General features: G+C 33.7%; 14 protein-coding genes, 1 long non-coding RNA gene and 1 pseudogene across 24 annotated transcripts; 9 read left to right on the top strand and 7 right to left on the bottom strand.

Annotated features, from left to right (window-relative positions):
* The first annotated feature begins 3,131 nt into the window (after window positions 1–3,131).
* Window positions 3,132–14,933, top strand: LOC118046442 (cleavage and polyadenylation specificity factor subunit 3-II). Of its 2 annotated transcripts, none has more exons than XM_035055343.2 (13): window positions 3,132–3,290; window positions 3,374–3,551; window positions 3,624–3,696; window positions 3,787–3,904; window positions 4,065–4,138; window positions 5,430–5,566; window positions 6,612–6,675; window positions 7,629–7,694; window positions 8,924–8,993; window positions 9,761–9,865; window positions 11,110–11,251; window positions 11,820–11,916; window positions 13,281–14,933. In XM_035055343.2, exons 1-13 carry the CDS (start codon window positions 3,266–3,268, stop codon window positions 14,103–14,105), a joined length of 1,974 nt encoding a protein of 657 aa, XP_034911234.1. In that variant the 5' UTR covers window positions 3,132–3,265; the 3' UTR covers window positions 14,106–14,933. The 2 variants fall into 2 exon arrangements, with proteins under 2 accessions (XP_034911234.1, XP_034911236.1); XM_035055345.2 differs by having other exon boundaries at window positions 3,155–3,290; window positions 3,370–3,551.
* Window positions 14,934–17,851: 2,918 nt separating this feature from the next.
* On the top strand, window positions 17,852–22,980 carry LOC118046441 (E3 ubiquitin protein ligase RIE1). Its single transcript, XM_035055342.2, has 5 exons — window positions 17,852–18,585; window positions 19,577–19,696; window positions 20,087–20,219; window positions 20,343–20,504; window positions 22,410–22,980. The coding sequence occupies exons 1-5, from the start codon at window positions 18,098–18,100 to the stop codon at window positions 22,569–22,571; spliced, it is 1,065 nt and encodes a 354-aa protein (XP_034911233.1). The 5' UTR covers window positions 17,852–18,097; the 3' UTR covers window positions 22,572–22,980.
* A 1,277-nt stretch (window positions 22,981–24,257) lies between these two features.
* LOC118046440 (probable UDP-3-O-acyl-N-acetylglucosamine deacetylase 1, mitochondrial) lies at window positions 24,258–28,712 on the bottom strand. 2 transcript variants are annotated; one of them, XM_073412057.1, is made up of 7 exons: window positions 28,567–28,712; window positions 28,169–28,483; window positions 27,881–28,087; window positions 27,395–27,493; window positions 26,397–26,461; window positions 25,592–25,695; window positions 24,258–24,589 (listed from the first exon to the last, which is right to left on the bottom strand). In XM_073412057.1, exons 1-7 carry the CDS (start codon window positions 28,624–28,626, stop codon window positions 24,537–24,539), a joined length of 903 nt encoding a protein of 300 aa, XP_073268158.1. In that variant the 5' UTR covers window positions 28,627–28,712; the 3' UTR covers window positions 24,258–24,536. The 2 variants fall into 2 exon arrangements, with proteins under 2 accessions (XP_073268158.1, XP_034911232.1); XM_035055341.2 differs by having other exon boundaries at window positions 25,551–25,695.
* Window positions 28,713–36,595: 7,883 nt separating this feature from the next.
* Window positions 36,596–47,396, top strand: LOC118046439 (protein VAC14 homolog). 2 transcript variants are annotated; one of them, XM_035055340.2, is made up of 20 exons: window positions 36,596–37,096; window positions 37,182–37,295; window positions 37,444–37,509; window positions 38,890–38,979; window positions 39,074–39,193; window positions 39,307–39,335; window positions 39,448–39,590; window positions 39,683–39,777; window positions 39,999–40,085; window positions 40,269–40,376; window positions 40,454–40,545; window positions 40,728–40,809; window positions 41,461–41,526; window positions 42,498–42,613; window positions 42,756–42,876; window positions 43,132–43,293; window positions 43,511–43,639; window positions 43,962–44,030; window positions 44,928–45,230; window positions 45,328–45,633. In XM_035055340.2, exons 1-20 carry the CDS (start codon window positions 37,013–37,015, stop codon window positions 45,334–45,336), a joined length of 2,085 nt encoding a protein of 694 aa, XP_034911231.1. In that variant the 5' UTR covers window positions 36,596–37,012; the 3' UTR covers window positions 45,337–45,633. The 2 variants fall into 2 exon arrangements, with proteins under 2 accessions (XP_034911231.1, XP_034911230.1); XM_035055339.2 differs by lacking the exon at window positions 45,328–45,633 and adding an exon at window positions 46,919–47,396 and having other exon boundaries at window positions 36,597–37,096.
* Window positions 47,397–48,841: 1,445 nt separating this feature from the next.
* On the bottom strand, window positions 48,842–51,928 carry LOC118046438 (ankyrin repeat-containing protein At2g01680). 2 transcript variants are annotated; one of them, XM_035055338.2, is made up of 4 exons: window positions 51,442–51,928; window positions 50,231–50,640; window positions 49,422–49,973; window positions 48,842–49,294 (listed from the first exon to the last, which is right to left on the bottom strand). In XM_035055338.2, exons 1-4 carry the CDS (start codon window positions 51,743–51,745, stop codon window positions 49,202–49,204), a joined length of 1,359 nt encoding a protein of 452 aa, XP_034911229.1. In that variant the 5' UTR covers window positions 51,746–51,928; the 3' UTR covers window positions 48,842–49,201. The 2 variants fall into 2 exon arrangements, with proteins under 2 accessions (XP_034911229.1, XP_034911228.1); XM_035055337.2 differs by having other exon boundaries at window positions 48,842–49,973; window positions 51,442–51,923.
* Window positions 51,929–54,090: 2,162 nt separating this feature from the next.
* On the bottom strand, window positions 54,091–57,554 carry LOC118046436 (receptor-like protein EIX2; annotated as a pseudogene).
* Window positions 57,555–60,639: 3,085 nt separating this feature from the next.
* On the bottom strand, window positions 60,640–64,141 carry LOC118046433 (receptor-like protein EIX2). 2 transcript variants are annotated; one of them, XM_073411680.1, is made up of 3 exons: window positions 63,759–63,940; window positions 61,102–63,606; window positions 60,640–60,933 (listed from the first exon to the last, which is right to left on the bottom strand). In XM_073411680.1, exons 1-3 carry the CDS (start codon window positions 63,819–63,821, stop codon window positions 60,868–60,870), a joined length of 2,634 nt encoding a protein of 877 aa, XP_073267781.1. In that variant the 5' UTR covers window positions 63,822–63,940; the 3' UTR covers window positions 60,640–60,867. The 2 variants fall into 2 exon arrangements, with proteins under 2 accessions (XP_073267781.1, XP_034911225.1); XM_035055334.2 differs by having other exon boundaries at window positions 61,038–64,141.
* A 3,648-nt stretch (window positions 64,142–67,789) lies between these two features.
* Window positions 67,790–70,512, bottom strand: LOC118046437 (uncharacterized). The gene is made up of 2 exons (XR_012170811.1): window positions 68,111–70,512; window positions 67,790–67,956 (listed from the first exon to the last, which is right to left on the bottom strand). It is a non-coding gene; the product is annotated as an uncharacterized lncRNA (long non-coding RNA).
* A 4,671-nt stretch (window positions 70,513–75,183) lies between these two features.
* Window positions 75,184–79,095, bottom strand: LOC118046434 (receptor-like protein EIX2). 3 transcript variants are annotated; one of them, XM_073411717.1, is made up of 3 exons: window positions 77,796–79,095; window positions 75,753–77,636; window positions 75,184–75,648 (listed from the first exon to the last, which is right to left on the bottom strand). In XM_073411717.1, the coding sequence occupies exons 1-2, from the start codon at window positions 78,739–78,741 to the stop codon at window positions 75,757–75,759; spliced, it is 2,826 nt and encodes a 941-aa protein (XP_073267818.1). In that variant the 5' UTR covers window positions 78,742–79,095; the 3' UTR covers window positions 75,184–75,648; window positions 75,753–75,756. The 3 variants fall into 3 exon arrangements, with proteins under 3 accessions (XP_073267818.1, XP_073267819.1, XP_034911226.1); XM_073411718.1 differs by having other exon boundaries at window positions 77,919–79,093; XM_035055335.2 differs by having other exon boundaries at window positions 75,187–75,648; window positions 75,753–79,088.
* Window positions 79,096–82,957: 3,862 nt separating this feature from the next.
* Window positions 82,958–84,154, top strand: LOC118046432 (probable calcium-binding protein CML25). Its single transcript, XM_035055333.2, has one exon. It carries the CDS (start codon window positions 83,214–83,216, stop codon window positions 83,805–83,807), a length of 594 nt encoding a protein of 197 aa, XP_034911224.1. The 5' UTR covers window positions 82,958–83,213; the 3' UTR covers window positions 83,808–84,154.
* Window positions 84,155–104,989: 20,835 nt separating this feature from the next.
* On the top strand, window positions 104,990–106,841 carry LOC118046431 (nudix hydrolase 18, mitochondrial). Its single transcript, XM_035055331.2, has 5 exons — window positions 104,990–105,422; window positions 105,735–105,846; window positions 105,957–106,040; window positions 106,164–106,292; window positions 106,389–106,841. Exons 1-5 carry the CDS (start codon window positions 105,349–105,351, stop codon window positions 106,533–106,535), a joined length of 546 nt encoding a protein of 181 aa, XP_034911222.1. The 5' UTR covers window positions 104,990–105,348; the 3' UTR covers window positions 106,536–106,841.
* A 6,243-nt stretch (window positions 106,842–113,084) lies between these two features.
* LOC118046427 (uncharacterized) lies at window positions 113,085–115,998 on the top strand. 2 transcript variants are annotated; one of them, XM_035055326.2, is made up of 7 exons: window positions 113,085–113,766; window positions 113,982–114,099; window positions 114,237–114,583; window positions 114,683–114,814; window positions 114,889–114,987; window positions 115,095–115,207; window positions 115,277–115,998. In XM_035055326.2, exons 1-7 carry the CDS (start codon window positions 113,342–113,344, stop codon window positions 115,606–115,608), a joined length of 1,566 nt encoding a protein of 521 aa, XP_034911217.1. In that variant the 5' UTR covers window positions 113,085–113,341; the 3' UTR covers window positions 115,609–115,998. The 2 variants fall into 2 exon arrangements, with proteins under 2 accessions (XP_034911217.1, XP_034911216.1); XM_035055325.2 differs by having other exon boundaries at window positions 113,089–113,766; window positions 115,095–115,998.
* A 44-nt stretch (window positions 115,999–116,042) lies between these two features.
* Window positions 116,043–118,073, bottom strand: LOC118046428 (1-aminocyclopropane-1-carboxylate oxidase homolog 4). Its single transcript, XM_035055327.2, has 3 exons — window positions 117,444–118,073; window positions 116,562–116,949; window positions 116,043–116,430 (listed from the first exon to the last, which is right to left on the bottom strand). Exons 1-3 carry the CDS (start codon window positions 118,031–118,033, stop codon window positions 116,182–116,184), a joined length of 1,227 nt encoding a protein of 408 aa, XP_034911218.1. The 5' UTR covers window positions 118,034–118,073; the 3' UTR covers window positions 116,043–116,181.
* Window positions 118,074–122,581: 4,508 nt separating this feature from the next.
* LOC118046429 (protein RGF1 INDUCIBLE TRANSCRIPTION FACTOR 1) lies at window positions 122,582–125,232 on the top strand. The gene is made up of 5 exons (XM_035055329.2): window positions 122,582–122,946; window positions 123,055–123,222; window positions 123,354–123,428; window positions 124,238–124,396; window positions 124,545–125,232. The coding sequence occupies exons 1-5, from the start codon at window positions 122,890–122,892 to the stop codon at window positions 124,659–124,661; spliced, it is 576 nt and encodes a 191-aa protein (XP_034911220.1). The 5' UTR covers window positions 122,582–122,889; the 3' UTR covers window positions 124,662–125,232.
* A 165-nt stretch (window positions 125,233–125,397) lies between these two features.
* Window positions 125,398–130,061, top strand: LOC118046430 (ubiquitin-conjugating enzyme E2 variant 1A). Of its 2 annotated transcripts, none has more exons than XM_073411709.1 (5): window positions 125,398–125,611; window positions 126,617–126,768; window positions 128,939–129,064; window positions 129,137–129,263; window positions 129,726–130,061. In XM_073411709.1, exons 1-5 carry the CDS (start codon window positions 125,584–125,586, stop codon window positions 129,782–129,784), a joined length of 492 nt encoding a protein of 163 aa, XP_073267810.1. In that variant the 5' UTR covers window positions 125,398–125,583; the 3' UTR covers window positions 129,785–130,061. The 2 variants fall into 2 exon arrangements, with proteins under 2 accessions (XP_073267810.1, XP_034911221.1); XM_035055330.2 differs by having other exon boundaries at window positions 125,400–125,611; window positions 126,629–126,768.
* Window positions 130,062–134,384: 4,323 nt separating this feature from the next.
* LOC118046426 (probable peroxygenase 4) lies at window positions 134,385–138,153 on the top strand. The gene is made up of 7 exons (XM_035055324.2): window positions 134,385–134,601; window positions 134,727–134,825; window positions 134,944–135,029; window positions 136,745–136,839; window positions 137,126–137,251; window positions 137,362–137,508; window positions 137,677–138,153. Exons 1-7 carry the CDS (start codon window positions 134,559–134,561, stop codon window positions 137,684–137,686), a joined length of 606 nt encoding a protein of 201 aa, XP_034911215.1. The 5' UTR covers window positions 134,385–134,558; the 3' UTR covers window positions 137,687–138,153.
* Window positions 138,154–141,135: the final 2,982 nt, after the last annotated feature.

Genomic DNA, 141,135 nt, shown 5'->3' on the forward strand with positions numbered 1-141,135 from the left:
GAACCGGTTTTGTTTATTAAAAAACCAAACCAAACTGAAACCAGCCTATTCGAATCAATTTTGGTTTGGTTTCAGTTTTTTTTCTTAAAAAAATTTCAATTTAATTACTTTTCTCACTCAGTGCAGCATTGACAACAACTTAAGCCTAGAATTTGATTTCTGCTCGTTTCTCGAGCACGACAAGCGATTGACTAGACAGTTCAATAGCAAATCATAGAATTTTTATATTTTTAAAATAAAAAACAAAGAAAAAACATGTATTTTTTATTTTTATAGTTTTCATTTTTTGTACTTTTTTTTTAAAAAGAAAACACTGCCTCGGTTTTTTTTTCACACTTAAACATATAGTTACGAAATACATTTTTTCTTTTTGGCTTAAGGGGTCACTTACCTCATTTACTAATATATTCTGAACAGTGATCAAGCAAGTGAAACTAATATAATCTTTAAATGGAGATAAAAAAATTACAATATAAACTTTAAGTTTCTTAACAATCATATAAATTTAATTTTGAAGGGTAGTCCACGCGATAAGTGGGTGTGCCGTGTGCTCCTATTCCCCGCTTTATCAACCAAGATTCAACTCCGAAGCTAGATCATCGCTCGTGAAAAAATATTTTTCACATCCCAAAAGAAGCTACTCAAATTCTGCTTAGCGAAGCTCTTCCTAGAACCGACAGGATAAACTAAAAAAACATAAAAGAAAAAAGCAAAATTGGTTTTTTAACGGTATAGCTATGATTGTTTTTTATTCATAAATATATTAAAATAATATTTTTATTTTTTAAATATTATTTTTAATATAGTATATCAAAATAATTTAAAAACATAAAAAAATATTAATTTAAAATAAAATTAAAATTAATTTTTTAAAAAATAAATACAAAACAGGCCAAAAGCTGCAGCCTTTGGACTCGCGAGATCCTCTCCGTCTACTCTGATTCAAATTAAGCTGCTCTAATTTGGATTGTCCATCGCGTGACCTTAAAAACGGCTTGGAAAGCGATCGAGGCTCGGTAGCTGCGTGCGTGTTCCCCTCCACAACGTCTAGTCACTTGATTTTTCCTGTTTCAAATAAAAGAACCCTCCTAGTTTCACGTATTTACACAACACACACAAACAGACATGGACACTTGTTGCTTGGTTTTCTAGAGACAGCGTGAATGTGACTCTATACCTACCGAGGTTAATGTGGGACCTTCTCACTCGTACCCTTTTCAGCTCATTGTTAAAAAATAACAGAAAAAGAACTTCAAACTACTCCCCAGTGAGCTATCCAATTCTCAATTTAGTTACAAGACAAAAACAATTATCAACTGAGTCCCGTACACTTTAAGACGATATAAGTTAGTTCCTTTTTCTCCAAGTTTGTTATTTCCCTGTCGGATTTTCTTTAAAACAATGCATTTTTGCTGCATGTGATATATGATGCATTAGATGGAAAGTATTAACAGGTACTGATAGGAGACTCGGTTAAAAAATGTTTAGGGATCTAATTGATTTGTTTTTGTTTTTGGACAAATAAATGCAACCTTTTTTCACAATAACTGTTTGAGTTTCTAGGTCGTTACAATAATGATGACTTTTATGCAGACTCCGTAAGCATGGGCTTTTGGAAACCACCACCGAATGCCAATTTATGAAAGTGACCCGGGCTTATATAAATATTTTGTCGATGCTAAACTTTCATGGAGAGATAGATAGGGTTTTTTTTTTTTTTTTTAGGGTGTCCAGACAGGCTAATACATGCATGTTGCAATCCTATATTTTTTATTAATCTTAGTAGTAGTTACACCTGTCTTTAAGAATGTGGATACCCTACAATCCCAGTTGAGAGTATGTGATTGTGATTGTCCATCTACCTATTTTTTATACGCAAAAAATGCACAAACCCTCGGCAGTTAATTTGTTTTGAATTAGATTTTTATAGTGTTTGTTTAAATATTTTAAATTTTTTTTAAAAGAATAATTTTTTGATATATTTTTTATTTATTTTGATGTGCTGATTTTAAAAATAATTTTTAAAAATAAAAAATTATTTCAATATATTTTTAATAAAGTTTTTTTAAAAAACAACTATAATACCAAAAAAAATTTTAGTCCCATGGATGGAAACGCCAACAATAGCAATTATTAATATTATTTATTTTTTAAAGTATTTTTATTTAAAAATATATTAAAATAATATTTTTTAAAAAGTTATTTATAACATCAATATTTTAAAAATAATTTGAAATAAAAAAATAAATTTATTTTTTTAAATATTTTTAAAATAAAAAATAAACAGGTAATAAAATAAAAAAACGTACGGTGTGGTTGTTCGGTCGAGGTAACTGTCATGAAAAATATCAGTGCTAGCGTGCAGAATAAAACACTTTTTTCTCCTTTCCTTTACTCTAACCAGTCTTCTCTCTGCTTGCGTTTGGATTTCAACAAGATTTAAAACAACTAAAGAAAAAAATCAACTGAAACAGATTATAGACACCAGATTGTTTCTGGTCTGAATTACACCATCCAGCTTTCACACCATTGCTGAATTTCAAGACAATTTAAGTAGCATCCAAACAAGTAACATCGCTTTTATTAATTTGCTTCGTAAAATGGAAATATTAAAATCTTAAACGATCTGAAGGGCCAAAAATAAGGAAATAAAACATCATGTAAGGAGGAAGGACCTCAACAAATCATCCGCTGAGAAAATCTAACATGTAAAAAGTTATAAAGTCAACTGTCTCAGCTGTTTTTTTTTATAAGGAAAATTCACACTTCACATGCCTCTCCTTGACTTTCAAATTTTTTATACACCACTTTTAAGATGACAAATTTGGAAGTGTCAATAGATGTAGCAGGTTATTAGACTTAAAGTGTTTATTTTATTTAAAAATATATTAAAATAATATATTTTTTATTTTTTAAAATTTATTTTTTATATCTATCTAAAACACTATTTTTTTTTTAAAACGCTGGGCCTAAATCCTTGTTTAATTATTTCTCTGCATCTTTTCAGGTCCTTAGTTGTAGCTTGTTACCGCGGGCCTTTTGATGTACCGGGTCTTGGCCCCTGTATGCACTTATTCCAGGCCTTCGGCCACCCATCAATACACAGTGCTCCAGAAAAGAAAAGGAAAAAGAAAAAAAGACGCGTCGTCCAGAGGAGAAGAATTCCTTATTTAAATTGGTTCCGGGGGGCGGGGGGATGAAAAATAAAAGCGCACGAAGAAGGCAGTAACGGAAAGAGAGGGGGAGTAGGGTTTGAGTAAAAGCCATGGCTATCGAATGCCTCGTCCTCGGTATTTCTCTTGAAACAAAAGATCCTTGCAAGACCTATGTTTTGTATATTTACATAAATAATTGTTTGTTTTGAACAAGGAAGGTGCTGGGCAGGAAGTTGGGAAAAGCTGTGTGGTAGTCACAATCAACGGCAAACGGATAATGTTCGATTGTGGAATGCACATGGGCTATGATGATCATCGTCGCTACCCTGACTTCTCTCTCATCTCTAAATCCAGAGATTTTGACCATTCCCTCGACTGCGTCATCATCACTCACTTGTATACATAATCATACTTAATACCTCTCTTAATCGCTTTTTTTCCGTGTTAATTTTGCTTGGATGAATGCAGTCATTTGGATCATGTCGGTGCTCTTCCTTACTTCACTGAAGTTTGTGGTTACAATGGACCTATTTACATGACGGTAATCTGGTCGATAAAATGATTAGCTGAACTATATATCTATTAGCTAATCAAGCGAAATTAATGATGTTGTTTATATATATTGATGAAGTATCCTACAAAGGCACTAGCTCCTTTGATGTTGGAGGATTTTAGGAAAGTGTTGGTTGATAGAAGGGGTGAGGAAGAGCAATTTACTTCTCTTCATATTTCACAATGCATGGAAAAGGGTAATAGCAACAGTTCTCTCTCTACCCTGCTGCTTCCTATTCTATCTGATTTTGAAATCTACTGCAATAAAATAGAAATGGTGTTTATGATCAAGTCATATTTTTTTTCCTAATCCCTTCCTTTTTTCTTCTTTTTTTTTTTCGGTTTTCTGTAATGCAGTCATTGCAGTGGATCTGAAGCAGACTGTGCAGGTTGATGATGATCTTCAGATCCGTGCCTATTATGCTGGACATGTAAGATTTTTTTACCTCAAGTTGTAGTAGCAGTATGTCTTCACTTGACAGCAATTTTTGCATATATTAATAGAATTAGTACACGTTTCATGCCCTTTTACGTTTAGTACTCAATCAATTGCACGTGTGTTTAAGGAATTGATAAAAGAATTTGCAGTTCAGTGTTTCATATTAAATATTTTTTGTGATGTTCATTCATGTATTTTTAGCTGATATTAATTGGCCGAACTGAAACATAAATTTCCTTGCTAGGCTACCGCAAAACATTTCAGATTCTGTGCATGACATGGTAGAAAATAACTTTTATTTGAGAATTTTTCTTGTAAATCTGGTGTTATTGCAAGTATCGGGAGCTTTCCCGGGAGCTGGAATTCTGATCACAAATCTATGAACATTCTCCCAAAAAAATAAAAATAAAATAGAGTTCCAGAACCAAAATGCACTGAGCTAATCTCTAGTTCTGGCTATCTTACGGATGCAATTGTATTTTTGTCAAGCTTCAAAAGCCCAAAGATGTAAAGCTTTTTTTTTTTTTTTTTCTTCTAGTTTGGGAATGCAAAAGCATATATAAGAATAAAAACTGGAGTTATGCCTTATCTTTCAGTGGTAGGAGAGAAAAATGGTAGCAGTCTTGTTTTTTTTTTTTGTAAAAGAAGTGATGTGACCCAGCTGAAAGGCGTATTTTTGTGAACTTTCTGGAGCTTAAATGGGCAAAGAAAAATAGAGCAGGGATGAGGGAGCATGTGCAAGTAAACATGAGAAGAAGAGAAAATCATATCAGTGATGTACATGCTTTTCCAATATCTGATATAATAGGCCTCAAAACACCTTCATTTTGCAACACTAGGATGCAGGTCTGAATATCAGTTCTATAACTCACCTTCATATTGCATCTTTTGTCAGGTTAAATGCTTGATATGTTTATGGAAAACTTCTGGATTAGTTGGTCTGGATAAAGCCATATAGAAGGTTTGATTTTATGATAAAATTAGCTTGAGGTTTAGTGGTGCTTATGCATAAAAAAATTTGAACAGACAATTGTCTAATAATGAATTAGTGGATACTTGTGACCTTTTCCCTTTCATATGCTTGTTAGATGCAGGTCTGATATGGGCAAATACCCATTACCTGCATCACATCATGTGCGCCCTAACATCCTAAAATTTCCAAAGGGCATTAAAATTCTGACTATAAAATCTCCCTCTTTTTTTCCAATTTGCTTTTGTTTTTTGGTGTCTGTTTCATTTTAATGATTCGAGTTTTATTTTTCTTCTTTCGTTGTGCTTTCAAGGTTCTTGGAGCTGCGATGTTTTATGCAAAGGTGGGAGACAGTGCTATGGTGTACACTGGAGACTATAATATGACCCCAGATAGACATCTGGGAGCAGCTCAAATTGATCGACTTGAACTAGACCTCCTTATAACAGAGTATGGACATTTAAATATGTTTGTACAACATATTTAAATACACATGAATCTGCTTGTATAGAACCTTTACATGAAGCCTTAGAACAAATTTATGTTTGCACATTAGTATTCTGTGAATTGATTGTAGCATTATTCATTGATTCATTGTTTCTCATAGTCCACATTAATCAGTAATTTGCATCAGGAATTTTAATTCTTGGAAGTATGCAAAAAGAACAACGGTGATAACAGATGTTTCGCACCGCCAATTTCAATTGGATGATTGACAATTAGAGTCTTAGGAGTGGTCACTTCATGTAAATTGCTGAAGACTAGATTTCTTCCAGTTACCTCTCCCAAGAGCCTGCTTTGTCACGGGAAACACTCCAGATTTGCAAGTATGCACATAATTACATCTCCCAAGAGCTTGCTATGTCATGGGAAACACTCCAGATTTGCAAATATATGCATAATTTATGATGTGCATCATGCAAAATGCTGGAGGTTGAGATTGCTTTCTGATTACCCTTCCCAAGACTCTTTTTTGGCTTGCCAACACTGCAAATGTATATTTATTATGCATTAGTGCTCTAAATTACAACTTGAGTATAGATATCATCACTGTTTTCCTTCACAGTGCATTTGGCAACAATTAGGATGGTTTACCTTTGTTTTTGAGATTAAGGCCGCCCGCTAAGGATTCTGATTTCTATTAGTGCTAGTTTTTCCTCTTTCATTGTTATCTGAGAAGGAAAACATAATTTATTGCACATGTTATCTTGGTGGATTTTCAATCACTCTAAATAGCTCTGATGTATTTGGATGAAACTGGTTTCTTATAATATGTGATTTCTTTCTTATTCTTTTGATCATCTTAAATCCAATGTATTCGTCAAAACATTGTAGTGTTTGGGTGTTGTTTCCAATTGACAAACTACTATAGTTATAATGTCATAGCATAACTAATCTACCTTGCATTGATACTTTTTGAAGACCTTGTCTACAGAATTGGGTTTGCTTCTGCTGAAGGTTTAATTTTTATTTCCCTGATAAAGTCTTCTCACAGGTCTACATATGCAACAACTATCCGTGATTCAAAGTATGCTCGAGAAAGGGAATTTCTCAAGGCTGTATGTTTAACAACCTGTCCGTTTCTGTATTATGCATGTTTTTTTCTTATCTCAGTGAATTAGGTCACTGTGCTTTTTCTTTCCAATTCTCTCCATTATTTGTGTCTTTTTTGTCACATGTTTCACGAGCATTATATTGATATCTCAATGGAAATTAGTCAACTAAAGTTGTAGGAAGCTTTTGCTGCTTACTTTTATTCATTGCCAAAAAGCTTGATGATACTTTCTCAAAAGACTGGATATAAATTCATAAATTTGGCACACTGGTTACCTGTCAGCTCCGTGGATTACATAATGAGACAATTCCTGTCTATGTTGGAGGACAGACGTATCTTAGTCAAATTTTAATGTTAGTTTTAACTTGTATTGTTGGCAGTCTAGAACCAGAGACCAGTGTCTCAAACATTCATAATTATGGTGTTAGATTCAGATACAGCTTCTGTCATATGTCATGTTAACATAGGTGTCATCCAAGTTTTTTCCTATCATTTTTTCCTATTTCTTTTTACCCTTGTCTAGCCTTATTAAATATGGGATACTTGAAGAAAAAACAATCATACCGTATAGTGTTTTAATTACTTATTGAACACTTTAGAGGCCTTTAGCATGGAAAAGAATTCTCACTGGCCGTAGGATTACAGAACCACAATTTCATTCTTAGTGGCTCTTCATTGTCGAATGATGCTTTTCTTTTAAAATGCATATGTACACGACTTACTCAAATTCACTGTTTCTACTGTAAAATGATAGTATTTTAAGAATGCATACATCTAGGAATTCAAGTTTTGTTACTTCTTGTATGTTATTGACCTGTATTAAGCATCGTTGCATTCTCCTATGAGGGAATGTCATGTATTGTTATTTATATTTCCAAGTTTTTGAATTTAGAAACTTTTTTTTAATCTCTCTACAATAATAGTAGTGATATGTGTCTTGGATAATTATCAATGTAGGTCCATGAATGTGTTGCTGGAGGAGGAAAGGTGCTTATTCCTACATTTGCACTTGGAAGAGCTCAGGTATTCACTGCAAGATTGTTCTTTTTTTCACTTTGAATCTAATTTGCCTTAATTTGAATTGGTTTATGGTTTAATTTTTTTGTGAAAGTTTTAATTGTTATGGAACAATAGACACGTTTTAATGATGCCATATGTGATATTATATCTGACTCCTTTCAGATATGTGGCCATTCATTATATGTGAAAATCCCAACCGATTAAATCTGTTTGGTTCACTAAATTGGAAGCAAAACTGTAGACTTTCACAGCATCATCTTTGTTTTGCACACATCTGAGCTGCATTTCTGGTCTATTCTGATTCAACCAAACTAGTTATTGCTTCAATTTGGTGCTGTCCAGATTGAAAACATATATCATATGGTTGGTAGACAACAACGTAAATGCAGCAGGTTCCTAAATGTCTATAAGAATTGTACCTATATATTTCATTTGATTATTCTCTTGCACTTTATACCATTGACATGGTGGTGCTTGTGTAGTTGAATTGGGGATTTGGGTTTTGCAGGGTTAGCATGTTGAGGATGGAAATGAATTTGTTATACGTTCTATGTTTTGTGGTCGTGTTCCTTTTTTTTTCATATTTTTTTAATGTTGCAGTTAGTTTAGAGATTTTGAATAAGAGAATTCTCTTAGATGGTGGTGATGGTGATGGTAGTGATAGCTCATTGAGAGTGAATAGATTCTGTAGTTCTTCTGTTTTCTTAAGGACAGGTGCCACTATTCTGAAGTTTTACGTGGTACGAAAACATCTCATTTCTTACAGTGGTATTATATAAGTGCTTACAATATGCACTGTAAAGGGGATGAACTATAAAAAAGGAGGCACTTGCCATTTTTAGAAGCAGGGAAAGGTAGAAAGGTGGGCTTTTGTTTTGTTTTGTTTTTTTGGTATATGACCCACCTACATACCTCAAAGGGAATTTGATATTTCAGATTCAAAATGCTCACCTCTTGCAGTGTACGGTTGTCCTTTTATTCTTATATTAGATGATGCATCATAAAATTTAGTGACATTATAATTTTGGCAGGGGAGATGCACTGTTTTTTTTCTTTCTTTGACTAGATAAGCATTTTTTTCATATTGTTTGTGTGATTCTACTAGTTAGAGATGTATCCTTTGTTAACACTTCATTGATGTTGGGTGTTATATGCCTTGATGGTGTTGCAGTATCGAGTCTTATAGAATGCCTTGGCATCCTTTGTTGACAGTCTTATTGACTTGTGAATAGGAACTCTGTATATTGTTGGATGACTACTGGGAGCGGATGAATCTCAAGGTTCCTATATACTTCTCAGCTGGTATGATACAGCTATTATTTCTTCCTGTTACGTAGTTAAACATGTTACTTGGTCAAATATTGTATTCTTAATTACTAAAAAATAACGTCCTATTTTCTTCTGTTCCATAGTGACTGCCCATTTGCAAAATCGATGTTAGATCTGTTGAATATTTTACATAACTGTCTATCATCAAAAGATAGAATTTTGTTTCCTCTTACAAGTTGAAGTTAGGCATAACCAAATAAAAAGAAAAGATAATGTCAATGCATTGATCATTGTCTCCTTAAAATGTTGATGTTTTCCAAGAGGAAAAATGCTTTCCAATGGAGAAACTTTATCTCTGGGATGCATGGATCTGACATAACAATTATCTGGGGTTTAATATTGCAAGAGCATCATCATCGGAGGTTTTCTTCTTAGATACAAAGGAAAGTTGAGTTACTGGAAAAGACCAGGTTGTTTGCATGGCTGCCCATCCTTGTTTAGAGCTGGGAAAATTGCAAACAGACTTTGCCTAATGGCAGAAAATATTCTCGTAATGTTTTCTCTGTCTGGTGTAGCATTGCATCTGTAAAAAAACATTAACACTGTGCATGCATTAATTTTTTTTTTAAAAGAAATTTCTTTTGGCAAATCATTTTTGAATCTCCTGTTAATTCTTCTCATTCTTTTAGAGATTTATTTGGATACTCTTGATAACTTAAATAGTTCTCCCAAGTGTTTCACCACTGCACTCATATGGATTTTACAGATTCATACTACAGATTTCGAGTTTTACATTTCAGGTTTGACCATTCAAGCAAATATGTATTATAAAATACTTATCAGCTGGACCAGCCAGAAGGTCAAGGAGACATATGCTACACGGAATGCATTTGATTTTAAACATGGTAATTCAAGTGGTTAGCTCATTAACATCATGATGTGTCCTTAGGGTTACAGTTATAGAATTTTCTGGCATAATAAGATTGATAAAATTTTTAATCTCAATGAGTAAGTAATTCTGATCCATAGTTGGCTCTTTTAAGGAGAGGGATCTCAATTGGTTGCAAAGGAAAAAACAAATGATAAATATGGAACAAAATATGTTTGAATATTTATTGGGTAATAAGCCCACAGAGGCAGGCATTTATGTCATATCATGTAGCTATCATTTCTTTATTCCACCTCCTGCTACTGCTCTTGCGCTGTTTTTCAGTAAATCAAGCTGATTTGGTGAAAAAAAACAAGTGAACAATATCTGAGGATCTTCCCTGGCTCCCACTACTAGCTTAGTTGTTTGATTCATTTTATGATGTAAACCACATGATGCTTCTTGAAATAATTTTTTAAATCAACTATTAGTAGACTTGAATGATGTATAATTTAATTGCTCTGCTTCCCATATCAATGAATGTCTTCAAGTCAAATCTAACATTGTTGATGCTGTTGTTCAAGCATTTTGCCCTCACGCTGGTGTTTTAGGCTACCTGTAGGGCTATTTTTTTTTAAGGATATTGCTAAAAAAAATGGAGCTTTAAGCTCAAACTTTTCATATTCCCATCAGTCTCTGATAATGATGTTTACACAAGATAATCAGTCGTAATATCAGGTTCTTTTGTGGCATCTTTTGTGCAAGGAACTCAATGTCATAATTACTGCATCTTCCAAAATGTGGAGTCATTTGTTTTTTCCACGTGCTTGGTATCAGAAATATAGGTGCCTTTAGTTCCTGTGGAATCCAGTTTGCTATTCTTGTGACACAACTGGTTATGATTTGCTTCCTGTTTTCCTCTATTATGGATCAGTTTTCTTTTTAATATTTCAAATTTAATCAGAGCTTTTATCTTTCTTTTGTGATGGTGGAAACAGGTATTTCCTTACCTCATCTTGTTTTGTGGAATTTTTTTGGCTACCAACTATATTTTATTTTTCATTATAAAGGACTCCTTCTTTGAATAATTCAATTGATTTCATCTCTTTATTAGGGTTTAAAGAGTATAATGTTGAACTGAGTAATTTTGAATATTGAATGAAGCAATTTTCCTGCTCATATAAATCGTATAATGAATGATATTAATTATATGTGATTGCATTAACTTTGCTTCCTTTCCAGCAAATCCTATTTTTAACTCTTAATGTTTGGATGCTGCAGTTCACAATTTTGATCGTTCTCTGATAAACGCTCCTGGACCTTGTGTTCTCTTTGCCACACCTGGGATGATTAGTGGTGGATTTTCACTTGAGGTTTTTAAACAATGGGCTCCTTGTGAAATGAATCTTATAACATTGCCTGGGTATTAATTTTGTTACCTTCTCCTTTTATTGAGCATATAAGGATTCATGATGCATATCTCATCAGTAGGAACCAGGAACCCCACAGTTCCCAATCATGACATCTTATATACTTGTCAAAAAACAAAATATAATGACCTAGCATATAAATTCTAACCTACCATTTGACACATATCACCTCAAAAAAAGAATGTTTTAAATTCAAAAGAAAGAAATTTAGAACCTGTCCATCAATTGCTCATCACCGGAATGCAAATTTAAAGGATTCTGTTGCCAGTCATCATATATTTCATCTACACCCTCCTGAAATTATTCATTTTTTTTGGGGAGCACAGAATGTGCAAGTAAGATATTGCACATTTCTTCATGTTGGTTGTGTATTTTTCTATATCTGCGTTTCTTATTCTATTCTAGACTTTGAATAAAATAAATGCTGGATATGACCATGCATAGACTGTTCAATGTATATTGTGTTTCTTAACTGAAATGTGAATTTCATCTCTGTACAACCCATAATTAAATGATACATTTACAACCATCTTTTCCTAATTTACTGTGCTCTGTTTGCAGATATTGTGTGGCTGGAACTGTAGGACATAAATTGATGTCGGGTAAACCTACTAAAATTAATTTGGACAAGGACACCCAGATTGATGTGCGATGCCAGGTGCATATTGATCTCCCACCCCTTGTTTACCATCATTTCCACCTTCTTTCTCATTTTATTATTCTTTTGATAAAAAGAGTAGGATTTTATTTTAACTCAAGATGTTGCTTCCCTGTCTTTGGGAGAGTACCACTGGGCTAAACACCCATGGTTTCATAAGTAGTATCTTATGAATTTCCTGGGATATGAATTATTCACATCTGATAAGACAATATGTATTCACCTAAGACTATGAAAGAGTTCTTCATCAGCTATTACCATGAAAAGTATAATTGAGTTTGCTTACCAGGGATGATAGAAAATGCAGGTGATTGACTCATTGAGGTGTGATGATGTTTTCACCTGTGCAGCTGAGCCTGAACACATTTATTGAATCCTTGCATTTTAATAGATGTAGGCTAAAAAAAAAATACAATCTTTTTGCTTCAGAGAATTTTGGCTTTGGTTGAGCTACTATTTAATTTGACCGGTCATAACTGCCATTAATCCTGTTCTGGAGGTTAGAGCCTGGAGATCTAGGATTGTTGTGTCCTGAACACCAATGACCGGAAGTTTAAATGTCTTATTTGCAAAGATGAAGCTTGACTGATCTTTCTTTACTCCCTAGATTATCCAGCTTCTGTAAGAGAGAACACCTCTCTATATTTTTCACTGGCCATTTGCACAGTTTTTGCTGTTTTTTGTTTTTATGTGGTTATTTTACATAAACTAATTGAAACAAGAGAACTAACTAATCTTGTTTTGGTTTCACCCATTCATATTGCATCATCAAGCTGTAATGATTAGAATCTTACACAGTTCTACGGGGTCGCATCTATGTAAACTGTGTTTGGAATATAGACAAGTAGTACAGAAAAAGTTGGGCTGGCCTTGAATTTTATCTCAGGATGGTTTTGTTGCAAGTTCTATATGCCCATATCAGTTATAGACAACTGGGCAAATGAATGTATGCCAGGAACGTGGTGCTACCCAGTGCTTTTCTATTTATTTGGAGTTCTGTAGAATTAATCATATGTGAAATTTAGTATACAGTACCCTGTATGGTTTGCAACTCATGCTGGTGCTATATTGAATATGGAATCTGAAAGCAGGGTGCTCCCACCATTTGAGGCGTTTTATCTTTCTCCTCAAGTGGGATAGATTGCTTGCTCTCCCTGAAAAACTAGATTCTTTTCCCCCACCTCAAATGGGATAGATTGCTTGCTTTCTCTGAAACAAAATTTTTAACACCCCCCCCCCCTTCTCTGTATGTGTGCATGGAGAACACCTGTGCCTTCGTGATTTTGGGAGAGCTTAAATGATTTTGTCTATTTATTTGTCTATTCATTTTTATAGCAGTCCTGACTATTTGGTTGTATTACCAGATTCACCAATTGTCTTTCAGTCCTCATACAGACAGCAAAGGAATCATGGATCTTACCAAATTTCTCTCGCCTAGGAATGTGATATTGGTACATGGTGAGAAGCCTAAAATGGTTTCTCTTAAAGAAAGAATACAGTCTGAGCTGAGAATTCCATGTTATCTTCCTGCCAATTGTGATGCTGTGCACATTCCTTCGACTATCTATGTGAAAGCACATGCCTCAAACACATTTATCCGCAGTTGCTTGAATCCTAATTTCAGGTTCTTAAAAAGAAGTAAAGAAGACAATTCTGATCAAGTTTTAAGAAACACAAATCCCACTGCCCCACTGCAGGTAAATGATGAAAGAGTTGCTGAAGGGATCTTGATTATGGAAAAAGGCAAAAAAGCAAGGGTTTTACACCAAGATGATCTGCTGCTCATGTTGAGACAGAAGAAGCACGATGTTCAGTTTGCGTATTGTTGTGCTGCACAACTTGACGACTTGGAAGAGACTAGAAACAGAGATGATGCGGTTGGTCTTTCCAACAAGTGCTCTAGTCTTCAGCTATTGCTTAAAGAACTTTCAAATTATTTTTCTGGAGTAAACATCCAAGATCTTGGGGAACATCTTCAAGTGGAGTCATTTCAGGTGTCTGTCTGTTTGAAGGACAACTGCCCATACAGAATAATTGATAATTCTCAAAAAGAAGCAGCGACAGTATATTTTTGCTGCAGTTGGTCTGCAGCAGATGAAAAGCTTGCCTGGGAGATCATTTCAGCCATGGAAAGATTCAATTTAATTGACAATTTACCATGCAGAAATTCCATTTCAAGTATAAATTGATAGGTGTGCTGCCCAGTTGCACATCCATTTACTCAAGAACTCCGTGAACCGTGTATCTAGAAGAGTCTCAATCCTGATCCTGTTGTGCAACATTTCATGACTTATCTGACAGGAATTGGCTGCTTTTTTACGATCCAAGAGCTAGTTTTTTCCAGCTTTCCTCTTTACTGGAATAAGGGTATTATATGAGCTGAGACTTTTGAAGCATACCAATTTCCATCCCATCCTGATATGGAATTTGAATTTTGACAATTAGCATTCTGTGCTTGAAGCAGCGGTGTGAAAGCAAAAGCAAAAGGATGACTGGTTAGTTTTCCTACATATCAATAGATGAAAAGGGAATTTTTTGAAGCTGAAATTGCATTGGTGGTCATGATACATGTACTGTGAAAAGGACTTTGTTGGCGAAATGCTTTAGAAGGGATTGTAGCAGTCCAGAGGCCAGCAGGGTGATACCAGCCTTGTGTGCTATTTGAATTTTGAGCTGCTTTCAATTTCATATTTTCTCTCCCTGTTTCTTCCATTCGTTTTGTCACTACAGCAATGTCTTGTATTGTAAAATAACGTATTCGAGTATTTTCGGGTCCTGTATTATTAAGGCCGCTAGACTGGAGTAATATTTCGGATCCTGTTTTCTCTCTCCTTTTTAGAAAGATGCTAGATCTTGTAAGTGGGTCAGCAAATTACTTTTTTATCCTTGTTTTGAAGAAGCAAAACAATTCTGCAACTCGGGGCATAAACCCTATTCAGTTAAAAAACTATTATAATTTAGTTAGATAATTTAAAAACAATTAAGGAAAGTAAATTGATTTAAACAAAAAAAAAAAATCATAAGAACGTGAACAAAAAGAACAGTTGCCAAAGGGAATAAGGTGACGAAGTAGGATCCCAGCAAACCCACACAATGTGGAATAATGAACAGGAAAAAGGCAAAAATATATATAGTATGTAAAGTTACAGGATGGGGATAAATCAATAAAAAACAAATAAAAAAAATAACAACTCAATTCCCAACGAGTCTGGTGTAGATTATGAGATTGAAAAAAACAAAAAAAACAAAAAAAAATACCAAACTAAGCAAGCCACTAATCTCTATAACCCAAATCATGCAAGTGAAAAATCCAATATAGGCAGATTGTAAAAAACTATGAAGCTTGATTATAAAACAATTTAACATTGACTTATAAAACAAAAAAAAATAAATTAACCTAACAAACTCACAATCTAAATGATAAGATCAAGGTGAATGAATAAAACAAAAATTACGAAGCTCAATTTAAAAAAACTAATATGAAATGATGAAATTAAAAATAAAAATTGGTGTATAATGCAGACCTTGAAAAGAAATGACCAATGCTAACATGGGTTAAGTTTTCAAACTCGTGACTCCAGTCATAAAATCGAGATCGCCACATTAAAAAAGATACACAGTCAAAATTCAAACGAATCCTATGCTGGAGAATGAAAATGAAAAAAGAAATTCAACCTTACAAAAGGATTTAAAAGAAAAATAGTAATTAAAAAAACGAGAATCAAATTTAAAATAAAAATAAATGAGCGGGCAAATTATATTTTATGATTCAATGATGAAATAAAATAAAAAAATTTCATGAAAGGATACAGGACAAAAAATAGCAATTGAAATAACAAGGATCAACTAGAAAAATAAAATAAAAAGACAAACTTTAATTTTTTGATCGGAGAATTTAATTGAAAAAAACTTTTAGAATTGAAGAAGCAATCTATAGAATAAAAGACCAAATCCGAAATGATAATAAATTGCATCGCCATAACTTTGTAGCCTCCCTCGCTATACGAGGAGTGTGATGCACGCATTAGCCAAAGAAACCCTCCATGTCAACTATAATCTCTCATATTTGTTTCATAAGCAGATTTGGTACATGAAACCTTAATTGTTCTAAATCAACAAAATCTAAATATATTTTGATAATCTTAGCATCAAATCTTTTCTCTGAAATTACAACATCTTTATATATAGGAAACCAAAACAAAACATCGAGTGAATTAAAAATAAACAAATTCAAACAAATCAAAATTTTTAAAAAGGAAACAACAGCCAGAAAAAAAAAAAAAAAAAAGAGGTAAAATTTTTTGCCTTGCCATTGCAACCTAGCCCCTGAAAAAGGTATAAAATTGAAGGGGCTCAATATTTATTAAAATATTTAATTCGGATCTTATATTAATTGCTATTAATTAATAAAATTGAATATTATTTTATAAAATTGAGAATTAATTGGGTAATGAAACATTTCATCAACATCTTGAGGTACTCACTTATAAACAAGAAAAACAACCATAGCTCAAATCCACATAATTTATGTCAAAGGTTCTAAGAGAAAAAAATTGAAGAACTAGAACGTAAAAATACACAAGGATAAAAAAACTATCATAAATTGCTATTGTAATATATAGGTGCTAAAAAGCGTACATGGTTTAAGAGTTAGAATGTGTTTAGGAATGAGGTTGAATCATGCTTAAAAAAATCTAATTTTTATTTATTTTAAATTAATTTTTTTAGTATTTTTTAATTTTTTTGAGGTGTTAAATTTAGAAATAAATATTAAAAAATAAAATAAAATATTATTTTACTATATTTACAAACAAAAAAATATTTTTAAAAATAAACTCTACTAAACTTTAAAACACCAAGTGAAATGCCACCGGTAAAGGAGAGAAATTTAAATTCCCCGTTTACCAAAGCAATGATGGTCAACCATAGAGCTATACAAAAAAATAAAAAAATAAAATTGAATGACAGATATAAATTTTGTGCGGAGCGTCCAAGAGACTTGCCGCTAGCAATAAGCTTATACGTCTTGTTATCTACCCCACCTTGCGAGGATCCAGTTTTGATAATAAGTTTGTTTTTCTCACTTCGATGATTGCTCTGTCCCTCCCACTACAATCATTTCTTTACCTATAAAAAAATATAAATTCAAATCTCTAAATTGACACGTCCATCTCTCCCCCGCTTCTATTTATCTCCTACCCTCTAATCTGTACAGACATGTCCTGCTTTACATCTCAATGCTTTTTTCTTTTTTCTTTTTTTTTGCAGTAATCCCTTAAATGGAACTAGCTGCTTGAAAACAAACAAGTGGAGAAGGATCGAGCGATAGAAAGAGCGAGAAGAAGGAACGGGGAAGAATTGTTTTCTAATGATATGACGTTAATGCTGTTTTAAATCTGGGGGTGACACGTGTTCAATAAAAAGGAGTCGGCTGCTAAACTATCCATACAAGGATTTTAAGAATATATTTACTGCACTGTATTTTTAAATTAAATGCCACCGAACTAAATAAAGTGTATGGATACGATTCCAAAGAGGACAGTGCAGGAAAAACTGGTGCTCTGTTTTTTTTTCAAAAAACTTTCGGATAAAAAATAAAAATTCATGACGTCTAAAAAGGAAAAACGAGCCGGAGAAAGAATATTTACTGTCTAGATGGTTATTCTTGAGGTGTCAGTCAGCAAAAATCATTCTTGCAAAAACCCTAAAAACAGGGGGAAAAAACTTCAACATTTGAAAAGGTCTCGAGTGTAAGAGATATTCTCCAATCGAAATAAGAAATCCAAGCAAAATTCTAAAATAGGAGAAAAATGTGTCCCACGAAACGATGAACCTAAGACTTATTACGACGACGTATTTAACGGTTTTGAGTCTCAAGGCTGTCCATTCAATCACCTTCAACTCTCTCCATACATTAAAAAAATTAAAAAAAAAATGACACCACCCCCAACACAGGAGCCAAAGCACCTAGTAATAAGTCAACAATGATACATTCCAAGATATGGAAATGATCTTCATCGGCCATTCAACCCCTAACCCCCTTCATTCTTTTAATCCTCATAAATAAATAAATATCGTATTTCTAACCCCAGATAATTAAAATTTTACGATGACCTCCCTTTCTCTCTAGATCAACACGACCACTGCACCTTCACTTGCTCTCACTAAACTTTGTCCAAGAATGTCATCCGAAAATGAATCCCACGCGCCCCTCCTCCGCCCTCGCCAAGACTCTCCGACCTCCCCAACCGCCAGCCAAACCACCCTAGCCGTCCTCCTCGGCCGAGCCACTGGCCGCCGCGGCCCGTCCATGCTGGTAAGAGAAACAGCAGCTCGTGAGCTGGATGAGAGACGCGCTGACTGGGGGTACTCGAAGCCGGTGGTGGCATTAGACATGCTGTGGAACGCAGCGTTCGTGGTGGTTTCGGTAACGATGCTGGCGGTGACGGCGAAGGAGAAGCCGAACACACCGATAAGGATATGGATCTGTGGGTATAGTTTGCAGTGTTTGGTGCATGTTATTTTGGTGTGGTTGGAGTATAGGAGAAGGAACACGAGGAGAGGGAGAGATGTAGAGAGCCAACAACAGTCAATTGAGGGAGAAAATGTTGTGGAGAGTGAAGACGAGGATGGCGATGAAAATGATAGAGCATCTCCTCCTAGATCAAGGTAAATGAAAATGAAGATAAAAAAAAAAAAGTCTTACCTTTTTTAATATTTATTTTTGCGATTTCTGGTTTTTGTGCTTATTTGGGATTTTCTCTTTCTTTCAAAAAGATAATTTCAGTTTTGAGTTTTGTGTTGGTTTTCATATCACATATTATTAGGGTTTTAGTTTTTTTGTTGCAGTTTTACTGTTGGTTGATTCCTTAACTCATGTGTACCCGAGAATTCATATTTCATCAAATTCTTCTTTATTGGAAGACTACTAGCACAGCATCCAAGATGGACATTTTTGTGCATTTTGCATTATTAGGTGGTACATGGAATGGAAGGAATGTGAGCTAATGTGACAAGTTCATGGAAAAGAGAGAGATGATTGGACGAAGTTCCCAAGTGAAAGGATTACAATTTCACTGGAGGATATCAGATGTGGAACACGTAACATGCTTTTTTCTTAAAGAAAGTTCGAAACTTGAAAGAGTTGTTCTGCGATTATAAAACTTAGTGTGGGATGGATTTGACTAAACTTAAACAGTGAAAGGAGATTTTGCATGAAAACGAGAGGGACTTTGTTTTTGTTCTCTTTTACTTATTTAGTTACTATCTCAAACCACGAGGGATTCTTGCAATCTATCTTGATTTTAAACCTTTGTGCAAAGAGCGTTAACAATTGATTTGTCTATGATGATAACATGGGCACATCATCTATGGAATTCTAGAGACTGGATATCTAGTCTCATGCTTGTGCCCACCTCTGCGTAGTTCATAAAAGCTTTGAAGTATGTGATTTCAGTATACAGATGTGTATGTGTTTATTCAAATGGGAGTGAAGCGACCTCCAAAATGTGATATCTTGCTATTTGTAATTGAGTAACTTTCCTCTCTCCTTCTCTTGTATGGATCTCCACCGGTATCGGTTACAATATGTTGTCTAGTAAATTTACTGGAAGGTTTATCAATTGTTGCTGTCATGTTAATTTAATGATTTCTGGCTCAGTTTCACTAAAAGATGTGAATCGGTGAATACCATGGTGTCATTTCTCTGGTGGATAGTTGGCTTTTATTGGGTAGTCTCTGGTGGCGATGCCCTTTTGCAAAATGCTCCTCGTTTGTACTGGTAAGCATTTTACTAATCTAGTACAGGCTTTCAGTTTCCATTGAATTTATATGGTTGTAGGCATTACCTCATATCACAAGATCTTTTGAAAGCTTCAGGTACCCTTGTCTAACAGAAAATTCTCTTACCAGTATAACTGCCTTTTTTTCTTCCTCTTTTAAATACAACCATACCCCATCAGTGATTTCCTATGTCAGCGTACCAAGACATTTTCTTTTCTGAAGTAATCAACAATTCCTCATGCTTTGTACAAGATTATTTGGCACATAAACCTTACAAATGTTAGGATGTAGGTCATCCCTGTACTTTTTTCTTTTCTTGGTTTGATGCCTTTAACAATAATATATGCAAATAAAGACCACAAGGATATCTAATTCTGAATTTCTGCAGGCTGGCTGTGGTTTTTCTCGCATTTGATGTGTTCTTTGCGATCTTTTGTGTTGTTTTGGCATGTTTGATTGGGATCGCTCTCTGTTGCTGCTTGCCATGCATTATTGCAATTCTTTATGCTGTTGCAGGGCAGGTATGAAGATAAAATATTTACCAACATAAACAATCTGATGGCTTTGCAAACCTTATAGCTGTTTGCATTTCAAGTGCTTAAGTATGACTTTCTGCTTCTCTCTTTTAATTTGTGACTAAATAGGAAGGTGCATCAGAAGCAGATCTCAGTATGCTGCCAAAATACAAATACCTAGTAATTGGTAATGAGGAAAAAAGGCCCAGAGTCGGGGCAGGGAAAATGGTTCCTGTGGAAACAAGCAGTGGGTACTTGTCAACTGAGCGTATACTTTTACCTGAGGATGCAGTAAGTTATTTATCATGAGAATTTTCAGTTTTTTAAAACCTGTGGATCTGCACTTTTATGAACCACATTTAGAAGGGAATGCTGTCATTTTTATTTGAAAAGCAATGGAGTTTTGTCAACCTGTTTACTGTCATTTTGATATATATCGCACTTGTGCATCTAGTGTTTCTGCATGTCTGCATATTTGTGCAAAAGGAATTGAAAAGGAAATTTGAGCTATTTATTTACTGTAATGTTGATGAGAGAGCACTGTCTTAGATCATACTGAGATGAGCAGCGGTGAACCTGTAAGTATGGTATGATCATTTAATCTTCGTGTCTCGCCATAATTTGAAATCTCTTTTTAGCCAGTAATCACTTATTCGAAATCTCCGTATAAAAAGTGGAAAATCATGTCTCTTTAGAAGAATGAATGCATGTGTGTGAAATTGCTGAGATGTAAAACAAGAGATATCACTTCTATTGTTGTTATTAGTAGTTCATTTTATTTGGGTGAGACAAATGAGTCCTGGATATGAGATATTTTAGTGAGCATGTTCTTTGCACCTATATTTGAGGATATGGACCTTAATTGTTTTTGCTTAATGAAACAAGGACAACCAAGGACATCACAAACTAGCTACATCAAGTTCAATCAGATTTGCCTAACTTCATCAATTAGCTGAGTTTCTCTCTTGCAAATAATTTGAAAGTTGTAATTGATGATATCATTGCCTAAACATTCTGCATTATGTTACATGGCAATGCAATACATTTAACTTTACACTTTTTGAAAGTAACTGGATATATCTAATTTATTGACACATGGACTGCATTTATTCTAGTAGCTCTACTTTGTACTATATTAGATTTGAGCCCTTATTCAAGGCCTCTAAAATAAATAGGAGGAAAAATTCATTAGGTTATATTTTGCCCTAACAAAACATGATGCATTATTTGTTTTTTCTTTCTTTTCCTTTTCTTGGAGCGTGCAGTTATTCTAAGGCATTTAAAATTTAATACCATGCAAATTAGCTAAATTAAGTCCAATATTACAACACAGAGGTATGGGGACCACATCTGGTTCGGAAAAAACAAAAAAATGTTCAGTGACCATATTTTGAATTAGAAGTGGTTAATCTAGTATTAAAATTGCCTGCATCTTATATATCTAAATGGGATTGGTACATTATCTCAGGAATGCTGATCATGAAAAGGAGAAGTATAATGCTAACTTTACCAAATATCCTTACCAAAATCACTTCTTGGAAAATCTTAAGCATTTAATGAATGGATCCGGTCCCATAAATTTAGAACTTACAGATTGTTTTTACCGTAATAGAAGAGTATATAACAATATTTGACTTCCATCAACCATCAATATTTTAGAGATTGTTCTTACTGTGTTTATTTAAAAAGAAAAAAAAAACAGCTATTACTACAAACATAATGGTGTGGGAATATTTTTTTGCTATGAACATATATAGAAGTATTTTATCAGGTTTGATGCTATATTGAGCCCGTTATTTGGCCTGTCTGTTGTGAGATCGTCCTGCAGGATCTGAGTCAACCTGTCATGTGGTTGGATGTTATTTGGTCAAATAAGTCTGCATTTTCATGCTAGGTTAGTCGGCTGCTGTGTCTAGGAGTTGCTTAAATGCACTAGGTTAGGTCCTAAATAATGCATGGTTCAAGATTCTCTTCACGTGTTTTCTCCTCCAATAATAAGGGAGGCGGGAATGGTCTTAAAATTATACGGTTTGACGAAGAAATATGGAAAAAATTGCTAGGACCAGGAATTTAGTGAAAGACATACATGATTCTAAGAACAGTTCTCTTTCACCATCAAATTCATTTTAAGAGATATCACCAGTGCTGTAGAGTTTGGTTTTAATATTTTCTTTTGATATTTATTTTTCCCTTTAGGAATGCTGTATCTGTCTTAGCCCATATGAGGATGGAGCAGAACTCCATGCACTCCCTTGCAACCATCATTTCCATGCAACGTGCATTGTGAAATGGCTTAAGATGAATGCAACATGTCCTCTCTGCAAGTATAACATTCTCAAGGGAAATGAACAGGTATGAAGAAAAGATAAGGAGAAACCACAATCCACTGGGTCGATACTCCCACATACTGTTCATCTTCTTGTACAGAAGAAATCAAGGTACAAGGAAAGAGGCTTCTTCAAATTTCCGTGAAGAATACAAGTTGTAGCATTCAGTAAACGATTCAGTTAGTTTTTATTTCAGTCTGGAGTTGTATTGATTCGTCTTCCTCTCCTGATTTGTTTGAGAAGCATGCTAAGATGGAGCAAGAATTTGCAAACATTCTGTTTATGCTTAAATTATATGTTTTGTAGCAATGTAATTGCATGATTGCATCTATAGTAACCTGCTAAGTATACAAGTGTCAATCAAATTCTGGCTGTTAGCTATATAGTGAACCAGCTTCCTCGGCATTCAATTCATTTGAAGATTTGATTTTTAGGCTTCATGACTGTATAATTTGTGTAATTGTGTAGTGTTTCTTCTCGTGTAGTTGCATGGAAATGAAGCTCTACCTGGTGAGGCCTAACTTAGTTCTGTCATTGGTCGTGCTTTTGTCACTGTAGTAAGAATGTTTGCATGCTTAACCACGCAGACGCAGCCTCGGATTTTGTCCGCCTCTTCTAAACCCGATTTTTTCAAAGTGGAAATTCTGGATACCACGGGGTAGACCATCGCAATAACTATACAGCAATTGATTTTTTCTACGTTTTTTTTGGTAAACTGAAATCTTGATTCTTTCCAAGAGGCATCAAAAGTTTTGTGTGTGTGTGTTTCTGTTTAGATAGTGTGTGATCGGAAGTGGTGATTGATTTTTAAATTTTTTTATTAAAATAATGTTTTTTAAAACTTTTTAAAATATATTTTTAATATTAATATATAATGATTTGAAAAAATAAAAAATTAAAATTTAGTGAATACTATTCGAAAATTAGTTCCTATGTAATCGAGCTAGTCCGCCTCCATTTTGGGCGTTACAGCTTTTACAAGGGTGTTACGGCCGTTTGCTGCAAACCATTATTTAATACCTGCGATATTATTTACGATCGCAATCGTGGCCATTTTCGTGAATGCAACAGCTATGCTTCAAATTGCACCCACTCTTCAAATCCTTTTTTCTTATTTTAGTTTGTGATTTTCTTCCCTTCTCTTTTATAAAACATCAAGACTGCTCAATGTATACAGCAAATGAAAGATTTCAAGCAAGTAGGTCTGCTCTCCCTCCTTACTTCCTCGGTGCTTCAAGTTTCATCAACCTCTGTTGCTCTGCGTGTTGTCTTTGTCGACATAAATAATTAATTTATCACCTCAAAAATATCACGAGAAGCAGGTGGATCTCTCAGTTGGCCAGAGTAACCAAAAGGTCCAAGGTTCAAGTTCTTCCACTATTTTATTTTGGCGATTCACGTCTGTAATCTGGTAATCCAAGTTGCTGTTCCGGTTCCTCAATATTATTGTCTTGAAACAAAGGGTTCTACTGGAAATGGAGGAGAAAATCTCACATCCAACTCTACTACACAGTGAACTCCACCGTTTTCCCGGTTTGAAACAGGTTGTTTCTTTGGTGGCAAGGGCAAATTGGACATTTAGGGTACAGGATAATTGGCTAGGCCTCTCCACTTTTCGTCCGAGTCCAGTGATTAAAGCATGAAGGGGAGGAGAAGTTCAATCTTGTGCTTGAATGAGCCCAGATACAAGGCAAGGAAAGGAGAATAACACGCAGACTTCAGCAAATGCCAGATATCAAGCTAAAGGGTACTTGTTCACGGACGCTGACACAAAATACACACACGGACTAATTTACATCATGAAATTTAACAAACTGGCAAGGTGTTTTTCTAAAAAAATCAAAATTAACACACTCGGATATTACCATTTGATTTCATCATTTCCTGCCTACCGGATTGTCTACATCTCTATTCGATCAAATGGATTGTTACTGCGTAATTTGGTAGAATCTTCATAATTGATGTCTTGGCTTTCCACCCGCGGACAAGTCAGCTCTTAAATGAATCGTTGAGATGGCGTCCAAAATTGGTATGAAGTGCGTGGCCGCCCTGCATCAATTGCATATTTCAGACAGAAACTGGATAAAAATCTCTCCCGTTGTTAGATTACATTTAAGAGTGAATAATACAACTAAGGTGAAAATAAATACAAACAGTGCTGATTCTCTTTTCCCATGAGCTTTCACATGATGCAGCCACAACATAAACTCGTAGGGAACTGTTAAACTGCTAGCATTTAAATCAGAAGTCGTAAAATTACAAATAAAATTCACCAGGCAACAAAATCCTCCGACACATTTATGATGGATGCAAATATGACATCGCTCCCCTAGCTGGTTGTTCACATTCACTAAAAATGTGCAAGTACAAGAGCTACTAGCACAATTATGGCTTCAATAAACTAAAGAAGCATCAGAAGCATGAATTTCTTTATGCCAAGGATGAAAGTCCCACCCTTAAACATAATCGAGCATGAACTTCATATTTGATCAAGAGTTCCCACGATGCAAACTTTTTATGTAGTTTAGAAGACAGTATTTAGCAATAATATTAGAAAAACTAATAGCAGTGCCGGTAAAACAATTTATTTAGTAAAAGTGAAAGGTCTTTTGAAAATGAAATGAAAGCTTAAATTAAAGTATTGCAGGTATATATTTCAACAACACAAGGGGAAAACAGGAGCAATATTACCATGACATGCTCCTGGATAAAATAAGTGAGAGCCAATTGCACAAGTTACTTGAAGAACATGAAGGATTTGTTAGACTGCCGATCTAAGTTAGCTCTACAAGTTTAAGTCTAGTTTAGATATATGCATATAAATACATAATTCGATGCACAACAAAGGATATACATGTAAATTTGTGCATCACACAAAGATGCAACATTTTTGTCCATGCCCACAAATCATAAATTACCTGTCTTTGGAAAAAAAAAAATAAAAAAAAAAATTATTTGTTAATAACTACCGGACCATAATAGCAAAAACATGCAAATAAATAATACATGCCTTGTAAACAACCATGTGTGCCACTAGGAGTCCTTGATTACCAAATCGTGCAAATAGGGAAAGGTCACCAACAAGATCCAAGATCTTGTGACGACATGGTTCATCAGAGAAACGCAGTGGTGGATTCAACCAACCTTTGCTGGCACTGCAGATAAAAATCAAGGGTTATAACAAGAACCAACTCGTTGTTACATTCCACTTTCTGCACATGTCTCATGTGTACAAGACCAAACTGAAAACAAAAGATTTATAATTTCATATCATTCCAACCATTTGTCAACAAAAGCAAATGCTCAAGTTTAATTTAATCCTACCAGCAACCAAAAAACTTACTTGACAGTTTAAAAATAACATTTACGTAAAAGTAGCAATTACGTAAAAGTATTAAGAAAAATAACATTTTCATGCTTATTTTGAGAAGTGTTAGAGAATAATATAAATCATATCCTAGAACCTTACCTGACAGTTTAAGCTATTGGGTTAAAATGGTTCTTTGACATGGTATCAGAGCCTTGATGAGTAAGCAGTCACGAGTTCGAATCTCACCATCCCCCATTTATTTAATAAAAATTAAGCACGAGGTAATGTGGTTTTGTGCAAGTTTCAAGCCCAAAGGACTTTCACTTGAGGGGGGGTGTTAGAGAATAATATAAATCATATCCCGAGACCTTTCCTAACAACTTAAATTATTGGATTAAGATGGTTCTTTAACAATAAAAATTAACATTATAGCAATTTTGCACCATCACCAATCTCCTTTGTGCAGTTGGTTAAAATGAGCTGCAGTAGCCCAATGAACCTAGCATTTACATACTTTCATCTCCAAGTAAGAATAAAACAGCTGACCTACAAACAATGGCATTGTCTAGTGAGCCCCCTTTAATAAGTCCTGCATTGCGCATATGCTCCACCTGCAAGGATTTTCGAGCATGAATTCTAGCATTAGAAAAATACTCAATTTAGTTGTATGCATGGGCATACGATGACTTGCTAAAGCAAAGACATACTTAACATTGTTTTATTTGATGGAGCAATGCTTAAACCATCACAGAAAAACCATCAGCTTCCATCTAATTATAAGAACCAGCGGCATGTTAATCCAAACATTTTCCCCTTTCTCTTTGATATACACTTGTATTATGCACTGCTTGGGAATGGCGGGACTGAAACCCGTTGCCTTGATTAAAATTATATGCCAGCAATGTAGTGTGATTTTATAGTGTATGGTCTCTGTTACTTTTATTTCAGAAACATAACAGCAATTTGTTTCATCGGTGTAAAATTTTCCATGCACTAGTATTACAACTAGCCATACAATTATATCACCGATAAAATGCAAAAATAGAACTGCAGTTCTTTTCATAGAAAAACTTGGAACAGTAAATTGCTAAAAGGATCGAGAAGATATTCCCAACATTCAATATCTGAAATCTGATTACCCAGGCAGAACGTCTGATAGCTTTAAAGAACTCAACTTACAACATGTTCAAGAATAGAGGCAGTCACATTTTCTGAATAGTAGATAAGGTGACTAATGATGACTAATAATTGAGATGAGAGCTTGGAAAGAAAGAATCCATTCCCTACATATATGTATATAGGGAGAGAAAGAAAGAAAGAAAGACAAGAAGGTCTGTTTATCACATCAAGAGATCAAACAGTCATGGATGTGGTCGTCTTCATGGTAAAAATTACACAAACCCGCACATGTAGGAGATAAGGCAAAACTAATAGCGGCATCTTTTTTTTCATCATACTTTTTCTTTATTAAAACTGCTAAAATCAAGCCATCACAATGAGCAAAGAATAAGAACATTGGTAATGAAAGAGAGGTCAGGACAAACCTCCTCATATATGCAAAAAGTCCTTGATGGAGCTATTTCTCTGGCATAAAGAGAATCCTCCAGTGGAGCTAAGGAAAACCACTGGGAGCCAATGGCAACCTACAAAAGGATGGGGGGAAAGGCATTTGAGCATTTCCCAGAGATAATTAATACCACGAATCTATAATTCTATACCCGAGAACAGTGACTGCTCATCCATTATAAGATTAAAAAGCTCCTTTATTACCCCCAAATGATCAATTACTGGTGGAATGCCTACATGGTAAGTTAAGAGTAAAATCAAATCATTAAAGAAAACACGTAGTTTATACATGAAGATTCAGTTAGGAATCATTGTAATACTTCTCAATAATGTTACTTACTTTACTTAACATCTCAAAGTAATGACAGTAAAAACACAGTAGTAACTCATGGATAAAAGCATTTTCCAACACAAAAAGCAAAAGCAAAAACATCCATCAGCAGAGTGCGCTGCACTTAGATTACCTGAGGAAAATCAATCCCATAACTAACTCGAACTTTCGGTGATGGAAACGCTGCCACAAACGAATCATTCTTCGATACATGGATGGGCTCATTCAAATAGGGAGCCAGTTTCTCACACTCATTCCCACACTCATCTTTGGCTGCCACTAAACCATCCTTTTCTATTCTCTCCACCCATTCCCTCGCCGAACCATCCAATATAGGAACCTGTAAATCACACATTCTCAAAAACACCACGAACGGAAAAAAATGCTACTAACTTACCATGACTGACTGAGTCTGACCTACCTCGGAATCCAAGTCGGAATCATTAGAGTCAAGATTGGTAATTTCAATACGGCAATTATCGACACCCACAGCCTCGAGAGCGGAAAGCAAGTGCTCGACGGTTCGAATTTTAACACCGTCGTTGGAGAGAGTTGTGCAAAGAGACGATTCTAGTGCGTAATCGATGGATGCTGGAATTGATTTGGAGTTGAAATAAAAGTAGCGCCCTTTGCCTGCTAGCTCTGGCAATAGCCTTACTGTTGAAGATTTTCCTGAGTGGAGTGTCGTCCCACTTGCCTCCACGCATCTCTTTAGTGTTTGTTGAACCCTGCCACACTGATTTTATTTCAAATTTTTTTACTACTAGTTTACTGAATAAATGATTTCTAGGAAGTTGAAAAGGAAAGAGAGAGTGCTACTGGTTTCCAGGAGATGAGTTTGGATGACTTTAGAGCGTCGAGGGCACCGGAGATAGCCATCAACGCCGTAGTGCTTTCCACGGAGAGAGAGAGAGAGAGTTTGAGAGTGTTTTAAACTCAAATGTTTTTTATTTAAAAATATAATAAAATAATATTTTTTATTTTTTTATTTTTTATTATAATACATTAAAATAATTTAAAAATATTAAAAACGTATATAAAAAATTAAAAAAATAATAATTTTTTAAAAAAACATTTTAAAATACAAAATCAAAGACAAAAACTTTTCAAGGCTTGGAATTTCGGATCCTGGAGGGACAAATTTTGAAATGAGTTTAATTTGCTTGACAACAAGAAAAAAAAATTGCATATTGAATTGTTGAGTACCTAACTTTTTATTCAATCCTGAAAGAAAAGGATCAATACCATTTGATACTTCCTGATTCAAAGAGGAAAATAATAGCTTCATTTCATTCCTGAGTTAGAATTGCCTGAAAACTTATGACTTTAGAAGGGGTTACGAGAATAAGAGAATTTTGAGGATCAAAGCTGTGCTTTCGTGAATTTTCTGGCTTTTATGTCTCACCGCTTTGTAGTGACCTGGGTGGCAATGGCGTTAAAGCATTGATTAAATAAATGTTATAAGTTTGCTGTTCTTGTTTTGCCTTGGACTTTTATACTCAAAACAATTAGCGGAGTGGCTTCCCTCTATCTCTTAGCATTGTTATTTTTCGTAGCACCTTGAAGTCTCTATCCACCCTGCTTGATCTTTCAGTGGCTCATTTTAATGTCCTGCGGGAAAAAAGGTAATTCTAAGCATGGTAGGAATAGAAGAGATAACATAAGCTGGTCATGCTATGGGGAACTTGAACATCATATTATGAACCCTTATTCTCGTGATCCATCTTAATTACAATGTTTCCTTGTTATCTTTTATCTCCTTTTCTTTTTAATAAGCAAAATCATTGTTACAATTGTTTCTTGTGCTTATCTAGAGTGGAGGACGGCTAAGTCATCCATTGCAGTCTAGTGTTGGAACAATATTCTAGACTCAGACATGGGGTTGTCCTTTTATTCTGAGCATTCTGCTTTTGGGGCTCTGGGGATGAGCAGGTACATGACAGAGGTGAGGAGGCTGCCGCTTCCCCGGAGCAGGACTGAAGCTGTTTACCAAGGATTTCCAGGACTTGAAGAGTCCCTGGTAAGCCCCTTTTCTTGACAGATTTTGATTCTTTAGTGTTCCATAGTTGTTGTATGAAAAGGTTTATTGTCGATTTGCAAATTAAAAATTAATAGATGAAGTAGTTGAAAGTCACCAATTAACGTTACGGTTTGACATCTTTATCGTTTCATTGTAACATTGAGTCGCAGTTCATAGCAAAGCAGATATCAAATTTGAAGGCTTGATGATGCCAAGAATCATATTAACAAGTTCTTCAAAGATGACTTGGTAATTTCTCATGCTTTTATCTCTTCACCCTAAAACCACATCTGTACATGCTCACTTGAAAGAATCAGTGCCTGCATTATAAAATCAGAGGAGTGCCAACCTCTTTGGAGACCTTGGACGTTGGAAAATATGCGGCTCTTGTTCTCAGTCCTTTCTATCCACCCTTATGTTAACGCAGGGAAGTAATCTGCTGTGCCACGGGGATTGATACTCATTTATATTTATAATCTTTGCCAGGAGAAGCCAGAAGAATGAACAGATGATGATTTATCAGAATTCTTGGTGGCTATGAAAAACTTCTGCTAGATGTAGCCTAAACCCTGCTTGACAAGCAAATCAGAGGTCCTAAAGTTTACCCTACTGAGAAAAGGTAAGTTGCGTTGGTGAGCAAAAGCAAAGCACTTGGTAATGCGGTGGGCACTGCATTCTGTGACGGTGCATGTGCTTGTCTTGTGTTGTGGGGGCAGCAAGCCAAGAACAGTGTTGCAGTTTGCCAGCGGTTTTGCAGCCGGTCAAAAAACACCTGCAAGAGTGTACATGGAGAAGATATTTCGTTTTTTATGTTTATGGTATTTCTGGAAATGAAATTTCTTTTCTTGCCCGACTTCTCCTGCACTGTATCTTATCTTTACCATTATTTTATTTTCCTTGAGTTAAATTCTTCAACCACAATATCGGGAAAAATTATTCGTGTTCCTTGCAAGACAGGCTTGCATTCTTGGAGTCTTGGTGAGTGGGTATGATTCTCACGTTACGTACCATTCTGGTTTGAATCTTAGAGAAACTATAATATATAATAAATTGTTTTTTTATGAATACATTAGTTTAGATATAGATGGTTTGTTGGAACTTTGCCTTGCACGCAAAATTGATGGATAACATCTGTCACTAAAACCATAAAAAAGGGTCCAAGTACTTTCTTAACCAAAGGCGGTTAACGAAAATGAATTTACGAGGATGGGTGTTAGTACACCTGTACACATACATTTTGGTAGCAGGAGGTTAATAAAAAATAATTTACAAGGATTGGTGTTGTGTACTCTTTCCACGTCAGCAGCAATAAACGAACAATAATTACAGTAAAACTATACGAATATGATGTCTTACTAAAGGTTACGGTCGCTTGTTACTGTGGATGACACTATTCTGGATGATCCTATTCAAAAATACTAAAAGAATAATATATTTCCAGGGGCGAAACTAAAAGATATATAGTTTTTTTCTAATTCTTGGCATTAAAAGATTGGATGTGTAATGATTAAAAATAATTTTTTTCTATTCAAACAAAATTTTTAAGATAAAATTTATCAATAACCTTGTATATATTTTCACCATTAAATAATTTATAAATAATTTTTTAATTTAAAATTATGCTCAACATAAAAGCTTAGCTTGATTGTATGCTCACTAAATCTATTATTTGGCTTTGAAACTATTAATTAATGATAATTATAAATATATCAACTTAACACTTTCTTTATAAAATAAAGTAGTCAGATAGGCATTGCTTAACCACTTATTTAACATTAAATATTAGAGTTAATTCATTATGAATTTGTTAATGTTTTTTCTGTTTTTTCTCAAAAAATAAATCAATTCTTTTTATCCCATCATGGTTTAATCTAAAATTAAAATGTCATGAATTTTTAAGGGCATAATTTTAATTAAATGCCGAATCAAGATCTAAAAAATAACTCAAGAAGGTTATGCAACAACAATAAAGGGTCAATATAAATGCACCAATAAAGGATCATTATTTTTTCATGTTTTAGTCCTTAGTATCGAGGGGCAAATGAAAAAATTATTAAAAAACAAGAGGAAATAAAAAGTAATTCAGCTTATTTTAATCGTGAAAAAAGACCAGTCTTTATATTAATGAGTTTATTTTGTCAAAAAGAGTTCTTTAGATGTGATTGAGATTTTTTATTTTGCTGGAAAAGAAGTTGATTGGTTCCTAAAAGAATTTTTTTATTCAATTTAATTTTAAGTTTTTAAAATAATTAAATGATGTATTTCAGGTTAAGATGAGTTTAAGGAGGCCTCACAATTTAATTTAAAAAATTTTTTTTTAAGTGATTTTTTACACATAAAAAAAACAAGTTTTGACCTGTTAAAAGCTTTAGATCTTGATTTTTTAACCATAAGATGTTCCTGAAAAATTCAACCAGTATACAGAGTATTATTTGCCTTATTCATTCATCTATTAAAAAAGAAAGAAAGTTAGGGATGCAAGTCCGGACATTTTTTTGTTTTAGGCTAGGCGTTTTAGTGTCCAAATGCTTTACCTCCTTTTATATTGCCTTTTATTTATTTTTTTAAATAAATAAAATTTACTATAAATAAAATAATATTTTAAAACACCATCCATTTTCGCCATAGTTTTCAAATTAAATTACAGTTATTTATAGCAATGTCGACAATTATTTTGTGAATTATTATACACCTTTAAAGGTGCCTCACGGCATTGCTCTAGAAAAAACTAAGTGAATAACTGGAACCTCTCATGTGATCATCAATAGTTTAAATACCAGGAAAGACTGCGAGAAAAATATTTTTTAATTAACACATGAATTTCGAGCGTAGATAATGTACCTAAGACCATATTAGAAAGAGATTGTTTTAAAACTGGTCTGGTAATATACTTATTATTATTATTAATAAAACTACTTCGAGAAGCACACCTGTAGTTCACCTAATTATTTTCATGCACTGTTCGTGAAACACGAGTGAGTGAGTGAATGTGTAGGAAATTTCCACGAGGCCGGGTGGCCTAAGCAAGCTCATGAAAAGTGAAAGAAAAGCTTGACCTTGGAGAGGAAGAAGGCCGTGAGAATACATCATAAAGCCTATCTAAATTTCCACTTATTCAATGGTCACATGCCCCGTCCATCATGACTACTTGACTAGCTTGGTCCATTGGCACCGTCCAATCGTTTCCACCAGTATACACACGGGGAAAACCTAGCTATATATGTTTTGTGGCTCTCTTGCAAGAGGCTCGGGTTTTTTTATGTTTTAAAATATTTTTTATATTTTAAAGTTGTTTTACTATGTTGGTATTAAAAATAAAATTTAAAAAATATTATTTTAATATATTAAAAAAAAAACACTTCAAAACCAATAACTACCCCCAATAACAAATGGGTTGGGCCCCTCTTTGAACCGTGTACTTAAGTTGATTATCCTAAGATTCTAATGATGCGAATTTTACCCAGGTATTACCAGCAAAACAAGGTTTTTCAACGAGGAAAGGGCAGGACAGATAAAAAATAACATGATTTATTTTTTACTCTTTTTTTTTTTGAGTGACTGGGGAAATAAATTAAAAAAATAAGTAACGTTTAAGTTTATTCATCAACTTATTAATAACAGATGCACAATTACATTTCAAAATAATTTTTTAAGAATTTAAAATTTTTTAACTGAGGAAATAAATTAAAAAAATAAGCAATGTTTAAGTTTATTCATCAACTTATTAATAGCAGATGCACAGCAGCTCATCTGTAAGGGTATTTTTTTTTTTGTGTTTCAAAAAAAAATTTTAGAATTTAATTTTTTTTGTTTCAAATTAATATTTTTTTGGTATTTTTAGATTATTTTCATGTGTTTATATCAAAAATAATTTTTTTAAAAAATATTTTAATATATTTTAAAATAAAAAATAATTCCAACAATATTTTTAAATACGATTATAAATATAACGTATGTTAGTGACAGCGTGGCATTCAATTTGATTTTTTCCATGAAAATATAAACAGAAAGAAATTATAAGCACATGATTAGTGACACAGGCTTCCATATTTTAGTTTTAAAGTCCAGAATATAATTAAGCATGAACGAGCAATGGATTTTCTCTTTCTTTCTACGTTCTTTTTTCTCTCTTTTATCTATACTGTGATCGATACACGTGTTGTCGCAAACTGCTATGCTAATTTTTTTTAATTACTAATATAAATGTTTGGATCAGCTTGTGTTTACCTTCATTAATTTTATGAACCTTAAAAATTAATAATAATATAAGTCTTCAGCGATCCTGAAATTTATGAGACTCGAACTGGTAATCTCTATAAAGCAAATCCAGAACTTGACCAAATAAATTATATCTCTCCAAGTCTGTTAAAAATTTACAGCTTGCTTTGTTATTTTTTTTTATTATTATTAACGTAGGTATTTGGGCTAGTTTACATTCACCTCAACTAATCCCATGAGTTTTGAAGTTAACGACTATATAAACCTCTAGTAGTCATCTTATTAATAACTACATGACTTAAACTTAAGATCACATGGAAAGCAAATCTCTTGATTCCAAGCTTTCACCACTTGCCACCTAATATATTATCACAAGGTAATTTTTCGCTCAACAAATATACCCGTGCAACAACCTAGTTCCTCACTAGACTCAGTCTTTTCTTGTCAATTTTATTTATATTTTTCTAATAACTAAGTGTTTCCTAGTTTCTCCACTTTTTCAAATTAAAAGACAAGTGAAATATATATAAATAAATTACACGTCACAAAGGAAAGCAAATCAAGAATAAGAGAAGAACTCTTCATCTTTATTTATCTCATCAGTAAAGAATTACAAGATAAATATGCTTGTTTTTTTTTTTTTTTTTGGTTTTTTATAGGATTAGTGAGTGAGGAACTGGAGAGAGAGAGAACCTAGTGCCGTAAGGTATATGAACTTGAGTCGCCTTATAAGCAAAAATAGCATGAGCTATTAAGAAATAAACTGATGTTTTATTAAAAAGAAAAAAAACAGCTACAAAAAGAAAAGGAAAACTTCCTGTTCAAATTTATACGGGTTTGTAGATTTTTCACACCTTTACAATGCAAAGCATGAACAATACAGTTTTTTTCTATATATATATATATATATATATATATATATATCTAGCAATGTAATATATTAAAACTATCTCACACACACATTCATATTTAGTTAGAGTCGTAAATTTAATAATTTTTTTTTTGTATTTAATTAATGTCATAAACTTAGATTTTATTATGAAAATCTAATATAATTTTTTTTAGTTAACAATATAATTTTCAATAAAATTTTTAATCTAGATGAAATAAAATAATATTTTATAATTTAATCACAACATATTAAGATGACTATTGTAAATCACGGACTTGATTTTTATAAAAAAATAGTTGTAATCTTAATATATTTTTTTCTTGAAAAACTAATCTTTATTTTCAACAAATGAATTTCTAATTTTTTATTAGAAAATAAAAACTGAAAAATAAAAGAAAACCACTAAAGAAAAACAAAAACTGTTTTATGCTACTAAACATACTTTCAATTTCGTTTGCCTTTTTCTTATCTGAGAAACACTATTCCACCTATCCTTCAACTTTTAAACTGAAGGTCTCCGGGCAACCACTCTAAGAAAAAACTCATGCCACTAATTTGAAGAGGCTTTTAAGTTTCCGTCGGAATGGAATTGAATGAATTAAAAAAATATATTTTATTTATATGTCATCCTAAAATGTCATGTATTTGTATTTGATAATGCGATGTAAAATATTTTTTTAATTAAAAATATATTAAAATATTTTTTTAATAATAATATATCAAATCTATAAAAAAATACTTAAAAAAATTGATAATTTAATGTTTATAAATAAAAAAAGTATTTAAAAAACATTTTAAATAGAAGCACATGCGATGCCAAAAATGCATTTCTTTGGTGAGGTTGGCACGTTACAAGCACCATTATTTCCACCGCCTTTTAATTGACGTTATGGTTATCTAAATAATCATTTTCTTCAATTCAATTAACAAGGTTATCGAGTTATCAGTTTAGAGTACATTTGTTTTTGTATTTTGAAAATTTTATATTTTATATTTATTTTAAATTATTTTATTTTCAATATTTTTAGATTGTTTTAATATATTAATATAAAAAATAAATTTTTAAAATAAAAAATATTATATTAATACATTTAAAAAGAAAAATACTTTGAAAAATAATTATTTTATGATACTAAATAAGCTCTTAGTTTAACGGCCTCCCCTTATAAAAAGCTTGTTATTTGCAATTTAATTGGTGAACAGTGTTTTTAAGTTTTTTTTATCTTAAATTATTTTTTAAATATTTTTAAATTATTTTGATTTATTGATATTAAAAATAAAAATTTTAAAATAATAAAAAAATATTTTAAATAAAAAATACTTTAAAAAATAACCATTACTATTATTCCAAACAATCTTTTAATTAGCATATCTGATTTGTTTTCCACTTTATTCATTATTTTTATCTGTATTCAGTTTGATCCTTGAAAAGCAGGTGGTAGGTGGCTAAGAGGGTATTTTAAAATATGACAAATTTCTTTTCAAAATATATTTTTTAATTTTTTTTTCCTAATACATAAAAAAATATAAAAAATAATATTTTTGAAAACATTGCATAGAATGAAGGGTAATTATATTTCGAGGCTTAGGTTTTAGAACTTGTTTGTAGAAAATAATTGAAGTTTGTTAAAAAAAAAAGTTATTAGCAATAATATGAACAAATCATATAACTATCCGAATAAGAAAGAGGGTAGGTGGTCATTTCGAAATAAACCCCCCTATCTCCTTGGAACTACTCGCTCTGCTGATCAAGCACTCAGGGACCAAAAAAAAAAAAAAAACTCTCTTCCTTGTTAAAAAAATAAAATTAAAAAGCAAGTTATTAATTTAGTAGTAAGCCAGATAAAAAGAGGAAAACGAAAATATATTACTTCCACTGATAAAGTTGAAAGCAAAAACAAGTCCGCGGGAAGGGAAAGGAAAGGAAAAGAAAATCAAGTTTCTCTTCTACTTTGCTCTCAGATCTAAATTTTCCCTTCTTTTGACCCAATGAAAACAAATTAATGTTTAGATTTGAACAGGAAAAGATGAGGAAGCGGATTTCTTTTTCTTTTTTATTTTGATTTCCTTTTTCAGGGAATTGAAATCTCCCACTTCTCCTTTTTAGTTTTTGGTTTCTGGTGTTTCGTGAGGAGATGGCCGACGTCGTGATTCCTGCCGCCGTATTGCGTAATCTCTCCGACAAGCTCTATGAGAAGCGAAAAAACGCGGCTCTCGAGGTCTCTCTCTCGCTCTCTCTTTCGAATATGTGTTTGTCGAATAAGATTTTGTCTATCTAGGGTTTATGATATTCTATGCATGTAGATTGAGGGGATAGTGAAGTTGCTGGCAGCCGCCGGGGATCACGAGAAGATATCGGCGGTCATCAATTTGTTGACCACGGAATTCATCTGCTCTCCCCAAGCCCACCACCGCAAGGTTTGTCTGTTTTTCTAAAAAAAAAAAAAAGAAACGTGAATTATTTTTGAATTTCAGTATTTTGATTTAATTGCATCATTATTTGATTTTTATTTCTGGTAATAATTGCATCATTGTTTTGGCATTTTATTTATTTATTTTCTGGCAGGGAGGATTGATAGGACTAGCAGCTGCAACAGTAGGGTTGACTACAGAAGCAGCTCAACATCTCGAGGTCAGTGGTCTGAAACTCCTCTACGTTACTTGTTTGAACCTTTTCTGGGGCTGGGCTCTAGTTTCGGTTCATTTTTTTTAACAGCTAGGCAGCAAGGTTCTTAAATTTTTGCAGAATAATTGTGTAGAAACATTTCAATTTTTTTCACGAACTGAGTTTCGTCACTCCCATTGGGATCACGTGCCATTTAGTGAGGGTTAAATATTTGATTAATTGAACATAATTGATGGAAGTATGATGTATAGTGTCGAATGACGTTTCGCTGTTGTATGAATTTATCATTTCATCATGTTTTATCATTTTTTTTGTTCGAATAGATTCTGTATTATGTTTTTACTTCATTCTGGAATCTTAAAATAAAGAATGTACCAATCAGAAGTAATTTGGTTGAAATTTATATGTGATTTACAAAATTCATTTTGGACCAAAAATTATGGATTTAGATGTTTAATTTCACAAAAGAATAGAAGAGGGAAAAATTTCCAGTGGGAAAAGGAGGAAGATAGATATTTCCTAATAAATAGAATGCATTAATATAAAGAAAGTGCGATGCCATGACAAGCTTTAAACCATAAATGTTTGAATATGGAACAATGGATATAAAGTAAAACCATGTAAGAGTTCTTAAAATAACACTAAAAAGTTTATTCTCATGAAATAGAGAGTACCGGCCCACTTCAATGACTAGTATGCAAGAAGCAAGACAAACAAGCTCCACCTTTTTATACCATTCCCATTCCCAGTAAAGAACATTAATATTTTATTAAGTTGCTGTGGCTAAGAGGACATTTGCTAGTGCAGTTCCATTGCAGATACTTTGAGAAATGACTCTGGATTTGCAAAGGCTGCAAATTAAACATGGTCTGGTATGAAAGTGTGGTATCCCCCAGCAAATACTTCGATCTAGAATTTTTGTGATTGCTTGTGTAGAAGGATCACTAAGATAAAAATGCAAACACCATCCTTTTGCATGTTGTCTAGTGGTTTGCAACATGTGGAACAAAACGTTTGTGATTTTGTGTCAACATGATGGTCCAATTCACTTAAAGAACTTGTTGTATTCAGGAGGATTCATGGCTGGGAAGAGCTTTCTACTTTTTCATGCTATTTTTCTATTGAGGCAATTGTTACGAGACAGAATAGTGCTCAAGTCATTTCCAGAATGAGAAAAACAAGTCTATCATTATGCTGCATTGTTTAAGAACCAAATTTATGTGAATTCGAGTAGAGTGATGGAGGGCATACCAGCCTGCTTTAATTTGCTATGATTTTATTCAGCTTAAAAGCATTATGAAACATTTTATTTTTTCAACGCTGTCTTTTTTTCTCCCTTTTTTCATTTGTATAATATTAACTATTGTTTTGGATGTGCCTTGCCAGAAAATTGTGAAACCCGTACTTGATGCTTTTGGTGACCAAGATAGCAGAGTTCGTTATTATGCTTGTGAAGCTCTATATAACATTGCCAAGGTGAGAATGGAAATTGCAGATTGCCCGATTTATAATTCATGCCATTTTGTGGTTTTGTTTGGGGTTTAACATACTGTTTTCTACTGACATGCAGGTGGTTAGAGGAGATTTTATTATTTTCTTTAATGAAATTTTTGATGCCATATGTAAACTTTCGGCAGACTCAGATGCCAATGTACAGAGTGCTGCTCATCTTTTGGATCGGCTTGTAAAGGTAAATAATTGCTCCTTGCCTCTTAAGTATTCATTGATTTTTAATAAGTGATGTGTTGTGTAAGGTTGGACCCTCTTAAAATTTCAAGTCTCATATTTTACTATAATGAACAGGACATTGTTACTGAAAGTGATCAATTCAGGTATGTTACATTTGAATATGTGCTTCAAGGATCAGCTGAAGTCTTCATAAACTGCTCTGATAATGAAAAAGTCCTATGTTTTACGGTTTATTTATTTATTTGTACTTTTTAGCATTGAAGAATTTATACCGTTGCTGAGAGAACGTATGCATGTCCTAAATCCCTACGTCCGACAGTTTTTGGTGGGATGGATCACTGTTTTGGACAGTGTTCCAGATATAGATATGCTGGGTTTTCTTCCTGATTTTCTTGATGGTAATTGATATTTAAAATCTGACATGCTTCTTTGATTTATACTTGTATGTTGCTTCTTAGTTCATAAATCACCAACTTTTGATAAATCTCAGGTTTGTTCAATATGTTGAGCGATTCTAGCCATGAAATACGACAGCAAGCTGATTCTGCTCTTTCAGAGTTTCTTCAAGAGATTAAGAACTCCCCAGTAAGATTTCTGCTACATTTTGTTCTCATTTATTGTAGTTTCTAATTCCAGGTCACTTGCCTTAGAAAAGCATCATTCTAGCAATAAATATAAACGCATTTTTTTGGATTTCATTATTTTCTGTATTTGATATAATATGGTTGACGTCAAGTATTATGATATAAAAACAAAATCTCTTGTTCATTTGCAATTTCCTGACTCGAACAGTGCTACTGTTGAAGTCTGTAGATTATGGTCGCATGGCTGAAATACTGGTTCAGAGGGCAGCTTCTTCAGATGAATTTACTCGCTTAACAGCTATCACATGGGTAAGCAGATTCACATTTTCAATTTACATGGTTATATTTGTGGATGTGTGTATATACATGTATATATTCTTACAAGTGTATTTTGTATCGGTTACAATATATTTTTCGGTGTGACCTTGTAGTTTTGGACAAATTATTGCCTCATTGGAGTTATATAATAGTTTTCCTGCATTAACTGTGCAGATAAATGAGTTTGTGAAACTTGGTGGTGACCAACTTGTTCCCTATTATGCTGATATTTTGGGAGCCATTTTGCCTTGCATTTCTGACAAAGAAGAGAAAATTAGAGTGGTAAGCTGGTTTAAACTCTCTGAAAGGAGAAAAACCTGTGCTATGCATGCTATGCTGAGACGTCTTTTGGTTTTAAGGTTGCTCGTGAAACCAATGAAGAGCTTCGTGCAATCAAGGCTGATCCTACTGCAGGATTTGATGTTAGAGCAATTCTCTTCATTGCAAAGAGGTATGGCTTTGTAACTTGCCATTTTTTTTTAAATGCTAGCAATTTGCTGTTTTATTTGTGCATCTTATGAAGAGCTGCAATTAGAGTGCCAACAACGCCCGCAACTCAGTGATGGTGTTATCTCTGATGTGAAGATCATTTAAAATGATTTGTGGTCACTGTTGATTCTTTTGGCTGTTCAGGCAATTATTGACTGAGTGGGAGGCTACTCGAATTGAAGCATTGCACTGGATATCAACACTTTTGAACAGACATCGCTCTGAGGTAATCAGGCACAATTGACAAGTCGTATACATGTCTGGTATAATTTGTTTATGCCCTGAGCTGCAATTGTAAATTTGGTTTCTTGTCTCCAAGGGTGCCAACCCATTTGTGGGCAACTTCTGGCATTCTTTTTCCATGGGGATTGAGACAGTGGTATATTTCCAAGAGTACATTTCCCTACAAATACTATATTTAACGCAGTATTTATGACGGGCTCTGCCCTGGCAAGGATGTGAATAGAATGCATTGTGAATTTTCAATGTGATGTGAGATGGAAAAAGAAACATTAGGTGTGTAGAACAGCACCTGCTGTGGTAACAATCAGTAATGGAAGCAGCTAGCGTAATTTGATAATGCAGTGGTCACTGTATATGAAATAATCAGTAAGACTTACTGGCATGTGGTCAAAGGTCTAGAATGCAGTTCAAGCTGTCTGGAGGTTGCCTTAGAGATAGAGTTAGCGGTGCAGGCATTTGTATTCTTAACACAGACCAGAAGTGTGGGATGATTACATGGCATGGAAGGAAGGAAACTGTATCTAGCTGTCCTTCCAATGGATTAGTAGACACTTCTTTGGGCTTTCATTTTCTTTTTATTTTTTTTAGATTGGGTATGACTAAAGTTGTTTTAAATTTTGTTGATGTGAAACAGGTCCTGTCTTTTTTAAATGAAATATTCGATACCCTTCTCAAAGCACTGTCAGATCCAGCTGATGAGGTAATCATTTACATTTGATTGCGCATTTTCTTCTCTTAAAAGTTTCATCTTGTTTTTTTTTACTTGATTGATTTTATAATTGTAATTCTTCCATTCAGTATTTTTAATGCTGGAATTAATAGATCACACTGCACATATCTATGCATCTGAAATGATGGTTCCTTCTTTACATCATTAAAGGTTGTGGCCATGAGATTGGCTTCCATATGCTTGTGTTTAATATCCATTTTGCTTTCAATTTGTTTGCATGCAGAGTAAAATGTTTCTCAATTTGTTTAATTCAGAACTACTATAAGCCTTATAATTACATGGTCAATAGGAAGCCTAATACTATGTTCTTTTACTTTGCTGAATCAGCTGGACTGAATTGGTCCCATTTGTGTCCTTTTTTATTCAAGTTGATTTCACTTTACTATTGTCCATGATTATCATCTACTACTTGCTTTGCTATTTTGTTCAGAAATTTACCTGCTTATGGAAATGGTGCAAAAGGCAAAACGATAGTACTTTAACTGGGAAAACAAATTACCCTGCAGAAAATCTTAAAGACCTAATACTTGGAGATCTTTTTCTGAGCCCCATTTCTGTAATTGTGTTTTACACTATTTCCAAGTCACAAGGGAGCATGGTATCAAAAATGAATCCTAGGATGCTAAAAGTGAAATCCCACTAAACCACTAGATGTTTATTTTTATCACTATGGATTATACAACACATCAGGCCTGTCTTTGAAGTTGGTCCAGTTCCTTAGAAGAGTATATACTCCATGGTTGAAATTTATCTTCCAGTCGTTAGCATCTCTTTTCTGTCTTCTTTCTGTTCTCTGTGCTTCTCATTTGCTTTTAACCCCCCACCCCTTCTTGTTATGGTCTACCTATTAAGTTATTGTGGCATATATATATTGATCAAAAAATTATCCTGTGCTGGGTTTTCATATATTTAATTTGTTGCAATTCTGATTATGTCTCCAGGTGGTACTCCTTGTTCTTGAGGTTCATGCATGCATAGCGAAAGATCTGCAACACTTTCACGAACTTCTTGTTTTCTTGGTGCATAATTTCCGCATTGATCACTCTCTTCTGGAGAAGTGAGTTTTTGCTCTCTTCTTGCTGCTTATGTTATTTTTTTTTAGAAGTTATTGTAGTTTAGTTGGTTCGCCAGTGGCATTTTATGTGTAGCTTTAATCATGTGTCTTATTTCTTATGCAAATCATTATTTTGTTTTGTTAGGCGCGGTGCTTTGATAATCCGGCGACTCTGTGTTCTTTTAGATGCTGAAAGGGTCTATCGCAAACTTTCTACAATATTAGAGGGAGAAGCTGACCTGGATTTTGCATCTATAATGGTTCAGGTTTGCTCATTATGCTGGAACATAAAACTGTGATGCATGAGGGCCCAGATGAGACAATACTTTTGGAGGGTTTTTTTTTTTTTTTTTTTTAAATATTAAACAAAATGAAGCATCTTCATGAACTCTCCTGCCTAAAATTGCACTCAAATGCATAATTGGGAAAAGGGTAACAAAGGCAAAAGAAAAAATAATTGATACCTTTTCACATCTATTGTTCATTTCACTTATTTACATTTTTTCCTGTTTGTTTCCCAGGCTCTGAATTTGATTTTACTCACATCCTCTGAATTAGCTGAGCTTCGAGATCTTTTAAAACAATCTCTGGTGAATTCTGCTGGGACTGATTTATTTGTTTCTTTGTATGCTTCGTGGTGCCATTCGCCCGAGGCAATTATAAGCCTTTGTTTATTAGCACAGGTAAGTATCTGGGACCTTGTCATGACTGTCCCTTTCTGTGAATTTTCAAGCTACATATTTTGATGCATTCATCCTTTTCAATTTTTAGGATTTTACTGCAGTTGCGATCATCTTGTCTTTTCTTCACAGACTTACCAGCTACATATTTTCATGCATTCATCCTTTTCAATTTTTAGGATTTTACTGCAGTTGTGATCATCTTGTCTTTTCTCCACAGACTTACCAGCATGCCAGTACTGTGATTCAATCGCTAGTAGAGGAAGATATTAATGTCAGGTTCTTGGTACAGCTGGATAAATTGATTCGTTTGCTGGAAACTCCCATCTTTGCTTACCTTAGATTGCAGGTGCACTAGTTAAACTCATAGTTAGCCTTCACCTTTCTATTTTGCCTATATTTTATTACTTTATTAGCTGCCAATAGAAGGTTTTGACATGTTTACATGTCCTTTGATTTCCTTTGGTCACTTGTAGATTGTTATTATTTGGTTAGTCCATTGGTATCTTTGTCTGCATATGAGTTTTTTCACTGATCAAGTCTTCTGATTGTTGTCTTGTTTTTATGTAATTTGATCTGGCAAGTGATGCATGTCCCTTGCAAGATGCAAGGTCATTTGCCTAGTGTTTCTTGTTATGCTGAGTGTTTGTGCTGTTTTGTGGTTCTTGCAGCTTCTTGAACCTGGAAGATATACATGGTTGTTAAAAGCTTTAAATGGTCTTCTGATGCTGCTCCCCCAGGTACACCTGATGAACCACTGAATTTCTACAATTGTTATGTGTGAAGGCTGCAGTTCACACACGCATATATTTCTATTGGTTTGCATGCATGAATGCATGTATATGATTATGAAAAATGTTACTCATCTACTTTTTGATGAATCCTTTTTCTCAATCTGAAAACTGGTGATATTTTCATTTTTCTGACACACAGAGTGGCTTAAGATTAATTATGATTATGGTGCCTTTTAACTTTCTGAGACATGAATACTAGGGGGAACATTTATGAGACCTGGCTTGGCCGGGTCAACCCGGTGACTGCTGACCCAGGGCCTGGTCAGGCCAGGGTGGAAACCCCAACTTCAGTTTTTTTATTTTTTTCAAAACAAAGTTTGGGTTCCCTTCCATTACCAGGGCTGTGAGCTGGGTTGAACCCTCAGTCTGGTCTCATATTTATGCTAAGGGGAATGCAGCATCTAAGGATGTGGACATCTAATATTTTCTGAATGCTCCGGGTTTGGTTGTTCTTTGAAGGACTTGTAAAACGGGTTTGGTTGCCCTTAATGAATGGTGGAAGGTGCTATATAGGATACATGTTTATTTTTCCTTCTGTCTTTAAACGTAAAGGAGAGGCTCAATCTTGTAATTAATGCTACAAATTAAAGAGTGGTGCTGACAAAACAATAAAAGATTAAATGCTTTACCAACTTTCAGTGGTGATGGTGCTGGTTCCCCAAGCATTAAAAATACAAGCTCGATCTAGATACTGCTAAAGAAATAAAGAGCTCAGTTAAAAATTGATTGGGACATAAGTGCTTCCTGACTTCATGGGATGCAACCAGTGCATCTATAGTTATTGGTTACTGCCGTTTCTCTATAGTTTCTAATATTTCTTTTTCATTGGCTTTGTGAATGCAGCAAAGTGCAGCTTTTAAGATACTGCGAACTCGTTTAAAAACTGTACCTTCATATTCCTTCAGTGGCGATCAAGTTGAGCAAACATCTTCAGGGAATCCATACTCTCATATCCTACATCACATTCCAAGTGGATCACAAATTTCTGAGGATGGTGATGTAAACCAGGATGTAGGGACTTCTAATTCGCATAATGGAATTAATTTCACTACAAGGCTGCATCAGTTTGAGCAAAAGCAAAAACAACATCGGGTGCATGCAAAAGCGCAGGCCAAGTCTCGCAAAATCTCCACATCATCATCAAAGGTTTGTTGAACTTCTTTATCTCATTATTGTTGTTGTTATGAAGTTTAATCAATACTGCTTTTGGCATAATGGTTTATGATAGGAGTATATTTTTTAGGTGAATTAGGGTGAGGAGCAAGAATGGCTAGACTAGACTTGAGCACACTTAGGGAACTTTCATCAGTAATTGTCTAGTAGAGTAATTTGTGGGCGAATCATGAAGTTGCTTCTCTGGTAGGAGGTTCAGCTCAAGTGGCACATGTAAGGTTGGAGTAGGTAGTTCTTGTTAGGGGGGAGAAATGGGTGGTGTTATTTCCATTTCTCACTCCGTCCATTGTTATTCCCACTCTATAGAATCATAGTGACAAAATTAACCTTGTTTTAGAGTTTTCTTTATTTAAAAATTTGCAATCGAATTTCATTATACTTTACACATCATAAATTGAGCATAATTTTTAATGTAAATAATATTCCCAATAAAAATTAAAAATTCTATTTTACAGAATATATCAATAATACTAAATACAAAATATAAAAAATTATCCATGAAAATATAAATAATAATTTATAAGAAAACATAAAACAATAATAAATGGTAATCTAACCATCCATTTTGGGATGTAATATGCTTTCATATAGAAAATTAAAATCCAAGGAAATGATAAACAATATCAAATTTTGCATTTGATTTTTAATGTAATTTTGTTTTATGTCAAGTTGAACTATTATCTACATTTAATGTTACAAAAGTTTCTAGTTTAAGAGAAGTGTGAAAGGTTAATTCGGTCACTTTGTAAAGTTGAAAGTGAAGTGAGAATAGTGTGTCCGGAAGAAATTTGTGTATTAGTAATTTTATTATAAATTCAGGTAAAAAATGTGGGGTTGGTTTGATGGGATATATGAACACTGAACTATGTTGATATATTCTGTTAATCATTTGGTTAGCAATTTCATGTCATAGTTCCATGGTTAATGCATGTGTGTAATGTCTAGGTTGAGGGTTCGAGACGTAAATGCAATATTTGCTTTTAAGCAATAAATGACCTGTTATTTGTTTTTCCAAAAAAAGAATTCATCATCCCCTTATCAAAAGCAAATAAAAAATAAAGATCCAAGGACGCGGTCTTGAGTTTTTTTGGTATCAAGTTCAAGATTTTTTTAGAGGCCTTTAAGGTTTTTTGGGTTTTTTTTTTTTAAAAAACGTTTTTTGGTATTTTTTTCCCTTCAATTTTGTTTTTTTAATGTTAGAGTTGTATTGATTGTGAATTGATTTTTTGTATATTTTTATTATATAATAAAATAAAAAAATTAATTTAAGAGTATACAACTCGGGTCGTGGATTGGATTTGGTGAGTTGATTATGTTGAATTTAGCTTTTTTTTCCTTTGATTTTTTTTCTCTTAACCAATTTAGTTGACAAGGTTATGTTGAGTAAATTTTCACATAATCTAATTTAAAATCTAAGCTAATTGGGTTGAGATTTTTCAGTTGTTTACCAGTTTTTTGATGATAATGTCAAAAAGTTTCCAGTGATCTGGACATAAATTATTTATGCTCTAAAAAATTCGGGAATTCAATGAAAGCATGGGCTATAAATTAGTGTTCATTTAATCCTTAAAACATGTATTATGTAGTCTTTTTTTAACATGCAACAGTTCCACGCTTGCTGGTGCTGTGCTCGGAATTACCGTGTGCTATTATTCTTGCAGGATGTACAAAGATTAGAGGAATCCCAGCACCAACCTCCTTTGGGTAATAATGGGCCTCTTTCAAGATCATCTAGGAAAGGCCCGGGGCAATTGCAACTTTGATCATATCATGCACTGGAGAGGTGGTTCGGGTATAAATTGTAAAATTGTATATCGTAGTTTGTCTGTTTTTTATGCATGCAAGAAAAAGAAAAAAGAAAAAAGAAAAAAGAAGATGGTTTTGATTTGAGATAAGCTTGGGTTATCCTGAGCTATTCTTTTTTCTTTGGAAACGGTGCATATCCATGTGGTTCTGTTATTTTTTTTTTATTGAAAACCACCGTCCAATGCAAAATATTTTAGAGAATGCAGTTTGTTTTTGTTGAGTCCACATAATAGTGTTATTATGGCCACTTGTAAAATAATAAAGAATCGGCTAATTCATGTATACATCACATCAATCTTTGTCAAATGTATGCTCGTGCTATTGTTTATTCAATTGATTCCTCTACAATTCTTGTTCCATTGTGTTGTTATTAAAATAAATCAACATTTCATCCGGTTGTAGTTTATTTAAATGCTTACATCTCTCTTTAATGACTCAACCTTTATAATATTGTAGTTGTAGCAGTTAACAAGCTTGGAAGCATCCCTCTTCGGTTTATAGCTGCTACTTGAAATAGCAAAAATAAAAATAATAAAGACAAAATAGAAAATAAAATGAAAATAAAATTTTATTTAGTAATAGTGTATAAAAAACAAAAATGATTATCTGTTCATGATTCTTGAATCAGTTTTTAAAACTATAATAATTACTTTTTATCCATATATTGATTTGGATCAATCCTAGTTTACCCTCTCAACCCGTGACCGGGCCTTGCTCTAATTGACTTCTAAGTTAAGTTTTAAAATTATAATAATAATTATTTTTACTCATACATTGATCTAGGTTAACTTGAGTCGACCTTTACAATATGTAACTTGAGCCTTACTCTAGATTGACTGTCATATCTTGTTTTAAAATTATGATAATTATCATTTTTATTTTTATATTAACTTGAGTCAATCTAGATTGACCCTCTTAATCTGTGATTCAAGATTTGCTTCGGGTTGACCTTTGAGTTAAATTTAAAGTTTGAAAGAACATTTTATTTTAATATTGACTTGAATCAATCTTGGTTGATCCTTTTGATATGTGACTTGGATCTCGCCCTTGATCGACTCTCGAGTTTGAGTTAATCAGAATTAACTTGACTTGTGACCTAGGCCTTACTCCTAATTAATTTGAAAATACGATAATAATTATTTTTATCCTTATATATTTTAATTTGATAATTTTAGAATTGATATATTTTTTAAAAAGGATATTTTAAAAATAAAAAATAAAAAATATTGCATCTGAAAATTAATCCTCTCTATATCTTCTAATTTTTTAAAAAAATACAAAAATTTATTCTAAAATTTAATCAGATGCTACCTTAAGCAGCTTGGCAATTTGGGGCAATTTGGGGTGTCATTACACCCTAAATCTGATCCTCTGTGTAGGGGATTAAACGGGATATTAGTTTCTTTGCCTTGATTTTGTCAATACCTCAACTAATCAGATTCTATATATCTAATATCTAATTAGGTGAAAACGAATCATTAACGTGCAGTTGAAGGTGTCATGTCGGGCCTCATCATATGATGATATGTTCTGATCAGGTCAAAGCTCAGCTGCTTTGACTGAGCTTGTGAGCAAACTCATTCCTGGATTGAATTTGATTTGATTCAATATCCTCCGATTCAAGATGGAGTAGAGCTCAGCCTGCATAAATCAACCACTTAACTTCTAGTAATGACTGCAACCAGACCAATCGACCAAGAAATCTTTTTAGTGATTGTCAACCAATTTCTACCATGGGGTCAAAAACTACTCGATCAACTTTAAGAGAAGCTGCTAACTGAAGGCAATTGCAATGGACTATCATAATTCACCTGAATTTACAAAAATCTTCTTTCATATTACAAAACTGGAGAAGACCAGTCAAAACTTCCTTGCGAACCCTTAATATCCAAATCCTATAACCAACCATCAAGTACTGTTACTCTGTATATTGGCTGGGAAAAGAAGGATAAAAAACACAAGTGCAGACGACACCAAAGAGACAACATGCAGTTAAAGCATCCCTTTTTACATGCGTATTTTTCAATACACTATTTATAAAGCATAGATCTTCTCCAGATCAGAGTTGTACTCATCAGGATCTGATATATTTGCTGAGTGCACTGACCAGGAAAACGACTTGCTTCCACTTGCCCTTTTTATGCGCCTCTGGGAGTCCCGGAAAAATCCAAAATGCTGTCGGAAAACAAAGTAGCACATGCTTGCGAGTGTCCCGACAAGAATCGGTGCCCCTGTCAAGGTTATGGTTATAGCCATCCATGAACTTTTCTTTCCTACAACCACAAATGCTATAGATAGAAATGCACCACAAGTGCAAGCACATGCAGCCCACATCAGCTTGTTAACTACAGAGACTACCTGTTTCTGAGCCTGGGTGTCCCAGGCCACCAAAGTGATCTGAACCACGACAACAGCTAAAGATATAAAGAGAGATGTTGCATTTAAGAGGCAGAAAACTTGGAAACCAACACTGTCAGCTATTTTAGCTTTCCCTGTTTCAGCTCCATCCTGTATGTATTGCCCAGGCAAGTTGAAGATAGCCAAAAAAGCAATCGAGGCAAAAAGAACAGCAACAACAGTGACAGAGTTGGTTGTATTCTGGACAGCTTCTCTATGGAGTTTCCTAAGTTCCTTTGCAATGCCAGAAACTCTTCGGTTGGTTTTTTCATTTTGTATAAGTTGTGAATGCACCTCATGCTTGATATCACTAACTGTCCTCTTAAGTTCCATTGCTTCATCCATTTTACCAACATGCCTAGCATGCTTGGCACCAGCCTCTATGAGAGCTTCCTTGATTTCCAAAGCACATTCTCCATATTGGAGTTTATCCACCAAATCCATTGCAGTTTCACGCTCATTATTGACGATGTTGACATTAATAGATGTATAGCTCAGCAAAAGGAATATTATCTGCGAAATAGAGAACACAATATAAGTATGATGTGGCTGGAAAGAGAAATGACAGGAGAAAACTCCTTGAACAGTAGTACCAATGCTGCCAAAGAAGATCCAGGGAGAAACTAGTAAGCTCATAATCCACCCCATGAATCAACACATCATATTTGGTCATTAAATAACACATTTGAGGTGAGAATTAATGGAGATGAGACAAGAAAAACAAGAATGGCGCATTCTCATCTTCAACTAGCAATCGACAGATAAAGTACCTGGGGACGAGATTTCCTTGTGGCTATATGCACTGCCGTGTTACCCTTCTTGTCACGCTCATTTAGTATTGAGTGATCAGCAAGTAATATCTCCTCAACGACAGAAGTACTCTGACCCTTTACAGCCATGTGGAGTGCAGTTTGGCCTTTCTTATCTTTGATGCAGACAATTCCAGAATCACGGGCTATAAGAACTTTCACCATGTCAAGAAGACCATACCTCGCAGCCGTGTGCAAAGCAGTTTTCCCATTTTTACGCACTATCCTCATTGAGCTGACATCAGCATCCAATATGGCATTCACCACATCCAAGTGATTTTTAACAGCAGCTGAATAAAGGGGGCTAGTATTGGAGGAGTCGCATAACTTGCAAAGCTCAGGCCACATGGCCAAAAGTTCCTTCACAATGCCTAAAACCAGTATTCAATACCATAAAGAGTTAAGCAACTTGCCATCGGCTTATAAGATTACAAAACACTGGCTGTGAGGCACATTCCTAAGGGTAAACATTCAACGCAGCTATCCTACACGACGAAGCTCAACCTTCATGAACAAAATCTCCCAAGCCTCAACGATTATGCGAGGCAAGTGTGCTATTTGACTACGACCAATTTCAATCGGCAGTGATCTATATAACTTTAAAAAAAGTAAATAAAGTTGAATTGCTACTTTGACTGACCATGTTTATCAAGTAAGAGCTATATTGTTAAGTTGTTCTTAAAATGATTTTTTATTTTGAAAGACATCAAAATAATATTTTATTTTAAACAAGATGAAAACAGTAAAATGGAACAATCTTTTTAAAAAAAATTCAATTTTTTTTTAAATTACTTTTAAAACGCAAAATCAAGTGGTGGTATCTAAATGAATTTATATTCTGAAGCCCCTCCTCCCTCACACGTGTCTAATCAAGGAAACAAACTATAACCTAGACCTTTCATTTCTTAGAAACAACACAATTGTCATGCGTTTTAAAAAATAAATATCACTAAGCTGTTTGAAATTGAAGCCACAGACCTCCAATCACACATATACAGTGGACATCAGAGAGAATTCAAAAGAAAAAGCAGAAGCCATTTAAACAAAGGCAAAAACTTTCCAAATCAAAGTCTAGAACAAAACAATATTGCAGCCAACGTAATTTGTGAGCATATCACAGACAAGATGGCAGTAATTAAGCATACAACCAGAGCAAGTAAAAGAAAACATACCCAAGTGACCCTTCTTAGCAGCAAGATGAAAAGCATCCAAGTCAGACTTCGACCTGATCTTAACAGTTTCAAGATCACACCGCTTTATCAAATAACTAAAAATCTCTTCCAAATTATTATCAGCGGCTATATACAAAGCAGTCTCTCCTGCATCAGTCTGTAAGGACATTAGATCGGAAACATCGGATGGTTGATCCCCCACTATCTGACTCAAAGAATCAAGGTCGCCTGATCGGACGGCTGTGAAGAATGCCTGGTGGGCTATGAAGCGTAGTGATGACTTTGATGGCTCCATCATCATCATAACAACAACAATATCAATATTAACTCAATTGATATACATAACATATGGGTTTGTTTATTCAACAGAGGGGGGAAAATACAAGCAGCGATGAAGCAATGAGTGTGAAGCTGTCATTCAATTCTCTTTCTAAAAAGTTATCCCGAGAGAGAGAGAGAGAGAGAGAGGACAAGGTGCAAATGATAGTTTTTAGTGGTGGAGGGTGACCTTCTTCTGAGTAGGGTCACACATTTCTGACTTTGTTTGTTTGGAAATAATTGAGGGAATTATTTTTTAGTCCTTGTATTCTAAATATTCAATGACTTAGTCCTTTTAGTCTTAAGAAAAATATAACTCAGTCCCTTACTCGTTGATATTTGGCATATTAATACATTTGTTGTTTTTTTTTCTCTCAATTCTAAATGTACTCTTTCCCAATTTTTAGTCCTTATCATTATTCATCAATATTGTAAAAGGGTTTTGTTTATTATTTTTTTTCATTGTATAAAGTTGCAATTCCTTTTTTAATTTTTGGTATCATTGTGCCAAAAAAAAAAAAAAAAGCCCTTTGAAATGAAGCTTTATTTTTGTTGCTTCCTAAAACAGTTTAGTAATTTAATTGTGTTTGAAAAATAAAGATATTTAAAAGTCACTTGATAAAAGTTAATATTTTATTTTTACTTATAAGACTAATTAAGTCATTTAACTATATTTATAATGAAAGTAGTAAGTCAAGGTTATCTTTAATCAACTTGTCAATAACTAATGTGTCTTTATAAAAATACTAAATTATCCTTTATTTGTTAAGTTAGTGGATGTTTTTATATAGAGCAAAAGTAGAGAAATTCATGTTCATTTAGTTTGTAAGTAATAAATGGTAGTTTGCTCTTGATAAAAACAACAAACAAAATAAAAAATAAAAAGCTTAAAGGGTAAAACTTAATTAAAATCTACTTGGTATATAATTAAATTGATTTTTAAAAATGTCCAATATTTTCTATCGTGATTATCATATTTTTTTATATAAAAAATAAAAAATCATGCATAGTTGGAAGTGTAGTTATGATTATTTTTTAAAGTGTTTTTTATGTTGAAATATATCAAAATGATGTTTTTTTATTTTAAAAAAATTATTTTTGAAACCAATGTATGAAAACGATACAAAATATATATATAAAAAATTAATTTTTTGATAAAAAAATAAATAAATTTAAACCCGTGTTTCCAAACTATTGAAGACGGTGAGGGCGACTAGCAAGTGAATTGCAGGGATGACTGCATGAAGATGTCGATTACCACCCATGTGATGTCTCTCCACGATCTTCATATCGGCTCCTCCACGTGCGACGTGTTCCTTAATACCATTAAGGTTAGGGCAAGTTCTTCAACATGCATCCTCACGTTAATTTATGTTCATGGTTTTGTATTTTGATGTTTAAGAAGAATTCTGAAATATAATATTTTGATATTCCATAGTTGATTTTTCATCATTTATCCCTCGTACGCTATTTTTTATATAAAAAAAATCTCAATCTCTATGTTTTCTATTTAAAAGATCCTAAATATTGTTGTTTTGTATCTTATTCAGTTTCTCAAGCTTGAGCCATGGTAAAAATAATCTCTGTACTATACAAGAACAAGTGTCTCTCCTTGCCTGCGGGATATTAATTAAGGGCTTTATGTAAGCGATTATTTTTATCTTTTATATATTCCGATTCAATATTAATATACGTTTGTCCGTTTTATTATTTCTATTAAATTTGATTCCGTATTTTATACCATGATTTTTTACGATGCGTCCTAATTAATATTGAGTGGGATAATTAAGCATATATAAATCGCTATAAATGATGAGTCGAAAGAATTAGCTTGATGGTTAAAGAATTTTAATCTATTTCTCAAGTTCAAGATCAGGGAAAGTTTATTAATTTTTTTTAATGCATTAAATCAATGTAAAGACAAACTCTTAAAATCATTATGAGAGAGACTTGGTCTCGATTGGAGTATAAATGGTTAAAGGATATCCTTACTAATGAGATCAAGTTCTATTCCTCCTGCTTAATAACGAAAAGGAAAGGAGACTCGGGAGAGGTCTGCCTAAATCTTGAGCCACATGCTTCGTAGGTACATTGCAAATGTGGAAGGAAGCTCGTTTCTAAGACTGCATTCTCAAAATTATTGTCATTATGGTTATTTTCCCACTATGATCTATGAGTTTTATGCACCATCATAAAACAAAAAACAAAAAAAGGGGAGGAAATTGCTTCCTCTGTTTCGAAGTTGTTCTCTCCATATTAGTTCTCCAACCGTAGACATTAAAAACGAAGAATTAATCATATATTATTTTATCTCAAGAATTCTCAAAAGAGAGTTGCGACTTACATCATTCAAGAACTAGATTTCTATTTAAGCTAGCTATTTACGAGGAATGTGATTTGCCTTTGTCTATTTTCTTCTATATTTTTAACAGATATAAAGGCCAAATAGAATGGAAAGAAGAAGAAGAAGAAGAAGAAGAAGAACAGAAACAGCACTGGCTATTAGTTACCAATCACAATTGACTCCAAGTCCCAATTATAACTGAACTTTCTGAAACAAGTTTCAGTGAAACTCTCTATTCATTATGAGCATTGTAAGCTATAACATAAATCTACAAACGTTCCAATGACATTCATCTAGCATCATAAATGTTGAGGCAAGATGTCGAAAATGGATTCAAATCCATCCATGCTCAGACATCATAGATCGATCACAGCACAACTATGCTTCCCCTGAGTTTGAGCATAGCTTTATTCAACTTTTCTTTCAATATATTCTGTAGCAAAAAGAATTTACAACACCATCAGCATGAGCAGGGTTGTCAAGATTTCTCAAAGGCAAGTCAATATTGACATATAGAAAGAGAGATCAAGAACTAACCTTCTCAAGCATGCCCTCCAAATCTGCCTCCATAAATCTTTCTTGGTAGATGGTTTTTGCTTACCACAATCATCACTCGGAACTTGTTGTAAATTTTGTCAACTAATCGAAACAACGCATCCCTCCAGGAATCCTTGAAATATAACGTGCTAGAAACTCCTACGAATCCAGTCATAAAACCCACTCCCATACCGCCATAAAACCAAAGAATTTCGAACTCATCTTCTGGTCTTTCCTCATCATCAGGAGGCAGTGCCACTTCTTGGCAGTCGTCAAGTGGAAACCCGCAAAGTCCACTGTTCCCAGCGTAGATGGATTTGTCATCTAAAGTTTGGAGCTGATTTCCTGATGGAATGCGTCCGGATAACTCGTTGAATGACAAGTTCAAGACACTTAGGAAATTCAATTGAGAAAGGCTTATAGGAATTAAGCCAGAAAGTTGATTTCTAGACAAATCAAGCGATTGCAACTGCCTCAAATCTCCAATCTTCGAAGGAATTTGCCCCTTAAAATTGTTTCCGGATAAATTCAGGTTTTGTAGCCCCAACAGATTCATAAGCTGATTTGGAATCTCTCCAACAAACCTGTTTCTTGAAAGATCAATGGAAAAGAGAAACGGAAGTGTCTTAGTGTATTTCAGCTGCATTCCCTTTATATAAACCAAAACGGTCTCCTCATATACCACAGACTGAAACCCATAAATATCATCAAATATCCTAGGACCGTATGGCCACTGTTCTTTCATTGAGACCTCCTTTGCAATCATTGCAGCAAAATTGTGAAAACAGGAGGGAATAGTTCCGGTCATCTCATTGCGTGCCAAGCTCAAAATGCGAAGAGAAGTGAGGTGGCAAAGTTCCTGAGGAATCTCACCTTGAAACCTATTGGAATGAACATCAAGCACTGACAGTGAAGATAGCCCTTCACCTATCCATGGAGGAATAGTACCATTTAGCACATTTTCACTGAGATCAAGAATGTGCAAGTGTTTTAGCTTCTCTAACGACGCAGGTACTTTTCCCTGCAAACTATTGTTTTGCAGGTGTAAAGATCGAAGTTGCTGTAGAGAACCCAGAGAACTTGGAATATGATCATCCAGAATGTTACTAGACAGATCCATCACGCGTAGATGCCTTGGAGAAAGTTGTTGGAGACGTCTAATTCAATCACTTCTGAAGGAAAAGGAGTCAGAGGACCCTCGAACTTGTTGGAATACAAGTATATGAATCTGGAAGAAGCATCGAAAGATTTTCTCAGCTTCGGCAAGTTTTTTCCAATTTGATTACGAGACAAGTCCAATAATACAATACTGGAGGAAATGCTTTCAAACCAATCCGGAATTCTATCCGAAATGCTAGTGTTGGACATCTCTAATATTGACAGATTTTTCTGTGTTTGGAGCCATTGTGGAAATTGGGGTCCAACTTTGCAAGAAAACAATGCAAGCTCTCGAATTTGGAAAGGAGGTACCCAAGTGGGACGAAGATCAAGAACTAGTGAGTTACGGTACAAATACAAGGTAGTCAAGGAGGCGAGCTTTGAAAAGTGACGTTCAGAAACTATGCCACTTAATGAATTGTTATGGATATTCAAAAGCTCAAGATTGAAAAGCTGCCCAACGCTTTCCGGAACACTACCATTCAGGTAATTATGGGAGAGGTCTAATCTTTTCAAACTTGATAGTCTTCCAATTGATGCTGGGATTGGACCTGAAAAGCCGTTAGAATAAAGATTGAGGTTGACAAGATGCTTATAGCTTCCTAAACTATCTGGAAGACTACCTCTGAGATTATTAGTTTCAAGAACCAAACTCTGTAAACTGTTCTGCAAGCAGCTAGTTGGACTGCCAAAAGGTTGAGAAATCTCACCACTGAATTTGTTGTGAGACAAGTCAAGCTCACGCAAATTGCATAGATTCCTCAAGGTTCTTGGGATTTCACCCTCTAGTTCATTGTGAGAAAGGTCAAGGACTGCAAGTAGATTTAAATTACCTATGTCACTGGACATGGAGCCTCTGAAACCATTCTCCCTTAGATTAAGAGTTTGAATTCTGCTAAAATTAAATAGCCATTGGGGGATGGAGGAATTGAAGTAGTTGGTGCTGAGATCAAGAACGGTAAGAGATGTAAAATTGGTTTGCAAAAAGAAAGGATTTTGAGGAAGGGATCAAGAGGATAAGTGCAGTTCTACCAGAGAAGGAAGCATGTTTACTGACTCTAACCAGTCGATGGCCTCGGTAAGTTTCAAACCTGAAAGGTCCAAGTGTTTCAAAGAAGGAAGAGTGGATGCCCACTGGAGTTTATCAACTTTCAACCCATAGTTCCAGCTAAGATCAAGGTACTTCAAGTTCGAAAGATTTCCAAGATGGTGGGAAACCTGTTCGTTGAAAGATGCATGAGAAAGGTTTAGGTATTTAAGATTTTTCAGAGAACCTAGAAAAGCTGGGATTTCAGCACCTTGGAAATTGTTGAGGCTCAGGTCTAGATAATCGAGACGTGTCAAGTTAAGTAGAGAATGGTTGATCTCACCTCGCAAGGTAGTTTTGTTTGCAAATGAAACCTGCCGATTTCGTAGATCAAGCTGGACAACATGGCCAGTTCTGTTGCTACAGCTTACTCCCTTCCATGTGCAACAGTCTTCTCCACTCCAAGAAAGCAATTGGCCTGAATCATCTGTGAGGCCTTGCTTGAACTTGAGAAGTGCATCTCTCTCCCTCTTGATACAGCTCAAGTTCGAATCAGCTCCAATTCCATTGAATACAAGATTCACAATCAAAAGAAGCACAAGGTTAAAAACAGTAGCAAGCTTTTCCATGCTCACCCAATTCAAGAAAACTGGAATAAATATTTTGACAATATTTTGCTTCTGTGTTCAAAAACAGGTTGCATAAACTTGATGAATAATTGGCTGTTTCCTTATCTCTCTCTCTCTCTATATATATATAGATATTGATATAGATATACATACATAGTTCTTCTCTAATTTTGATCCTTCACCCACTGAACAGGGGGGAGACGACTTTTACTGTGCAAGGTCGAGTCATTAATGGGAATTGACACCAAAGTCTCAAACGCGTAGGTTTTTTTGTATCAATTTCTGGCGAGTCCAAAAGTCACATTCGTGGCGGTCTCGCTGCAAGTCCTAATCAGAAATGCTTTTTGGTTATTTTTAGAATTCGTGGCGGTCTCAGGTTGATTGGAACTTGGTCACTTAAAAAAATATCTATATCTATAAATGGTTAATACTCCGCACAGACCAAATACTTCTAATATTCAAAGTCTAATATTAAGACATTTTCCATTTTTTCTACAGCAATACTGATCCAGTTAGCTTTGCGTGCAATGCAAGTTTCCAGGCTTGTTCTGTTTGTGATGACTTGTTTGCATTTCCTTCACCCTCTAGTATATTCACTTCACATTATGGTTACAGAAAAACTCCCATTTGAATTTGGACTATTTTCTGCATTGACCGTTCAAAGTTGGGAGCAAATCCTAGCAAGTGGTTCCTTCCAATCCAAAGTGAAGATTGTTGAATATGGATGGTTTTGGATATGCAAACATGGACTCCAATCCTAACCAAGAAAGAGATCATAAATTAGCGTTGGATTCCATGGTTCGACCCTTGTTACTTGTTTCGGAGAATTTAAGATTTTATTTTTTCTTCAATTGATGTGGTAATGATTAAGTCACCAACCCCTCATGTTCTTCAGTTGATGTCGTAAAATCTGTCCTTCGCATATATTTTCCATTTTTTTTTTTCTCTAGAATATATATATATAACAAGAATAAGAAACTAAAAGTCATGGTTTTGATTGGTGTTTACATAATAACTAGTTTTATACCCGCATTTCGTTGTGGCGCGGATCAATTTTTTTAACACAAAAACATAATATAGAGATGAGAGGAACGTTATGAGCCAAAGAAGCAAAACACTAATTGTGTTCTTATTTTCAAGTAAGCATTTGGCAATAGACAATCACACAAATTAAGTCCTCAAGTGACGTGGTGTAATGATAAAAAGTTTGAAATTTACATAATAGGTCTCGAGTTCGAGTTAGAACATATATTTCTTGTGAAAACCTGGAACAACCAAGGTTTTACTCGTTTTATTTAGACCCGTACTTTTTAGGAGGTGGAGTTTTCTTGAATTAAAAAAAAAATCACATAAATTAAATTAAATTAAATTAAATTATTATATATAGTCTTGATGAATAAGAATACAGGATTCACAATCAAAAGAAGCACAAGATTAAAGACAGTAGCAAGCGTTTCCATGCCTACCCAATTCAAGAAAACTGGAACAAATATTTTGAGAATATTTTGCTTCTGTGTACAAAAACAGGTTGCGTAAACTTGAGGAATAAGAGGTTGTTTCCTTGTTTCTCCCCCCACGCGTGTAAATACATAGCACCGTTTATTTGATTGATTAAAAGTAATTTTTTTTATTTTCAAATTTTATTGTGCATTTTTGTCATTTAAAAAATTAGTCAACAAAAAATATTTTTTAGTTAAAAAATAATTTAGTTTAATTTTTAAGAAAGTGTTTTCTTTATATTTTGAGTAGAAAACACTTTTTAAAATTTATAAAAAATTTAAAAATATTATATTATTTACTGATTATATTAAATTTATTTCTCAAATTTTTTATTGTTATATATATATATATATATATATTTTTTTTTGTATTGAATATTTTTTTTTTCAATTCCATCTCTTAGAATTTGATTTTTTATATTAACTTTGATCCTTATTTTTATAATTATTATTTACTTTTCTCTTATCATTTTTTAATTTAAAATTTTTATTTTTTGATTATTACTTATTTTATTTGAAATAATTTATGAAATTTTAATTATTTTTATTTTAATTTCATCATTTTTTAATTTTTTTTATCTGTTAGATTTGATATCTATTATTTTAATTATTATTTATTTTATTTGAGAAATTTATGAAATTATATATTTTTTTATTTTTATTTTTATTTAATGTTTTAATTTGTAAGATTTGTTTCTTATTATTTTAATAAACTTTAAGAAAATAAAATATTAATAAGTTATTTTCCAGCTTATTATTTATAATATAATAAAATATTAAAAAATATTTTTCAACTTATTTTTTATAATACTATCAAATATTAATAAAAATTTAGTTTTAAAAAATTTATCTTAAAAAATAATTATTTCTTAACAAAAATTATTTCTCAATAAATAAACTTACATATTCTTCTCAAATTTCGATCCTTCAATCAATGAACAGGTGGGACAGCTTGTACGGTTCAAGGTCACGTCGTTAATGGGAATGGACACCAAATTCTCAAACGCGTAGTTTTTTTTTCAAAAATCAATATCTGGGGAGCACAATTCACATTCGCGGCGGCATTGTTATCAAACGTCTTGGTTTCTTGAACAAAAGAAAATTTAGTGGTCCAGAAAGCTTTGGCATAAGGAAACACAGAAAACGTATAGAAAGTATCGGTGTTGTTCCGGGAAGGGGCAATCAAATATTTTCCTTATTTTATGTTCACAATACAATAAAAAGGTTGCTTTTTTTTTTAAATTTGAAAATTGAAGGGACATAATATTTATAGTTTGAAACGTATGAGGACTGCAATGAAAATTTCACCCAAAGTTCAAAAAGTCATCAATTTTCTTTGTGTTTTACAATTTAATCCCTTATCTTTTAATCTCTGTCTTTCATATTAAATTAACCTAAATTGTCCTATAATTCTGTTCTGTAAGGGCGGAAAAAACGAAGAAGAGAGAGATGAAAAAAAACACATTGTGAAATGTGAACAATGATTCCATAGAATCTCAAAAGGCATCGCTTAACTGTTGATTCAAAGAGATTGCGACCTACACCATTCAAGAATTAGATTTCTATTTAAGCTAGCTATTTACGAGGAATGTGATTTGCCTTCGTCTATTTTCTTCTATTTTTAACAGATATAAAGGCCAAACAGAATGTGGGGGGGGAAAAACAAGAAGATGAAGAACAAGAAGAGAAGAAACAGCACTGGCTATTAGTTACCAATCACAATTGACTCCAAGTCCCAATTATAACTGAACTTTCTCAAACAAGTTTCAGTGAAACTCTCTATTCATTATGGGTATTGTAAGCTGTAACATAAATCTACATACGTTCCAGTGACATTCATATGGCATCACGAGTGTGGAGGCAAGATGTCGAATATGGATTCAAATCCATCCATGATCAGACATCATAGATCGATCACAGCACAACTATGCTTCCCCTGAGTTTGAGCATAGCTTTATTCAACTTTTCTTTCAATATATGCTGTAGCAAAAAGAAATTACAATACCGTTAGTATGAGCAGGGTTGTCAAGATTTCTCAAACGCAAGTCAATATTGACATATAGAAAGAGAGATCAAGAACCAACCTTCTCAAGCATGTCCTCCAAATCTGCCTCCATAAATCTTTCTTGATAGATGGTTTTTGCTTACCACAATCATCACTCGGAACTTGTTGTAAATTTTGTCAACTAATCGAAACAACGCATCCCTCCAGGAATCCTTGAAATATAGCGTGCTAGAAACTCCTACGAATCCAGTCATAAAACCCACTCCCATACCGCCATAAAACCACAGCATTTCGAACTCATCTTCTGGTCTTCCCTCATCTTCTGGTCTTCCCTCATCAGGAGGCAGTGCCCCTTCTTGGCAGTCGTCAAGTGGAAACCCGCAAAGTCCACTGTTCCCAGCGTAGATGGATTTGTCATCTAAAGTTTGGAGCTGATTTCCTGATGGAATGCGTCCGGATAGCTTGTTAAATGACAAGTTCAAGACACTTAGGAAATTCAATTGAGAAAGGCTCGTAGGAATTAAGCCAGAAAGTTGATTTTTAGACAAATCAAGCGATTGCAACTGTCTCAAATCTCCAATCTTCGAAGGAATTTGCCCCTTAAAATTGTTTCCGGATAAATTCAGGTTTGGTAGCCCCAACAGATTCATAAGCTGATTTGGAATCTCTCCAACAAACCTGTTTCTTGAAAGATCAATGGAAAAGAGAAACGGAAGTGTCGTAGTGTATTTCCGCTGCATTCCCTTTATATAAACCAAAACGGTCTCCTCATATACCACAGACTGAAACCCATAAATATCATCAAATATCCTAGGACCGTATGGCCACTGTTCTTTCATTGAGACCTCCTTTGCAATCATTGCAGTAAAATTGTGAAAACAGGAGGGAATAGTTCCGGTCATCTCATTGCGTGCCAAGCTCAAAATGCGAAGAGAAGTGAGGTGGCAAAGTTCCTGAGGAATCTCACCTTGAAACCTATTGGAATGAACATCAAGCACTGACAGTGAAGATAGCCCTTCACCTATCCATGGAGGAATAGTACCATTTAGCACATTTTCACTGAGATCAAGAATGTGCAAGTGTTTTAGCTTCTCTAACGACGCAGGTACTTTTCCCTGCAAACTATTGTTTTGCAGGTGTAAAGATCGAAGTTGCTGTAGAGAACCCAGAGAACTTGGAATATGATCATCCAGAATGTTACTAGACAGATCCATCACGCGTAGATGCTGCAACTTGCTCCAGCAATTAGGAATTCCTCCTGAAAACTGATTTTCTGAGAGATCAAGAAATCGTAATCCCCCCATCTTGCATAAAGAAACTGGGATGTTCCCATTTAAGGAATTGTTGGATAGATGGAACAAGGTCAATCCTGGCATCATGCTGCCAATATCTTGGGGGATTTGGCCTTGGAGAAAGTTGTTGGAGACGTCTAATTCAATCACTTCTGAAGGAAAAGGAGTCAGAGGACCCTCGAACTTGTTGGAATACAAGTATATGAATCTGGAAGAAGCATCGAAAGAATTTCTCAGCTTCGGCAAGTTTTTTCCAATTTGATTACGAGACAAGTCCAATAATACAATACTGGAGGAAATGCTTTCAAACCAATCCGGAATTCTATCCGAAATGCTAGTGTTGGACATCGCTAATATTGACAGATTTTTCTGTGTTTGGAGCCATTGTGGAAATTGGGGTCCAACTTTGCAAGAAAACAATGCAAGCTCTCGAATTTGGAAAGGAGGTACCCAAGTGGGACGAAGATCAAGAACTAGTGAGTTACGGTACAAATACAAGGTAGTCAAGGAGGCGAGCTTTGAAAAGTGACGTTCAGAAACTATGCCACTCAATGAATTGTTATGGATATTCAAAAGCTCAAGATTGAAAAGCTGCCCAACGCTTTCCGGAACACTACCATTCAGGTAATTATGGGAGAGGTCTAATCTTTTCAAACTTGATAGTCTTCCAATTGATGCTGGGATTGGACCTGAAAAGGCGTTAGAATAAAGATTGAGGTTGACAAGATGCTTATAGCTTCCTAAACTATCTGGAAGGCTACCTCTGAGATTATTAGTTTCAAGAACCAAACTCTGTAAACTGTTCTGCAAGCAGCTAGTTGGACTGCCAAAAGGTTGAGAAATCTCACCACTGAATTTGTTGTGAGACAAGTCAAGCTCACGCAAATTGCATAGATTCCTCAAGGTTCTTGGCATTTCACCCTCTAGTTCATTGTGAGAAAGGTCAAGGACTGCAAGTAGATTTAAATTACCTATGTCACTGGACATGGAGCCTCTGAAACCATTCTCCCTTAGATTAAGATGTTGAATTCTGCTAAAATTAAATAGCCATTGGGGGATGGAGGAATTGAAGTAGTTGGTGCTGAGATCAAGAACGGTAAGAGATGTAAAATTGGTTTGCAAAAAGAGAGGAATTTGAGGAAGGGAACAAGAGGATAGGTGCAGTTCTACTAGAGAAGGAAGCATGTTTACCGACTCTAACCAGTCGATGGCCTCTGAAAGTTTCAAACCTGAAAGGTCCAAGTGTTTCAAAGAAGGAAGAGTGGATGCCCACTGGAGTTTATCAACTTTCAAGCCATAGTTCCAGCTAAGATCAAGGTACTGCAAGTTTGAAAGATTTCCAAGATGGTGGGAAACCTGTCCGTTGAAAGATGCATGAGAAAGGTTTAGGTATTTAAGATTTTTCAGAGAACCTAGAAAAGCTGGGATTTCAGCACCTTGGAAATTGTTGAGGCTCAGGTCTAGATAATCGAGACGTGTCAAGTTAAGTAGAGAATGGTTGATCTCACCTTGCAAGGTAGTTTTGTTTGCAAATGAAACCTGCCGATTTCGTAGATCAAGCTGTACAACATGGCCAGCTCTGTTGCTACAGCTTACTCCCTTCCATGTGCAACAGTCTTCTCCAATCCAAGAAAGCAATTGGCCCGAATCATCTGTGAGGCCTTGCTTGAACTTGAGAAGGGCATCTCTCTCGCTCTTGATACAGCTCATGTTCGAATCAGCTCCAATTCCATTGAATACAAGATTCACAATCAAAAGAAGCACAAGCTTAAAAACAGTAGCAAGCGTTTCCATGCCTGCCCAATTCAAGAAAACTGGAATGAATATTTTGTGAATATTTTGCTTCTGTATGCAAAAACAGATTGCATAAACTTGATGAATAATAGGTTGTTTCCTTCTCTCTCTCCATATATATATACATATATATATATAGATATACATACATCTTCTCTAATTTTGATCAAAGACTTCTAATATTCAAAGTCATTATTAAATTGTTAATACACGGCACAGACCAAAGACTTCTAATATTCAAAGTCATTATTAAGACATTTTCCATTTTTTCTACAATAATACTTCTCCACTTAGCTTCGCGTGCAATGTAATTTTCCAAGATTGTTGTGTTGTGATGACTCGTCTGCATTTCCTTCGCCCTGCTGTATATTCCCTTGACATCATGTGATGACTCGTCTGCATTTCCTTCGCCCTGTTGTGATGACTCGTCTGCATTTCCTTCGCCCTGTGCAATGTAATTTTTTTTATTCTGGGTTATTAAATAAATATATAAATATTTTTTAAGATTGGTTATTAATTAATGTACATGAATTTTTTAAAGTTAAAATAAAATTTTAATTCAAATACATTATCCAAAATATTAAAAAATAAATTTACTATTGAAGTTACATACTTAGATGTTTTGTGAAATATAATTCTTTTATAATCGAATCTGAATTGATATTGTAATAACCCCTTAACCAGGATAAAATAACAATCTCATGTCAGCCGGAAAACAAAGTAATTAATTTTTTTTTTCTCTTTCAATTCCTCCTTCCTTCACTTGATTTCTTCCCTAAATTAGTGTTTTATAAGTTGGACTTTGTAAGTTTACAAGGTTATTCTCTCATTTTTATTTATTTTTCCTTGGATTTTTTTTTATGTTTTTCCCTTATTTTTTTATATTTTTCTCTCGTCTTTTCTTCATTCTGCTTCTGCCCAGTCAGTAACATATAAAAGGAAAGAGGAGCCAATTTGTTTTATTTTTTAATAGCAAATAACCACTTTAATCTTAATGAGTCATTTTGTTTTTATTTGACAGTTTTTTTTTGTTAGCACTACCAAACTCCGTTCATTCTAAAATTTTAACTAAATTTTATTCAATATATTTTAAGATCCCTCGTAAAATTTCAGCTCGATCTGATGGTCGGATTGAAAATTACGTCCAATAACGTAAAACTGGTCAAATTGTTGATTTTTCATCAAACTTCTAAATTCTCCAAAAATTCTGAAATTTTATCCAAGTATAGCATTATATTGGAAGGCTCCACACAAATTTTCAGAATTTTTTGATAATTTAATTAAAATTACAAAATATTTTACATAAAAACTAGTCAAAAAATATTAATAAAATCTTAACCTAGGTTAAAGCCCATTCCAGCCTCTGCCATGTCTCCGCCTGTGGTGGTCTGAGGGTGATTGGAACTTGGCCACTTAAGAATATATCTATAAATTGTTAATACACGGCACAGACCAAAGACTTCTAATATTCAAAGTCATTATTAAGACATTTTCCATTTTTTCTACAATAATACTTCTCCACTTAGCTTCGCGTGCAATGTAATTTTCCAAGATTGTTGTGTTGTGATGACTCGTCTGCATTTCCTTCGCCCTGTTGTATATTCACTTGACATCATGTTTACAGAGAAACTCCAATTTGAATTTGGACTTTTTCTGCATTGATTGTTCAAAGTTGGGAGCAAATCCTAGCAAGTGGTTCCTTCCAATCCAAAGTGAAGACTGTTGAATATGGATGGTTTTGGAGATACAAACATGGGCTCCAGATTCTCCGATCCTAACCAAGAAAGAGAGCTCAAATTGGCTTTGGGTTCCATGGTTTGACCCTTGTTACTTGTTTAGGAGAATTTATGATTTTTTTTTCTTCAGATGATATGGTAATGATTAAAAGCATGTTTGGAAATATAATTATGGTTGTTTTTCAAAGTGTTTTTTAGTCAGAAAATATATCAAAATAATATTTTTTTTATTTTTTAAAAATTATTTTTGACATCAATATATCAAAATGATATAAAAACACTAAAAAAAAATTAAAAAAATTTGAAATTTTTTTTAAAATATTTTTAAAACACAAAAATAAAAACCTAAATCACCAATCCACAAGGCTATTAGTTATAGAATGTAAGAGTATATGACTGGAGCAGTAAATTTGTCCTTCGCATATATTTTCCATTTTTTCTCTCTAGAATATATATATATATATATAACAAGAAACTAAAAGTCTTGATTTTGATTGGTGTTTATATATTAACTAGTTTTATACCCGCATTTCGTTGTGGTAGTGATCATAGACAATCACACAAATTAAATTAAATTCAAAATATTATAGTTGTGTACCACATCGATAGATACAAATACAAATACAAATACAATCATTTAATAAATAAATTGTAAAGTGAAAAATCAAAATATACCACTATCGACGATTGTCTTGGCATGTCTTCCCTACATGTGTACATTACAACTTGCTTTATGGAAGTACTAATTATTTGAAAGTTTCAAATGGTTGTGACTTTGGTGCCTAACTTTTATTCTTTTTGACAAAAGATACAATTAGGCAGTAGTACTGGTTCTAATACGCCCAGGCCCTTGCACATATCATAGGCACTCCAATTGGAGAAAGGAGTGGAGAAATTTATGCTCCTTTTTTTTTTTCCTGCAAATTAAACGTCCCCAATCTTCCAAATTATCAATATACAAATTTAAATTAATTACATGTGTCTGCAAACATAGAGTATCACAAATGGAAGTTCATAAAAAAACAAATAACAGTGTTAAAGTGGCAGATCCAATCATCAACAACTCAACTACAGCCAGCCAATTTTTAAGGTAAAAATGATTATTTGACAATTCAAGACTTACATATACACGCATATCAAGTGCAAAAACTATATTATATATGTCACTTACTTTAAAATATGTCTTAAGGATGCAGCAAGATTTTGGAATAGTTTCAGAATTTTGATCTAAGTTCCATTAATAGGCGTAACCCTTCAAATTGATACAATGCCTTCATTTTTTAAATCCATGGCACTCAATAAGTCACCCGGAATCATATGGTAAAGAATCGTAGCTTGCATGCTAGTTCTATCACAACCAAAAACATTACCACACTTGGCACAACAATTACGGGCAAGGGTAATTAGCATGATTTACACACATCGCAGAGGTGCTGGTTTCTACACATTATTGATAGTTTCCAACCGCAACTACAAAGAAAGCTTATGTTTAAATAACCATAAGGTTGATTAGAATTGGATGTGAGAGCAAAGTGGGGGAATATTTGCGTAAGAGCAAATGTCTAGGTCTTTCAAATTATCAAGATTTTCTTGACTTTATATGAGAGAGGGTTGTGACAGGTTATTGTTATCATTTGTATATTTCTAAGCAATTGGTCTTGAGGGAACCAAGCATCACTGGATTTCTATCAGAGAATCACCATTAGAAATCATGGGAATGACTTGACAATCAATTTATGGCCAATATTAATTCGAAATTGATTTTGTTCAACTAAAAAAAAATACCATTATTTATGGACTTCTTAATTTAAAAGCTTAGACTGCCACCATGTTGAAGGGGCAGAAACAAAGCTGCAATGTGAACGCAAAAAACTAATCTGATGGTATACAACCTTCATAGGCTGAGCAAGGAAAATGACCATCCATTTGCAAAGGGAAAGAAAATAATCCAAAATATTGAGAAAATATTTAAACGTGAAACACATAATTGAGAGAATAGAAACTGAGCACCCTGTCAAGGTATTCTTGCCGTTTCTTGATCAGACCCATGTAATCCTGGTCTTCAACACAAAGAGTTAGAGCATTAGAATCAGCACCAGGACCATCACATTGAAGGGGACCTAAATTTCGGTATAGGTCTTCCATCTAAAATCTTCCAGCGTTTATTCTCAGCAGCCTACAATTAAGCCATGTAGAAAATTATTATTGCATGCTTCTCTGAGTTCATATGGACTTTATGTAAGTTGTGATCACAATATCTATAAAGTTCCTACTTGGCTAATTCTCCTAATATTTGAATAACATGTAATAGAACATTAAACAGAACATACTCATATGTTTTGCCTTTCAAATCCACGGTATCTGGATGTATAAAGGTTTTCCAATTGAAGATGCACCAGAGCTGGCTCCTTTACTCGGAGTGATGAGGACGATTGGGAAAAAAAAGTGATCTCAGTAACCAAATTAGCTAACAATAAGCAGGGAAGGTGGCGAAAGCAGAAAAACCAATGTAAAACCTGAGTTCGGAGATAAACAAATTAAAAACACAAACATTTTCCCAAAAAACAGTAGTGATAAAACATCTCAGAACAGTTTTTATTTCTTGCTTTCAGATTTTCACGGCATTCAATTCAGTTTTTTGAAGTAATTCAACTTGCAATGCCCTTCCCACTTCAACTTATACCATTAATTCCTTAAAAATGTAACTAATCTGACCAAGATTCTCAAGACATTCCACTTTGTACATAAGTTCTTCCCTCTACTTTTCTTTGTCAGTCTTCAGCTTCTTATTATCTTTTAATTAATGGCAATGGCAGCACAACTTTCATGCTAAAACTGTGTGCTGACTCTGTTTTATCTGTTACTGTTTCTGTTTCTGTTTTTGTCCTAACCTGCCTTCGCAACTCTCCAACATGCTTCTATATGTTCTTAGCTGTAGCAAGAAACTCATTACTCGTCTACTGATTCCATTTCAATTCCCTTTCTTTATAGGCAATCATGGACTTCATCGTTTGAGCTAAATAAGTAAATTATTCTGCAATTTCATCCCCTCATCTGAAAAACTTTCTTTGGCCTGTCCATAACCTCCTGTTCAAGCTCATCAATTCTCGAGTATCGATTTCTTAACATATCAAGCAGCACATTATTTGCAAAGAAAGCACTGGAAAAAAAAACGCTGTTAAGGAAAAAAGAAAGTCGGGAAAACAAGCCCAAACACACCAGAGAAGATAAACAAAAGACAAACTTTACACACAAAGACATTCAAAGAAAGAATCAAAAGTTCCTAACCCTAGAACATACACCTGTGACAGTAAGGAAAAAGGAAAAGGGGAAGAAATTTCAATTAATTGATAAGAGAGATTCACCTAGTTCCAAACCAGTGGGAGATACTTTAAAAGAATCCAGACGGACCAAAAGCCAAAAACACTCTGGAAGACATTGATTTATACCAGTGAATAATACTTGGAATTCCATTAAACACTGTGAAACATAAAAGAAATCTGTAAAGCAAACACGTGCACACACAAAAAAAAAGAGCCAAGAATCATTATTACATTAGAATTCCTAAACCAATTCCACATGAGTGGAGAAGTTAAAATTGGTTTAGTCAAATGTGAACCAGAAACTCATTGTTATTTGAAGAACTATTTGTTGTTTGGCATAGTTCCTACACATAACAGGAAACAGAGTCATCCACGAACCAAACACAGTGTTGTAATCAAACTAAATATCAAATCAGTATCTACCAACACCCTTGACCATTGAAGATAATCTTCACATTAAATGCACAATCATCACACAGTTGGTGATCGAGCAACATACAAATGGAAAGACTCGTAAAAAATGACAACTTGAACACATGTCAATTAAAGGTTGATGATAAGTAACATAGGCAATATTTAAAACCTATAATGCAAGAGTTGCTGCAGATGGCACATTCCCAAGAGAAACAACTCAGCACAAACAAATCCTTCAAAACAGATAGATAAAAGAAATAGAATAGATGAAAAAAAGATATGCTAAAACAAAATAAAAAAGGAAATCAAACAATTCCCTATAAAAGGGTTCAAACCAATTGAAAAATCTGCTAGCCATGGATTTTTTTATGTGTAAGAGAAAGCACTGGAAACAAAAGAAGAAGAAGAAGAAGCTAACCATAATATTTAAATATACATTCATCCAAGCAAGAACGTCAAATGAGAGAGATGAAACCTTCCAAATCAAACCAACACGATCACCCATCAATTTATCTCATCAATCTCAACACTGGATAGCCAAATCCAAATAAATAAATAAAAAAAGGAAAAACCAAAAGCCTGTTAACCCAGCTAACAAAGCTCTGAAAATCCCCCAACACTGCTATTTTGACACTGAAATTGCGCGCATTCCAGCAATATGGCTGACAAATTGTAATCATAATGTAGAAACTCAAAGAAATACTCCCATCTAATTCAAGCCACGTCTCAAAACCGCCACAAAAAAATCAATCCAGCCTTGAGGACTGTGACTAACCATACCTGCCATGGACATATCCCAGCAATGATGATGATGAATCCCACAAAACCCAAGCCTCCCCTTCAATCACAGACTGCCTTTTTCACATAAAACCAAACTTACCCAAAATTACAAAATGCCATTCTACAGTGAGACACCGAATAGTAAAAGAGCGTTTCGTTTGTTTTGTTGATTATAATAGCCATGGTTTTGATAAAGACTTTCTGGAAGGTGACTTTAGTACTATGCACCATTTTGCGGGCACGACTACGTGCTGTCCGTTGGTGTAGCTACAGGGTTCACGTGCGAATATATTGATTTTTTGACGCGTGGTGACAAGTCAATATATTATTTGATATTAAATTAAGTAACGAGTCTCTGTTTTTTTTTTTCTTATAAGAAAAAAAAGAGTTGCGAGATTATATACATTATAGATTTTTCTTAATATTCATAATAAAATAGATTTAAGGAGAAAGCTTTTCATTTAACATAAAAGTTATGGGATTAAATTAGGTAATTTAAACTATTTTTAAAGTGAAAAAATATATCAAATAATCTTAATCATTTTATTAGGATTTAATTAAAATGATATATCATGTTAGTACTAATATGAGGAGGGTCCAATTCATTGAAAAACATTTAGAAATGAGATTTTAATTTGTTAATTTATTAACTGTCATGGTAGCATACATGTCAATGTGATAGTATGCATTGATTTTAATCATTAAATAATCTGACCGTAGCATATAGCACATGCAAATTAAAAATTATATGGACAATGATTTAAGTACCTCACTTAATAAAAAATCTAAAAAATAAATAATATATATTTTATCAATGTCTTCACTTAATAAGAATCCTCAACAACAAAAATAAAAAATTATCTACGATTTTATTTATCATATATCTATAAAAATTAATAAAATAATATTTCTTAAATATTTTAAAAAACTATATTTTACCCTAAATTTCTATAGCCGGACACAAAACCTTTTCTTCTCCCAAGAATCAAGCCTCAAGTCTACATCACCTGGTGAAGTAATAATATTCACTAGTTTTTAACATGTAATATATTCACAGATAATCGATTGACTTTAAACAATTAAAGCTCACTTGGATGGAATCTTTCAATATTCATACTGTTAAAAATACACAACTAAACTGAAAACATAAAACATAAAACATAAGCCATTATTAGAAATACAGGAGTCTTATAAAGGCCAAGACATTTGTATTAAGTATATAATCCAAGTATTATTTTTAAATCTACATCTTCAATGCCTTTTATCTTAATTCGAGCATGACATGATGTTTAATTTATCAATACATTTGATTCAAGTTATATTTTAAATGACAATATGGTTGAATGCACTAATTTTTTTATTTTTTAAATAAAATTACAGGTTAAAAATTTAAGTCTATATATATTATTTGAGGGGGGTTTCCATCATTTGAAAAAATAATTTTTACATTTTTAAAAAACTGATTAAAAAATTACTTAAAATTTAAAATAAGGGATGGAGTGAAGAAATTATGAATCAGATTATTTTTATACAAAATATATCTGAAAATATTGATATTATAATTTATATAGTACAAAGTATGTCTGAAATTAAAGGAAACAAAAAATTAAAAATAATTATCATTGTTAAATAAACATTTAATATAATAATATAGATGTGTTTTAAACAAAAAGGAAAATTATATCATATTTAGTTTATTTAAAATTTTAAATTAAATTTCAAAAATTTCCATAAAATTTAATAAAAATGAAAATAAATAATATAATAATAACAAAGAATTAAATAAAATGAAGAGGAAAAAGGTGAAAACAAAAGAAAAACATGATTGAAGAAGAAGTAGAAGAAATTGCGAGGCAAGCCCGGTTCACTCTTATGCCCATGCAAGCATGGGCCTAGTGCATCAGGCCTGGCCTGAGCAGAATTAAAAAATAAAAAGGAAAGGATTAAAAGCGGACCATGTCCATGTCTTCTTTTTCCAATGATTTTAAGTCACTCAGAATTAGTATTTACTGGCTATTCCGTGCTTCACTACTGGTAGAATATATTTTTTTACAATAAAAAAATTTGAATATACAACTTTTTTGTTATGTTTTTTTTAAATAAAAAATCTCAAGTGTAAATTTAAACGCATGCATATAATTAAATAAATCAATAACTATTTATATTAATAAATAAAGAAAAAATCATTCATGATAACTAAAGAAGAAATTATAAAAAATTAAGAAATAAATTAGATCAAGGTATTTGATATCGCAATACAAATTATTTATCTATTTATATTTTATGATTTTTTTATTAAAATTAATTTTTTTATTTAATCAAATGACAATAAAAATATACAAACACGTGAAATTGATTGGATAAAATCTAAGAAAAAAAATATCATGCAAGGTTACACATATTAGAAATATTATACAAAAATAAATATATTTTTTAAAAAATAAAGTTCATTTATGTAAAACATAAAAAAAAATTATAGATGAATTAAAATAACCTCTTCAAAAATTAAATACATACAAAATAATTAAAAAACACTAATTATTTAAAAGATGCTAAATAAACAAAAGAAAAAGCCAAAGGGAAGGTATATTAACTTAAATATAAATTAAAAAAGTAATATATATATATATATATATATATTAAAAAAAGTATCACTTATAAAACAAAAAGGAGAAAAAGATCCAGTGTTGATGGGTCTAACAAGTCACACTAGCATGCTTGATCCATTTTGAAAAGGCATGTATGTGGACCCTCGTAGAGCATGTTTGTTTGCAGGAAAGTGATTTTCCTTATTTTTCCATGTTTGAGAATTATTTGGAAAAGCAGTCAACGGAATCTCAATTCCGTCAAACTTAAAAAAGCAACACTCTAGAAAGGAAAGTGTTTTCCTTCTGTTAAAGAAAGGAAAACACTTTCCTTTTTTTTTGTCCGTTCATTTGCCCAAATACTACAGTCTCTCTTTCTCTTTTATTTCATCAAAATCAATTGGAAGCTGAGGAACAAAAAGCATTTTTCTGGAACAACGTATTTTCCTGAATCAATTATCAGGTAATTTTTTTTCCTCTGTTTTTTCTTTATGTTTTTATCTTCTTCTTCTTCGTAGTAGATCTGTAAATATTATGGCATAATTTCTTAATATTCTTTTGGATAAATCTGCTGCCTGGGATATTTTTCCCATAAAATTTTCAACACATAACAGTTTTCCTCTTCATCAATTCTCATCAAATGCTACAGTTAAAACTAACCAAAAATTAATCAATCAACCCACATAAAACACATTTTTTCTTCATCAATCACAATCGGCAACATCATCTAACCTTAACAAGGGGGGGAATCCAAACAGAGACCGGTGGGGGGGTTACTGTGACAGAGGCAAAACATGGAGGAATCGTTTTTTTGAACAATTCAACGCAAAAACAAAGAAACCCACATCAAAAGACGCGTCATCGGACACAGAAAAGAAAAGAGAGCTTAAAGAGAGAAAGGGGAGAAGAAAAATCGAAACCTTTTCAACAAGGAGAGTGAAGAAGGCAAAAACAGCAGCGGCAACAAGGAGAAGAAAGATGGTGATCCTGAGAAGAGAAGCCCATGAAAAAGAAGCCATAGAAGAGGAAAGCCTATGACGCCAAGGGCGACAGTCTTCGTCGTCGTCTTGGCAATCCGATATAGCTTGCTTCAAAGACAAGCGGGCTCTCAAGCCTCCAAGATCTGCCAGGTTTCTTGTTGTTTTGGAGAAAATGATAAGAGGATTGGGACTTGGGAAGGTGCATTCTTTGTTTTATTCTTGGATAAGGATTTTATTTTTATATTATTATTAAGTTAAACGACATCATCATTACCATTATATAGATGATGATGATGATGATGATGATAATAATAATAATAATAATAATAATAATAATAATAATAATAATAATAATAATAGTATAATGAAAATAATAATAATAATAATAATAATAATAATAATAATAATAATAACATCATCCTTGATGTTTATTTGATATATATTAAAGGGATATTAAATGGATAATTGTCTTTACCCGTAAAAAAAATATTTATCCAGTTCATTTTTTCATAACACTACCAAACATCGGAAAATACTTTCCCGGAATTTACTTTCCAGGAATTCACTTTTTCCCGGAATTCACTTTCCAAAAGGAATTCACTTTCCTGCAAACAAACGGAGCCATGTTGTTTGCTTTTCCCCGAATTCTACCCACCATGGTGTTTAAAAAATCGACGATGATGGTTTTCTTAACCTGAAAATTCATTTTCTTTTACCATAAATATTTTGATAAACCAATCAATAGCTTTTAAAAAGCTTAAAAACAAGCATAAAATATCTAAAATCAACCTAAAATAAATTTTTTTTTTCTGAAATTAGATCTATATTTTAAATAATTTAAAGATAAAAAACACATAAATAAAGCTCCTCTACCACATAAAACTCATTGACAGCATAATTAACTATTTTTGTGGCCTGAATTAATGTGGAAGTCGATTTTTCTCTTCATCATTGAAATCTAATAACCTTTTCTTTTCTTCTAAATTAAAAACTTAAAAAAAAAAAGTTTCAGATTAGAATTGATTTTATTTTGAAAATTTGAAAATTTGAAAATTAAAGGGACATAATATTTATAGTTTGAAAAGTACGAGGACTGCAATGAAAATTTCACCCAAAGTTCAAAAAGTCATCAATTTTCTTTGTGTTTTACAATTTGATCCCTTATCTTTTAATCTCTGTCTTTCATATTAAATTAACCTAAATTGTCCTATAATTCTGTTCTGTAAGGGCGGAAAAGAAGAAGAAGAGAGAGATGAAAAAAAACACATTGTGAAATGTGAACAATGATTCCATAGAATCTCAAAAGGCATCGCTTAACTGTTGATTCAAAGAGATTGCGACCTACACCATTCAAGAACAAGATTTCTATTTAAGCTAGCTATTTACGAGGAATGTGATTTGCCTTCGTCTATTTTCTTCTATATTTTTAACAGATATAAAGGCCAAACAGAATGTGGGGGGGGCAAAAACAAGAAGATGAAGAACAAGAAGAGAAGAAACAGCACTGGCTATTAGTTACCATTCACAATTAACTACAAGTCCCAATTATAACTGAACTTTCTGAAACAAGTTTCAGCGTAACTCTCTATTCATTATGGGTATTGTAAGCTATAACATAAATCTACATACGTTCCAGTGACATTCATCTGGCATCACGAGTGTGGAGGCAAGATGTCGAAAATGGATTCAAATCCATCCATGATCACACATCATAGATCGATCACAGCACAACTATGCTTCCCCTGAGTTTGAGCATAGCTTTATTCAACTTTTCTTTCAATATATGCTCTAGCAAAAAGAAATTACAATACCGTTAGTATGAGCAGGGTTGTCAAGATTTCTCAAAGGCAAGTCAATATTGACATATAGAAAGAGAGATCAAGAACCAACCTTCTCAAGCATGTCCTCCAAATCTGCCTCCATAAATCTTTCTTGATAGAAGGTTTTTGCTTACCACAATCATCACTCGGAACTTGTTGTAAATTTTGTCAACTAATCGAAACAACGCATCCCTCCAGGAATCCTTGAAATATAGCGTGCTAGAAACTCCTACGAATCCAGTCATAAAACCCACTCCCATACAGCCATAAAACCAAAGAATTTCGAACTCATCTTCTGGTCTTCCCTCATCAGGAGGCAGTGCCACTTCTTGGCAGTCGTCAAGTGGAAACCCGCAAAGTCCACTGTTCCCAGCGTAGATGGATTTGTCATCTAAAGTTTGGAGCTGACTTCCTGATGGAATGCGTCCGGATAACTTGTTGAATGACAATTTCAAGACACTTAGGAAATTCAATTGAGAAAGGCTTGTAGGAATTAAGCCAGAAAGTTGATTTCTAGACAAATCAAGCGATTGCAACTGTCTCAAATCTCCAATCTTCCAAGGAATTTGCCCCTTAAAATTGTTTCCGGATAAATTCAGGTTTTGTAGCCCCAACAGATTCATAAGCTGATTTGGAATCTCTCCAACAAACCTGTTTCTTGAAAGATCAATGGAAAAGAGAAACGGAAGTGTCTTAGTGTATTTCAGCTGCATTCCCTTTATATAAACCCAAACGTTCTCCACATATACCACAGACTGGAACCCAAAAAGATCATCAAATATCGTCGGACCGTATGGCCACTGTTCTTTCATTGAGACCTCCTTTGCAATCATTGCAGTAAAATTGTGAAAACAGGAGGGAATAGTTCCGGTCATCTCATTGCGTGCCAAGCTCAAAATGCGAAGAGAAGTGAGGTGGCAAAGTTCCTGAGGAATCTCACCTTGAAACCTATTGGAATGAACATCAAGCACTGACAGTGAAGATAGCCCTTCACCTATCCATGGAGGAATAGTACCATTTAGCACATTTTCACTGAGATCAAGAATGTGCAAGTGTTTTAGCTTCTCTAACGACGCAGGTACTTTTCCCTGCAAACTATTGTTTCGCAGGTGTAAAGATCGAAGTTGCTGTAGAGAACCCAGAGAACTTGGAATATGATCATCCAGAATGTTACTAGACATATCCATCACGCGTAGATGCTGCAACTTGCTCCAGCAATTAGGAATTCCTCCTGAAAACTGATTTTCTGAGAGATCAAGAAATCGTAATCCCTCCATCTTGCATAAAGAAACTGGGATGTTCCCATTTAAGGAATTGTTGGATAGATGCAACAGGGTCAATCGTGGCATCATGTTGCCAATATCTTGGGGGATTTGGCCTCGAAGAAAGTTGTTGGAGACGTCTAATTCAATCACATCTGAAGGAAAAGGAGTTAGAGGACCCTCGAACTTGTTGGAATACAAGTAAATGAATCTGGAAGAAGCATCGAAAGATTTTCTCAGCTTCGGCAAGTTTTTTCCAATTTGATTAAGAGACAAGTCCAATAATACAATATTGGAGGAAATGCTTTCAAACCAATCCGGAATGCTATCCGAAATGCTAGTGTTAGACATCTCTAATATTGACAGATTTTTCTGTGTTTGGAGCCATTGTGGAAATTGGGGTCCAACTTTGCAAGAAAACAATGCAAGCTCTTGAATTTGGAAAGGAGGTACCCAAGTGGGACGAAGATCAAGAACTAGTGAGTTACGGTACAAATACAAGGTAGTCAAGGAGGCGAGCTTTGAAAAGTGACGTTCAGAAACGATGCCACTCAATGAATTGTTATGGATATTCAAAAGCTCAAGATTGAAAAGCTGCCCAACGCTTTCCGGAACACTACCATTCAGGTAATTATGGGAGAGGTCTAATCTTTTCAAACTTGATAGTCTTCCAATTGATGCTGGGATTGGACCTGAAAAGCCGTTAGAATAAAGATTGAGGTTGACAAGATGCTTATAGCTTCCTAAACTATCTGGAAGGCTACCTCTGAGATTATTAGTTTCAAGAACCAAACTCTGTAAACTGTTCTGCAAGCAGCTAGTTGGACTGCCAAAAGGTTGAGAAATCTCACCACTGAATTTGTTGTGAGACAAGTCAAGCTCACGCAAATTGCATAGATTCCTCAAGGTTCTTGGCATTTCACCCTCTAGTTCATTGTGAGAAAGGTCAAGGACTGCAAGTAGATTTAAATTACCTATGTCACTGGACATGGAGCCTCTGAAACCATTCTCCCTTAGATTAAGATGTTGAATTCTGCTAAAATTAAATAGCCATTGGGGGATGGAGGAATTGAAGTAGTTGGTGCTGAGATCAAGAACGGTAAGAGATGTAAAATTGGTTTGCAAAAAGAGAGGAATTTGAGGAAGGGAACAAGAGGATACGTGCAGTTCTACCAGAGAAGGAAGCATGTTTACTGACTCTAACCAGTCGACGGCCTCGGTAAGTTTCAAACCTGAAAGGTCCAAGTGTTTCAAAGAAGGAAGAGTGGATGCCCACTGGAGTTTATCAACTTTCAAGCCATAGTTCCAGCTAAGATCAAGGTACTGCAAGTTTGAAAGATTTCCAAGATGGTGGGAAACCTGTCCGTTGAAAGATGCATGAGAAAGGTTTAGGTATTTAAGATTTTTCAGAGAACCCAGAAAAGCTGGGATTTCAGCACCTTGGAAATTGTTGAGGCTCAGGTCTAGATAATCGAGACGTGTCAGGTTAAGTAGAGAATGGTTGATCTCACCTCGCAAGGTAGTTTTGTTTGCAAATGAAACCTGCCGATGTCGTAGATCAAGCTGTACAACATGGCCAGTTCTGTTGCTACAGCTTACTCCCTTCCATGTGCAACAGTCTTCTCCAATCCAAGAAAGCAATTGGCCTGAATCATCTGTGAGGCCTTGCTTGAACTTGAGAAGTGCGTCTCTCTCCCTCTTGATACAGCTCAAGTTCGAATCAGCTCCAATTCCATTGAATACAAGATTCACAATCAAAAGAAGCACAAGATTAAAAACAGTAGCAAGCTTTTCCATGCTCACCCAATTCAAGAAAACTGGAATAAATATTTTGACAATATTTTGCTTCTGTGTGCAAAAACAGGTTGCATAAACTTGATGAATAAGGGGCTGTTTCCTTATCTCTCTCTCTCTCTCTCTATATATATATATATATATAGATATTGATATAGAACTACATACATAGTTCTTCTCTAATCTTGATCCTTCACCCACTGAACAGGGGGGAGACAACTTTTACTGTGCAAGGTCGAGTCATTAATGGGAATTGACACCAAATTCTCAAACGCGTAGGTTTTTTTGTATCAATTTCTGGTGAGTCCAAAAGTCACATTCGTGGCGGTCTCGCTGCAAGTCCTAATCAGAAATGCTTTTTGGTTATTTTTAGAATTCGTGGCGGTCTCAGGATGATTGGAACTTGGTCACTTAAAAAAAATATCCATATCTATAAATGGTTAATACTCCGCACAGAACAAAGACTTCTAATATTCAAAGTTTAATATTAAGACAATTTCCATTTTTTCTACAGCAATACTGATCCAGTTAGCTTTGCGTGCAATGCAAGTCTCCAGGCTTGTTCTGCTTGTGATGACTTGTCTGCATTTCCTTCACCCTCTAGTATATTCACTTCACATTATGGTTACAGAAAAACTCCCATTTGAATTTGGACTTTTTTCTGCATTGACCGTTCAAAGTTGGGAGCAAATCCTACCAAGTGGTTCCTTCCAATCCAAAGTGAAGATTGTTGAATATGGATGGTTTTGGATATGCAAACATGGACTCCAATCCTAACCAAGAAAGAGATCATAAATTAGCGTTGGATTCCATGGTTCGACCCTTGTTACTTGTTTCGGAGAATTTAAGATTTTATTTTTTCTTCAATTGATGTGTTAATGATTAAGTCACCAACCCCTCGTGTTCTTCAATTGATGTTGTAGTAATGATTAAGTCACCAACCCCTCGTGTTCTTCAATTGATGTTGTAAAATCTGTCCTTCGCATATATTTTCCATTTTTTTTTCTCTAGAATATATAAATAACAAGAATGAGAAACTAAAAGTCATGGTTTTGATTGGTGTTTACATATAAACTAGTTTTATACCCGCATTTCGTTGGTGCGGATCAATTTTTTTAACACAAAAACATAATATAGAGATGAGAGGAACGTTATGAGCCAATGAAGCAAAACACTAATTGTGTTCTTATTTTCAAGTAAGCATTTGGCAATAGACAATCACACAAATTAAGTCCCAGGGGCGTAATATAATGATAAAAAGCTTAAGATTTACACAGTATATCTCAAGTTCGAGTCAGTGTATTTACTTTTTATAAAAATCTAGAACAATTAAGGTTTTACTTGCTTATCTGGACCAATAGAATGTACTTCTTTAAAAAATAAAGTTTTCTTGAATAAAAAAAAAAAAACACATAAATTGAATTAAATTAAATTAAATTAAATTATTATATATAGTCTTGATGAATAAGAATACAAGATTCACAATCAAAAGAAGCACAAGATTAAAGACAGTAGCAAGCGTTTCCATGCCTACCCAATTCAAGAAAACTGGAACAAATGTTTTGAGAATATTTTGCTTCTGTGTACAAAAACAGGTTGCGTAAACTTGATGAATAAGAGGTTGTTTCCTTGTCTCTCCCCCCACGCGTGTAAATACATAGCACCGTTTATTTGATTGATTAAAAGTATTTTTTTTTTATTTTTAAATTTTATTGAGTTTGTTTATCATTTAAAAAGCTAGTCAACAAAAAATACATTTCAGTTAAAAGATAATTTAGTTTGATTTTCAAAAAATATTTTCCTTATATTTTGAGTAGAAAAAACTTTCAAGAAGTTATGAAAAATTTAAAAATATTATATTATTTATTGATTATATTAAATTTATTCCTTAAAATTTTTATTGTTATATATATATATATATATATATTTTTTTTTTTTTGTATTAAATATTTTTTTTCAATTTCATCTCTTAGAATTTGATTTTTATATTAACTTTGATCCTTATTTTTATAATTATTATTTACTTTTTTCTAATCATTTTTTAATTTAAAATTTTTATTTATCAAATTTAATTTCCATTCTTTTGATTATTACTTATTTTATTTGAAATAATTTATGAAATTGTAATTATTATTATTTTAATTTCATCATTTTTTAAATTTTTTTATATGTTAGATTTGATATCTATTATTTTGATTATTATTTATTTTATTTGAAAAATTTATGAAATTATATTTTTTTTTCAATTTTATTTTCATTCAATGTTTTAATTTGTAAGATTTGTTTCTTATTATTTTAATAAACTTGAAGAAAAATAAAACATTACTAAGTTATTTTCCAGCTTATTTTTCATAATATAATCAAATACTGAAAAATATTTTTCAACTTATTTTTCACAACACTATCAAATATTAATAAAAATTTATCTTAAAAAAATAATTATTTCTTAAAAAAAATTATTTCTCAATAAATAACTTACATAGTCTTCTCAAATTTCGATCCTTCAATCAATGAACAGGTGGGACAGCTTGTACGGTTCAAGGTCACGTCGTTAATGGGAATGGACACCAAATTCTCAAACGCGTAGTTTTTTTTTGTTTATCAAAAATAAATATCTGGGGAGCACAATTCACATTCGCGGCGGCATTGTTATCAAACGTCTTGGTTTCTTGAACAAAAGAAAAATTAGTGGTCCAGAAAGCTTTGGCATAAGGAAACACAAAAAACGTATAGAAAGTATCGGTGTTGTTGCGGGAAGGGGCAATCAAATATTTTCCTTATTTTATGTTCACAGTACAATAAAAAGGTTGCTTTTTTTTTTTTTTAATATGGTACACAAAATAATTTTTTATACCATATTAAAAAAAATTCCGGCACACAATAAACATGCTTATTGGATTATTTGGATAAAACAAGGTGATGTGATCATAATCTATAAATATATATGAACACAAGGTAAAACATTGAAGTCAAACAAGTCAAAGCCACGAGATTCAACAATTCAATAACACTTTGTTCATTCACATAACAAATTGCTCATGCTCCTCTCAAGCACACCTTTTCTTCTCCTTGTATATTTTATTTTGTTGCACATTATTACCTTTTTCACAAGTTATTTTTTCTTTTTATATTTATTAATTCAAGTATGGAAGACCCTTTATTTCTATAGGGAATTTGTTTTTACATACCCAAACAAAGCCTACCTCTTGGAGAATGCATGAGAATATGATGCAAAACCGCGTTTTATAAAATTATTTTTTTTACTAAAAATTAAAATTTTTATGTTTTTTGAATTGTTTTGATGTGCTTATTTCAAAAATATTTTTTTTATAATAATAATAATATTATTATATTGATACATTTCAGTACGAAAAATATTTTAAAAAACAATCACAACCACACTTCTAAACAAGTTTCTAGCCAACAAACTTCAACACAGGATATAGTCGTATAAGGCCTCATTCAATCTTGAAGTTTTTAGAACTTCATCAACCATGAACTCTAAATTATACATCTTATATTTGTTTTAATCTTTCTTTTAACATTTAGGATATGATGGCAAACATTTTTTGCAGCGAGATAAAAATCTCATCTTAGTTAGCTTTTAGAGAGATCTATCATTCCGATGAAGACTAGCAATTTGTTTTAGGTGACTTAATTTAAATCTACCACAACATGTGAAATGCAACCCGTTTATGATTTAAAGGGTCTGGCTTGTTTGTTAGGATACTTGACCGCAAAAATTGGATATATCGGGTCAGAGAGATCCTCCCCGACATGCCAGCACCAAGTAGCAGTATGAATTAGTATCAGAAAACACATTCTTAGAAGAAAAAAAATATAAATTCAATAGTAATAATTAGATAGATTACAACTACCATTTACGATTAAATTTTAGTTACCTCTCCTTCAACAAAAAAAAGCCAACTATTATTTTATACTATAAATAAATCTATACAAACAATAAAAATATAGGATGGAAATAAAATAAAATAAAAATAAATACTAAATTTATAAATTATCAAATATAAAAATATAAATATACAAACTAGATAGATTGATTAGGTTTCAAAAATCTCAATCCACCTGAGATATACAATATTTTAGATTTTTTTTTTTAAACCGATTATCATGCTCAATACACACTTTTTAACAGGTCAAGTAAAATGAAATAATATAAATATTACATATTTAGCCGATTTTTTGAACACTCTTATTTTACATTACATGCATAAAGGCATGAGGCGAGACAGCTTTTTATGAGATGGCATGGGAACGAGAGCAATGAATCACGCCTAAACTCTCTCTTTTCTCTTTCTTAACAGACCAATAAATTTCTCTATGTTAGTTACAACAAATCTCAACGTTCCATTTCTTTTCAAATACCTAAAAATAACATCAGCATTTTCTCCCTTTCAATCCTTTCTCCTCGCATCTCTTTCATTTTTTTTAATCACAAATCTAAGAAAACAAAAATGGGGTTTAAAGCCCTTTTCAACCGCAAGAAGAAGTCCAAGAAATCAGATTCCTCTGTCGATTCGCCATCTGCTATAGTTGCATCAACTAGCGGATCCAAATCACCTTCTATCAGGCTAAGACCCCAAGTTGAAGAGCTTGAGCAAGTTTTTAAGAAATTCGACGTCAATGGAGACGGCAAGATCTCCTCTGCTGAACTGGGCTCAATCATGGCAAACCTGGGTCATGAAGCAACCGAAGATGAGCTGCAAACTATGATAACAGAATTCGATGCCGACGGTGATGGGTTCATTGATTTGCAAGAATTCGTGGCACTAAACACACAAGGGGTGGATTCAAATGAGGTAATGGAAAACCTGAAAGATGCCTTTTCTGTTTATGATGTTGATGGAAATGGGTCGATTTCTGCTGAGGAATTGCATAAAGTGATGGCCAGTTTGGGGGAGCCTTGTTCAATGGCTGAGTGCAGGAAGATAATTAGTGGGGTTGACAGTGATGGTGATGGGATGATTGATTTCGAGGAGTTTAAGGTGATGATGATGATGGGTGCTAGGTGGGATTCCACGGACGCTCTCAAAGGAATTGGGAGTTAACTGACTGAGTTTTCTGCGGTGATTGACTGATTTTGGTTGGTCTTGTGGAGGTGGTGATATGTGGGTTCTGATTGATTTTCGACTCCAAGATCTGTAGGCTATTTCTATTTCTAATTTATTTATTATTTGTGTTTTTATTTTTTTAAAATGATAATCATATTGGTGGATCAACGAATTTGTGAATATTATATTCCATTCAATACAATCCCTCCTGTTCTTTCCTTTTCCTTTTTTATTCCTTCCATCAAAACATGAAAGATCAGAAGATATGAAGTGGGAAGCTAGCTAGCTTTGTTGGGTCGTAGCGGCAAGTGGAAGTGTTTCTAATAAAACGGGAATTAAGCTGACTCATTGCTTATTTATGTCGATGCTCTGCTGTTTTGTTATCATGGAGTTTGCTCATACATTTCTTTCACGAATTTGTTATCATAGAATTTGCTTATCTAAGTCCGGTTTAATATCCATTAAGAAAAAAAAATTGTCATGGTTTAAAATACTAAGTTTTTAAATAAAAAATAAAAAATAAAAAATATCTTCATAATTTTGATGTGATTATATAAAAAGACTATCAAATTATCAAAAGTCACTGAAAATTATCAAATTATCCAAAGTCTCAATTATTAGATTTATGGATTTCACTTATATATATATATATATATATATGAGATTATTTAAGAAGTAGATTTTAGAAGAATATTCATGAGATCCCATGAAAATATTAACTAGTAAGTAATTTTATGATATTTCATGGAGTAGCAGTATTTTATTAGCTGTTTTTGAAATTTATTTTCAAAAAATAAAAAAAAAAATATAATTAAAAAATCAAAATCTTAAATAAATATATTCTTATCACTTAGGTTATAAATTTTATATTTTCTTTTCTTTTCTTTTCTATTTATATTTATATTTTTCTCTTCAAAACTAGTACAAAAAAATAACTAATAAGATAAATATTAATTACGCCCCGATAAAATTTTCCGTGGTTATGCTGTAAAATCTCAAAATCCCCTGCCGTTAGATCTCTTCCATCTAGGATGTGAAACCCCTGCGGTAAGAATATATTCTCCAGTACACTACCAGAAAATCAATAAATACAAATGAAAATATCGAGGGAATATTTCCATTGGTAAATTTTCGAGGGATTTTACCGACGGAAATATTCCCTCGGTATATACGGAGGGAATTACTGTGGGAAAAAAAAATTAAAACAAAGCAAAAAAAATGATGATGTGTCATTTTTTACCAACGGAATTACTGACGGAATTTATTCCGTCGGGAAATCCGTTGGTAAACTGTGAATACTGTTCATCATGTCAATTACAAAGGGAATTACCGACAGAATTTTCCGTCGGTATTTTCCAGAGAGCTCCAGAACTGTTCATCTTCCAATTGCAATGTTAATTGTTTTACTTTACAGACAAAATCACCGACAGATTGAAAATTCGTCAGCGTGTTTTGGTGGTTTTCTGAAAAAATTCAATTGATTTTAAATTTTCATTTAAATATTACAGATAGAATCACCGACGGTTAAAAAATTATCAGTAATTTTTGGCGGTTTCCGAAAACTTTTTACGAAATTAAAAATTTAAATTAAATATTACCGATGAAATTACCGATGAAATAATTAAAAAATATTAATATTCAATTATCCGTCTGTAAATCCATCGGTAACGCGCCCCAATAAAAAACCTGAATCCGCTTATTTCACAAGAGACAGACTCATTATTTCTTTTTCTTCTTCTATTACTTCCACTTCTTCTTCTTCTTCTTCTTCTTCTTCTTCTTCTTCTACTTCTACTTCTTCTTCTACTTCTACTCCTTCTTTTTCTTCACTATATGTAAAAAACATCAATATCTATTTCTTTCTCTTCTTTTCTCTCCTCATCTCCTTCTCTTTTCCTCCATGCTCGGGTATGTCTTCTTCTTCTTTCTTCTTTTATCTTCTTAGTTTTTTTTAATTAATATGCTTCACGAATTTTTTTTCCTTAGCTTCACTTGCAAGTATATTAAGGTAAGATTTTTCTTTTTTCTTATTTTTTCATGATTTTTTCACTATATTTGTTTTTTATTTAATTTTAATTGATTTTGTTCTTAATAATTGTATAAATGTTGTTGTGAGATTTTTTTTTTCATATGAGATCAATTTTTAGTTGATTTATTTATAGGATTTTTAAATTTTTAGCAATTGCAACTTCATTTTTTCATATGAATTTTTTTAGTTGAATTAATTTTTTTGTTTTATTTATTTGTTGCAAATTTGTTTGAGTTGATTTTCTTATTCTTTTTTCCAAGCATTTTGAGTATATATTATACAATGTTGATTTATGTTAATTTAATTATTTTATAAAAATGAATTTTTTTTAAAATGTTTTTTTTAATAATTACTGACGGAAATTTTCGTCGGTAAATCTGTTGGTAAATCCGTCGGTAATAAAAAAATATTTTTACCGACGCGTCTGTTCCTCCAGTAAATCCATCGGTAATATTATTACCGACGGATAAAAAATTACCGACGAAAGATTTCACTAACGAAAATTCTCCGTCGGTAAAATTAATTACCGATGGAATATGTGTCTTACGCCGACGAAAAAATTCCGTCAGTAAAACTGTTAAATCTTATAGTGGTATATTCTTGTTTGAATGGGAAACATCAAATGAGTCAAATTTATCTTCTTATAAATAATCCCATTGGATGGTGTTATTTTTACTTCGCAATTTATTATTTCCATTCCACTATTTTATGTAATTAATGACTAATAAGACCATGTTTAATATGTGTCTTAGTTGTCCTATGATCTTAATTTCTTTTAAATAATTGCTTTTAATGTTTATTTGAAAATAATAAAACAAGAAGAAATAAAACTATATTAGTTAAAAAGCCTATTATTTTAATTATTTTATTTTATTTTTAATTAGTTAAAATTTACACTCTATATTAAATTAAAATTCATGAAAATTTATCTACTTCAAGTGAAAAAAGTAAAAATTTATAGAACCATGAAAATGTTGAATATAAAAAAGAGCTTTTTTTAGTATTGCAGTTCAATTGTATTTTTTTTTAAAAATATATTTTTTAGTTTTAAATTAATTATTTTTGAGTGTTTTTGGATTTTTTTGATATACTAATATTAAAAATAAAATTTAAAAAATAATATCCATCATATTATCAATTAACTCTAAAATCCTCTAATCTCCAAGTAGAAGATTACATTACTGAGTAGAGTGCCAACAATGATTAACATTAATTAACCATATAATTAACCTTTCAATTACGGCGCGTGCAGCACATCAACAAAGAGCAACGTGAAAATCATTTTCAAAAGGATCTTTTATGTAAATTGTTTGTTTTTGTATATTGATATTAAAAATAAAAATTATTTTAATATATTTTTAAATAAAAAATATTTTAAAAAATAATTGTTATTATAATACAAAATTAGCTAATTCGAACATATTTGAAAATATAATTGAAATTATTTTTTAAAATATTTTTTATTTGAAAATACATTAAAATAATAATTTTTTTATTTTTTATATCAAAACAAATAAAAATACACAAAAAGTTTAATTCAAAACCAAAAAAAAAATCAAAATCAGTTGAAACTTCAGCGCAAAAACAGCTGCAAACCAGACAGAGGTGGGTATCACGTTTTTAGACAGGTGTGTGTGTATATCGCTTAAAATTAATTATGATAATCTCTCTTTGGTTTTTCTTAGGATAGATAGTTTAAGGCTTTTAATTTATATCTTAGTCTGTCAAAAGGCATGTGGAGGTGGTCACGGAACTTGCTGGGGGTTATAATCTTTGGAAAGGTCAGGACGGTGGACTGAGACACGAGGAAGCACAAGTTCATCATGGGATGATACAGGAGCTTTTGCACCTTCTCCTGTTCCTCACCTGTGATATGCATTCATCGAGAGGACGTTAATCACATAATTAAGTTGGCATAAATTACAAGATTAAAAAACACCAATTGGAGGAATTCGAAATTAAGCCCAAAATCATAATCTGCTGGCAGAAAATGTATAAAATCGATAGTTTAGCTATGGAAAAGTGTGTTGTTTTGGACGATTGCTTGCTGAAGGAATCGTGACTCAGAAATTAAAGATGTTCAAATTGTTTTCGTTGCTCAAATGGGAAATGTCCATGGCCGTTCAATGAACTTTGAATCTGTTGCTTACGTAATATATACGCATGTACATTAGTGAACGTGAAGAATGCAGACAACAGTCAAAGGAACAAGTAATCGTCTGATTCTTTGACCCAAACTCGTAAGTTTTTAAATAGTTGTGGTTGGCACGGTTTCAAGAGTCGAAATGCAGAGAAACTTTAATGTCCTCTTTCCATCGCTCTCCTTCCCTTTCCGCAATACTAAAGTATTTCATGAAGAAAACGTGTTTTCTCTCTCTCTCACTTGCAATCCATGTGTAAATACTTGTCGACACGTTCAAAACTTATCGCTAAGTCAGGCACGCAGGTATACAAGACCTGACGTATTGAATATACTCAGCAAACTCAGCACACTCAAGTCTGCTAATGAATACAATGAAGACATTGCACTGAGAAGACATTGCACTGATGAGCTGAAAACTAAGGCTGCTATAATAAGCTTAGCAGACGGTTAAAGTAGGCACAGCAGGTGGTTAGATTCTGTTGTAAAGTCTGATATTCTATTGTAAAGTCTGGTATTAATCTGTTATTTATATTAACTGATTCTGTTACTATACTAAATGTAGGCTATAAATATTGTATCAGTTAAATCAATACATAATAAGAAAATCAGTTAAACATTTTCATTTCTAATATGGTATCAGAGCATTCTCTCTTAAATTTTTTTTCCGCATCTTTCTCTTTCTTCATTCTCTCTTCTGTCTTCATTCTCAACAATGACTGAAGCTATTTCAGAAATGGATTCTTCCAATCCTTTCTTTCTACATCATGGTGACAGTCCTGGAGGCATGATTGTTTCGAATCAACTCAATGGTGAGAATTATAATTCATGGAAGAGGGCAATGATGATGGCTTTATCAGCCAAGAACAAACTCAATTTTGTTAATGGCACCTTGCCTAGGCCATGCAATCTGTCAGATTCTCAAGGTTTGGCATGGACTCACTGCAATAATATGGTTCTCTCGTGGTTATTGAATTCTATTTCAACAGAGATTACCAACAACATCATCTATATTGATGATGCATCTGAAATTTGGAATGATCTTCAAGATAGATTCTCTCAACACAATGGACCACGTATTTTTCAGCTACAGAAGTCCATTTCATCTCTGTCACAGGAGAATAACTCTGTCAGTGCTTATTTCACAACTATGAAAGGCTTATGGGATGAGTTAGGCAATCATCAACCCATTCCTACGTGCACATGTGGAGCATTGAAGACTATTCTATCTTATCATCATCAACAACATGTTTATCAATTTCTCATGGGCTTGAATGAGAGTTATTCCCACATTCGAGGACAAATTTTGCTAATTGATCCATTACCATCCATTAACAAAGTTTTCTCCCTTATAATTCAGGAAGAGAGGCAGCGTATGATTTCTTCTTCAAGTGTTTCTTTCAATCAGAACACCACTGCATTACTTGCCAGGATAGTAGCTCCATCTCCAACCTATTTTGCTAGACACAAATCCTCTTATCCTCGCAAAGAGCGTTCAATGTGCTCTCATTGTGGTATTCATGGCCACACTGTGGAAAAATGCTACAAAATCCATGGATTTCCACCTGGTTACAAGTTTACCAAAGGAAAGAATGCAGTTCACAGTGTAAATCAGGTCTCTGACAGCACTGTTCCTCAGCTACCTATCACTTATGCACAATGTCAGCAACTCATGGAGATGTTCAACCCCTCAATCTCAGAACTTGAATCCTCCGTGAATTAAGTCTCTTCATCTGTCCATAAAGAATCTGAAATTCTTACTTCAGGTGACATTCCAATCAAACTAAACCGAGCAGGTACTCTTTCCAGTATATCTCCTATCGATCCAAAACATTTTGTTTTTTCATCTACCTTATCTCTTACTCATCCAACTGCTCTCACAAATTCTGTCAAGGCTCCTTGGATAATTGACACTGGAGCTATAAATCATATGATTTGTTCTACCTCATTATTTACACACATTACTTCTGTCGTTTCCAAAACAGTAAGGTTACCTAATGGACAACATGCTTCAGTTACTCGCATTGGTACCATTAAGATTACAGAATCTCTTATTTTAACCAATGTGCTTTGTATCCCTTCCTTTTCTTTCAACTTAATCTCTGTCAGTAAGCTCATTCAAACCTTACACTGTTGTGTCATCTTCTTATCCAAATTCTGTTTTGTTCAGACTCTTGCAAACTGGAGAACGATTGGTGTGGGTAAAGAAGCTGGAGGTTTATACCATTTGCTGTAAAATCCGGTTTCTGCTTTATCTAAGAATTCTGCATTTTCCACTCCTGTGAAAACCATGTCCCAGCCTACAATAATGAATCTAGCTTCTGCTAGTTTCTTTATTCATTCTGTAAACAATAGTCTATGGCATTACAAATTAGGTCACCCCTCAGATTATCCCTTGAAATTGCTTTCTCATGTAATTCCTCAAGTTTTACATGAATCTAATAAGACTTACAGCATATGTCCTTTGGCTAAACAACATCGGTTACCTTTCCCACACAACATCACAACTTCTGCACAACCCTTTGATCTTATTCATTGTGATCTTTGGGGTAATTTTTCCACTAAATCTATTAGTGGCTCTTCTTATTTCTTAACCATTGTAGATGATCATACCATATTCACATGGATTCATCTTTTGGACAATAAATCTCAGACTAGAACTCATATTCAATCCTTTTTCACTATGGTTGAGACAGTTTAATGCAAAAATCAAGTCTCTTCGATCAGATCATGAAATTGAATTCCACATGCCTCAATTTTATGCCTCAAAAGGTGTAGTTCATCAACTGAGTTGTGTTGAAACACCACAACAAAACTCAGTTGTTGAACGAAAACACCAGCACATTTTAAATGTTGCTCGATCCCTTCGTTTTCAGTCTCATCTACCTTTATCATTTTGGGGTGATTGTGTTCTCACTGCTGTGCATTTGATCAATAGGATTCCTACTCATGTCTTACATAACAAATCTCCTTATGAAATGTTGTTCCAATCTCGTCCATCTTATTCCCATTTAAAAGTCTTTGGTTGCCTCTGCTATGCAACTACTCTCCTTAGACATCGCCATAAATTTGACTCTAGAGCCAAACCTTGTATATTCCTTGGCTATCCATATAACATCAAGGGCTATAAACTCTATGATTTACATCTAAACACTGTCTTTGTCTCCCGGAATGTTATATTCCATGAAGTTGTATTTCCTTTTTCCCTCAAACATCCTCTCTCCTCTACTAATTCTGTCCTTCCTTTACCTCTTACACTACATGAATCAGTAGCCCCATCCCTTGATCACATGGATTCAGCTTCTTTTCCTTTTCACACTAATACTCCCTCACCCTTTAATCCCAGTCCATCTCCTTCTTCTTTGAATTCTGACTCAGCACCTCTTCTAGCATCTCCTTCTGAGATTATTTCTCAATCATGCAGGAAGTCTTCTCGGATAAAACACAAACCTGGATATTTGCATGACTATCATTGTCATATTGCAACCTCCTCTTCAGAGCCTGCACCTTCTTCTTCAGTTTCAGGTATTCCTTATACACTTTCCTCTGTCCTTTCTTATGATCATCTATCTCCTAATCAGAAATGCTTTAGTCTTTCTGTATCTACCCTTGTTGAGCCTACTTCGTATACTCAAGCTAGGCATTCTAAGGAATGGTGTGAGGCTATGGATAATGAGATTAAAGCTCTTGAATTGAATAATACTTGGACTATTGTTGATCTCCCTGCTTCTAAACATACTATTGGATGCAAATGGGTCTATAAAGTTAAACTCAAGTCTGATGGCACCTTAGAGAGGTATAAGGCCAGGCTAGTTGCCAAGGGGTATACTCAATGTGAAGGACTGGACTATTATGACACTTTTTCACCCGTGGCTAAGCTCACCACGGTGAGAACTCTTTTGGCAGTTGTTGCTGTCAAGCATTGGCATCTCCATCAATTGGATGTTAACAATGCATTTCTTCATGACGATTTAGATGAAGAAGTCTACATGTCCTTACCCCCTGGTTTTGCTAAAAAGAGGGCGTCCAAAGTTTGCAAACTACATAAGTCACTCTATGGTTTAAAGCAATCTTCGCGGCAATGGTTTGCCAAATTTTCCTCTGCATTGCTTGACTTTGGTTTTGTGCAGTCCAAGGCTGATTACACTTTGTTTACTCGATCATTGGCAGATTCCTTCATTGCTATCTTAGTCTATGTTGATGATATAGTTGTTGCCAGTGACAATTCAGATGCAGTTTCCACGTTTATTCACTTGCTTAATAACAAATTCCAGCTTAAAGATCTTGGACAATTGAAGTATTTCCTTGGTTTAGAAATAACTCGCAGTGAGCTTGGCTTATCCGTTTGTCAGCGCAAGTATGCCTTGGACATCCTTGAGACTACTGGTTTGTTAGCTTCGAAACCAGCCAAAGTTCCAATGGATCCTAATGTGAAATTCTCTAAGGATTCTGGACACCTCTTAGATGATCATACCTCATATAGACGACTTGTTGGCAGACTACTCTATCTCACCATTAGTCGTCCTGACATTTCTTTTGTTGTTTAGGTTTTAAGTCAGTTTATGGATAAGCCACGAGTTCCTCATCTTGATGCAGCCACTCAAGTCCTACGTTATATTAAAGCCTCTCCAGGTCAGGGACTATTCTTTCCAGTCGCCTCTAGCCTACAACTTAAAACTTTTTGTGATTTAGACTGGGCTGGTTGCTTGGATTCTAGACGTTCAGTCACAGGCTTCTGCGTCTTCCTTGATAATTCTTTGATTTCTTGGAAATCTAAGAAACAAACCACAGTCTCCCGATCTTCTGCTGAAGCTGAGTATAGAGCAATGGCATCCACATGCTGTGAGATTGTGTGGCTTCAAGCCCTTCTCCACGACTTGCAAATTCCCCTCCAAACTGCTCTCCTTTACTGTGACAGTAAAGCTGCTCTTCATATTGCAGCCAATCCGGTTTTCCATGAGCGTACCAAACACATTGACATTGATTGTCATGTGGTTCGTGAGAAAATTATATCCGGTGTTCTTCGTACTTTTCATGTTTTCTCTCAACACCAATTGGCTGACATTTTTACGAAGGCTCTCCCTTCGTCCCTTTTTCACTCGTTACTATCCAAAATGAGTATTCATAATATCTACTCTCCTTAACAGTTCTTTTATGAATCTCATCTTGAGGGGGCGTATTGAATATACTCAACAAACTCAGCACACTCAAGTCTGCTAATGGATACAATGAAGACATTGCACTAAGAAGACATTGCACTGATGAGCTGAAAACTAAGGCTGCTATAATAAGCTTAGCAGACGGTTAGAGTAGGCACAGCAGGTGGTTAGATTCTGTTGTAAAGTCTGGTATTAATCTGTTATTTATAACTGATTCTGTTACTATACTAAATGTAGGCTATAAATATTGTATCAGTTAAATCAATACATAATAAGAAAATCAGTTAAACATTTTCATTTCTAATATGACGTTTGTTTCTTTAAATAAGATCCGGTCACTTTCAATGGAGAACAGCAACAATAGCAGAGGCAGGGATGGGGATGGGGATCGTGGGTGTGTAGGGTTTCCAGCTCATAGCCAGGTTATAAAGATCAGGCAAGAATTCGAAAAAATCAAGCATACATCTCCGCAGCAGCTGGAGAAGAGAGGGGTTATAAGTTGCAGGATCTATAGGCAGCGATCACGTTCGCCCCTGGGTCTAGCCGAGAGACCCATCTCAGTAGGCAACTAAGTTGTAGCAGAGAGTTCATCAGAATAACATGAAAATGGAAGATCGTGCTCTGTTGTGCATAAAGCTAGTCAGGAAGCTACTGTTAATTATTTCTAGGAATCAAAATAACAAAATCACTTCCTTGTGTATGACTTGGATTTTGTCAAGCACCCAGCTGCTGCTGTGCATATCTTTGATGTTATATGAACAGGCTAGGGACCTTGAGCAAAGCTTTAATTTCCTAATCCATTTTTCTTTTCTTCGCTCTTCTTTTTTCTTCATTTCTTTTTTATTTTCGTGGTTATTCTACAGCTCTCTTTTACTATCAATTTTTGATGGATTGAACCAACAGTCGTGTCTCATTCTTATTAGATAGTATTCAAGACTGGACAGATTATTGGATTGCCAAATCGCTATCCTTTTTCTTTGTTAAGATCAATTTCCCAGATTTTTCTCATCAAAGCACTGGTGAAACCAGTGAGCTCGCTCTATGAAAAGGGTCGAGGCAAAGCCCTGCCAAACTTGCTCCTCGAGACTTTCACCATTCACCAAACGCCAGAGCAGAAGGCATTTGCGGTTTTTCCACCTTAGAGCATAATCAAATCTATTATAACTGTTGTGTAAATATTGTCTCATCGTTAACAGATTGGGTCTCATACAAAGTAATCTCCATCTTGATTACTCAATCCCCTCGGTAATCTGGGAATATTTGTTTGTCCGGGTTGTAAATCAGCGGAAACCCACAAAGATTGGAAATATCTTAATAGTTTTAGTGCCCAATCTAAACACTAATTGACTGCGTATTCATTTTCTACTATCTGCCATGAAAAATTTATTGCTCGAAAAATATCTTCTTTTTTCATGCATAACAAGTTCAAAGAGATTAGAAATGAAATTTCTGTAAAGAATCCGCCATTCTGGTAGGAAGAAGTTATGGATGTGTAGTGTTTCGTTTCAAAGAACTACTTGCCCCGATACAGAGATTTAGCTGCATTTTATCTGATACTCGAAATAAAGTAAAACCATTTCTGATTCTTCCCTTACAGGTTACAGCAGAGCACAATCATAGTTACGCTCCTTATCACTTTGATGGGAAAACTTGAACAATTCAAACAATTCCAGCGGCGGTGCCTAAAGCTCTTACACTGAAATCGATGTCTTCCTAACAAAGCCTCACCAACACTGATAATTGATCTTATAAAGACGTATATTTCTTCATATTGATCTCTTCCTATCAAATCAGAGTAGCATAATGCAACTTGAAGATACCCGCCACTCCCCACTCAGTTTCAAAGAGATATATTGAGTTACTGACCCCATTCCAAATAGAATTTTCAAAAGAGTAGGGACATTGAGTGGGAAAAGAGGTAATGGTGGCATTATACACTACTATGCTGGAATATGATCTCGAGAGCTTGAGAGAACAACTCGTAGTTAAAACTTAAAATGACTCCCCTTCCTTTGCAAATTAGCCTTGAAGAGCCGTTGTGTCATTGGACAGAAGTGATTTCGCTCCGCTTATTAGATCTCTCGTCACATCTATAATGAAAGATTAATTTCTTCTGGATTCTGAACTGGATGGCCAGTTCAGTGGAAGCTGAAACACCTTGTTTAAAAAGGATCCGTCCTCCATTATTTTGGTAGGGAAGTGCTCAAGTGAGATCACACAGTGCAATGATGGTGCGGAAAGCAGCTACCCAGATCAAGAAACACAAAAACAAACATGAGCTAACACAAAATGGATTGAGCTGTAAAAGAAAGATTGCAAGTGAGAGAACAATAAAGTGCGAGGCTTCAACTGAGATCAAGTTGCAGAAAACGATAGGGAGTGGCTTCCCGCGAATTACTTTTCTTTCCCCGCTACCACAACTATTCAATTAAAGGAGTGCTCCATTACTGTTCATGAGGGTAGAATAGCTAACCATGTAGGGAGCAACAACGCATAAGAATTATAAGGAAAAAACTTGAAAACAAGCGAAAATAAAAAGGGTTAGAGAAGAAATATGTTATTTTTAGTTTTTAGAAGGTTGGGGAATGCATAAATATTAAAATTTAAGACCCAATTAGAAACTTTTAAAACCTCTCCCCTAAAAGATGAATTCCCAGCGATAACAGGAGTAATAAATGAGTTAAACCTCCAACATGTTGGAAGCTAGAGACCGAAGCGTAATCTTAAGTGAACAAAATGTTGAGAACACTTGATAGATTTGAGAATTGCATTTAAACCAAATTCCCTCCAATTTGTTTATTTTCATTTCCTTAGCAATTCCTCTGTGTTTACATATCCCGTAATTGCATACTTGCTGAAAAACATTAATAATAAACCAAAAGGATTGATGCTTTTCCCCTGTATCAACTCACAAAACACTATCTGTTTGTTTAAAGAGCAGAATTAAAACTCAACTTAATAAAACCCTGAGCAAATGAAATCAGAATCACAACTTAAATCCTTAATAAAAGCATATCCATGTTTGTTTCGCCAGGCGTTGCTGATTAATAAATGATTAGCCCTTCTATAGCTTTTATATGCACCTGTCTGTCTCCGGCAGCCAAGACCTTGAAGCCCCCAGGGGTTGAAAGTGAATCTGGGGAGGCCATTTTAAATCCGCACTGAATTGGGATTCCGAGGTGGGCTGAGCTGTTCCTTTTCTTTCTTTTTTTTTTTTTTTTGTCTGGTTCTGTTTGGAAAAGGCTACGCAATAGGCCTTGTAATTCCAACCTCAGAATATGGGATCCGTGTGTGTGTGATCTTTGAGCTCTGCCCTTCTAAATGGAAATCGCACATCCATGGGCTTCGCAATGCCGTACCACCATGAAAACTATTATAGGATATTCACCATAAATTATTTCATAAGAACTATGCATTTGCACCCAGTTCTTATGAAGTAAAATTGGTGCCTCTGCAGCTTATACAGATTTTCTAATTAAATGTCTTCACTCTTATTATTTGGGTGCTTATACCTCTCTTTTTTTTCAATTAAATGTCACTGCTTTTGCTTTTATTTATTTAAGTGTTTGCATCTCTATTTTTTTTCCATCAATTATTTTCCTTATGATCTATTATTTTGTTGATGACATTTCACGTGTCATCCTTATTGTGAGACCAACTATTCATAAAAAAAAATATTGAATAATAAATAAATCTTGTTTTGGAAGAGATGTTTCGTGCCCCTTCCTCCTTTTGTTAGTTGTTAAGAAATCTTAAGATCCTAAACCCAAAAAAATAAAAATAAAAATGTGGAAGAGAGTAACTTTTCATGTTTTAGGAAAAAAATCTCTTTTTTATCTTCATTATTTAATTTTTATTTACTTTAATTTTTTATTTTATTTTTAAATCTTGATTCCGAGTCTTTTTGTTTTCAATTCATGGATAGTGAGTTTATTCAATGGACACATCATCAATAACTTAACAAATTTTCAGCAGAGACAATTGTAGAAAAGAAAACAAAACTGAAGTACAAGCACTCAAATTTAAAAAATAAAAATAGATAGACCCATTTATTTTTGTATTTCAAAAATATTTTTAAAAAAAATTAATTTTTTTATTTTAAATTATATATTTTTTAGTGTTTTCATATTATTTTGATGGGTTTATATTAAAAATAATTTTTAAAAATAAAAAAAATATTTTATTTTAATATATTTATAAATAAAAAACAAATATTATTATATTCCCGATTTTAACTTATGCACTGCAGGACAATCCACACATCATATGCTCCATCTTAGCAATCCATTAATTAGAGGTTAAAGTTAAAAGATATTTGTTATTTATTTTAAAAGTATTTTTGAATTTTATTTTGCTTTAAATTAATATTTTTAGATTATTTTAATATCTCAGCATCAAAAATATTTTTTTAAAATAAAAAATATATTATTTTAATATAATTTTAAATAAAAAATATTTTAAAAAGCAATCATTATTATATTTTAAAATACCCCATGAATCAGGTAGCTAGGCATCAACGTGCTATCATATTTGCTGATTAATTATTAATAGCCTGGATTTTCCTTTCACGTGGTATGACTATTTATGTAAATCTAAGAAAGATGTGTCTGGGAGCACATGGTTTATTAATTTTTGGCTTGAAGTAGACTAATAGCCAATTAATTTAGAAAAGGGGTTGGCTCCTAATCTTGGTTTACTGCATGTGGAAGTGTGATGCGTCATTTAAATTTGTATTTCTACTTATTTATGGAGTAAAATTAACGACTGGAGCAACCAACTTTAAATCTCAGATTTCACAGCATACGATAGGCACTTATGACGGGGAAATAAAACGAAGGATAGCATCAAAAATATAATTTACTTCAAGATTATTATTATTATTATTATTATTTTGGCTCTTCAGCCCTTCTGCGAGAGGACGAAATTCCTTAAAACGTTGCTTTCTTGTGACTTACATAGGAACTGTCTGTTTTTTTTATTTTAAAAATATTTTTAAAAAAAATTAATTTAATTTATTTATTTATTTTAAATTGTAAATTTTTAGTGTTTTTAAATTATTTTGATGTGCAGATATCAAAACTAATTTTTTAAAAAATAAAATAATATTATTCTAATATATTTCTAAATAAAAAATATTTTAAAAACTAATAATAATTACACTTTTAAATAAACACGTATTTTGAAAAAGTCTTTTAAATAAGATGGACTTTAATATTTCTTTCATTCGATTTGATTGTAAAAATATTTTTTAAATATCAAAATGCATGTCAATGATTTTTTTTATTTTTTAAATATTATTTTTGATATTATAACATTAAAATGATTTGAAAACACTAAATTAATAAATAAATAAATAAAAATTTAAATTTTTTTAAAAATATTTTTGAAACATAAAAATAAACAAAAAATCTTAATTCAAGTTAGCTATATTTCAAAAAAAACATTTTAAAAACTTGATGACAGGAGCTAATTTGGTTAAACTCTGCAAGAACTTGATGGCATGTGAAATTGAGTATAACAAATTATAAGAGCAAATAACAAAATTTTTTTTTTAACAAATTTTACACACACACGAATGTGAATTAATTGAATCCAAGATTGTAATTTTTTTTACTGTGAGAGGAGATTTGGAGAGAAAAAAGAGAGGCGAGGATGGGATATCTGCAGAGTAGCTGTAGCGTTTAATCCATTTAGGATCGGAACAAAAGAAAATCATATACACACAGGATATGGTCCAAAATTAACATCACGAGGATACTTTTATCCAAAAAAAAAAGAGGTCATGGAGTTGGAAAACATTGGAGAGCAGACTTTTCCAAATTGCTTTTCAAGGGTAGAAAAAGCTGAAGATCACCCAAAAGATGTTTTCCAGAAGCAACTTTGTTGTGGGAAAAGGAAAAAATCATTCTTCCATTTTTCACCTTGTAAAAACTTATATTTGAATACAAAGTTCTTTTTCTTATTCTTTTTTTATTTCCTCAGAAAATTAGAAAAATATTTTTTTCCACCTTTTCACGTTGTAAAAACTTATATTTGAATACAAAATCTTTTTTTTTCTGTTTCTTCAGAAAATTAGGATTAAGAAAAATCTAAGAATCTTAACTCTAGAAGCATTACACTGCTCATTGTAATAGTGTAATGACTACTTTACTCTTCTCATCAAAACTTGCCAAGCCTGCACTTGGAGGTAAAAAAATCTTTTCACGAGGATTCATCGAACATTACAAGATTACCTGGGGACAAATTGGTTAATATAGTTTTTTAACACTGTTAAATTACTTATTGCCATTAAAATCAAACAAAAAATTATACCTTTATCTTTTCAAAATTATAGACATGCACAAAGAGGTTTCTTTCTCTTTTCCTTTTATTTAAACAGTAAAGTTCCAGCATTAATTACCTTGAAGTTTTTTTTTTTTTGAAAAAAAAACAAGTACTATTTCAAGGGTGTTTTAGTCTTTTCTTTCTGTTATTTTTAGGGTTTCTTTCTTGGTTTCAATAAATTAAATATTATTTTTAAAAAAGTTGTTGATGTGTCAGCATATATGGAGCTATTTGGTTACTAAATTCTGCCTTCTAGGATAGCGTAAACAACGTTACCAAATTTTACCTTTTAGTTACTAGGATTGACTTGGTTTTTTTTTTATTAATTTTTATGAAATAAAATTTTTTTTGTTTTATCATTTGACATTAAAATATTAGCCCTTAAGCTTTGTTATTTTTCTTTTTGTGAGGTTATCTCAAATTTAAATTAGTCAAGTTAACTCAAATTTTTTTAAAATATTTTTTATTTATTGAACTTCAATTCTTTTTTATAGGTTCTTATTTTGAGAGTCAATTTCTTTTTATTCTGATCTCATATTATAGGTGATTGATTAATCAAATTAATCCGAGTTAACTTAGATTTTTTTTCTTCAACACTATTTTTTTATAGTTTATTTTTTTGTATAATCATTTAACATCAGACTACTAAATCTTGAGCTTTGCAGGTTTTTTACCTAATTTGTTTTTATATGAATTATCTTGATCTCATATCTCAGGTTGTGTGTTAGTAAAGTTAACCTAAATTAATTTAGATTATCATGATCTTAATTTTATTTTTTACATTAAAAAAAATTTGACATAGTCTCCAATATAACATGAGCCGCCTATCTACTAATAGTCTAATATTGAACACCTCTTGCCTTCTCTTGTTTTGTCCTATAAAGTTTATATAGTTGGAATCCATATTGCGAGTACATCCAACACATGGTCGACCTCAACCGATCTCTTTTTAGTAGTAAAACCCAAATCAATAACTCAAGTTCCTTCATGTACCACCACCTCCCTCGTTGTCTTTTCTTCCCATTCCTAGTCTATTTAGGGTTCTTACTCATACACTATAACAAACACATTTAATCTGATCATTTTTGTTTTCATGAAAAGTTTTACTCATATATACTTAGATTGGTTCGGTAGAATAAATGCCAATAGAATATTAAAATTTCTTATAATCTATTTTTATGTTTTAACTTTTATAATAACATTTCTTAATTAAAATATTAATATCTCTCTCTCTCTCTGTTTTTTTTTTTTTTTTTTGAAAAATAGAGAATTGAATTAACAAGGAAAGATTGGAAATACGCCAAAAACACATACAAAAGGCAGTAGATGCCGAAGGTGAAAACAGAGCACAGGACAGCAAAACACTGGAAAAGAGAGAACATTGAGGCAGAAGTTTTAATATTTTCTACCCTCTCTTGCAATCATTTTGGCCTCACTAAGCACTGATATACAGTTGTCTTGTAAATTTCTTATCTCGGTCACTTGATTCCTATTGGATACAAATGTTTTATGTGAACATGAGATTAGGAGCGAGTATCGCTGAGGCTGAGCTGAATTAAAAAAATAAAATTTCCTAGCCGTTCCGACCCCTGACTTTCTGGATGTGCTAAGCACGATCTGCTTACACCTCGACCCGGCATTTTTGTTCGGACAAGCACTTCAGTGTATTTTTTGAGTTTTAAGAATTCAGAATCGACATCTTGCACTACCTACTGATGCAAACATCTGTTTAACCAATGTTGCTAGCACCAACCTTTTCTCTCCACTAATGATATATCATCTTATTATAACTTTCCAAGTCACGAGATACATGTAATTCCACTTACCACGAGATACCTACAACGTTATTTTTTCATAAAAATAAAATAACGTAATCCATCAAGATCTATAAATATTTTTTCATTCAACCATCACACATTTCCTTTATTTTTCATTCCCTTTTATTTTCCTATATATTACTCCTTCTACATCTATTATCATGTGATCTTCTATTTTGATAGAGAATTTATTTACGCAGAAATAACAAAGTCCAGGAACTAAATCTATATTCAAGTTCATATCCTTCAATTAAAGATGCATGCAATCATGGAAAGCTAAGTTCAATAATAAAGTTTTCATGACTTCATTGGTCACCGTAAATGATATCATGAACGTATAAATAAAGTAGGAAAAGCCAAGTAAATAAGTAAAAAGAATTCATGAAGAGGTATCCTAACAACCATGCATCACATGGAAGGTACCTATGAAAATTCAAGAGGAACTCCTCTATTGATTTCTTTAGTTGGAAGAGTCTTCCGGTACTTTAATTATTAACTTCGCAGGTCATTTTATAATTGTATAGGTTTGAAGATAAAACAGCAAGGAGACAAAGAGGAGGGAATAAATTCTTGTGTAGTGGGCGGGGCAGGCAGGTTTTTCCACTACATGGGAGTCCGACCTCCTCAATTTATACGTCTCCCTGTAAATAACTTTAGAAGGCGAATCATCTGTTGCGTGAGATCTTTAAAAATTATTTTTAATTCTATAAATAACTTATTGCAAGTAGTGGAATTGAGAGCAAAAAACTGATGGATGGATTTGGCTTCTCGGGCCGCAGAGGGCTAGCATTTGTGTTGAAGAGCCCGATGCTTCCAACCAGCACGGCCGGAGTATCTTGTCTCTTGATCTGTGGGATGCTGTTTTCTACGGTGGTTTATTTAATTTGCCAACCATAATTATAGAGGAGTGAATTGTAGAATCGGTTGAAGAATTCATTAAACAAATCGGTTGAAGTTTATTTTCTTTGACAAAGCTTATATACATTATTGATTAATTGTTTGTATTTAAAGAAAAACACCCATCATGATAGATGATTAATTTGACAAACACATCAAAATCAAGGAATTAAATATTTAATTTTTTTAATAAAAAAATAATTTAAAAAACAACCGTTGTCATACTTTGAAACACCTTTAAAATCTCTAATCTTAAAGATAAAATAGAAAACTGTCTTAGCTTTGGTCTGCTGGTCAGAAAAGAAATTCAGAACAGAAAAATTGTTGTTTTCTTTCCATTAGATGAAATAAAAAGTTCTTGAAGAAGAAGGAGGTGGAGATGAAGACGCAGATGAATAGTTTCCATACGCATGAAATAAAAATCAAATTTATGGAGACTAGTTATGTGGCGTCGTTGGCCTTATAATTTAATTAGAGCTTATCGAATTGTGAGATTAATTCAATCAAGCGCGCCGCCTGAGTTCCATTACAGTCATAATCAGATGTCACTAATTTTGTTTTGTTTTGGAACATGCTTGGAGAATTCTCGGACTATGAAATTTATTCAGTACTTCAAGTTCTTACATGCCGTGGAGGTAATTGGTTGCCTTAAAATAGTGTTTTTTTTTTTTTTTTTTTTCACGTTTCGAAAATAATTTGATCTCACAATGTAACACAACTACACCAATCAAGTACGTACATATTATAGTAAAGTTCAGCAAAACCACGTGCTTGTCTGAAAAGGATTCATTATATAATCATTCATTCAGCCAGTCATATATTTAATTTGGAGGAGAAGCCGATCCATCAAGAACTTGGCTATAGCTACTGGAGGCGTAATGGAAAAGAAATTAATTGCAGTCGTAATAGGAAAACAAGGAAGAAAACACAAGTCTTATTTTGGGCCACTGTTTTTTTTTTTTCCTGGTTTAGATGCTTTGGAGTCAAATTCTAAATTTCAAATATGATCAGCAAGTTCTATACATGCCCTTGAAGATGTCAAGAAAGGAGTTCACTCTTTATGACAATTTGATCGAAGAGATAACCTGGAAACTACATAAAAAAACAACTAAAATGAAAAATAGGAATTGATAACATCCATTTGTTGTTTGTTTATTTATCAACCAGTTAAAAGAAATCACCTGCAGGTCAACCCTAATCAATCAATATAGAGGGAGAGACTACTTTTTTCCATTATTATATCCCGAATAGACAGCAGCAGTACATAATTATTGACATGTCAGCACATACGAGCACACTTTTCAACAATGAACTGCTACATATTTTTGCAGATCTCGATATCAAATATTCAGCCTTGAGCCGCCTCATTGTTTTGTTTTAGCCTTGGTTTTCTCTAGGGATCGATGTCATTCCATGAAACTTGATAGACAGCGGTAAACCAAGGAAATTTGTTCGTGGTGAGAAAAAACAATCATCATTTTAGGCGTTCTTGTTGTGTCTGTGCTCCTGCTGAGAGATGATCTAATCGAACATATATACACACAAATCTTATAGAATGTGACTACCTCTCAAATTAATCAAACGTTATTACAGCATGATGTCATTGTGTCTGTGCAATCTTCTCTGCGCACAATTCCACGCATCACTTCTCAATGTAACTTTTGTTTTCATCCTCTAGGGATGTTTCAATCATAAAAGAAAAGGGTGAAAATTCAGCTATATGGGATTACCCCTTGAAAGAATAATGAACCACCGCTTAACAAACTTCAGAAGAAAAACAGGCCATTTCAAGTTCACTAGCATAATGGAACTCCTCGAATAAGCAAAAGCAAAAACAAAAACAAAAGCACTTGAAGTCTTGGCTCAGCGGTTGAATGGATTTATTCCTTTCCTCTGCATCCTGGGTTCAAATCTTACCGTGCACGCATGTCACCCCCGCGGTGCCTTACATGCTCATCGAGTTTGCGGGATATTTAGTGAACTGTGGGATTAGTCGTGGTACGCACAAGCTGGTCCAGACACCCATGTAAATCTAAAAAAAAAAAAAAAAACCAATATATAAATTAGTACGTGGTTTGGCTACTGACCAATTATGTAGTGCATGTGCATTTATGATAGTATATATTTTGCACTCGAACAACATGCAAAACTTACGCTGCTGATGTCCTAGATCTATCACATTCTATTATTATATGCATCTCTTCAAAATTGTCACAGCTTTAATATTGAAGTACAGCGTGCTTCTTCTTCTTCTTCTTTTTTTAATTTGGAGGCTATAATTAAAATACCGCAGCTAAATTATTGTCCTTTTTGGCAAGAGGGGTAATATGATCAGGATCGCCAGCAACTTCTGCAGGATTCAGGAAGGAAAAAAAGGCGAGGAAACGGATTTGAAAGAAAAGGAGAAAACCCAGGAGAGGTTAGCAGCAATGCATTGACCACTGTACGAGGACGTAATAGTCCATAAAAAAGGTTATGACATGTAGCGTAGCTAGCCTCCCTATCCACCCAAACCTAACAACAATAGCCCACTCGCGCACACGTGAGTATGTTCTCTGATCAAGTCAACGCCTCCTGCGCCCCCTATTTATTTTGAACCGTGTGGACTCACCCAATAAAACGAGTATTTACTTCTACTACTACCACACCGCACCGCACCATGGAATAGAATAATAAAATCATGAGCGAGGAAACGACACAGAGAGGACACGTACGTAGCATAGAGATGCCGACGCGTCCATTACACATCTTTGTGACGACCTAACCTTAACCTAAAAAACATATAAATTTAGACACATCTGTCTATCCATCTCTATATATAGCAGTTCTAGATAAATCCATATAGCGATTTATTAGATAAAAGTCCACAACATTTTACAGGGACCAAAGCAAACCATTCTTTGTGATCTCTTGTAATCTTCTATATTAGGCTTTTGCTTCGCTGTTGTGCCCAGCCAAACCAGCAAGCCTTCTAGCCTCATTCCTGTACTGGTTCTTAATTTATATTCAACCCCCACAGTGTGTTTATCTAGGAATATTTAGAACCTATCTTTCTTTTGTTACTGGTAGATGTTTTTTGGAAATTAAACTTACAGTCAATCCTTTGCCGTAGATTTTCTTAACTGAAGGATTTTTTAAGGCCACCTTTCTTTTTAACTCAAGGCTCTCGAAAATGGCGTGTTTGGTAGCTCGATCAGGGAGGGAGCTGCAGAGGTATGATAACCTGGGCCGCCGCCAAGTAGTTGGGTGAGTCTTAATTTTCCTTTTCTCATCTTTTATTTTCTGGATTTTAGTATTGAGATTGCGTACAATTGCGTGGCCCCATGAGTTTTCTTTCTCGATGACGCCGGCCTTTCTCTCTTTGTTTGATAGCAGAAGAGTTTTTTCTTCTTCTGTTTTTTTTTCCCTTTTCTTTGGCGTGGCCCCCATTTATGCTCGCTTGTCCTTCATGGACATTATATGTTGTTTTCGTTTCCTTTTGATTCCTTGATTCAAATAAACAAATCATGATTAAGTTTCTTATATTAATTAATCAGAAATATCTGTTTGAAACTTCAGATGCATTCCATATAGATTCAAAAATTGCAGTGATGATTCCGTCGGTGATGAATTGGAAGTACTAGTTATCACTTCACAGAAGGGGCAAGCCCGAGGAATGATGTTCCCTAAGGTACACAAAAAACTCAAAAATGGTTTCGCATTTTTCCTCTCATATATCAAGGGCCTAAAATTACATCACTGATTATGCTTTAACATATATGTTACCTGCTGGCTTGTCAGGGTGGTTGGGAACTTGATGAATCTGTGGAAGAAGCAGCTTCCAGAGAATCGCTTGAAGAAGCCGGGGTTCTTGGCAATGTTGAGGTTGGTGTCTATTAAGCCAACTATAAATTAATAACCACTGTAATTTTGGTCCCTTTTTTTATATTATATATATTGGCATGGTTTTTAAATTTTGTTTTTAACATGGATGCTTATACATGGCAGGACGGACTAGGGAAATGGAACTTTTTAAGCAAAAGACATGGCACATTTTATGAAGGATATATGTTTCCTTTGCTTGTGACAAAGCAACTTGATCTTTGGCCGGAGAAGAATGTCAGGCAAAGAATTTGGGTATGTTGCTTTAATTTCTTCTGCTGCACCATATATGTTAAATAATCTGCCACAATATTATGTGCTAATAATATTATATATTATACGTGAAAACAGATGACCGTGGAAGAAGCCAGAGAAGTTTGTAGGCATTGGTGGATGAAGGAAGCCTTGGACATGTTAGTTGAGCGGCATAAATCTCTGCAACAACAGAACGAAGAGCATGCGCTCTCGTGCTCTCTGAGATATGAAAGATTAGATTAATTGTACATAACACATATATTCCCAAGTCTCAACGCACCATGTCTTCATGGAAGCATTTAGAAGACGGATCAAGATCGAACCAGTAAACAGAACTACCCGTTGTTCTTTACTGTAGGATCTTATAATAATAAACCGAAGCAGGGAAAAGTAGCTGAAAAATGTAAAATGTAAATGTTTATTTCTCTGTTGAGATAATATATCCTTTACTTTCCATATAAGGAGCTATATGAATACTATGTGTTCATACTTCCTCCCGTCTTTTAATTTGTCTGCTATATAAACCTGAGTAAAGACACCTTGATGTCATACAGAGTTCATCAAATGAAGCCCTTTCCCTACAGCTTGATGCAATCTTTTTGCCATCGCAACACACACACACACACGACATTTCCAGAACTTTATTTCTGTTCCCTAATAAAATTTCTCCAGATAAAAACCACTGCCTTGACTGGTATCGTTGGTGTTTGCCATAGACTTAACTGTGATGAGGACCCGAAACGTATTTTGTTAGTTTTTTTGGCCTGGAATCAAGATGAACGAAGCATCTTGTTAATTATGAAGACAACGAATATGTTGGAGTGGAGAATTCTAAGTAGAGGTGACGTACGTGCAGCCACTAATCGATTTCCAGGCATCAGATTCTATGCCCCCTCTCAATGCCCGTCCTTTTCATCAACCAATTTTTGCAACGAGCCAGCCAATGGTTTCATAGCACGTGGCCACCCTGAAAACATCTGACAGGTTGTAGCGTGAACGGAACTGTAGATGTCCAAATGAAAAAAAAAAATTAGGATAAGCTTAAAAATAAAATAATAAAGGAGACGCTATAGAGATAGCATATAATTTTTGAGGATGCAAAATACATATTTCTTAATAATAATTTTAAATTTAAATTCTCAGTGTTTAGGACTGAACTGTAAACTTTCTCAAAATATAATATATTGCACCTTTAAATACTGTATACCTAGTTCCGTTCCTGGGTTGTCTGGTTACGAGGGGGAAAAATGGTGTGCAGCTGATCATCAACCTTTAGTGGTTCCATATCTTCAACTGTCAAAGTGTTTAGGGTGCTTAATTGATATTGTTGTGTTTTTAAAACACAACTGATTTAGTTTAAAAACGATATTTTAGTATTTTGATTTGAAATCAAGGTAGAAATCATTTAAATTATTCTTTTTAATAATAAAAAAAACTAAATAGGGTACCTTGCATTTAACTAAAAGCACAACTACTTACAGGATCCATTTTTTTTAATATAATTAATAACCTTTTCCATCAATTTTTTCTAATTACAAATACCAAATATGCTAGTATTTTTTATAATTCTATTTCAATGTTTTTTAATACATATAATTTTCAGTACAATCTTCATTTTGTAATTTAAAAATACAGCAATAGAAACTATTCATAAACACAACACACTAACTAATTGTTAAATACTACTTTTACTCTATAATATAGCATCAAATAGCATAACACCACAAAACATAACACAATAATATTAAACAGGTAGTGGCAAAACTTGTATACCATTAGCTTGCCATTAGAATATATATAATTAAACCTCCAATTACACCACATATTTGTTCATACAGATAAGATTAATTACTCTGTTCGTTGCTGGTACCATCATTAATTAGTTCATTAGGCATTAATTAACAATAGAGCTTGATGTTCTTCTTCATGGCATATTGGTGTTGAAAAACCTTTCCTATCTAATAATTTATATTAGAGAATGGACTCCGCCATCATTAACACATTACCATTGGAAGATCAGTCATCCTTATTCTTTAAATTAAATGTCATTTTATTTAAACCCCCTCTCCCTCGCGCACGCACGCACGTACATATGGAATCGAAACTTAGTGAATTAAATCCGTGGCGGGAGAGTGCTGATCAGTACTTGCTCTCTAGCTAGTGTCGGGCTCGATCGCATGAAGAATTCTTTAAGTAGTTAATTTTGCAACTGATATATGAAGATTTTGAGAGCCTAGATACTAGCTAGCCAGTGCTAGTGATGAAGAGCCAAAACAACCAAGTTATACTTTTTATTTACGATGCGAGAAGCTACCTTTTGGTTTGGCTTGAGGAAATGATTTGATCTCCTTCAATGATCAGCGCCGGGACCAAATGTATATGGATATTAATGGCCTCCCTCAACAAATCCAAGATCTTGATCATTACTACAATAGCTAGATCCTGGCTAATTTCTTGGACTTGATATATACCAGACTGCTTTTGCTTGGAAAAACATACAAGTAGACTCCGTTGATCCTTACCCATTATTTGATGCTTTGTCATTCTCCACCCTGAACAGGAAGCTAGTGGGTGCGCCTCCAGCCTGCACCAGAAAAGCGCAATTTGCAACACTGTCATTGGTAAGAAAAGGAGGTTGCATGCGTAACACAGGAAAAACTGGATCAAGTCTTCATATGCTTTCACATTACTATAACCAATTCAAATTTGACCCGCCGGTATGCTATGCTTTGTGTTTCCGCTTGTCTGGATCAACGGAAATGTCAAGTTCTCTCGTATATAACCCGACTCAAATATCGTAATCGTCCTTTCCCTACATATTTTACTTATGGATATGGCAGCGCAGCTACTTTGTTGCTAGATTGCTTGACTGCAGGAGTTAGGCAGTCCTGCAAAGTAACATACATTTTCCTGGCTTTGTCAGTTATAGAAATATTTGCAAACAACTTAATATTTCAGTGGGCACTCTTGGCCTCAACGTTCTGTCTAGAATCAGTCAGAAGAAAAGTCTTGGAAGTATTTCTAGTCCCAAATCAATCCTCCCCGGAAGTCAACTTCAGCCGCATGTAGTAGCTGAGCCGCTATACTCAGAACAAACTTTCCTTTCCTTTAATCATCACTGGAACTATGGTTTCAAGATCTCAGCTGTTTCCGTCTTAGGTAAAACTAAAATTTAATCCTGACATGCAAGGCCATTAAGTCTTTGGAATCATCGTGATGATGAAAAATGGAGGCGCGCAGGTGGTTAGGTTAAATTTGAATCCTTTAGCCTTGGGCTGGGTTGTGTTTAACTTTATTAGCTTTAACTTTTTGATGGGCTTCTTTGTTTGGGAGTGTCCACTTTATTATTTTTCATTAACAAAAACACACAGAGTTGAGCAGCAAAGCTTGTGCGAAGGTCGTTCGATCCTTACAAACCATGCCTTACTGGCTTGCAGGATTGTTCAGTGGGCCCAGTCCGCGCGTAAGCTATTAATTAATTAACAAAACACGGTGAGTTACCTATAACCACATTAACGAGACACTGTGATAGTATTTTGTTTGTGTATTTTTTTTTAATTTTACTTTTCTACTGTTAATTTTTTTTTTAAAAAAAAATTTATCTATTAATATTAGATTGTGTTTAAGAATTGTGTATTATAATTTATTTTTGTTAGTTTATATACCGGTCTCATTAAATTTTTTTTTTCTCAATTTTAAATTTTAAAATTAAATTTATTAAAAATGGAGTTTCATATTTTTTTTTATTTTATTTCCTATAAATTTATCATAATCTCATAACCAGAATCTTATATTTAGTAGGTTAACCTAGATTGATTCAATTATTTTTTTGGGCTACATTTTCTAATTGATTTTTTTTAATTTTATCATTTAATTTTGAATTAGTTGAAAATTGAGTTTCATGATTATTTTTTTAATTTTTTTTATATTGAATTATTCTGATTTCATGACTAGAATCACGAGTTAGGCATGCTGACTTTGTTTTCGTTGTTCTATTTTAATTGATTTTTTTTAAAATTTTATCCTTTAATTTTTTTTATTTGTTCTCTTATAAAGTTATTCTAGTCTTATGACCCGAGTTGTCGGATTTGGTAAGTTAATCAATGTTGACTCAAGTTGTTTTTTTTATTTTTTAATATTTTTATTTAATATTGTGTTAATTAAAAATTAATTTTTTATAATTAATTTTAATTTAATTTTTTATAAAATTATTACAGATGAAAGTAAAAAACTTAATTGGGTTGAAAACATATTATGTTGTTAATATTTGAAAAAAAATAAATGTTAATAGCGCATGTACATTGTTTTTATGTTAAAAAAAAAAGATTGATGGAACACCAGCCAATGGTCTAGCTCTCCGCTATTACCGCTTGTTTGTTTCTTTTATACGCAGCACGTTCACACCCTCGTGCAACCATCAGTCATCATTTTTCTCCCCCTAAGATTGCCACGTGGACACATTGCACACACCTCAGGTGCTCTTTTTGGGTCGAGCTTCATTTATGAACGAAGAGATCTTTTTCTTTCATTCTTTATATTTGGTATACCACATCATTTCTTGTGTAAGGCCATCACCTTCACTTTCTTAAATTTCTCCTCTCTCTCTCTCGGCGTAAGGTTAGTTCTTTTGTTGGACTCCATCAAAACTTGCCTTCTAATTTTATTTTTCCTTTTCTTAGTTTCTGGGCTTGGAGTTTTTGTTTTTTGGGTATAAAGTTTCAATCTTCTTGTTGAGCTCCATCAGAACTCGGATCTCTTTGAGCTCTGCTATCGATTTTTAAATCTGAAACATAAGTTCTTGGGCTCTATCAGATTGGAAATCTACGGCCTTGGGCTAGCCAGGTCGTGTTTAACTTCTAGGCGTCCTAGCTTGGTAGTGTCCACTTTCATTGTTTCCCTTTTAGTGTTGGGTTAATCTCCAGTAGAATAGTTAGTGGCTGTTTTGTACTGTGACTGCGAGGAAGTTTCACCCGCAGTTACAATTTTTCTTGTTTGATTAAGTAAAAAACACAACTTATTTTAGTAGGACCTATTATTTTATTAAAGTTATGCCGCAAGTTTATCAAAAGCAATATTTTTCTTTACGTAGTAGTTTCACTCTCACTGTTCAAGTGAAGAGTGGAATTCAACTTCATTGTTCACGTGAATAGTGGATTTACTCTTCACAGTTTTCTGTTACTATTTTGGACAGATTGGGTCCAAAGCTAAATATATTAAATCAGGTCCTACCTGGTTAAAATAAATTCAATTTTTATTTTTTTTAATTGTGTTTTATTTAAAAAATTAGAAGGAGATCGCTTGGTGATGTAGCATTTGCAGATTTTGATTCGCAATCCCAATTTTGTTCTTGTCGGGTCCAACCCAAATAAAAAAAAATTTTTTTATATTTTATTTTTAATTGTGTTTTATTTGAAATATATATATATATATATATATATATATATATATATATATAACCTCAATTTGAAAATTATTTTTTTAACCAAACACATTAAACTATTTTTTGTTTCAACCACAGTTGTAACCAAACATATATTTTTCCAAACCAACCTCGACTAAAAATATTTTTTATAAAATAATTTTTTTCAAACCACAGTAACTAACACAACATTAAACACACAACCTATACACAATACCAAACACACAGCCTATTTATGGTGTTTCACTTATATCGTGCTTATACCTGTTCCTTTGTTCCTTCCTTCTTTCTTTCAGTATGGTACATTTATACCCCAACAGTTTATTTGTTTTTTACACAAGCTCCCAATTGATCCATGTTGTATTTGGAATTAAAATAGGTTGGCCCTGGCTGTTGGGGAGACTTAGTTTATAACAAGTCTGAGACTCAGGGGACAAGTGTTCAGGTCCGAGAGTCGCGACGGTTGATGCGCCGTCACTAAATGATGGATTTGAAGAAGTAAAACATAACCTGTTTGATCCCAAAAAGAAATCTCTCTCTCATAAAACATACACTGAGTGGCACTAGAGTGGTGAATGAAGTGCATCTTCCCTTCTGTGACTATAAACACGATATGAAGACTTGCGTAATAGCATCCATCCTGATAAGATGTATTGCATGGTTTGCTATCAATGAAGGATTTAAATTAACCAAACTACACGTGTGTTGTTTGCAATTTAGAGAATAAAGGTAAAACTCATAATATTATATTATTTACATGTTCTGTCGCCAAAAGAGTTACAGGGAAGGTCTGGGGATGATGACTCTGCAGAATTAATCTAGATGGGTGAAAAGCGACTCGCAAAAGAAGGTCTTCCTTCTTATTGTTCTTAGTCCTTACAATGGCATGACGTGCTGGCATTTACACTGCGCCTGGAAAGATAAGAACACACACACACACACACACACACACAAACCCTTATAATGCTCAATTCCTTGGTGTAACTGCTCTAATGAGATTGACCATTCATGCCCGTTCAGCTTTGGCTTTGGAATTCAAAAGCTGATACAGGAAGTTTCTCAAGCTCCAGGATTTTCTAATCTGTGCAGCAGCTGCTAGTTTTGCAGTTTGCGTTTGTTTTGGTTTGCAGTTTTTGCAATGTTGAAGCCTGTCGGTTCTTTGGCTTGGTTTTAATTGTTTATATTATATTTACTCCATTTTTATAGCTTTATTGTAGGGTAACTCGGTGAGATCCTACCTTATTTCTCTTTTGATTATCTCACCTTGCATAATATTTTCTCAAGTTCTTTTATCCCGTGATAAAACAATATTCCTTTCCTAGCATTTCATATTGTGTACATGGAAGCCAGATCGGGCAACAATTCTTGTTTCAACCTATTTGAAAATAAAGATAAGGTAAAATTTTATTGCTATCACCATCCATCATCTACTACCCAGGTTCGGGGCAACTTATTGTCGTTTCCAAACACACATACTTTGTATAAAACATCTATATCTCCCCCCTCCTCTGTTCCAGTTCAAAAGTTCCGCAAATCCAACCTGTCCCTTTAAAATCTATGAAAGGAAACCTTAAAATAACGGTCACCTGCTCATTTTCCCGCCCCAAAGAAGACTCCATATCCTTAAAAAATGCATAAGCTCTTTCAATTTCGCCATGAATATCTTTCTTTTTCCATTAAAAGCTGTTATAAAAATCCTAAGTTTCTTCTACCCATCTCACATTTACACAGTTTCTCCAAAACCCAGGATCTAGACTTCATTTTCGAGGAGGTAGATGTCCTCGATTCTTCAAAACCCACAAACCAAAAAAACCAACTTCCATCAAAAACTAACGAACCGTCCGATGACAGCCACCCCAGTGAACGAATGGAATCGACGGTTCAGATTTCCCATCCTTGGCCTGAATGGGTGGATTTGATGGAATTGCTGTTAAAGAGAGGGTACTTTGAAGCTGGTGGAAACCCATTTGGAAACAAGGAACTGGGTTCCAAGGACGCGAGTTGTATTAGAACCGCGTGCCTTAATTTTGCACGGGATCGGTTTGGACTTATAAGGTATCCGAGATTAATTTGTGGGTGAATGATTTCGCCTTTAACTTTTGATATTTGCTTCTTTTTTATTTATAGAGTAGTTTCAGTTCCAGCTTTGATTTTAAGCAACTTGATTCTATTTTTCTGTGATTATTGTTTCTAATATGCATGCCACCTGTTTGATATTTGGTTAATGTAAGAGAAATAGCCTCTCTTTCTCATGCTACTTTTGCTGCCAGGTACTTGTCGAGGAAAGATATTGGGGTTATTGCAGGATGCGGCTGCCCTAGCATAGATAGAAAAGTTGTAAACTCTGGGAAACGTTTAAGAGCACATGTGGGCATTAACGAAGGACATGTATGTACTAAACTTTTTCTCCCGAAAAGAATTTTATAGTAAAAGAAAGCTTTTCTTTTTATTTTTTTCAATGTTTCTTGGCAAATTTTCTAGATCAATCAGTAAGGGATGCCTCTGTATATTGGTAATCTTCGTAGGTTTGCAGCTCCTGCAACTTAAGGGGAGACTGTGAAAGGGCATATGTCAAAGCACGAGAAGATGAAGGTGGGCGGACTGTGGATGTCATGCGTATTCTACTGACATATGGGCTCGATTATGTTTCCGGTACAGTGGAGAATAAGCCATGTCAAAAGAACAAAATGGTTAAAGAATCAGTGAGAAGGCTGCTGAAGGAGTTGGCGGGCCTTAGCAATGACGAACTTGTCTCTGACCTCTCTAATGGCAAACCCTTGAAAAGGGGTCTCCCTTTACCGAATAATTCGACTACGCAAGATAAAGGCCCAATAAATGTTTCAGTGAAGCCTGGCGATTGGCTTTGCCCTAAGTAATTTATGATTTGATCTTTTGGCATTTTGAATTTCGAGGCATCTATAGTTTTTTGTCTTCAAGTGGCTAACCCTTCCTTCTATATATTGTTTGTTAGATGCAACTTCCTCAATTTTGCCAGAAATGTTAGATGTTTGCGGTGTGATGGATTGTACCATGAAAGGCTAAAGCATCTATGCGAGGATCAGGATCATCTTCCATTAAAGAAAGGAGACTGGATTTGTGCAATGTAAGGATTCTTAGATTTATTGGTATTCTATTACTCGAGGCTCTGCTTTGCCGTTTGACTTTTTATTCCTACAGATGTAATTTCTTGAACTTTGCCAAGAATACAAGATGTCTGCAATGCAAAGAGAAGCCTCCAAAGCGGCAGCTTAATCCTGGGGAGTGGGAATGTGAATCGTGGGTTATTTCCACTTGCAATTTTTCTAGATTTATAAATATGCATACTTAAAGTAGTTCCTCTCTATTGCTCTATCACAACCATACTATATATATATATTGTGCAGGTGCAACTACATCAATTTCAGAAGAAACATGGTATGCTTGAAATGTGATCATAGAAGGCCAAAGGCATCAAATTGTTTAAAGTCCTCTACTGAGCTTGAACATGGCATGGGAGGTAATCCTGAGCAGAATAGATTGAAGTTTCTTCACAGTGGAAATGAAGCCGCTGATCATAAATTTGTAGGAGTGCATGGAACACATCACAACAGAGGTGCAGACTTGTGGAGATTTGTGGAAGAAGAAAGAGAAGATAATCATTCAATTTCATCGAATGAGGGTGTGAGATTTGTAGATTTCCCTATTGCGGGAGGAAAGAGCAGTTTGTCTCAAAATGTCCAAAAAAGAGAGATTTGGAAGCTAGAAATGTTGGAGAGTAGCAAAGGTGTTGTGCATGTCGAAGAAGACGGAAAGGAATTTGAATATGCCAACACTCAAAGAAGATTCAAGTACCTTGAATCTACTGATGATGAAGATATGGCTGAATGGTTTGGACATGGGGGGCGAAAGGAAACATGATGTTCTGGAACTGAATCTGAGAAAATTCTTGATTGATTGAAAAATGCGTTGTTGATCAACACGCACTTGATGTGGATGTGACAGATAACAGAGAGGTCAGTGGTAAAATTCTTGTTGTGGTTTTGAGTGGTTTTGCAAACTTGATGAATCCCTGTTGTAGATGAGATGGAAGTTGTCAAAGTGCATGAAACAGGTCACTGAGAAAATTATAAGAGGACATGTTTGTTACCAAATTAACATGCTGAAAATTATTTTGTTTCTTCCAACCTCTAATATTTGTAATATAAGAATGACAGTTAAGTTCAAAAATATTGTTACATTGGAGCATTTGTTCGTTCACTGCTCATAGTAAACTTTCAGAGAGTTTCCATCCAACTCTTTTGTGAAGAACCGTAGCATACAGTCCATTACTTGCACACATTTGATCATGGGGATTGTATGAACCAAATAATGCCATTATGCAATTAAATTAATCAGCTTCCAGACATAATAAATTACAGGGAGAATATTAACTGGCACACTGTCCAGTAATCCATATTACAAGGCAGTGTTCTTTCCTGCTTACTCCATGCCTCACAGCTTGTAGTAATTTGTCAAAGATTTTCCATCCAGCTCTTTTGTAAAGAACCTTTTTATATAATCCGTGTATATAAACTCCCGGTAAACAGCTGGTTTTTCTGGTGATATTAGCTCTGGAAAAGGTCCAAACAAGCTATCCCTCTTGAGTGGGTTGAAGAAGATTGCAATTGAAATCCGTGGATCATGGCAACCATTAGCCAACACTCTATGCTCACTGCTCTTGTACTCGTCATTAGACAGAATCTGAAACTCATAAAGGAACACATTAGAATTTAAAGCTTCAGAATTTCATCCTGTTTGCACATCAATACTTAAGGTATCCAGGGTGATAAGTTAAAGAGCAGTGAGACTAGTTACTGGTTACTAGTTCCTACCTGCATTATATCCCCAACATTGATGACAATAGCACCAGGGACAGGTTTAACATCCACCCAACCCTCCCCATGTTTAACCTGCAAACCACCAATCTGATCCTGCAGTAATACTGTTAAAACTCCAGGGTCTGTGTGAGACGTAATCCCGACTGTTAGATCAGGCTGGGGACAGTAAGGGTAGTAGTGGGCTGCCATAGTCCTAGCATCCAAAAATGTCAAGTCCTTCAACTTCCCTGCATTTAATCCGAGGCCTTCACATAACAGTTCCATCAACTGCTCTCCCAATTGTTTGGCGCATTGATTCCAAACAACAAGCTCGTTTCTACATATCTCAGGGATTTCTTCAAGCTCTGGTAAGTTAGGGCCGAGAGTCATCTGGAGTGTGTCCCTGCAGATGGAAATATATTATGGTTTTTGTACCAGAATAATTGAAAATCTGAATCCCAAGAATGCGTGAACACTGTCCTTCTAGACATGTATTATTATTGCACATATCCATTAGATCAAGGAATTGACTGTTAAACTCTTTAAAATCAAGGAATTCATACCCGTGGATTCCCATATACCTCATATGTAAATTGAAATTCACGGACAAAAAACTAGGCAATAACTAAATGGTATTCCATTCAGTGGGAGAGAGGAAGATGGATCAAGAAAGTAAAAAGAATTAAATGATCAATTATTAATTATTGATATTATAGGACAGGGATTCAGATATATCAATAAAGAGAAAAATAATTTTCTTTTGCATGTACCAATTCAGAATCAGAATTGAATGATCTACTTAAAATCAAATTGAAAAGAGACTTGGCTGCGGAAGCTGTCGCTCTGATTGAGAATACCATTGGAATTAGAAGGGTACATAAACAGGGTATTTATTACCTCCAACTAGCAGCTTTAGAATGAAACAAGTCGACGTTGGAGAGGAAGGAGACGCCAGACCCCATCTCTCTACGATACCAACGCATCTTCTCCTCTGTGGACAGTTCATGAAACCCCTTTATAGCTCCAATCGTACGGTCCAACACTTCCAGAGGAACCCCATGATTAACAACTTGAAAGAACCCGAACTCACGACACGCACGTCCAACTTTATCCACTACTGCTGACCGTCGATTCGAATCCTCCAAGCCCGAGATATCGATTGTGGGGATCAGATTGGATTCAGAATCGGGTAGTCGGGTACTCCTCTTGGATTTGAGATCCGACAGGGTCTCTGGCGGGTGAATAAAAATCCGAGGAATTGAGGTGATGCCGGAGTCAATTAAGCCCTTGACTCCGATTTTGGAATCATCAAACTGTTTCACTTCTTTAGAACGATCGTACTCTTGATTAGCAGTATCATTGATCATCGCTGCCATGATAATTTTCTTGTTTCTCTTTTGGCTAACTGTTTTGCTATGGCAGGAGTAGTATTCTTTGTGGTGGCTTCGAGTGTTGCCGATGCAAAGAGGGAACTGGACAGAGAGCATTGGAAATTATCAGTCTTCGTTCATCTAACAACATTTTCCTTTAATAAATTGCTTAAAATATCGACTAAAGTCTAAAGTGTCTTTTTTCAAGTTCCGGTATTAACTTTCGCTACTAATAACGTGTAAGATTCAATCAAATAGAAACGGACAATTTTTAAGTCTCGTCGTTTCTATTGTGTGCTGTCGTTAGGTTCTTCACTCGTTGTGGTGTTAGGTACGTGGTTTTAAAATATTTGATTTTTTTTAATCTTAAATTATTATTTTTTAATATTTTTTAAATAATTTTATTACGCTGTTATAAAAATAAACTTTGTAACAAATAAAAAAAATATTATTTTTATATATTTTTAAATAAAAAACATTTTAACAAATAATTTTTTTCATATTTCCAAATAAGCCGGTAAGCAGAAAGGTCGCCTAACTCATTTTCATGCCGTTGTATTCACCCAAATTGAGTTTAAATTTTATACATGTGTGTATTGTTTTTTCCTGGCAACTTGATAGTGACTTGATAACTTGAAGGTTAGTTTTCTACTGTCAGAAATGTTTTCCCACTCTAACTTTTAAGTTTATTTTTTAAAAGTCACCATCATGTCTAAATTTTAATTCATCAAATATGCTTAAAAAAATTTCTCAGTATGGGAAAAATTATAATTAAAAAATTAAATTTGAAAATAAAAAAAAAAAAATACTGTAAATTACTATGATATTTTACCTAGATAATTTTAGCATATTTAGTAATATTTTTCAGTACGGAAATGATATTGAGAATTTAGGTAACTCGTAAATCAATAAATAATGTTTTGGGGAGTGGCTAAGGGCACAATCCCTCTCTCCCTTGGCATAACCTTGTTAAGTCCTTTTTTTAAAATGACTAAAGTGTCATTGAATTTTTATTTTTTTTAAATTGTAAAAGATGAGCAGCAACCCAATTTAAGATTCTTCGAGTCCGTTTGTTTACGTGGTTGCTTCTTTATTTAAAGCAATTAAAACAAATATCATGTTTGGTTATATCAAAACTACGATTTAATTTTGGTGGGCTCCATGTCAATTCACATTTTGAACGTGAATTTTGCGCAGCAGCTCCTAACTACTTTTTACAATTTAGAGTTTATGTGCACAGTGCAATTCACTTGCACTGTGCACACAAACAATGCAATTTTTTATTATTATTATCAATATGTTTATTTTTTATACATTTTTCTTTTAAAAAAAAAAAAACTAGTTTAGAGTGAATTAAATTTACTCGCATTGTCATGTAAACAATATTTTTTTTTCCCGAAAAAACTAGTATAGAGTGAATTAAATTCACTTGTACTGTAATATCAAATCAATTTTATTCTTGATAATATTTTATCTAATTTTATTGCACGCTCAAAACAATTATAGAAATTGTAGTTCTTATCGGATGAATTTTGTACGTAATGGAATTGTAGATGGTTTAATGGAATAATAAAAAATATTTCATATAAAGTATTATTTATTTCATAAAATAATAGCAATAGTTAAATCTACAAAATTTAAATTAAAAACCATCAATATTAATATATATATATATATTAAAATTATTTTATAACTTTAATTTCAAAAGCATTCTTAACCAAACACATTAAACCACTTTTTATTCAACCTCAATTTCAACCATAATTTTAACCAAACACTTATTTTTTCAAATCAACCTCAATTAAAAGTACTTTTTATAAAATAACTTTTTTCAAAACACAATCACAACAGCTACCACAATACCAAATACACTCTTCATATGTAACAAGAGAATCCTAACCAAACACTACAAAACAGCAACACCATGGAAAACCAAACCCGCCACATAAACTACCACTCCTCTTAACCTCAAACATCACATCATCACCACCATCACAGCCACCACTCCTTTCTCAACCCTTTAAAATCAATCACCGTGCAATTCACTCAACCATATGAACAAGGAGTTCACATTAAAGATTCTTGGAAAGAATTATCCAACAGGGAGGAAGGGAAAGGGAGAGAAAGAAATCCAACAATGTGTTTAATTTAAATTTAATAAAAAATTTATGTAACGAGGAGATCAATGAGCATCAATCGGTATTCAATTATTTTTGGGTGCATTTTGAATTTTGGGCGGTGGTGGTGGTGTAGCCATGGTGGGTAATAATGGTAGTAAAAAAAAGTAGTAATTAAAGGGACGGGCCATTGAAAATCCGGGTATCAATGAAGCTGTTGATATAAATTGCTAGCATGATGACCGAGAAGATCATCATCTACTTCTCTTTTTTTGTCTTTAATTTAGTTAAGGATTTTTGGTATTTGAGATTGTAATAAATTGCCGCGGAAGAAGGAAAAGGACACGTGCTTATAAAAGGAGAGGAAGAGAAGAAAAGAAAGGATAGTTTAGTCATTTAAACTGGAAAAGGTTAACGAGGCCCTGTTAATAGCCATTTCCTTTGATAAATAGTCTGTTTTATTTTATTTTATTTATTTTAAAAAAGAAGAAGGTGCAATTCCATAGAGGTCAATAACAAAGCAATATTTTGATATGCTACACATCCTTGGAAGCAATTAGAAATGCGAATCGAACTGTTCAAGTCACAACGGTAGCTTAGCATAGCATGGAGTTCCTTGTCTCAAAATGAAGACCAAGACAGCAAAAGATTGCTTGGATTCTAAGAAAATTTATGCGATTCTGGTTATAGACGTAAAGTTGTCTGATCATTCCCATCATAGAAGCGGGCAAAAAGTTGCAGTTTGCTACAGTTGCAGCAGAAACATGGATCTCTCAGGTTACAGCTCAGCCTCCCCGGACGTCCAGTGCTCCTATAAAAGATAGATGATGTTACATTTCAAGATTATCAACAGGAGAAAGAGAAGACTGTAGTTTTGTGCTGGAATCTGTGGTAATTAAAGCGTTGCGTTTAATCTATAACAGTCCAGAAGTATCAACGAAAAGAAAAAAACAAAGAGAAAGGCTAGTGATAAGAAGCTTAAACAAAGTCTTACTTCGCACGCAGCACAAATCTGAGAGCTTAGAAGTAAATCCAATGATTTGAAAGCTGACCTTATGATCATAGGGGGCCAAGCCCAGAAGTTCCCAAGATGTCTGTGTCTGCTCTGTTAATTTGATCTTCTACTAACATCACCTCTTTCAAGACTGTTGAGGAGTAAAAGGACAATCTTCAGGTATCTAGAATTTTCAAATCAACTCGAACTCAATCTATTTGTACAGAAACTGAAAAGGCATAGCTTACAAATTACTAAACAACGACAGCTTGTTGAATTACCAGACGAGACGGAAGCTCTTATTCCATTTAGAAAGAGCCCGGGTCCTCTTTTTTTTTAAGAAAATGAAATCATGTCATCCTTCCTATTATTTTTTAAATAAAAAGTTCATACACGTGTATTGTCTAACTTTCCCTAGATTTTTTTGTGTCGTTTTAATTTTTATGTCTTTTTTTCCAATCTGTATTTACTTAAGAAATAAAAAAAAAATTACCTTCAATTATAATTAAATTACCTAAACTAAAATTTAATGTACAGAATGAATTAATGAAAAATAAACCGTGAGTTCACATTAACACATGTGAGTGTGTTAAATATTGTTTCTCTAGGGTGAAAATGTCACTAATTTTAATGTTTTACCTTTCTTATTATATAAAGTTTTTTTTTTTTTTTTATCCGATGGTCGACTCGGTTCAAGACTTGGGTTATGAATTTTAGTTAAGCTACTGGATCATCTTGAATCAATTCTTATTTTATTTTTTTAAGAAAACAATGTTGTTCTTGTTAAAAATAAAATAGTTAATGAATCTTTTTCTATTTTTTTTTAAACACAACTCGTTTCTAGTCTCAAGCCAACCAGGTCTAAATGAACTTGCCGAACTGGATTTTAAAACTATGATTTGGAGCATTAACAAAACACCCATGCACACGCGCATTCAAGGTGATTAATTAGTGTTGGATAGTTCTTCATAACTATTCCATAAATGTTAGCGATCTCTCCAGTAGACAAGGGTTTGGTGTGAAAGAAGGGAGGTGAGGCCGTGAAGTCAATACATGGCGATTAAGTAAGTATTGATGGAGGGCATCATCCACTGACGTTCGTTTGGTGAGTTAGCTGGAGAATTAACACCGCCGAAGTTATGCACTGAGCAAAGCATCAAACTGGATGAAGAAAAACTAAATGGGAAGGTGCCACAGAATAGCGTCTGATAGCATGTATTAAGTCAATTTGGTGGAGGGAATAAATAGCAGAAGGCCTCTGTTTTTAATGTCATGGCAGGTACGAATGAAGAGAATTTAATGGAGCTGGCTTCCTATAATTAATTATATTTCACCAAAAAATAATATAACAAACAACGTCGGCATAATTAATTTAATCCAATCTACATTGCTAGTTGCAAGCATCATCAGCAAGATATGAACTAAAGTACCGCTCAGGCGACCTTCCTAGATAATTTAATTCCCAACAATAGGAGAATTAAAATCTAGAGCATTCATGGCTTCCCACTTTATTATACGGGCATATAGCTTTTCAAATATCTTACTATCCATGTAAAATTAAGCACTTGCCAGGGTGGAATAAAAAAAAAAACATTCTCTCTTATTTGTAAGAGCACCATAATAATTAGCTTCTTTTTTTTTTTTTTTTGGGTGGGGAGGCCGTCAATGGACCCCGTCAATTGTATGGTCTCAAGTGAATTTTCCGACAGGCACGGGCCAAATCTTATTTAAAATCTGTTGAATTTTACTACAGGGAACTTGACTTTACCTCTAGCGAAGCTGCTATGGCATATAAATGATCCAAAATCATGGCAGACCCGTCAAGCTTGAGTCCTTTTAACTTATTAGAGGATTGAAGAAGGATGGAAAAGGTTGTGGGAATCAAACAACTCCGTGCATCTAAACACGAAGGACGCCTGGTAATCTCCTTCACCCTTCTCATGGAAGCTTCACTTTCCTGGATTTTAATATTGTTCATAACATGAAACTTCGATACAGCACGAGTAAACAAATTGATGTTTTTGCAGAAAAACTATCCTGCGGTGCCGCAATGGGTAGTTGTTATGTACAGCACCGTCTTCTTCAGGACATGCATCACTCATCCAGGCTCAAGAATGGATCGTTTTTGTGTTGACTGCTATTCTTCTGTGTGCTCAAATTGTCTTCCAGCTCATGCTCGCCATAAGCACGTCAAGGTCCATGATCTCTCTTGACTTCATCAATCTCATCTTCTTTCTAGTTAATTTGCCCAGTTGAATGGCATTGTACATGTATGTGTGGAGCTTGAATATTCTCTGTTCTATACATGTTTTCCATGGTGCTGTAGATTCGAAGATATATCTATAGCGATGTAATCAATCGCCAGGACTTGTCCAAGCTCTTCAACTGCTCTGGCATACAGGTTTTCTCATTGTTGATGATCGATGTTAAAACTAAGACACGTCTACACGGTTGTTTTTATTTTATTTTATTTATCATTTTAATATGGTGATATTAAAAGCTGAGCGAGAGAAAATACTTTACATGAATATATTAACTTTTTAATTTATTTTTTGGTATATGTTATGTTTAATTATATTTTAAATTTGTAAGAATAATTTTCACATTCATGTAACTAGATCTATAATTCTATTGTGTCTCCCATGGCACACATGTCTGAAAAAATAACAAAAATTATAATTAATTATAACATCTTCAGATATCGCTGTTGCATCGATACCTTTTAATTTGTATCCTTTATTTGACATCATATCCTTTTACTCGTGTATAAAGAACACCCATCTTATATGTGATATTAAATTTAAAATGAATTAGAGTCTTTGATAAAAATATAAATAATTTTTTAAAAAATATTTAAGTTAAATATTAAATGAGGGCAATCAACACTGGTTAAAAAAATTAAATAAATAGTTTTCGAAACATTAATTTAATTTTCAAGATTAGAGGGACTAATTATAACTTACTCTATATTATTAAATCATGCAATCACTGAGCATATGTTAGATAGTTAATGTATATAATATTATTATTGGAATATCATTTAATAGTTTAGATTTTTAGATTAAGTGATTTTTTTTATATGACATGAGGATTTTTTTAGTTGAGTGGTCAATAATTTGAATTTTATCAAACTCTTGAATTCGAAAGTTATTTTGAAATAAATTATTCAGACACACATAATTAGTTTATGTTGTTTTGCTTTGTTCACAGACTTATGTTACAAATAAAGCTAGAGTGCTATTCTTGAAGCAAAGGAACCATTATCATCGTCACCAACAGCAGCAAATTAATTTCAAGGACTTTAGATGCATCATCTGTCACAGATGTTTGCAAGATAATAGCTCACACTATTGCAGTATTGAGTGCAAGGTGCACCGCACTCTCTGTCTCTATATATACTCTCTCCTTGATTTATATAAAAATAATTAATAATTTCAAGTAGGTATACATATATTTATAGTATATAGCTCCCGGGGGTGGTTTTAGTGTAATTAATCCTTTTATTAATAATTCTCAGGTTACGGCCATTTATGGAGGCGAGTGTAGGAAGGACGAATACCGAATTCAACATCTCAAAAGGCGAAAATTAAAGCAATCAAGAAAAGGAGTTCCGCTAAGAGCCCCGATGTTCTAACGTACCACGGGGATACCACTGAGATGAATTAATTAAGATGTATTATAGTATAATGCGTGATTATATATAATTCATAGTATAAGATTGTAACTATGCTTGTATCTCTTACAACCCGAGAGAAAAAATGTTTGTATTTGTTTATTAATTAGTCTGTAGGGTTTAAAGTTTTAACCTTCTGGTAAAATAAAACTAAACTTTACAGCAAATACTTAGATGAGATTGCTGTGGTAACTTTAATACATGTTTGTGTTTTTGCAGTAAAAACCGTATTTTATAAAATTTTATTTAAAATTAATTTGTTTTATGTTTTTTTTATTATTTTGATGTGTTAAAATTAAAAATAATTTTTTATAAAAAATATTATTTTTAAATAACATTGTTAAGGCATTATATTTGCATTGAGTATTTTTTTTTTGGCTGAGTGGATGTTGAGTAGGTGAGGCTGAATTATTGGAATTGTGGAGGAGGCTGAATTATTGAAAAAAATCTGGCCAGCGAAGTTTTTGCAGGCCCATGAATTGAATAATATCTTGTTTGGTCCTTAGTATAACTTATTTAAAAAAAAAAATTGATTTTTTTTAAAAAAAATTTTTAATATAACATTATCAAAAATAACTTTTTAAAAATTAAAAAGTATTATTTTAATATATTTTTAAATAATTTTTTTTTTTAAATAATCTTTAACATTCTCTTTACCCAGACCTTAAATACAATAAAATAACCTGATTTGACCTGTTGGACTTGAAATCTGTGAAACTGTTGTCGGGCTCGGACTGCTTACTTTGTCCTCGTTTTTTCTTTTCTGCTACTTGTGACCAGTTCCATATTTCTTTTCCTTTTTCTTGCCTTTGAATCTAAAATAGATAACAATAATTAGAAGAGAAATCCTATCTTCTTTCGCTGAACTCAACATTCAAAATCAATGGGTTCTGAAGGTTCAAGCGTTGTTGGTAAGCTCACTATTTTAAGAACCAAAAAAATCCCAAATTTCCTTGTTAGATTAAAATTGTTTTCTTCTTTTTAGCAGGTTGGCATCCTGGTTTTTTGTGTTTCTTTGCACTTTGCGGTGTTGGTAGAGTGTTTGATTTGGATTTTGCTTTGAGGTTTACAATTGGTTAGGGTTTTTGAGTTATGTTTGAAGATGATCTGTTTCTGAGTTAATTCAAGATGATCTGTTGTTTCTCTTAGAGTTTCTTACAAGGCTTTCCTAATTGGGTGTGCTGGACTAGTTTGACATTTACTGTTTTCTGGCCAATTAGTTTTCTTTCACTGCATCTATATCCTCCTCTGATCACTCAGCATATAGCAATTCTCTTGAAGTTAGTTTTCTGCCATTGAAGGTTATTTTCTCCACTCCTTTACGTGATAGGATATGAATGTAATGAAATGCAACGTGGAATGTAGAATGTACTGTTATAGAGGGAGCAAATGCCTAAAACAAGCAGGCTCCTTCACTTGAGTTAGTTGTGCATTTTGAGATTTTACTAATCATGACCGAAGGCAAGCTTTCCATCTCTTTGGTTTGCAATTAGAGAGTAATTTTAAAATGGGGTGCAATATGTATGCAATGGAAGAGATTAAAAGATGGTATGAGTAGGTTGAATTGAAAGAGATCTGATTTAGGCCCAGAAACAGTTTATTCTTTTGCTGATTTGCGCAATGATGCGAATGTCCCTGGAGTGGAAAAATGAAATCCTGCTTATGTGTAGTGAATCAAGCGAGCTTCACGTTAAAAAATAGTATTGATGAAATACCTCATATTTTTGCCCCGTCACTTTCCTTGCTTGTCAGCAAATCCCCGTCAGTAACAACTTTCTCACTGTCTGGTCTTAGTGCTTTTCTCATGTAGCAAGGTTTATTAAGGCTGATGGAGGCTGGAAGGGGGATTTCCTTTTCTCTTTGATGATTTCTAGAATGCATGCATGCATGATTACTATTTTGTAACTGAATATTAGTGTCCTCTGCAGTGCCGAGGAACTTCAGACTACTGGAGGAGCTTGAGAGAGGGGAAAAGGGGATCGGAGATGGAACGGTCAGTTATGGAATGGACGACGCTGATGATATCTTCATGCAGTCATGGACAGGAACTATAATTGGTCCCCCCAATGTATGTCAATTTATTTTTGTTCTTTACATTCTCTCATTCAATGTGTGCATTCATGTTGTAAGCATGCCGAATTGGCAATTGATGATCTGATTTTGGGAATATGCTTGGTTTACATACAAAGTGGTAGATTATGATCCAAGATGAGACTTGTGTTTTTATATATAGATTCATCTATCAAAAAGTTACTATATGAGTTCACCCCTTTTGTGCTTTTCCATAAAATCTTGCTTATCGATTAAACATTCCTACTATAGGATACCAATTTTAATTGAGTGTCAAACCAACTTTCTCACGTTTGAACATCTGTGTGAGCAAGACAAACAATTTTCCAAGAATAATTTATCCTTCTTTTAGTATCATGTCATCAGTTTGTCCATATATAAACCTTTAGTACTCGTGAAAATCAACATTTATGAAAAAAAATTTCCTGAAAAAGGCATGATGTCATTTCAACTATTAAAATTTCCTTGACTTCACAGCATGCCAGTTACTTGTATTTTTCCTCTAGAATCAACAGTCACCCTTTGCCTTTTCAGAACAGATGTTATTTGATTTGTTCAAGTATCTTTAATCTCTTCCTCTTCCTGCAGCTCTCATTATAAAATTTTTCACAACATTGTTAAACCGTGGTGTGTCATTAAATGCTCTCAATCAGAAGTATAATGTCCGTGTAACTCATTAGTAATCTAGTTGCCTTTGCATGTAGTTCAGACTGTTTTGAAATCTTCAAGGTTATCCCTTTGTTTGCAGTTTAAAACTTTTAAAACCATTTTTCTTTTATTTCTTTTTATGCATTAGATTGTCATTGGAAAACTTATTTATCAAAAATAAATTTTTTAAACAAAGATTGTCATTGCAAAACTTATGTTGTCAAGTCTTCTATAATAGTATGATTCGCCATAAATGAATAAGCTTTGATGTCAGTCTTGGCTTGCCATCTGCAGAGATTTATTCTAAAAGAAAATTGCAGTTGATCTCCCATGCTGTGATGTACCAAAGAATTTCAAATCGTAAAACTTGGAAATTGGACGAGTATAGGGCAAGGGTAAAATAGAATCATTGGAAAAGCAGGGAAAGGGAACCGATTCTAGATAAAGATAGCTAAGACCTTTCAACTAAATCTAAATATTTATGTATCCAAAGAACTTAAAATATCTACTGCATGATACTAATATAATTTAAATTAAATACTTAAAGATACAGAACTCCAGCCCGCAAACCCCCCAACTTTTCAAAACTAACTAGATCAAATAAAGTCTCAAATTTCTTTCTCCTTCGCTACACCTAAAAGTTTGACACCTGCTTTCCATATACAGTTGGATCTGTAGCCAATTTCTGTAGGTCAGCCCCTATTGGTGGCATCCTATCATGGTGGATAAAGTTGGAATGAGAATGGGCTTGGAATGGTTATGGGATTTTTAACACCACCCACCACCCACCACCCACCCATTCATATACTTGAAAAGGAGCCTCCATGGTCTGCCCCTTGCTTGCTTCACGAAGCCTTTCTGAAACTAGTGATGAATCAATTCAGGTTCAAGTTTGTTTTTGGGCAGAATCACATCTATTGCTCATTTTATCCGAATGAGCAAAAATTCTGGAAGCCTTCTAAACCCAAAAGTATTAGAATGGACCCCAAATTTTGATTGTTAAATAATGTACATGTGTGTTTTTCAATGTATGCACGGGAGATTGTGATTTGATTAGTTAGATTGAATTTTTTTTTTTTTTTGGGGGGGGAGCAATTAACCACAATTCCCTCTAAATACTGTTTGTGTACAGCTGATTATGCTGGGAATAAGCACATCATAGAAAATATGTAATCATCTAGGTGGGGTGGCAGGATCTCCTTTAAACTTGCCCCCGCATTGAATCCGAGCCAAATTAAATATCTTATCCAAGTGCCCAGATGGTCCTCACCTGCAGCATTGCCAAAACCATCCTTGTAGTGGCAGGGGAGGTCTTGATTCCTGACTAATGGGGTGAATTTCCATCCCTAGTTTTATGTGCAATGCAAACAACCTGATGACTCTGGTGGCCTGGCATGATAATCATTACCATCTATGCCTTGATCCTTGAATGATGAAACATGATTCTTCAAAGTAGTTATGTATGCTTTATACCTTTTTTCAAAAGGAATAATAATGTATTGACTCATACTACTTGCCAGACTGTTCACGAGGGGCGTATCTACCAGTTAAAATTGTTTTGTGGCAAGGAATATCCCGATAATCCACCAAGTGTCAGGTTCCAAACTCGGATAAACATGACCTGCGTCAATCCTGAAAGTGGGGTGGTAGGTGATGTAATGCTGAGTTCTTCTACATCAATTGATTGGAAATAATCTAATTATTGACTAAATTAACAGGTCGAGCCCAGTCTTTTCCCTATGCTTGCTAATTGGCAGAGGGAGCATACAATGGAGGATATATTAACTCAGTTGAAGAAAGAAATGATGGCTTCACAGAACAGGAAGCTCGCTCAGCCTCCTGAAGGTGTGTCAGTTTTGCTTCTGCGTGTTGTTGGTATATCATTTCTATTTGGTATTGAATTTCTTGGCAAGTAAGACTTACCTAATGAAATAAGCAACTCTTATTTATGTGGGGAGGGTTGGGAGTGGTAAAAAACAATGGAATGTGCTGTTTCAAAAGGGAAAGAGACAGACACCACCAGTACACAACCAAGGCAAAAACAAATATGAAGTGTAGATCATTAAATAATTGTTAATCCAATCAGGGGCATAAGTTAATTGGAATTTGTTAGCAGTTATTATTAGATGGAGTTAAATCTGATGTGAACCGAAGCCTTAGCACTGGTACCGAGTCAGGATGGTTAGATGTGGAATCACAAGCAACTGAATGATGGGCATCTTGCTAACAATGTGATTGCTTACAATATGTATTTGTTCTGTAAAATTCACTAGAAATACATGGTAATAATTCAAGTTGTATGTGCAGGAAACGAGGAGGCAAGGTTGGATCAAAAGGGGCTAGTTCTTAAGTGTTGTATTCTCTAATTCATTTAAAAGTTAATGGCCAAGTACTGTACATAGATGCCTGCCCTATTCCTCCTGCAGGCTTAGTTCCAGCAATGTATAATCTCGTGTACGAGAAAGATGACTTTAGTTCCCTCAAACGGTGGCTAAATAAATGGATGCCGATGAATTATTCGCACCATGACTGCTTGAGGTGGTGTTGTGTGAAAACTAATACCAGAGAAAGACTGCCCTTTTCTTTTTCTCCCTAAACACGCATATTTATTGAACATCTTAATGGCCAGATTGTATTCACACACATAGCCAGTTTTGCCGCCACCTTGATCTCTGCACTGCGAAATACAATTGCGTGTTGCTTAAATTTTTTTTATTTTGAATTATTCGCACCTCGATTGCTTGAGGTGATGTGTGAAAACTAATACCAGAGAGAGACTGCCTTTTTCTTTTTCTCCCTGAACACGCATATTTATTGAACATCTTCGTGGCCAGATTGTATTCCCAAACAAAGCCAGTTTTGCCGCCACCTTGATCTCTGCACTACGAAATACAATTGCGTGTTGCTTAAATTTTTTGATTTTGACAACAACTGATTTTGTTCAGAAAATATGCCTCCAGCAAGATAAGGGCAACGCCAGCGTGATAGTTCCCCCTAGGTTGTGAACTGGGGGTGCTTGTGTTAGAAGTGTGATCCATGACGTTTATTAGCCATATTGCTAGGTTTCTATGGAGATGAGGAATGGGATGATCTTCAACCCCGACCTTGCCGATCCTCTCACCATAGTAGAGACATCAACCATTATTTCATGGAAATAAAACCAGTTTGAGAGCAGGAGTCCCCGCTAGGATGCAGCTGCCAGCTCGTGTCCAAGTATATTAGTTTAGCAGCCATCTAAAGAAGGACGGGTTAAGTTGAACACCGATGGCGCGAGCAAAGGGAGCCCTGGGTCCGCCGGAGCTGGAGGCATAATTAGGAACTGGCTGGGGCGTTTTATGGTGGTAATAGCTGCTGGAGTTGGGAGTTGCCCTGCTATTAACGTGGAACCATGGGCAGTTAAAATTGGGTTATAATTAACTTGGAACAGAGGCGAGAGAACAATAAATTGTTTTCTTAATAGTTTTTTTCTCTTTTCCCTTCTTACTCTCTGTCTCTTTCCTCTCCTTGTATTTATTTTTATTGTCTATGCAATTTAATTTTTAATTTAACTTATTTTTTTAATTTCTTGTGCATGCCACGTGGCATCTGGCAGGATCTGTTAACTTTAAAGAGAGGAGGGTAGCATTCAAACAATTAGATAATGCTATGGATAAAATTGATACAACCATTTGATAATTAATGCTGACTTTGGAAAACTCTAATATAGGCTAGCAGAAAATCTGTGGTTGGCCCTAGCAAATATAAACATAACCTCCAACAGTTGAAAAAAACACTGCTGCTAAAATAAAACAAGAAAACATGTGTTTTTTTAGTGATTATTAAATACCTTCGAAGTGATTCCGTAAAAAACATATTTTAAAATAATGTTGCTTAACTCACATTGTAAGTGATTATTGTGACATATCTCGCTTTTATATGTGTAGAAGAGTAATGCTTCGAAAATACTTAACAATTTTTCGTATTTTTTTTTATTGGGCATTAATCAGCTAGCCCTATTTTCTAAAGGATCTTTAAGGCATTTAATTTAGGGGGCATTTTGACGGCTAGGGTTTGGGATTTCAAGACGTGTCCGAGTTAAATACTCGAACAAAATTGAATTACGAGCAGCTAGCTATCATAGTCTTAATCATGAAGTTGTGATATTTATCGCAGCTATATAGCTGTCATAATTGAATTATATTCAACTAGCTATCGTGAATTTTAAGTAATGAAGGCGTGGTATTGTTTTTATTACTGAACTACATGCAGTTAGCTATCATATATAATTGCCATTTTATCACATAAGAAAAAACATGTTAGCACTTATTTAAAGAAAACTTTAGGTTTTCAATTATAAATTGTTCAGAAATTTCAGAAAGCTCTTTGCATCTAATTAACTTATTAATTCAATGTTCTTTTTTAAAAGTATGTATGATAATGCATGATAATTCAAGAATGAAGAGGAAGGAGTTCGCATACGGAAACAAACTAGGAGACTCCTGATATAATAATTAAATATTTGAGGTTTTTTTAGTTTAATTAAGAGAATGTTTGTTTTTATATTTCAAAAGTGTTTTTATAAAAAAAAATTAAAATTTGATTTTTTAAATATTTTTTTATATTTTTTTGATGTATTAAAAATAAATTTTCAAAAATAAAAAATATTATTTTAATATATCTTTAAATAAAAAATATTTTAAAAAATAATATTATGTATTTAGACAGAGAGGTTTGAAAAATCGAAGGGACTCCCTTCAAATTAATTTGATAGACATAACATAGCTTAGGTTCTTATGAATGTTTTTCGTGGGAATATGATGACACTTTTGAAAATGACGGTAATCTGAAACACGCCGCTAGTCGCCAAGGAGCTGATTTTCAATGCTAAAACAGCGCATGTTACTGTATTAGGAAAGCATGTTCAGTCGACAGTAAAGTAACGAGTAAAAAAATTGAAAAATTAATTAAATTAAAAAGTAATAATAAAAAAAACTGAATCATAACAAAAATAGATTAAAATTTTAAAAAAATTAACTGATTTGGTTTAGTTTTAGTTTTATAAACTTGATATCAAAAAAACTAAACCGAACCCAAAATAAAAAAACCAAGATTCAAACCGAAAAAAATCAGATAAACAAATAAACCAAGTTAAATTAATTTGAACCAATTTTTCAAAAAACAAACCCCAAACCAAATAAAAAATAATCCCATCTAAGTAAAACCATGCTTTTCTTGTGGAGAAGATATTAGTATGTTTTTGGTAAAATGATGAAAGATGTTTTTTTAAAATATTGTTTTATTAAATATATATTAAAATAATATATTTTTATATTTATTTTTAATATTATTATGTTGAAACTATTGAAAAATTTTTAATTTTAATTTTTTTAGATAAAAAGACTTTCTAAAGCAGAAGTTAACGAGCCTTTAATTTATATATGTAATTAACAACACTATTTAATAAAATTGATCAATTATGAAACTCAATCATCATTTAAAATCGTTAGTGTTCTATCAAACATTTTCAGAAAGTAGCATATATATTTACTTCGATAAGATATATATATATATATATATATATATATAGGTGCTTTAAATTTTTCTGAAGGCATCGGAGAAAATGCACCGTCACCTGTGTTTGCGTCCTCCTCCTGTAAAGCAAAAGGCAAAAAGCGCGCACGCGCCCTTCTTTTCCTTTTCGTCTTGATGTGTTCACATTGCAACCGTTTTATTTCCCGACAAGTTACGTTTTTTTTATTTATGTCGTTTCTTCTGCTTCTTCCTTGTTTTTATCATTATTATTATTATTTTCCTTTAATAAGCTCTAGGTTGCGAGTATATCTCTTACAAGTCACATCGAAAGGAAGGGTTTTAAATTAAGGAGGACAAAAATGCAACTCCCGTCAAATAAAAGATATTTATATAGCATGATTGAAAGGATTATCTTCTTTAAAAAATATTATTTATAATATTAACACATCAAAATAATTTAAAAATATATATAAAATAAAAAAATTTAATTTTTTTCAAAATTTGTTTAACTTAAAAAACAAACAAACTCTCTACTATAACTCTTTTTTACCACACCTTTTGAATTAATAATTAGTTTTAATAAATCATAAGCTATATATACAATTGAAATGTAGATCTTTCCTATCATTGAATCCCGTCCCCAACCTAATTTTAACCGCTGTTCTTTTTACACAGCAGTTAGGTTAAATTGATCCTCTTTTCTTTTCTTTTCGCCAGGGGCTCAATGATTATACGAGCTGTAAAGAGTTCTACTCATACCGAGCTTTCTTCTCTCGAGAAAAAAAGAAAGATGGGGAAGAAAGGATACATGGTTACATTCAATTATTTAAAAGGCGTGTGTGTGTGTGTATATAGGAATACAACCAAACAACTATAAAATAAAATTGAAAATTTTAATTATTTAAAATTCTTGATTTTATCCTTTGATAAGGTGATTTATTTTCTCAATAATTAGTGATTGTATTGATAGTTTACAGTTCATATTTTCTTATCATGCCTTTCAAACTCTTAAATAATTGATTGTAACTACTGATCTAGGCTTTGCATTGAAGTTGAGTTTTAAAAATAATTATTATTAATTTTATTGTTATAGGTTTTATTTGAAGAATTTTGAAATTGAGAGTTTTTAATAATAATATTTTAGAAATAAAAAAAAATATTGCTTATTTCTTTTGTATCTTTTCTTTTTAAAATACAAAAATTCACTTAAAGATTATTTTAAAAAAATTAATTTTATATATATCTTTAACTAAATAATTTATATATATGATCCGAGTACAGTAACGATACGCTACTAAAAAGAACGCTCCTTGTTCACAACGTCCGTTGTTGCGTTACGAAATAAAATAAAAATGAGATGATTATAAAGAAGATAGTGCATCACCGCTGCAATAAAGCGCGTGGGATACAGAGAAAAAATTGCTGCCATTTTCATTTGTGCCATCAGACCCCTTCCCTATTAATAGCTGGCACTCAAACAGCAACAGGAATCCATTAAAGTAGAACAGAACAAAGCCTCTGGTTCTCTTCTGTAGCACCCGCAGTATATATCCTTTCCACCCCATTAAACACTACCTCTCATCCCCATCTCTCTCATTGCTTTCACTGTTCCATCTTGCTACTATAGACATGGATTCCTCCACCTTATCATCAACCGATAAGCAACAAAATGGTATGGATTCAACTTGCTTTCCTTCTTTCTCGTGCCGTGTTACCTCTTCTGGCCCCTCCCCACACCAAGAATCCCCTGCAGTTATTTGTTTTATGGCTAAAGCTGGAGATTGTTTTCTCACGCAGGGAAATTTGTACCAAATGATCATAACGTACTGCAGAAGCATGTCTTCTTCTTTGATAGGAATCAAGATGGCATTGTTTATCCCTGGGAGACGTTTCAAGGTGTGTTCTTATGTTTTCCTTTTTTTATGTTTATTGTATTTCCCATTCTTGCTTTTGTGTAAAGAAAAGGAAATTTTAATTAATGGGCTAATCTAAATCTGAATTTGCTAACTAACAGGTTTTCGTTCAATTGGGTGTGGTATCTTGTTATCCACTGCCAGTGCCTTTCTGATCAATATCGCTCTCAGCCAGAAAACTCGACCTGTATATCTCTCTCTCCCTCTCTCTATCTATCTATCTATCTAATTCGACTCTAATTAACGAGGAAAAAAAATAATTGTTTAAGAAATTGAAGGGGTAAGTAGGTAATAAATAATATATATAATTACCATAGGAGTCCGTCCACAATGGACACCGAAATATATATATATATATATATATATATATATATATATATATATATATATATATAAGACTAAAAGACAAGAACATAGGTTGGTGTCATGAATTAAACTGGTGCTTGATTAGGAAGTTGACTGAAGAAGCACCAGGTCTATTAATTCACCTGTTTAGCTCTTCTGTTCTTCGCTTTCCCGAAGATCGTAGAATATAAAAATCTGTGCATACAAAACGAGAAGCTTGCAAAAGTGGTAAATAATCCCATGCCCTGCTTGAAAACAAGATTTTAAAAACTTGGAGATGGACCCAGACTGACAGCAGTCCAGTCTTCTTTGTTGTAACTCGATGCCCTAACATTCCAGGGATCGGATTTTTTTAATATAATATGTCTTGTATTTTACGAAAAGGATTGAAGTAACGTTACTGTAAAAGTTTAATGGATGTGATGTCGTTGTATATACATGTTCACTTTCATCCACTAGTCTCCGCATGAATAATGGCATGGCATGGCAATGGCTACACGTGTCTGTGTCCCCTCCATGGAGGATGATTGTCCCACGCACTTCACCCTACATCTTGTTCTGCATGCATGGGAATCTGTGATTTTTATTTTTTATTTTTAAAAGATTTGTATATCATTTTGGCTATTATTTATCGGGTATTCTTATTGGTATCTTTTTTTTTTTTTTCCTGGCCAAGACAACCTTTGTTCCGCCATTTCTTTTGGGAAGGCTCGCTCACCTGTTGGTTTATGATACATGCTTTTTTTTATTCTCACAGAAAAAATAGTGTTTAATAATGGATGAATTCCATGATAATGGGATTCAATAGTGCTTTTTTTCATATTTCATTCTATTCACGTGCTGTAGGAAAGAAACAAAATAAAATAGCATATAAGAAAATATATAAAATAAAGTTTCAAGGTTAGAAGTGCACCTTATTTGTATTTTAAGTGGTCTTTGCATGGAATGGGCCAACAACGGGGTGGGACCTAGCTAGCTATACATAGATTAGAAAAATTAGAAGCTAAAACAGGTATGTCAAATATGCACGCGACTAGCTTGGGTCCGTACACAAATGGAGTTTGGCAAAACAGTACTATTGTTGGATCGCAAGCAAAGGTTCCCCTTCTTTTCTTCCTTTTCCCTCAATATGTTTAGGTCATTGCTTATAAGCAACAGGTTACCTACCCTTAATTTAACTTGAATGGGCTCAATCTCTAAGCTGTGAAATCTAATAATGACAAGAACTTAATCATAAAATTAGGCCAAGGAAAAAAAATTAAAACATTAATCTCCAGCTAATAACATTTGCAAAATGAGAAACAAATACACATCATCACCTCCTCCTCCTCCTTCTTCTTTTAATTTCGTATTTTCTCAAAATTAATGAGAAAATAAACCTTAATCCTACCATTGAAAGAACTCCTTTTCTTTTCTTTTCTTTTTTTTTGGAAGAAGTGCAAGATATATAAAACTTGGACAGTCTACAAATACGTACCAGTGCCATTTATTTAACAACCACTTTACTTATGGTCTGCGAAATTATTTATAGATTAATCAAATTTTCATGTGTTGCAGGGGAAGTTTCCTTCTCTTTTGTTCCCTATTGAGGTTAAGAACATCCAGCGAGCCAAGCATGGGAGTGATTCTGGTGTCTATGACAGTGAAGGAAGGTACATATTATATTCCTGTAGTCACATTTATGTATTCTCTAGTTTATCCATTAATTACTTCTTTTTTTCTTCCCTTTTTCGTTCTCTCTTCTTTTTTTTTAGGAGATGCTGCTTTTTGTCCTCAATATTTTCCAGTTAACATCTATCTACCAAATGAAAAGCTAACATATAAGACGTCTGGTTCAGTAGCACAATTAGGGCATCTCTATTAATGGCTTAATTAACATATTTAGTGTTGGCTCTTCTATTTTGATTTCATATATTAATCCTTATAAGAGAATTATAGGTTTGTTCCTGCAAAATTTGAAGAAATCTTCAGCAAACATGCACGTTCACATCCAAATTCCTTGACATCAGACGAGCTGATGGGAATGCTCAAGGCTAACAGAGAACCCAAGGACTTCAAAGGATGGTTGGTTTCTGATCATTTCAATTTCTTAGTATCCAGAAGTAATTAGAAAATTATTTCACGTCTTTCAGAAAAATATGTAAAGGTAATTAAATGCTGGAAAACTATTGCAGGGTTGCTTCCTACACAGAATGGAAGATCCTGTACACTCTTTGCAAGGATAAGGATGGTTTGCTTCACAAGGATACTATTAGAGCTGTCTATGATGGAAGCTTATTTGAACGCATGGAGAAGGAAAGAGCATCACCAAAAAAGACAGCGTAATTAATTTCACCGCCCTCTATCAATAACGGATGCGTACATTTACTAATTTATATCCTCTTTTAATTCTTTTGTTTGTAAAATAAATTAAAAAATGATTCGTGACACAAAAAAAGGATAGTCACGTCTGGATATTGCGTAATTTATTTATTTTTTAATAAATGCAGCGTTGTGTAAGAAAAGGAATATATATATATATATATATTTGGTAGGCTTGGATACTGTTCCGGTTGGCCATATTACTTCGAGGAAGGTGTTTGATTTCAGAATGTAGATTAGAGATTGTTGGAGTGTGATTTGATGTTTGCTTTGTTGGGAGACACACGCACAGCCCTTCTTTATCATAAAGTAAAAGAAGATACAATCATGCTGAGCTAGGAGATGCTTAATGCATATATGGCAATATGCATGCCAACTATCATGAAATTTCTGTAATACGTATCTCAGCAGCCCTGTATATCATTTGGACAGGAAGCATTCTTGGAAAAGTCTCCTGGTTGTCATTGCCTAAGTTTGCTGGCTCTGTTGAAGATGCTAGACAATTTCTATATATCCAAAAAATATATATATACAGGGCAAGAGTGGAGCCAGGGAATTTTTTCTGCTCGGGGTACTAAATAAATACATAGAATTTATTTTTTCAAGTACAATCATCATCACATAAACTTTCCAAGTTAATAATAAAGTTTCAATCCAAATAAAAAACATAAAATATGTAAAAATAAAATGTATATCGAAGATAAAGTAAAAACAAACTACAATATTAAAATTATACCCTTCAATGTTTTCGTTAAATAAAATTTATCTATAATCAAATTTCGAATCGATATCTTCAACAAACTTTCATTCAATATAAATTATTATAGAATCTACAAAGAACACCTCATTTATTTTATCATGAAGTCATAATTTTAACATGTTTTATAATTGAAAATGTTCTCTTCCATGATGGAAGTGGAAAAAAACAAAGTCAAAATAAAACAAATCAACTTGTTAATTAAGTAATACTGTCATGACTTATTTGTTTCAACTAATCCTTGATATAATTTTAAAATGATAAAGATATTCTGAAAACTCTCTTATTGAATCATATCAATTTAATAATATTGTAACTAAGATCTCAAATAATGCATATTTTATTTATTGAAATCTTTAAAATAAAATTTTTTTATCAAACTTGCAAATAATATCAACTTTACTTTAAATAATTTAAAGTTCTCTAGGTTCTAAAACAGAGTTAAGTTATTGAATTTAGAATTTAACTCTTCCAATTGAAAATTTATTGCTGAGTTAAATATATCACAATGATAATTTCTGATAAACTATCATCAATCTTTTTGTTGACATAAATAACTTGTAGCCTTAATTTTTAAATGAAGCATTCATACATGTCAATCTTATATTGTGTGCAAATAAATTGCACATGTGTAAAAAAAAAGATCAAATCATATATATTTCAAAGTTTAAAGTAATATTTTAATAGCTGAAACAATATATATTGCATTTAAGATGTTAAGATTTTCATTTCAAAGATAAAAACAATATGTAGTATATAAATTCAAAATAAAGAATTAAGGAGAGAGTTATTAGTTAAACTAAAACTAGAATTTTTTTCAACAAGTTTTGAATCCAATTAACCAAGAAAAAGCTATATTTATTTTCTTGAAATTTTCCCTACAAGTATTTTCTTCTCCAAACGCAATGATAACAAGAAAATCAAGAAGAGAATATTCAACTTATAATGCCCCTCAAACTCGAGAAAATATCTTTACCGGTACTATAATTTCTTGATTGGGTTGAATTTCTATGCTGGATAGTACCATACAATAAATGGAAGAAAAAATTGTGTTGCTTTTATCAAATTTTATGAGCTAAGTATATAGGAAAACATGACATGATCTGGTATGATAGGGGATATAATTTTTTATTCTGATTTTCTTAGCCCAGGAAGATGGAGATTTTAAAAGAAAAAAAGAGAGGTTGATTTTGTGGAGAAAGTGTTTTTTTTATATATATTATTATTATGATAAAAGATAAATGACATAATAGTAAATTAGTTAAAGTTTTTGGATGGTGGTTTATTTTGGTTAAATTTGTTTTATATGGTAAATTAGTTAAAGTTTTTAAGCAAGAAAGGGCAGTATACAATTTTAAATTTTTTTGACACGGGCTACAGCCCATCCTAGTGCTAATTCAACCATGGAGTTGCAGGTTATGGTCAGGAATTCCATTAATCAAGCCCATCACCGACCGTGCTTAAATTGGATTTAGGAATATGATAAAGCATCGTAGCCATGATCCATGGATCAACGAGCATAAACCGAGCTTGGTGTAGAAAGGAACTATACATGTCTATCATCTAGAACAAATACACCCAAGCAAACCTTCAACTTAAAGCTTTCGATTCAACTCCGGGGCAAATAATACGGCACCGTTCTAGCATACCGTGCTTTCATGTGCGTGTGAGCGAGATAGAGCGAGAGAAACATTTTACAGCCGAGAACAGCGACAAAGAAATTTCAAACTTCACAAGAATGGTGGTAAATCTGTCTGCATTTGATTTCTAAAAGTGAAGAATCAAATACGCGCGGAGGCAACTAACTTTCGCTATACATCTATGATTATATTTTTGGGTAGAAAGATTCACACTCAAAGGATAGAAAAGCGTTTCATTACGCAAAAGTAAATGTGAAAGTGAGGGCAAGATCCGCCGGGAGTGACGGGAATAAAAGGTGTGGATCATGCAAATCAAGTGTGGCACCTCGCACTAACCACGCACACAAAAACAGAGAGAGTGCAAGTCATGACTGAACGCCTCCCTCCCTCAAACCAGCCCTACCTGACCAAGGGGCGATAGAGGAAAGCAAGATAATCTGCTGCAGCCCAAAAAAGGGGAAATGAGGAATTGTAGAGAAGTTCGAGAAATCCTAGTTCCCGGCCAGTTCTAATAAAGCAATGGTTGGCACCTCCTCGTATTCATAAATGCATAGTTTCAGAGCAGCTTCGTTTTCACCACGCTATACCCTTCACCTGAGGCTCTATACTCAAGAGTCGAATTGAACACTCAAAGAAGTGAGATTTGGGCAGACATTATACCAAATTGACTAAATGGGAAAAAGAGTTGGTGTGGTGGGAAATGCAAGTTCACCTGGTGATGCTTGAACATTAGACTCAGTATGAGATGATAGGGCTGCAAGTGGAGGGCTGTTTTGGCCTTGGATAGGTGAATTTCAACATAAGATAGAGAATGCGAACACCATATTAAGAAGATCAACATCAACAAACCCGTCACTCAACAGGATGCTAACAATAAATTACCTCATTGCCAAACAACTCCAACACCCACGGATCACAGACGAAACTAACTAAAAATCTACTCCTCTATGCAAAGCAAACCACCACCACCTCTTTACAACCGGTACAAATTTCACTCCTTTCACAATTCACTCCTCCAACCCACAGCCACGCCCGCCACCAAGAATTCTCATTGTCTGTCACCAATGCAACTGATGAAACATCAAGCCAATACAAGTTGCAATGATGAAGAAGCTAATAAGAATTCCATGGAGTGTACATGATGGAGTAAGAGTTGCCTCTGCGCCAGTAACAACTCTCTCCATCAACGT

This window comes from Populus alba, chromosome 10, assembly GCF_005239225.2.
Source record: "Populus alba chromosome 10, ASM523922v2, whole genome shotgun sequence".
Lineage (NCBI taxonomy): Eukaryota > Viridiplantae > Streptophyta > Magnoliopsida > Malpighiales > Salicaceae > Populus > Populus alba.

Bases quoted from the DNA above. Each gene is read 5' to 3' on its own strand.
- LOC118046442 (XM_035055343.2), top strand. From the start codon at position 3,266: ATGGCTATCGAATGCCTCGTCCTCG. The intron at 3,905-4,064 runs GTAATAGCAACA...TCTGTAATGCAG, and splicing joins TTCACAATGCATGGAAAAGG to TCATTGCAGTGGATCTGAAG. The intron at 6,676-7,628 runs GTATGTTTAACA...TTATCAATGTAG, and splicing joins AAAGGGAATTTCTCAAGGCT to GTCCATGAATGTGTTGCTGG.
- LOC118046441 (XM_035055342.2), top strand. From the start codon at position 18,098: ATGTCATCCGAAAATGAATCCCACGCGCCCCTCCTCCGCCCTCGCCAA. The intron at 18,586-19,576 runs GTAAATGAAAAT...TTTCTGGCTCAG, and splicing joins GCATCTCCTCCTAGATCAAG to TTTCACTAAAAGATGTGAAT. The intron at 20,505-22,409 runs GTAAGTTATTTA...TTTTCCCTTTAG, and splicing joins TACTTTTACCTGAGGATGCA to GAATGCTGTATCTGTCTTAG.
- LOC118046440 (XM_035055341.2), bottom strand. From the start codon at position 28,626: ATGGCTATCTCCGGTGCCCTCGACGCTCTAAAGTCATCCAAACTCATC. The intron at 27,494-27,880 runs GTAATCTAAGTG...ATCCTTTTGTAG, and splicing joins ATGGGATTGATTTTCCTCAG to GTTGCCATTGGCTCCCAGTG. The intron at 26,462-27,394 runs GTTTGTCCTGAC...AAATCCTTGCAG, and splicing joins CTTTTTGCATATATGAGGAG to GTGGAGCATATGCGCAATGC.
- LOC118046439 (XM_035055339.2), top strand. From the start codon at position 37,013: ATGGCCGACGTCGTGATTCCTGCCGCCGTATTGCGTAATCTCTCCGAC. The intron at 37,296-37,443 runs GTTTGTCTGTTT...ATTTTCTGGCAG, and splicing joins CCCAAGCCCACCACCGCAAG to GGAGGATTGATAGGACTAGC. The intron at 37,510-38,889 runs GTCAGTGGTCTG...GTGCCTTGCCAG, and splicing joins AAGCAGCTCAACATCTCGAG to AAAATTGTGAAACCCGTACT.
- LOC118046438 (XM_035055337.2), bottom strand. From the start codon at position 51,745: ATGATGATGATGGAGCCATCAAAGTCATCACTACGCTTCATAGCCCAC. The intron at 50,641-51,441 runs GTATGTTTTCTT...TACTGGTTTTAG, and splicing joins TGCTAAGAAGGGTCACTTGG to GCATTGTGAAGGAACTTTTG. The intron at 49,974-50,230 runs GTACTTTATCTG...TCTATTTCGCAG, and splicing joins CAAGGAAATCTCGTCCCCAG to ATAATATTCCTTTTGCTGAG.
- LOC118046433 (XM_035055334.2), bottom strand. From the start codon at position 64,044: ATGGAAACGCTTGCTACTGTTTTTAAGCTTGTGCTTCTTTTGATTGTG.
- LOC118046434 (XM_035055335.2), bottom strand. From the start codon at position 78,741: ATGGAAAAGCTTGCTACTGTTTTTAATCTTGTGCTTCTTTTGATTGTG.
- LOC118046432 (XM_035055333.2), top strand. From the start codon at position 83,214: ATGGGGTTTAAAGCCCTTTTCAACCGCAAGAAGAAGTCCAAGAAATCA.
- LOC118046431 (XM_035055331.2), top strand. From the start codon at position 105,349: ATGGCGTGTTTGGTAGCTCGATCAGGGAGGGAGCTGCAGAGGTATGAT. The intron at 105,847-105,956 runs GTACACAAAAAA...CTGGCTTGTCAG, and splicing joins GAGGAATGATGTTCCCTAAG to GGTGGTTGGGAACTTGATGA. The intron at 106,041-106,163 runs GTTGGTGTCTAT...TATACATGGCAG, and splicing joins GGGTTCTTGGCAATGTTGAG to GACGGACTAGGGAAATGGAA.
- LOC118046427 (XM_035055325.2), top strand. From the start codon at position 113,342: ATGCATAAGCTCTTTCAATTTCGCCATGAATATCTTTCTTTTTCCATT. The intron at 113,767-113,981 runs GTATCCGAGATT...TTTTGCTGCCAG, and splicing joins GATCGGTTTGGACTTATAAG to GTACTTGTCGAGGAAAGATA. The intron at 114,100-114,236 runs GTATGTACTAAA...TAATCTTCGTAG, and splicing joins TGGGCATTAACGAAGGACAT to GTTTGCAGCTCCTGCAACTT.
- LOC118046428 (XM_035055327.2), bottom strand. From the start codon at position 118,033: ATGCTCTCTGTCCAGTTCCCTCTTTGCATCGGCAACACTCGAAGCCAC. The intron at 116,950-117,443 runs GTAATAAATACC...TTCCATCTGCAG, and splicing joins TCTAAAGCTGCTAGTTGGAG to GGACACACTCCAGATGACTC. The intron at 116,431-116,561 runs GTAGGAACTAGT...TATGAGTTTCAG, and splicing joins ATGTTGGGGATATAATGCAG to ATTCTGTCTAATGACGAGTA.
- LOC118046429 (XM_035055329.2), top strand. From the start codon at position 122,890: ATGGAAAAGGTTGTGGGAATCAAACAACTCCGTGCATCTAAACACGAA. The intron at 123,223-123,353 runs GTCCATGATCTC...ATGGTGCTGTAG, and splicing joins CTCGCCATAAGCACGTCAAG to ATTCGAAGATATATCTATAG. The intron at 123,429-124,237 runs GTTTTCTCATTG...CTTTGTTCACAG, and splicing joins TCAACTGCTCTGGCATACAG to ACTTATGTTACAAATAAAGC.
- LOC118046430 (XM_073411709.1), top strand. From the start codon at position 125,584: ATGGGTTCTGAAGGTTCAAGCGTTGTTG. The intron at 126,769-128,938 runs GTATGTCAATTT...ACTACTTGCCAG, and splicing joins CTATAATTGGTCCCCCCAAT to ACTGTTCACGAGGGGCGTAT. The intron at 129,264-129,725 runs GTGTGTCAGTTT...TTGTATGTGCAG, and splicing joins GCTCGCTCAGCCTCCTGAAG to GAAACGAGGAGGCAAGGTTG.
- LOC118046426 (XM_035055324.2), top strand. From the start codon at position 134,559: ATGGATTCCTCCACCTTATCATCAACCGATAAGCAACAAAATG. The intron at 135,030-136,744 runs GTATATCTCTCT...CATGTGTTGCAG, and splicing joins TCAGCCAGAAAACTCGACCT to GGGAAGTTTCCTTCTCTTTT. The intron at 137,252-137,361 runs GTTGGTTTCTGA...AAACTATTGCAG, and splicing joins CCCAAGGACTTCAAAGGATG to GGTTGCTTCCTACACAGAAT.